This window comes from Tenrec ecaudatus, chromosome 6 (assembly GCF_050624435.1).
Source record: "Tenrec ecaudatus isolate mTenEca1 chromosome 6, mTenEca1.hap1, whole genome shotgun sequence".
NCBI lineage: Eukaryota > Metazoa > Chordata > Mammalia > Afrosoricida > Tenrecidae > Tenrec > Tenrec ecaudatus.
Window position 1 is genome coordinate 122746190 of NC_134535.1, and position 114414 is coordinate 122860603.

Consider the following 114414-nt stretch of genomic DNA (forward strand, 5'->3'; position numbering starts at 1 on the left):
CATCCATTCCTTGTGTCAAGCACATTTGTACATTTGTTGCCACCACCCTCAGAACATTTGTTTTCTACGTCAGCCCTTGGTGTCAGCTCACTTTCTCCCTCCCTCCCCACTACCCGCTCCCTCAAGAACCCTTGATAATTTATAAATTATTATTTTGTCATGTCTTACACTGTCGACGTCTCCCTTCACCCACTATTCTGTTGTCCATCCCTCAGGGAGGCGGCTATATGTAAATCCTTATCATCAGTTGCCCCCTTCCACCCCACCCACCCTCGACCTTCCCAGTATTGCCTCTCACCACTAGTCCTGAAGGGATCATCTGTCCTGGATTCCTTGTGTTTCCAGCCCTTTCTGTACCAGTTGTACATCCTCTGGTCCAGCCAGATTTGTAAGGTACAACTGGGATCATGACAGTGCTGGGGGAGGAAGCATTTAGGAACTAGAGGAAAGTTGTATGCTTCATGGTTGCTACACTGCAACCTGACTGGCTCATCTGGAAACATTTTTCAAACTCATCTATTTGGATGGCTGACAGCATCTCCCTCCTGTTTTATTCTCTTCTTCTATGCCATCAAGTTGCTGTGCTTTCATGTCCCTCTTCATTCGTGAAAACAAACAGAAGTTGCATGGAGTGAGGTTAGGTGAGTAAGGTGTGTGAGGCAAGAAAGGCATGCTGTTGTTTGCCAAAATCTGGCACTCTGGGATGGCTGCACAAACAGGTGCATTGTCATGGTGGCAAAACCAGTTCCCCGTCAGCCACAAATAAGGCCTTTGTTGTCGCACACTATTGCACAATCTTTTTCAGGACCTCTAAATAGAAAGCTTAATTAACAGTCTGACCTGATGGAACAAACTCCAAATGCACTACAACTTGACATTTTCATCCATTTAGGGAGTTGACGGATGTCAAAAATGAGGTTTGTCATCAATCAACTTTTCACCTTTTTGAAACAAGAAAACCTCTCATACACTTGAGTTTTTCCCAGAGCACTGTCCTTGTGAGCTGTGGCCAACATCACAAGTTTCTGCAGCATTTTCCCCAAGCAAAACCAAAATTTCACAGCCACCCATTGTTCTCTTAAATCAGACATCACAAAAACAAGGGTAGCGCAAAACTGCTTTTATGACAAAATTCACTGTGACCAGAGAGAACCTTCCCAGGTGACGCCACTGGGTGCACTATCTGTGAGTTGCTGGATACTCGCCTGGTGGGAAAAACGTGTACTATGAAAGCTCTGTCCAGAAGAGTTGTTTCTGATTTTTGGAGGTCCTCCCACATACATTTGTGGTTAATAACACACAGGCAGTGTAGAACTGTAATCCTAGTAAACTTCCAAGGTAACGAGCGATGACAAACAGCAAGGAGCACTGCACCAGCCAGATGGCTGCACTTCAGGGAGCAGAGTTCCCATTAGACTGTGGTATAGGGGATCCAGAGGGTGTGCAGGGCTGTGGAGAGTGTACTGGTCCACCCATTTAATGCTAGCTGTATGTTCACATTGTTCTTCTGAAATTGTAACCTCCAATTTCACAATACAATTTGTAATATTTTTGTTACCTGATTATAGTTTTAATTTTAATTTCCCTGATTAATACTGATATTGTGTACTTTTTTCCTTTTTTTAAGATGCACACAATACAAATTATTGGATTGTATAACATGTGAATTGCATGCCATTAAAACTTGGGGGAAATGTGCACTGTAATGTGGAAAATGTGAAAAGTGATTCAACATGAGGGAGAAAACATAAGACAGAAGAAACTGCCTAAAAGTAAAATCTTAGTACTAGTGTTGAACCAAACTGGATAAGCAATATCCTGGGAAACACTGCCTTAGCCGGTACAGGCACTGTGTCCCTCTTGATAGAGGGAGCAAGTTTCCATTTTTATAATAAATTTAAGAAAAATGAGATTTATATTTTGTCTATATTGAGGCACTTGTGAGTGTAGAATCACCACTGGCAATAAATTAATCAAGACAGTAGGCATAAATGAACTCTTTGGTAACATATACATGTAATCCTTCCTTCACACATAATCACAGTTGAGGTTTCTCTACCAAAAATAATTTTCAATCTTATATGGGAAAAAAGTCCAGGTTGGCTGATGGACTTGCCTAAACCACCTTTTACATCGTAATGACCTCAAGGCACTAAGGTTTAAAAACTTGTCTAGCAGGATATGTGAGTGGCATTAACACAGTCCCAGGATCCCTGTTCAGAAACCCCTGCGTGGGAAAGAATATCGTATCTCAACTCAAGCTCTCAAATATACAGCTGGCCATTGTGCCTGTTATTTTAACTTCATGGATCTGTAAAATCTTAGCACTATTTAAAATGGTATGCAATACTCCACATCTAAGAATACAATCATCTGACTAGAAAAATTCAGAAATGGAGGCAGGAGTATCAGCAGTGTCCTGGAGGCAATAAGCTATAAACTCAAGGTACTTCTGAGCTTCGGCAATGGCTGGCAGTCTCTGGCACATGGATTAAGAAGTGGACAGAGGGCTGGGATCTGCCATGTGCTTGGTAGAAACATTCAATTTTGTGTGTACGTTAGTTAACAGTTGTCTGTGAGTTTCTAAATAAAGTTCTCAATATTCAACTACGAGTTTCCACAAATTTATCAGGCAATATGCCACTCATTTCCTGTGGGCAGTGACAGGAAGTGCTCCATTTTTTAATGCTCCACTCACTTAGCAAAGTCCCCTAGAGCCTCTAACAATGTTCTGTGTGTGGTATTTGCGGCCCTAGGTTTTTTCCTCGCTCTCCATCCTGACTAAACTGTTGGAATCACACTGAGTTTGGTGGTTGGTGGACCCCTGGGGTAGACGTTTTATGGCTCTCACTTCTTTTGCTAGTGTAGTTTGTATAATTCTCTAGAGGCAGATACGATTTAGGGCAGTGGTTCTCAACCTATGGGTCGCCACCCCTTTGGGGGTCGAAAGACCCTTTCACAGGGGTCACCTGATTCATAGCAGTAGCAAAATGACAGTGATGAAGTTGCAACAAAAATAATGTTATGATTGGGGGGTCATCACATGGAGTATATTAAAGGGTCACGGCATTAGGAAGGTTGAGAACCACTCATTTAGGGATAAAAACTGAACAGATGAAAGAGGGTTAGAGATTACATTTAAGGTTCTCTAGGGAAGGAATTTCAAACAATCATTTTCCTCATCTAACTCACCCCCCCCCCACACACACACACACCCCGCTTCCCATGTATTGGTTCTTGACTGAGGGTCAGAAGCAAACACTGGTTTGTTGTGACCCCAGGAGCTTTACCCAGGTGTCATTATGATGCTTTGAGGACACGGCCTCATACAGACCAGCAATGAAGTCAAACAGATCAGGTGTGGTTACAGCACAACCCACCTTCAGCAAAATTGAGTGCACAGAATGGTTTCTCAAACTTCGGGTGCAACAGCATCAAATCACATGAGGAGCTTGTTAAAAATATGGATGCCTTCGCTGTGATTCTGCGTCAGCTCAATCTAGGACATAGCCTAGTTACCTGCATTTCTTTTCATTTTTTTTTTTAGAAAAAGAAATTTATTGGAGCCCATATAAGACCAGCATCCCCTACTGTGTAAGCATGTCCAACAAAGGGATACACCACTCACTGTGTCCTCATATCCCAGAGGGACTCCCCTGGAGCTGAGCTCCAAAGCCCCAGGACTGGTTGGGGATGGAGATGGCACCTGCATTTCCAAGAGACATCTCCTCAGCCCCACCTGATACTCAAATGCCGGCAGACTCCAAAGGCCGCTTTCAGAACTCATAAAGCAGCGATAGAGAATAAGGCCCGAGAGGAAAACAATTATGCAACCAGCAACCCAGCTGACCTAGGGCCTCACTACAGCACCCATAAAACCAAACCAACTCCACGTCAGTTGATGCTGACTCAAAGCAAGTCTATAGGACAGGGCAGAACTGCCCCTGGAGCTTTATGGAGGAAGAAAATCCCATGTTTCTCCTGGGCGGCTGGTAGTTTTAAACTGCTGATCTTGCGAATCGCGGCCCCACGTGTAACCACTCGGCCACCAGGGTTCCACACCTTCTCAAAATGAAGCAAGTGAACATATGTGCCCGAGCAGCTACGAGCACACAGTGTAACAGCCGCTCCCACTCATTTTCTGCTCAGAGGATACATGTACCAGCGATGCTGATGTCAAGTGCCATCAAGTGGCTCTGAGTCACGGCGACACTAACCTCTGCAGTCCTGTGCCATCCTCACAATTGCTCCTATGCCCGAGCCCATTGCTGTAGCCACTGCATCCATCCATCCTGCGGAGGGTCTGCCCTCTTTGTCACGGCCCCTTTACTTTACCCAGCATGTTGTCCTTCTCCTGGAACTGGTCTCTCCTGACAACTGACAGACAACTGGGGCACCAGGGTTCTCATGTATATTAAATAAAGACAATGTTTCTGGAGCCAGTGGTTTTGTTTTTTTCAGATATGCAATTTTATTTCCTTGGCCTGACAGCATACATTTCAATATACAAGAACTTGCAGCTGACAGAACCAACACAGATTTCCCCCCAACAGGAAGGACGTTCTTCATTAGCAGAGATGATTGAAATGTCATGTCGGAATGCAATTCCTGCTCCCCACCCCCACCCCACATAACCCCTAAAGTGAAAATTACCAGAATCAACAGATCCCACGAATTACTAAAGTCATCCCCCCACACTTGTCTAACTAGCAGCTGCGATGGCTGAGAACCCACAGAGGGAAGCAGCTGGCCTTCATTTAGCCTTCATGTGTGTGTGCGACTAAAGGGACAGGGGACATCAGGCAGGAAGGGAGCAAGAATGCTGGATGAGTGGGTGGTATACGCAGTCTAGTCTTGCCTCATATCTGCCACGTCAATGCATAACACATCTCTGTGCCTTGAACGTGGAGCCAAGTTGGGGCATGCTAGAGGGTGGTTTCAGCTTGGAGCTGGAAATGTCTGCGACCCAGTAGGTCCACAGGAGATGTGGGCTAAGGGGCACTGGAGAGAGAGCAGACAAAGAGATGTTTCATGCTCAGTCAATTCCAGTTTAATGTTCCATAAAACTCTCCTCACAAAGCCTCCTTTTCCAAAAGTAAAAAAGGCAGCAGCTCTGCTGGCTACTGGCGCTCACCCGCGTGTGCGATGCTGAATGGACTGACGTGAAAGTCTGGAGATGAGAGATCCTGAGGTACTATGCATTTAAATAGTGGGTTTTTCTTTTGGTCCCCAGGAATGGTCCACTACCTGTGGTCCGAAAACATTCCCACCCCTCTCCCCTGCCGTGTGGTACAAGCAAGTGCCAAAAATAGAATCTCTGCCCAAAGAGAAGGGAGAACAGGAAGGTGCTGCTGGACCACAATCTTCTCTGGCCCCAAAAGATCCACCTCTATGAAATTACCAAAAAAAAAAAAAATTAATTCACAGCAATGCTGTGGCTATGTCATCCCCATTAGTCTAGTAAAGTCAATCCAACAGCTGGTCCTGACATGCTTTCCCCCTGGGCCAAGGAAGCAGCAAAATACATCAATTGAGCATGTGAAAATATGATGACGGCGTGTGCAGTGTAGTGTTTCCAGGTGTCTTGGCCTTCTGTCTCCTTATGGCGGGAGCTCTTCTTCCTCCCCCAAGTTCCACACACACCCCTCCCCTAACCCCCAAGTCCAGACGCTCCCATCTGCTGGGCTTCCTTCACTCACTTCCCATAGACACTCTCGTCGCTGTAAGCCACATACAGGAAATAGTCTTCCTCATGGTTGTCCTAGGACAAGACAGAGGATGACAGCTTAGAAGAGATTCACATTCATTACCTCGGATGCTCAGCTTCACGCTACCTTGTAATTCGGGCACAGAAAGTATAATTAGCCAGAGTTTATGAAAGGAACAAAGAATAAGCGTAAGTGGCTGGGGTTAACCTTTGACCTCTGAATTCATTAACAAGAAACCTTCATAAAGAACCTGTGCACGAGGGACCATATGAAGATGACAGGGTATGTAGCCCTTACTATGATGAAGCTGATCCGAGAATGTTTATCCCTGGATATGCCCCAAAGTAACTGAAAAGAGGTTCTCAAATAAACGCATGGACATATGCATGCGCATACCACTACTAATCACAATGGCCCCGAAGTAATAAAAGCCCTAATGTCCAGCAATGGGTGAATGGATGAAATGTGGTATACAATTATGTGCACAATGAGGTATTATTCAGCCATAAAAAGATACAAAGTGAACATGGATGCAGCTCAGAAACATTATGCTAAGTGGAAAAAGCTACATATTATGATTTAGTTTATATGAGCAATCTTAAATAGCTAAATCCAAGAACAGAATGCAGATTCTGTGGTTGCCAGAAGCTTGGAAGAGGGTGTAAAGGAACATGTGCTTAGAGGGAATGGGTTTCTTTGGGAACATGACATTGTGAACATACTAAATGGCACTGAAGTGTGCACTTTACAAATGGTTCCTTTACACCGCATCCATTTAGCTCAGTAAGTTAAGAGGATCGAGTCCCCCACAATCTAAGTGCTTGGATAAAATTAAGAGTTCCCAACCTGCAAATGTTGGCATCCATATAAGGAGGAAACATGCCTGAGAAAAAAAGCTCAGAGTAAATTGACGCTAAAAGGAGTGAGGAAACTCAGCTGAGACTGGACAACTTGCTCTCATCGGTTTCACTGTGTAATTCACTAACGGGGCACTTTGAAGAAGGAACAGCTCGTGTAAATCCTTTAACCAAGTTAGAAGTGCAGGCTATACTTCCAGAAAAATGTTTCTGATTAGTCTTCTCAGAATAGATTTTGATAGTTTATCAGTGAGACAAAATAAAACCCCCTAAATTATGTTCCCCAACTGAGTTACCTGATAAGACAATTTCATTAATTCTATATGAGAGAGTGCTCAGAATGGGGAATATTCGCTGTATTTCTGGAAGAAAAGCTTCTCTTGATTTGGGTCTAAACTATCAGCAACTGAAGAGATGGGCTTCAAAGACCAAAGGGGCCACATTCATTATTACTAAGCAGGGATCAAATAAACCGGAACCTAAATGCATAAATCAACGGCAAGTTATACGAACTCTGGGAAGAGGACTTGGATTTTTTGGAACCAGGTTCATTCCCGGCTATTTAAATAGAGACAAACCAACATGGACACACCACAGTATGGGAGGAACGAGAAGAGACTGTCAAAGGATTGGAACTCGTAGGCTGCTCAATCCCTAAAGGGCAGGCAGTATCTAATCTCTGGAGCCTTACACTGGCCGTGTAAGAGGATCCTGATCAATAACACCTCCTGCCCCACTTCCCGGGTGTGCTGTCAACAACTGAAACAAAAGCTAGAGCCGGGCGGACTGTGCCTCATTGTTCTGCCTGGGGCCATTACCTCATATAGCTGGCCCATGGTGGCGCTGGTGGGAGGGATGGTGTTGTTCACGAAGAAGAATAAGGCGTCCTCAGGTCGCAGGTGGATCCTCTTCCGGATTAAGAAATAGAACTGGCCGACTGGATAAAGGCAGGAAAGGGGGGTTAAAAGTTATGCAAGCAAGGGAAGAAAAAGGGATTACAGGAAGGGTAAGTGTCACAGGGGAAAAAATGTCTATGGCTCATGTTCCCTTTGAAGTACTAGCTGTCTAAACATCTGTGTAGAACTCGGTCCTTTTTCTAGTTCTTTAGAAATACAAAGAATAAAGACATCAGTTGATTGAAAATTCTTTTCCACCCTTTTTACTCTATTGCCGAGCTAATGCTCCCACATCTACCCAAGATCTCTGAAGCACTTTGAAGGGACATCGTGCCATGGTTCGGAGAACTTAAAATCCACACACCTACCTTGACACAAAAGAGAATGCTGGAGAGAGAGAGGTGCACCAGCATGGGAACCCCATGCCAGCGGTGGGCAATGGGGCGCGACACATTATTAGCTTCTGAGACACTTGAAAATGTTCTAGAAGGTTGACAACTAAATCTATGAACTCTAGCACACGAACCACATAGTATTTCTAAACTATTCTGAATACATGAGTGGGTATATGCCAGTAAAGATCAAGGCTCAAGGGAAAGACATTAAAAGAGCATATTCTTTATAATCCCTAACAAAATCTACAGAATGTATTACAAAAAATTCTAGCTTGAAAAGAAAGGCATTCGGCTGAGTCTCTGAAATGTGATCAGCCCAAAGAAAGAATGCTGGCTCTCCTTTGGAAATCAATGATTACCACTCAGATTTCTTGAAAAGTGGTTTAAAAATGGACACCTGACCTTTCAATATTTTGCTATCTGCTAACAGTTAAGTCAAGTAAAGACATTATGATGGGAACTGCTTGAGGGAACTGGTGATGGGCTGAGAACAACTGGTTCTTTCATTTAAAAATAAACTTCCCGAGAACCTCAGTCTCTTCAAGTCTACATAGGTCCTCAGTCTCAAACTCCCAGGCGTGTACCAAGGAATGAGACTGCTTCCCCACAACAGGGAGCGTTAGGGGCCAGGGAACAGCATTACCAGTGAGGTCAGAGGGCACAAGGTACTTCCTCTTGTCCAGATCAGGCACCCTGGCTTTCGGTGCCTTCTCCACGATCACCTAGGAGAGAGGAGGGAACTTCAGAATCCAAACTAACATTTTGCCTTCCGCAGCCTGCAGCTGCCCTATTAGAAGAAACATTCTCATTGGTTCCCACTCCTTACAAAACACCTGGGGAAATGGGCTTCCCCACTGAGGTTTATTTATAGTTTTACTACCAGAGGAAGAAGATAATGTGATAAAAATAGACCTCGATGCTAAGAAATTACAAACTACATGAAAGTTATGCATAAGCATGTATTCGGGTATTTTAATTAGAGCATCAAGACTGAATTTTCTAAAATGGTCCTGACCCCAATTTGTCTCCTTTCTCTTAGATGTTGTTTATTAAAGTTTCAAATAAGGCGATTTTGAATTTATAAAGTGTCAAATGTCTTGCGAATGAGTATGAAGTACCTCTATTCGTGTGATCTTTACCGACTTCCCGAACCCCGGAGCACAAACACGTTCATGAGCAAAAGGAAGGTAACTCTCTAAACATGTTTTCAAAAGCCTTGGTACTGTTATCAATGTGAACTTGAGTAACATTAAAAACCTTTATGAGAAAATAGTTTACAAATTATAATGAATGAATGTAAGCTTACAGACTAACATGGAGAATGAGATTTGACACTTTTAAAACAAAAAGGTACAGTGAAAATGTTTGTTGATGAAGAAAGCAAATCCATCAGAAATGCCAAAAGGCCACGATGAGATTGAACTCTGGATTGTTCTATCTGTAAAAGCTCCCAATAAAATGATTAAACATTTAAAAAAAGAAGAAACAGGGTTAGAGATGAATCAGAAATGTAAAAGAACTTAGGAAGAACTGTGCAAGTAACTCATTGAAGGTCAACACAGGATGAGCAGAGGTGCTGTCGAGTGGATTCCAACTCATAATAAAAAAGGGTGGGCTCGTTTTTTAAAAGAAGGGGAGCTGCCCTTGTGGGTGTCTGAGACTAACTTTACAAGGGAGTAGAAAGCCTCATCTTTCTCCAGTGGAACTGGTTGATTTAAACTGCTGACTTTATGGTTATGCTATCACGGTAAAGGTAGCAGAGTTAATAAAATCTAACATCTAAGAGAAAGAGGAACTGAGAGACCTGGTGCCAGCTCATATCAAGAGATGAAAGCCACAAATGGTGAGCCAGGGAAAGGAGGGGGGCAGTAAAAAGAGCAGTAATATACGCTATAAGTAAGGCAATTAGGGATCTCAATGACTGCAGGTCAGAGGTCCAAATGCCCCAACCCCTGAGCCAGAGAAAGATGTGGCATTTGGCTTCAGTAGATTGACACCCTTAGAAACAGTGGGTAGGGCCACTCTGTCCTAGAGAATCACTGTGAATTGGAATTAACAGGACGGCTGTGGTCACAGGGATTTGAAGGATGGGGGAGGTGGGGTACAACCATGAAGACCTTCCTTGGTTCACTCGGGGCTTCAGGAATCCCAACTCTAGCCTTCACTTTCAGTGGGTTTGGGGGCTGCATGATCTGCCTTTTTGGGTCTCAGCTTCGTCCTCCAGGTGGCTTCCACGTGCTACTTACGGAAGGCAAAAATCCATCCCTAGTTTTCTGCCATGGTGTAAAATTTTCAATACCTTATAGTTATTAATGTAATTTTAAGATCCCATGAGTTCCTTCTTGCCCAAGCCTCAAACTTGTTCTTTTAGAAGGTAGCTCTAAAGGAATATTGATTAGGGCTAAATTCAGGTTATTTCAGCAGAGTAAACAAATTTGCTTTAATAACAGTAATGGGCCAGCTGGAGAGAGCACAGAAACCGTTGACTTTTTCCATAAACGAGGGCACTTTATCATGGTGAGAGCAAAGGCTCTGCCCAAGGGCAGAGAGAAAGTCCTGTAAAATCTAGACTGGCTACAAAATTATAGAACTAAAACCACACAATCTTTCCCATGCATCTCCACTACAGGAAGAAGGGTCACAGGCAGAGAACACAGCAAGTAGTCAGAGGCTCATTCCGGTTAAACTGTAACTCTGGGAATCACGAGAAGTAATGGCTTACAAATTACTTGTTGTGCAAGAAAATAATAGGGGAGGCTAGGAAAATATTCTGATGAATACATACAAATAAATGAAGTGGAAAGGACAAAATTTGTGGGTGCAGGGTAGTTTCCAGAATATGTTGGATGTTTAACTAGATATAGGAAGAGGTAAATTGTAGGTTTTCAGGTAAAGTACCCAATATTGTGCCAAATTCTAAATAAATGGGGGACCAGTGCTTACTAAATTACTTTTCAGGCACCTTATTAACTAGACCATGTGAAACCTCTGAGCTCAGCAACGATTTATTTCCAATCCTAGTGAGAGGCAAACAAGGCGCACTTAATTGTGGTCATAGGAGCTGCAGCGGAAAGGGCTGAGCGCCCTGCACGGCAGGTGAATCTGGAATTCAGCTTCCCCACGCCACCAACACCTCATGTCTCTCTGCTGTGGGTTTAACTGGATGGGGTAGAGAACACTTACAACAGTGGCAGGCACAGGATAAGCGATCAGTAAATATCAGCTTATTTTAAAGTATTAGTTCTAAGGAGTTGAATAGGATCCACTAGAACTGGGGGTAGCCTTTCAGTCATCCCAGATTCCCAGAAAATAAAGAATTTTTTACTGGATAACAAGATAAAGAATTGGTTAATAAAGCTAGCTTCCCTTTCTAGACCCAAACCCCTTTTTGTGTGTAATTCCTGGGGATTAGGACCGTTCTAATGTCAAAGAAACAAACAGGATTTGAACTCTGGCCCAAGGCTCATGCCAACTCTGGTAGCTGCTGGGAGCAATGGTTGCAGAGGCCCAGGTGTACCTGTGAGTCAAGATGGGCTCATTGCAATTCGTTTACCTATTACGTTTACAAGCCCTTTAGCCCTGCCCTTACGTGGAAACCTGCCTGATGATAAGAAACACAAATGTAAGGTGACACACTGGCCCTCCATCTCCAAAACGCCCCCAGCGTCTGCTCTCTCAACCTCAGACTTGGGGCTTGGCTTCCATACGGCCTGCGCAGCCTAGAGGGACAGCTGGCAAGTGGGCGGGGGTGGGGGAGACGGAAAAACGCCAGGATGCTGAAAGGTGCCTTAGTGATTTCTTCTCTTTTCCTCCTGCACATAAATCTGGGGCCAAAAGAGCCGAGTGGCTTCGGTATGTCTTGCGTCGGGCGATATCCGGCCTGATCAGATCTGCTCAGCGCCGTTCCAACACCAGGCTCTGGGCGCCCAGGAGGATGAAGCCAGCGGGCTGTGGCGCATTGAACGTGACCTTGCTTTCTGGGCCGGGCAGTGTGGCGGCGCCCTCCGCCCCCAGGGCTGGAGAAACACAAGACGTGGTCACAAGGTTGGCGGTCGCGCTCCTGCCAAGCGCAGTGACAGCACCAGGAGGGCGTTGACGGGACGACAGGCAAAGGGACCGGAGCAGGAGCCGACAGGAGCCCAGCCCGGCGCTCCCACGCGCCACTCCCGTGCATCCTTCACGCGTCGCCGCTCCGGGCCCCCACCCTGAGCCCCTCGCGTGCAAAGGCCACATCTTCGAACACTGCTGAGTCACTCCGACCAGGGCTCCGCTCCAAGAGGCCGTCAGCTGCCGAGATGGCAACCGGGCTGGGGACCGGGGCTTTCTTTTCTAAGGGCCGCCGGCTCCCGGGGCGCCGGCGCCGGGGCTAGCAGGGGAATTTCGGGGATACGGGCGTAATAGGAGCCCCCCTTCTCTGCAGACCTCTCTCCCCGAGAGCTGCCATCACGACTCGCCAACCTCCTCCCTGTCCCCCTCCTTCTGGTCCCCGCCACCCCCACCCCGTTCCGGTCGCACTCACAGGGACCCTGTCCGGGTATTTCTTCCGGATCTTTTCGCCTTCCTTTTTCCGATATTCAAAGGGGTGGTCCTCCTTATACTGGAACTTCATGATGGACCGCAGGTTTCCCAAATCCCCGCCCGGGGCCTGCCTTCCTCGCTGAGGGTGGAAGGCGTCTCTCGCGTCTTCTCCGCTCCGGTGTGCGCAGCAGCACCTCCGAAAGGCCCGCGGCGGTCGCGGCACGAGCAGGCAGAGCGTTCAGAAAGGACCCCCGGGTTCCCCTCGCCGGGAAGCAGGAAAAGGTCGCGTAGAGCGATCGCCACAGCTATTCCCCGGAGCAGGGAGCACGAAAACAACACGGCGACGCATTGGCATTGTGACGTCACGACGCCCCGCCCCGGCGAGCCCAACAGTGCGAGACTGGGGGGGGCGAGCACATTGTCTATTCCTTGTCGATTCCAGTATGCTTTCATTCTCTCTGACGGTTGCCCCCCTGCAACCAGCGGAGTGTTCCCATGTCCTTTAATTGTTTAGATGACATTGACATTCGTTTAAAAGCAAAAGTGCTTGTTCTGGAAATGCCTTCTTTCCCTCTCCTCTTGGTTGGACCTCAAAACAAATACAAAGAGCTCAACATCTAGCCTTTTCCAAGTCCTTATCTAGAATTCGTTAGGGATTAAAAGGGAATGGGGGACTTGGGAACGTTGGTGACTAGTGTAGGGACATCCCTTGCTTGCATCTTGTCCTTTGTCCGTTTAGCTGTCCCAGCCAGGCGTCTCAGGCGCGAGGCTGTCCGCCTCCCACCATAACCCCTCCTTCCCCAGGCTCACGTCACCTTTGTTTGGGTCCGTGCCGCACTTTGCTCCCAAGACGGTAGCGTAAACAGAGCATGACTCAGGAATTTGGAGAGCTGTGTAAGGTGAAGGGCATGAAGTGCGATAAGGATTCGGAGAAGAAGTGATGTGACTACACGTGTTCAAAGATACAAATGATTCACTTGGCTACTATTGCCCCAGAAGTTGGCCTTGGCTTCTCGAAAACACATCTCCTGAGCATGTTAGTGTGTGGCCATTGAGTGTGGTCATTCCAACTTTCAGGGACCCCAAAGGAAAGAGTGTTTCCTTGGCTGCGAGAAAGCAATTGGCCAGGTCTTTTCTGTTGCACAAACAGAACTTTTCGGTTAGCAGCCAGGCTCTTAACCGTTGGTAACTTTGGCAGCCTGACCTAGAAACTTCTGATTCTTCTGAAAAAGTTATTTGATAGCTGGGTCAAAGTTGAACTGCTCGTAAACCATAAGGGTAACAGTCAGAATTTCTGGCTGAGATAAGGAATTGTTTGTTGAAGGTGCCTGTTGTGATTCTCTTTCTCATAGGTCCCCTCCCAACCCTCCCATCTCTTCCCATCCTCCAGGTCAGGAAATAGGATTGCAGTGGGAAATGTTAATAAAACAGAGCCTGTAACCCGGGCAGACAGTCCTGATTTTCAGATCACCCCAAAGTAGACTTAACTTTCAATCACCGAGAACTTGGGCTAGATTCCTGTTGAATTTGTAACTACGCTGGTAACTGAAATAGGCTGAGCTTGTTGCTTTAAGACAAAGGAAGAATTAGAAGAGTTGTGGGGATAAGGTAGAAATATTCCTAACACGCTTTCTCACCTAAGTCTCAGGAATAACCACAGAATGTAGCGAATGGCTTATTGATGTTAAAATGTGAGCGCGTGCTGTTTAACAAGCCCTGGGTAAATTCTGCTCTTTCTTCCCCCACTCTGTGCCAACCTTTGACCTCCTAAAAACTACTTTCTCTCTGCTGATTTCAGCTCAACTTTTTTTTTTTTTTTTACAAAATCAGAAGTTTCTCTCACATTTCAGCATTCTACCTGAATATTTATCTCTGTTGGGGGGATATTGGAGCTTGAATTCTGAGCATTGGGTTTACAGAGGATTGTCATTTACCGTGAACCAAACCAAACTCGGCCATTGAGTTGATTCTCATTCATAGCAGCCCTATGGCTAGCCCGTGTGCAGGTCGGAGGCTGTGTATCTTTACAGAAGAAGTAATGGTGATTTCAAACTGCTGACCTGTGGTCAGCAGTTCAAATCATAACTTCTGCACTCCCAAGCCTCCTGCACTCCTGCATAAATATTCTCTTTCCCTCCTGCCCATCTCATGAATTGGCTTACTCGCTGCAGGCTGCCCAAGTCCCCCACTTGGTGTCAGCAAATCTAGCTTCCATAGAGTTATTTCTGATTCTTGCCATGCAATGTGAAAAGTTTGCCCTCAGGTAAAATATATCTGGACTTCTGGTGGCATCGTGGATTACCTGTTGGGCTGCAAGCCAAAAGGTCAACAGTTCTAAACCACCTGTAGATATGAGGGAGCCTTTTTACTTCCCTTAAAAGTTTTACAGTATCAGAAACCCACAGGAGCAGACTCACTTTGCCCTATACCGTTGCTATGAATCAGAATTCACTTCCTGACAGTGAGTTTGGTTTTTGGAGAACATGTTTATAAATGGATTAATACCCCCAATGAACACACTCAACATATCTGAAATGGAAAACTGCGGGAAAAAAGCAAGTGTTAAATTGCAATGTTGAAAGGTTCTAGAGGCAAAATATTGAGTGATGCAGGAAGCATCAAGAGAAGATGGAAAGAATGCACAGAGTCACTGTGCCAAAAATAACCGGTTGACAGTGTACCATTTCAGGAGGTAGCATATGATCAAGAACCAGTGGTACCAAAGGAAGAAAATTCAAATTTCACTGACTGCATTAGCCAAAAACAGGCTCCAGGGATTGAAGGAATGCCCGTTCAAATGTTTCAGAAAGCTGAAAAAGCACTGGAAACACTCACTTATACTAGGATATTTGGAAGATACCTTCTTGGCCAACTGACTATAAAAGATCCATATTTGTCCCCATCCCAAAGAAAGGTGACCAACAGAATGCTCAAACATTGATCTCGCACACAAGTAACATTTTTCTTATGATCATCCAACAACGGTTGAAGCAGCACATTGTCAGGCAACTGCCAGAACTTCAGGCTGGATTCACAAGAATATGTGGAACAAAGGATATCATGCTGATAGCACGTGGATCGTGGCTCAAAGCACAGAATTCCAGAAAGCTGATCCCTTGTGCTTCATTGACTATGCAAAGGCATCCAACTGTGTGACCCATACTAGACTGTGGATTGCCTGGAGGAGGATGGGAATTCTGGAACCCTTCCTTGTGCTCCTACTAAACATGTACACAGGTTAACGGGCAGTTTGGAAAACAGAACAGGGGAATACCGGATAGTTTAAAATCAGGAAAGGTGGTGTCAAGTTGTAACCTCTCACCATATTTATCCAATCTGTATGCCGAGAAAATAATCTGAGAAGTCGAATTATATGAAAATAATTCAGCATCAGGATTGCAGGAAGATTTATAAACAACCTGTGATATGCAGATGGCACAAACTTGCTTGCTGTAAGTGAAGAGGACTTGAAGCGCTTGCTGAAAACCAAGGAGTGTAGCCTGCAGAGCGGATGACATCTCAATGTAAAGAAGACCCAAATCCTCACAACCAGACCAAAAGGTCACATCATGATAAATGGAGAAAATATTGACCTTTTCAAGGATTTAGTTAATTCTCACAGAAGCAGTCGTCAAGGGATCAAAAGGCGAGATACACTGGGTAAATCTGCTACACATGGCCTCTTTAGAGGAAGGCAAGGTTGTTACTTTGAGGTGCAATTGACTCAAGCTGTGGTATTTTCAGCCATATGAGAGTTGGATAATGAATAAGGAAGACTGAAGAAAAATGGATATATTTGAATTATGGTGCTTTCGAAGAATACTGAAACTACCACAGACTGCCAAAGAGCAAACACATCTGTCTTGGAAGAAGTACAGCCAGCATGCTCCTTCAAGGCAAGGACCATGAGACTGTGCCTCACATAAATTTAGACATGTTGTCGGAAGAGGCCAGTCCCTAGAAAGGGACATCATGCAGGACAAAACAGATGGGAAGTGAAAAAGAGGAACGCCTCAACATGAGGCATAGACACCGTAGCAGCAACAATGGGCTGAAACAGAGAATGAGTGTGAGGATGTGTGGTGCAGGACTAGGCGGTGCTTTGTTCGGTTGTCCGCGGGGTGGCTATGAGTCAGCACTGACTCGACAGTACCGAACAGACACACCAACAATCCTGGATTGCTCATTGGACACTGACCGACCTGGCGTTAATCGCTTCTCATTCCATTCCCCACATCTCTATCCTCTTTGCCTCAGATGCTGAAGACAATTTTGTTTCCCCTCACTGTGATAACTTCATGATGACTTCCCCTTAAGACAGTCACACCCAACACTCTTGGTCAGAGTGCCTGATCCAACCTTGTAAGCTTTTCTAATCTGCGGCCATGGTCCCTTATCTGCTTCTGTGGTCTTGCTGTCATCTGTGGTGAATGGATCTGGTGCCCCTCCTGAGTGTGTGACCACTTCCTCTGTTCTCTATGTTCTATGTGTGTGGCCATGAGACTGTGATTCCTTTGCCACCATATGGCCACATGTTGATGTTCTTAGAAACAGGTGTGGATAACTAAGACTAGAAAGTTCAAGTTACATTAAGGCATTTATTAAAGATTGGCAACTTGCAGGAGAAGCATACCACAGAGATGCCATAGCAGTAGGTTGCCTTTGAGTTTACAAAGTAAACAGTATTTCATAGGGCTGTAAATTTAGTCAAGAATTGGTGTGTGTCAATTGTCAAAACAGTGTGGTAATGGTATAACGACAGATATTCAGACCAATGGAAAACAGCTGAAGACCCAGAAATAAAAACATCAGCATACAGGCAACTGATTTTTGATAAGGGCCCAAAAATTATCATATGGGAAGTGGATTCCCACTTTAATAAGTGGTGCTGGAAAAAATGTGTATCTACCTGCAGAAAAATGAAGCAAGACCCTTACCTCACTCCAGGCACAAGAATAAACTCAAGGTGGATCACAGACCTTGAGGTAAAGTCCCAAACTATTAGGACCATCAATGAGGGAGTTGGGACAAATCTGAGAAACTTGGCACAGGGAATACATAGGCTATTGGAAACAGGGATGGATACAAATACAGAGGAGACACAAATTGACAAGTGGGATATACTGAAGATAAATCACCTGTATACATCAAAAGAATTCACCAAGAGAGTAATAAGAGAGCCCACAGACTGGGAAGACATCTTTAGCAATGACACATCAGACAAAGGCCTTATTACTAAAATCTTCAATACTTTTCAAGCTTACAGTAAGAAAAAAATTAACTGCCCACTGAGGAGGTGGGCACAAGACCTGAACAGAAGTTTCACAGGGGCAGAAATCTGAATGGCCAATAAACATATGAGAAAATGTTCCTGATCTTTAGCCATAAGAGAAATGCAAATTGAAACAACAATGATATACCACTTAACACCCTCACAGATAGCCCAATTCAAAAAATCAGAAAGTAGCAAGTGTTGGAGGGGCTGAGGGGAGATAGGAACTCTCATCCACTGCTGGTGGGCCGTAAGTATGTACAACCACTATGGTATTGCCACTATCGATTTGGCAATATCTAAAACAGATGGAGACTGAGCTAACATCTGACCCAGCAATCCCCCCACTGGGCATAAACCCAGAAGCAAAAAAAAAAAAAAAAACACACCACGGGCAGACATCTGTGCTCTAATGTTCATCACAGCACAGTTCACAATTGCAAGGAGAAGGAAGCTACCCAAATTTCCATCAACAGACAAATGGATTAAAAAACTTTGATACATACATACAATGGAGTACTATGCATCGCTAAAAAGCAGCGATGAACTCATGAAGCACATTGCCGCATGGGAAGAACTGGAGAAATTCATGCAAAGTGAAGTAAGTGAAGCACAAAAGGACAAGTACAACATGAGTCCACTGAGGTAAGCTTAAAGAAACGGGGGTGGGGGGCATAAGGAAAAAGCTACTATATACATACATCCCTGGGGTGAGGTCCAGCAACTATGGCAGGGGCCAAACCCAATCCAGGGATACATACAGCAGCTAACTAAATAAGAGGGGGAAAGAAAGAGAAAAGAAAAAAAAAGCATGGGTAGAGGGGGAGCAGAGCACTAGCCCACCCAAGGGGAGGATATTGTTTATATCTCCACAGGAGAGTGAGAGACCAGGCTTCAACCTCATGCACCAAGACTTGAATTCAACATACCGGCATATGCCAGGAACCAATAGAGAGGTCTGTGGAGCAGGTCCCAATCCTGACTATGTCAACCACCCCCCCACTCCCCTCAGAAGAATGCACTTTAGAGGACAGCACTGGGGCTACAGCTTGGGGAGGGGGTGTGTCGGATTAGAGCACACGGGAGAAATGCAAAGGGATGGAGAGGGAGGAGAGGACATCTTGACCCACCAAACCCCACAGGGAGGACTGTAGGGCTAGACCCACCAAGGGACATGGCGTCCCTCACTGAACCATGACGCTGCAGGGCACAGTACTGGAGACACAGTGTGGGAATAGTACATGGCCTGTGCCCATCATGCTGGGGCGAGGCACTGAGGACATGCAGCAGAGCAGCAGGGGGAGCAGAGTGATGAAACCCGGGGAATACCAAAAATAGACTTGAGAGACAGAGTGTGGCACCCCATCAGACTCAGATGGAAAACACTAGTAAAGGCCAACAAACAGACCTTGAACTATTTATAGGCTTTTACATTTTAATCAGTGGCTTTCTTTTTGTTATTGTGTTCTGGTTTTCTGTTATTATTTTGTTGTTTTTTACTTCCTTTGTTGTTTTATTTCCCTTTGCTTGGTTTTTACATATTAATGTATCTGCATATCTATCTAGATAAGATAGGTGGGATAAATAATTCGAAGATGAAAAGAATGGGACCAATGGTTCCAGGGGGATACAGGAGAAGGGGAAGTGGGAGAAAGGAAGGGGTAGGGACCAACCCAGGGACAAGGGAAGAACAAGTGAACTAAAATCAATGGAAGGAAGATCGTAGGATGCCTATTGGGGCTCAATCAAGGGCAATGTAGCAGTGAGGAATTACTAAACCCTAATTAAGGCCGAAAATGATGATGGGACAAGAGGGAAGTAAAAAGGAAATAGAGGAAAGAACCAGGATGCAAAGGACATTTATGGAGGCCTAAATACAGGCATGTATGTATGTGTGTGTATATATATATAATGAGAGGGGAATAGAACTATGTACTCATATCTATATGTTAAGAATTAAGGTTGCAGATGGACATTGGGCCTCAACTCAAGTACTCCCTTAACACAAGAGCACTTTGGTCTAACAATCCAGCATTCTGTTATGCTCACCTTCCTAACATGATCACTGAAGACAAAATGGGTGCATAAGCAAATGTGGTGAAGAAAGCTGATGGTACCTGGCTATTAAAAGATATAGCAACTAGGGTCTTAAAGGCTTGAAGATAAACAAGCAACCATCTAGCTTAGAAGCAACAAGCCCACATGGAGGAAGCACACCAGCCTGTGTGATCACTAGGTGTCGATGGGATCAGGTATCAGGCATCTAAGACCCAAAATAAAACCATACCCAAGGTGAATGGGGGTGGGAGGGACATGGAGTGGAAACCCAATGCCCATCTGTAAATAAATTGGCCATTTCCTCATACAGGGGTCACAGGGAATAGATGAGCCAGTCAGGGTGCAGCATAGCACCAATGAAACACAGAACTTTCCTCTAGTTCTTTGGTGCTTCCTTCCCCCCCACTATCATGACATAAACTCTACCTTACAAAGTGGATTAGACCAGAGCATGCACACTGCTACAGATAAGAGCCTGTAACACAGGGAATCCAGGAAAGATAAACCCAGCAGGGCCAACAAGGAGAGCAGAGATACAAGGAGGATTAAGGGAGGGTGGGGGGAGAAGGGGAAATCAATCACAAGGATAAACCTCGAATCCCCTCCCAGGGGGACAAATAATGGAAAAGTGGGTGAGGGGCGATAGAGGATGATGTAAGATAGGGAAAACATAATCAATAACTTATCAGGGGTTCCTGAGGGAGGGTGGGTAGGGGAGGAAGGGGAAGAAATGGGGAGCTGATATCAGGGGCTCAAGTGGGAAGAGAATGTTTTGAAAATGATGATGGCAGCATTTGTGCAAATGTATTTGATACATTGGAGGAAGGTGTGGATTGTGATAAGAGATGTAAGAGCCCCCAGTAAAGGTATTTTTTTTTTAAATCGTGTGTATAATTAGGGATAAGGCTTCTAATTTGGGCAGTCTCTGCGGTGGTGCAGTTTGTACAAGCTCTTTCTTGCGCCCCCTCCCTGCCCTTTCAGGAAGTTGAGTGCACGTGCAGTGTTTGGTGAAGCTGGAGTCTGACCATTCAAAATGGAGTCTGTGGTAAGAGTGTCGGGATACTTAGCCTAACTAGTTGTACATGCTCCCAAGTCCTTTCTTCTTAGCTCACATCTCCCGTAGTGCTGCAGTTGCCGTTTCACGCCACCTAGTGGTGACAGCTTCCAGTGTGTGTTTGCTATGCATGTCGCAGATCAGTGAGCCCAGTCTCTTAGGAGGAAAATGTTTGTGATCTGAAAAAAAACGAGGTATAGATTGGATAGGTTCCATGAGTTATTTCACAATGCGTAGTACCTGTCTCGCTCAAGGCCTCGAGTCTGCCATCTGGGGTCTCCACATAATGCCTGCTTCCTTGGTTAATTTAACTTCTACAGCCATCAGTTCCTGTCTACTGTCTTCTATCTGCCACACTCAGATCTGCTTTTGTCTCATCCATGTCCTTTGTAAGGTCTCAGAAATGGTTTTCTATAAAATACACTTGGATTTGGGGTCTCTTCCTCCTAAAGCAAACTTAAATCCATTTTGAGTCTTGACATAAAGTCAGCCTCCACTGAGTTCTTTCTGACAATTAAACCGAAATGTCAAAAGCTTTGCCCTCAAGTAGGATATTTTTGAAAGTGGATTACTCCCACAGGAGAGGCTTGCCTGGGTGTGTCCTTAATGGAAGTTGGGACAATGGGGCCACGCGGTTATGATCATACCAGAGCAAGGTGATAGGAGGGGCCTAGAACCAGTCCTGCAAGCTTCTCTCATCTGCGGTAGTGCAGATGCCAATGAAGGGCCGTTTTTCACTTCCTCAGCCCTGCCTGGGACTGACGAATTTATCTTCTGCCAATCTTGATTTTATGATAAGTTTCTTTTGTGTTCCATCTTCTATAATTAGCAATATGGTCAGGAATCTTCTGGGCACTATTATGACCTCATGTCTCCTTCATCCATAAGACTAGTTTGTGTCTTTGTCTTACCTTTGTCTTGTTTAAGACTTCATAAAGGGATCTCTATAAAATATATTTGAATTGAGGGGTCTTCCCTCCTGCTCTGTTTTTATTCCTTCAATAAAACTCTTTTAAATTCTAGTGGATAGTAAGTCTGGTGTTTCACAACACATATGAAAATTCATAAATGGTTCATCACACATTTGTAATTCTCGTTCCTTATTTTCATATTGAAAATAGTTAAATTAGTTCCCAGTCGCTTGTGTTAGCTTTAATCCAAATATAGCTAAATATTCCAAATGGAAACTTTGCAAGCAGTGTAAAAAGGTAGTTAGGAAGGGATTAAAGTTTTTAAATTGAAGGTTTTTGATCAAGTCTGCTGAAAACAATCATATATAGTTGAAGTACTTCTTTAAAATATTACTTAAAAATATATAAGCACAGTGGCAATTTACATGTGAGAGAGAATTTCGGGATGAAGTTTCCATTAATCATCTTGCTGCAACAAAGGCTTTTCAATGTGAATAGTTTGTCTTATCTTATAATATCTAATCTGTCAGTTATAATACCCAACTCTGCTCTCTAGGTTTATTCTCAGCATGACATTTAAAAAATATTATATAAAACTACTGTTATAAATGAACACATTATACCGGATAAAAATGTTCAAACTCTCATTTTTAAACCAAAGACAAATAACCTATGCTAAAAGTTCACAATTTCCAAAATATTAATTACAGTTTTTTATATCATCTCATTTTTGTTTCAAAAGGTGTGTTGGAGCTTACATTTGGAGCACCAGGTGTGTGGAATGCGATGGTTTACAGTGAATGCCTCAGATCCATTCTTTAATCCCAGCAGAGAGTTGGCCTCCATTGAATGATGTCTAACCATTAACCAGTGAGGGGAATAGCTTTGCCCTCAGGCAGAGTGTACTGGAAAATGGATAACCACCACCCCCACCCATCCCTAACCAGTCCAGGGAGGGGAAATCCAGCCCGTAGGGACTTGCCTTGATATGCTTTTGATGGAATTTGGGGTGCTTACTGGGGCATGAGTGATCATGAATCCTGTCCTGACTGCCTTAGTTAAAGGCACCTGGCTGAATCGTGTAAGGGTTTCTATGGAGAATAGTGTACAGATTTTAAATATGCTCCCTTTCCGCCTTCTATATTGTAGCCGGCAACTGTGATATATCACTCTGCCATTTTTATGATCACTTTTCTTGATTTCCACTCCAAGAGGCTGTTTCTGATGGTTTCTCTCACCCGGATGTTGTCTTTTTCTTTGTTTCATCTTTATCCTGTGTAAGAGTTAATAATTGTTTCTTTATAAGTTATTATTTGGATTTGGGGGTCTCCTTTCTCCCCTAGCCACATGGATTTGGTTTGTCCAGAGCTTTTATTTTTATAAACATTTGAAAATATGTGTAAAATTTTAAATAATACTGTGATAAACAACCATATACCTACCACCTGATCTTTCTTTTCCTGGGTCATTTGAAAGTAAATCACAAAAACCATGATCTTTCATCCCAAAATACTCTGTATATTTCTCCTCAGATAACATTCTTCTGTAAAATCATGCTATTTCTAGCACATCTAATACAGTTACCAATATTTCCCAATAGCATCTAAAAGGGTTTGTATTCATATTTTGCAACTCTCTCTAAAATATTTTTATATATTTAATTTTTTGATCGGGGGGTCACCACCACATGAGGAACTGCATTAAAGGCTGCAGTATTAGGAAGGTTGAGAACCACTGCTTTAAAGGCTTCTTCAATTATGCTTCTGGTGCCTGGCCAGAGAAGATTCAAACTGATGGACATCCTGGTCATTTCTCTGTCTCTATGGTCGTATCCGGGGTCTCTTTGTAACTGGAAATAAGCCAGTCTTCTTACCTGGCAAATGGCAGGGCCCTGAGCAGCTTTCTCCAGAGAAATCAGCCCAAACTGCATGGCTTCTTCTGACCTATCCTTTTAGCTTTGCAATGATATGTCAGTCACAAGGAAATCATCAAATGCTGCTTTGTTTTTTCCTGTCAAGTTGATTTGAATTCATGGCCGTCCCATGGATACAAAGTAGAGTTGTGTTAGAAAGCTTTCAAGGCTGTGGCCTTTCAAAAGGAGATCAGTAGACCTGTCTTCTGAGGATCCTCTGGGTGAGTTCCGAACTCAAATCTTTTGGTTACTAACAAGTGCTTAAGTATTTGGACTGCCTAGGAATCCAATAGACAATTATGCATTCCAATACTTATAAAAGTTCAACATTTTTGCCCTCATGCTATATCCCTGAGTTAGTTAGTTTATTGTGCCAATCTGGCTGATAAACACATGTAGGGTTATTTGAAGGCCGGAGGGATAAATGGGTCGGTGAGCCTTGCCTTTCTATTTCTCGGGTCTCTTGCTTTCTGATGGTCAGACCAGGGTGCAGCTACCTTAGCCAGTTCCCTACTGCAGCTGGCAAGGCTCACTTCCTGCAAGACATACCTGAGGAGGAGCCACATGGACCTATCCCAATGCAGCCCTGGTGCTGGAGCAGGCGTGTGGAGACCCCTGCCAGTGCTGAGATGTTTACACGTTCACTGATTCGGCTTTCCTCCTACAGTCAGCATCATAGTGTGTGTTTTGTGAGATGGAGGAGGATTTTGTGGATTGGTGTTGGGCATATGGGCTAATGTTGGACTTGTGGGCTTGGGCAGCACTGGGTTGGGATGTTTTCTTGATGTGCATTTACCCTTTATATAAAACTCTCTTACACATATGGGTTTCTGTGGATTTGTTTCTCTAATGTACCCAGACTAACACAATCCCTTACCCAATCTATCTATCTATGTACTTGACTCTCCCCTTGATACTGGAGATTTATTCTTTGCACAAGTACAAAGTCTGTGGACTGGTGAAAATGAGACTCAATAGAAGGCAGCATGCTAAAAATGCAAAGATTAAGTATAAACTGGCATACCTACCCTTGAGTACCCAAGCCACTGTCATCTGTCTTGGTCTGCTCCCAGAAATCTAACCAAACCAGCAGATTAACTGCCTGGAAGAATAACACAATTAACATGGTTTGGGCATGCATGCAGATTTCCAAATGAGTTTCTCAGTGTCTTATTTTTTAAAATGAGCATATAGCACAGCACCAAGGATCATGAGGTATTTAAAGAAATAATTTCATGAAAATAAATAATAAGCTCTGTAAAAATGCCTTGCGTCCCTACAGGGAAAAGGGCACACTGGTAGATTATCTCAGGATATGCAGGAATGTAGAGGCAGAGGAATGCAAGGCAGACCTCATGGCAGCTGCATTGTCAAATTATACCAGACCTACAAGAAAGTGCTTTAGTTGTGGGAAGACAGGTCATCTTCAAAGACAGTGTAGGGAAAGCAGGCTGCAGCCATTGAGATCAGGTTTAAAAGACCCTGAATTTTGCCTACGCTGCAGAAAAGGAACTCATTGGTTAAGTCAATGTTGCTCAAAGTTCAACAGTGAAGGGTTGCCAATAGCAAAGGCTTCCAGGCAGGAAAATAGAGGAAGGAGCTTAATCCAAGTCCTGCCTAACAGAGCTCAAAAGGCAAGGCCTCAGCCTAACCCAGCAAGAGAATCTTTGAATGGCAGAAATCACAAGTATCTCCCAGCCTCACAGCAGGAGACCAGACCTAGCCAAACAGGCAAAAGCCCAACCTCTGTTATCACTGCAGTTGGTTTGAGATGGCTCAGAAGGCTTTGCAGCAGCCTGTTGATTCTAAAGAACAGGAAACTCATATTGAAAGAGTAATACAGTTTCTATCAGGAAGATTTAACCTAAGTGCTCAGGGAATGAAAATTGATGCTGGAGTTAATCAGAGTTGTGAGAAAAGCAAAAAGCTGTGATTGAATCAGAAATTATTGAGAGCGGTAATTGGGGTCCGCTACCAAAAGGAACTACAGGATGTTTATTCGGAATGTCCAACCTAAATTCTCAAGGTGTTGCTGGAGTTATTGGTCAGGATTATGGAGAAGAAATTAAGGCAGTGATGAATTCTGATATATCATGCTTTATAAAAAAGGAAGACCGCTTAAGCCAATTTTTGCTTCCTTACATTTCTAGAGTTAAAAAATATGCCTATCAGGAAAGAGTACTTGAGAAGTTTGGCCACCCTTTATATCAAGGGGTCTTCTGGAATGCTATTGTGGGGAAACAACAGCGCCCCCACATGGAATTAGAAGTTGAAGGGAAAAGGTTTTTAAACGTTGGTTGAGGGGTCATTTCTTTAGCGCAATCAGGAGGGCCTAAGGCCCTCCCATGAACTTCCTCTAAATCCAGCATGGAAGGAATGAGTGAAGTTAACCAAGACAGAGTATTGCAAAGTTATAAAATCATACAGTGTAAGAAGCCTGAAGGGCAAAGCGGCTTAATTGAGCCTGTAACCTATTGGTAAACTTAGAGAAAAAAACATGTCTGTTTGGTAAGTTACTTCAAGAACAGCTGAATAAATTTATTAAAATTTTTTTCAATCTTTCAAAGTATGGTAAGAAGTTCTCTCAATTAGTCAGCTCTCTTAATTCTCTGAGAGCTGGAAGCAGGAATTTACATAACAATGTTTTAATAGCATCGCTTTAATATTTGCATTGTTAAAACAGAAGGGGGAGAAGAGGAATCTTATGTGTAACAAAGTTCATCTAGTCATTTTAACCAAAAACATTTCCTCCTTACTAAAAGCTGGTAATACAAATTAGGGCAGATAAACACCTTTTCACTTCTACAGAAGAGAGCTAATCCTAAATCCTAAGAAGATGGAAATCGCGTTTGGGATCCAGGTCCATTCACCTGGAGAAAGGGCTATGCATTTATGTTTTTACAGAATAAATCTGATGGGCTCCCCTTAGAAGGACGCAACCACGTTTGGAGAAAGATGGACAAAGAAGAGATGGAGAAGCCACCCAATCTTAATCATAATTCCTTTTTCAGGTTAATGACACCCCGAAGAGAGGGCCTATTTGTTTATATTGTCACAGGCAAAGGAGATAGATGGATTTCTTTTCAGTCAGCAAGTCCCAGAAGAAAGGAGGGAAGCTGATGCGAAATTGACCCTGTCCTGTTACTGAAGTTATTCAAAATGTCAAGAAGACTTGGCAGATTCCTGAGAATGGCGATTGCTAACTGCTGAAATATTTCCTCCATTCTTGATGCTGTCTGAGGGACACTCTGAGACTCTATCAAAGCTGAACATTTTATACGATAGTGACTGGACTATTACTAGACTGTTGTTTTCCTGAAAGATCGAGATTTTGGACTTGTCAATGCTATAAAGTAATTGGAATGTAACTGATTTCTATGTAACTCCTTACCTATATAATGTAACACTGCATGATTGGGATTTGATTAAGAAACATTTGCAAGGGTTTAAGGGAAACATTTCATTAGATGTTGATCAGCTTAACAAGAATATTTTCTATACATTCACAGACTTGAGGCACTGATATAATTAAGCAATTGGTGAATGGCATGGAAGGGTTGGATCCTCGAGCTTGGGCTCAAAGTATTTCTCATAGCCTGGGTTACAATTTTTGGCTATCACATGTTGCTTCTCTAGAAAGCTAAGGCGTATGAAGGAGAATCATGCAGCCTCTATGGCACTTTTGAAGTTCCTGCATAAGGCAAATACCATGAGGAGCAGAGAACTGGAAGAGAGTGTTTACGGACGAATCCTTCGTTGTCTCACAAAGGAGCCTGGAAGGCTAGGTTTCTAGTGGTGGAGGGGGACCTCCACCTTGTGAGTTGTAGGTGAGTCCCAGTCACATTCTCATGATATTGTTCCTCACTTTACCCTCTTACATGATGCTAATCTGAGGTTGTCTCTTACTGCACTGTGGAGCCAGCAGCTTTAACTGTAGAAACACACATTCCTATTTGGCCCCATTCTTCTGGTTGTGGCATCCAGCCCCTCTCATACTTTCCTCCTATAGGAGATGGGTATAAGGGGACTTTACCTCCAGTGCTGGATTCAAAATGTTTGCTATAAGCCTGAATTTTGGCTATATTAATTGGATCAATGACAGCCTTTAATGTATAGAAAATAACCATATCACCCATGTGGCTTTTGAATTTTATATATAAAACAAATGGGGGACGTGTGGGGGAGGTCAGATGCTTACAGACATCCTCCCTGAAGGCAGTCACTGCCAGACTGCTGTCTCACCCCACCACAGGGGTGTGCCTGCTCCCTGCTGCTGGAGACAAAGGATTACTTCTCCCTGAGACTTGCGACCATTAGCTTGGTTCCTATAGGTGGAGTTCACATCCTAGGGATAATGGTCTCTATCAGTTGAGCCAGGGAACAGGCCAAACCGGCTCTGTGGCATCCAGAGTTAGGCTACCATCCTGTACATAGGATCCACCCGTCTTGCCACATGTGTACCCCTAATCCCTCCACTACCTCTTGTATGTATATCCCTAGACCACCCCCTCTCATTGCTATATAACCTACAGTGCAACCCCTTCCTGTCTCGTAGGTCTTTACCTGTAATCAATGGGCTTGCACGCCCCCAAAGGTATATAGGCCTGGGTTAGCAAGAGAGATCTCTCTTGCCGGTCTCTCCCCCCACCTCTCTCATCTGCTTCCTCTCCTCCCCTGTTTCCTTTTTCCCTTGTCCTCCTTCCCTTCCCCCTCTCTCCATGTGGACCACCAAGCGGGGCTGAGGTGAGCACGCTACTATGAAATGTGTCTGACTACATTATTGTAATGTCTCTTCTATTGCTCATGCTCTCAATGACTTTAATATAATATTTATATATCTCAACCGTACGATTGTGTTTATTGAACCCGTGATTAGTGGTGGGGGGTCGGCCCAGCCAACTCATACCACAATCAGAGAAGGTGGATTATATGAAGAAGAGTATGGTATCAGGATTGGAGGAAGGCTTATTGTGTTAGACTATCTCACTTATTATCAACCTCTGTTATGCAGATTATAAAACCTTGCTTGTTGAGTGTGAGGAGGAATTGAAGCACTTGCTCATGAGGATCAAGGATTGTAGCCTTCAGCACGGGTTACAACTCAATGTAAGAAAGACCAAAATCCTCATCACTGGGCCAGTAGGTAACATCATGATAATGGAGAAAAGGTTGAAGTTGCCAAGGAGTTTGTCTTATTTGGATCCACAATCGATGCTGATGGAAGCAGCAGTCAAGAGGTGGAAAGATGTACTACACTAAGTAAAGCTGATCACAGGAACTCTTTCGAGTATTGAAGAGCAAAGCTATTCCTTTGAGGACTAAGGTGTGCCTGACTCAAGCCGTGGCATTCTTGATTGCATCACGTGCATGTGAAAGTTGGACATTGAATCATGAAGGTGGTAGAAGAATAGATGTATTTGAATGATGGTGCTGGAGAAGAATATTGAAAGTATCATGGACTGCCAAAAGGACAACCTGATCTGTACTGGAAGAATTAAGGCCAGAATGCTCCTTAGAGGCAAGGATGGAAAGACTGTGTCTGACATACTTTGGACATATTTTCCAGCAATACCTGTCCCTGGAGGAGGTCATCGTATTGGGTCAAGTGGAGAGGTGGCGGAAAAGAGTAAAGGCCTTGATGAGATTGATTGGCACAGTTGCTTCATAGTGACTCAGGTACAGGAACAATTGTGCTGATGGCACAGGACCACGCTGCATTTTGTTCTTTTGTGCATAGCGTCACTATGAGGTGGAGCTGACTCGATGGCACTTTACAAAAATGGTTGGCTTAACAAACAAACTACACCTCCATCAAAGTCATTCTTTATGTGTAAGAACAGTCTCAGAAGCACAGAAAATCCTAGGACCATTGGAAGAAGGGCCACTGGAGAGCACAATTGAGATCTCTGTCTGAAGTGGCAGGCTAATACCACATGCACTGTAGGCTGTGCCATGGAGACCATGGATAGAGCAAAGGAGCCTGACCAAGACCAGCGGCCGAGGCAAGCAGATCATGAGAGAAAGCAGAAGAAGGGCACTGAGACTAAGAGGTGATATGGCAGAGGATCAGGTTGGCTTTTTGACCCAAAGAGGTAGAAGCCAAAGGACCGTGTGGCTGAGAGGCTGAAGACTGAAGAGAGATTTGACTACTGACTGAGGAGTAGTGCTGCTGTGGACCAATGACTGCATCCTTAGTGTTTACTATTCTGTCCTCTGGTAACCTGTTAACTGCTTAATAAACCGCTGTAATGTTGAGTTTTGTTTGTGAGTTCTGTTCGGCAATTGCATTGAATTATCAAACCCAGCAGGAAAGTAGAGGGTCCCGGGAAGTCTAGTTGTTGCTCGAACAGATAAAGACAGATGGCAGAGGCTTGTCTGACCTCTGCCTCCTCACCTCCAGCCAGAAGAGGCCAGCTAAGGCCTTCTGTACTGTTTGCTCAGCCTGGTCTCAGGTTTTTAACCATTAGTACTCTTTCCTGTGTCCTGTACCACTTAGGGCATCTCACCAAAAGTACAATATACATATATTTAGATAGGGAACACATGTTCATTTGTGCAATGGAAACCAAGATAGGGGTGGTGGTGGTGGAAAAAGGTTGAATTTTCATTTTCTGGAATGGAAAAATCAATAAATTATGCCCTGACCTGAAAAAATACACACACACACACACACACAGATTTGAAGAAATTTACTTAAAAAAATCAACTAAAACATGGGGAATAAAAATTGTGGGTGTCACACAGAAGAGGAGATACTTTTCTTCCTTAACTTTTATTCATGGATCTATTTGGCATTTTAACCTTGAAAGGTTGGAGTTGAATGTTTACACTGCATTTAAAAGCATAAAAATCAGAGTACATAGTTTAGTGTTAAAAGCAGAGAAAGTTAAACACATAACTCAACTTAGCCAATCAGTCTCTAACACTGAAAAGAAGAAAACCAATAGTCCGGAGAATTCAATGAGGCAATGTGCTGGGTTCCGTTCTTGGTTGGCCCCCCAAATTCAAATGGTAGCTTAGAGATTGTTTGCTTGCAGCAACCCCAGAAGTGCCTCAGAAGACGGGCCTGAAGATCTACTTCAGAAGACTCGACAGAGCAGTTCTCTGCTCCCATGGCTACCATGAGTTGAAATCAACTCCCAGGGTACTGACCACAAAGTAGTGGATCTAAAGTCTGGGACAAAGAGGAATCCCAGGGGAGCCAAATAGGTTTGGTTTACAAAGTGGGACTCAAGAAAGATAGAGATACTCAGATTAATATCACTTGTCAAACAGGGATAGTGAAAATCGAAGGATAATATAAACAATTGAAGGTTGAGAACCGGCAAGTAGCGAGAAGAGACAGCAGAATCCATCTGCTGTATTTCATAACTTTATAAGCTTTCATCATGGAAATTAAAGAAGTATGAGAAATCAATAGGTTGCCCTGAAATAAAGAAGAGAAGAATGTGTATTGTATTTAGATAAATGTAGGGTTTAAAAAAAATCCACTGGCAGGTAGGGAGTGGTTCAATGGCCATGATACATAGTCTCTCTTCCTCCTGTCTCTTTGTGATCCTATGGACAGAGTAGAACCAACCGCCCCTGTGGCTTTACTAGGAACCCTGAGGACAGAGTGGTTACATGTTGGGTTGGTTAGGTCAGCAGTCTGAAACTACTCACCCCTTACCCTTTGGGAGAAAGATAGGCCTTTTTCTCCCATAACGAGTTATAATCTTGGAATCTCACAGGGGCAGTTCTACCCGGCCTGATATATAGTGTTGTTATGTGTTGGAATCGACTTGATGGAAGTGAGTTTGGTTTTTTGATGGTGTGACTTTCTAAGGCTGTAAAGCTGCAAGGGAGGAGAAAGTCTCATCTCTCTTTTGAGGATCAGCAGGTGAGTTTAAACTACTGATCCTTTGGTTAGCAGCCCAATGCTGTAACCCACGATGCCACTCAGAAATGTTGAAACATCATTCATGGAAAATTCTTTGGTGCACAGTTCTACTTTTATATACATGGAGTCCTCATGAGCTGGAACTGACTCACACACAGTCTGTGTCTCATTTTTATTGCCTTTGTAATGACACCCCAATAAAACAAAATAAAAACCAAGGCTACTGTTATGGAGTTGATTCTGATTCATAATGGCCAATTCTGAGGCTTTGGAAATCTTTTCAGGAACAGATAGCTTCAAATGATACTATTTCCCTTCCCTGTTCAAAACTTACAATGGATTTTCCTGTATATAGGAGAAAGTACAAAGTGCTTTATCTCATAAGTAATGCCAAAAAAAAATTTTTATCCCCTATTCCCAGATTAATTCCTATTACACCATTCTTGGAATTTCTATCATTTTCTAGGATCCATATTTTCTCTCTTTTGCTCTCTGATATAGACATATATACCATTAACCTGTTCCTTTTATTTATTTATTTTTTGCTTTCTTAACCTGTTTCTTTGGCCTTTAAAATTATACCGTTATTCAATATTACTAACACTTTCATAACTCCCTTTCAAACTCTTAAAATTCTGAGGAATTCTGAGGGGGAAAATGAACTAGTTTCATTCTTGGTTAATCAAGATGCAGATGCCAACAAGTGGACTGTGGCCAACAGTACGCAGAGACAGCATGTCCACTATTTTCCCCAGCTGAGCTTTCAGCATATCTTGGACAATCCATAAATCACTGAAATTGTTTTCCAGCCCATGTGCTCAGGGGCAGACTGCCCATCCTGGCCTCTTTATGGCCATTTAGCCAATCTGCTTACCCAAGGAAACGTCAACAAAAATTGCTGCTCCAAGACTTTCTGATCTTTCTCCACAAAGCTCTTAGTTAAAAAAAAAAGAACCCCACAAAACAAACGTCCTCAAATTTTGCTTTATGGACATATTCTGATATATCAATAAAACAAAAATATAGGGTCTTCAAAAGGTTCATGTGGAAATATGGAATTAAAAAATGCTGGAGTTTCAAAATGAACTTTTAAAATTACCTTTGTTAGTCTGGGTACATTAGAAAAATAAATCCACAGAAACTCATATGCATAAGAGAGTTTTATATAAAGGGTAAATGTACATTAAGAACGCATCCCAACCCAGTGCTGTCCAAGCCCATAAGTCCAACATTAGCCATATGCCCATTTCCAATCAACACAGTCCTCAATCTCACAAAACACATGCAATGATACCGACTGCAGGAGGAAAGCTGAATCAGTGACCATGTAAGCATCTCAGCTTTGGCAGGGGTCTCCACATGGCTGCTCCAGCACCCAGGGCTGCAACAGGGTAGGTCCATGTGGCTTCTTCACAGAGATGTCTTACAGGAAGTCAGCCCTCCCAGCTGAAGCAGGGAACTAGCTAAGGCAGCTGCACCCTGATCCGGCCATCGGAAAGCAAGAGACCCGAGCACTCAAAAGGTGAGGCTCACTGACCCGTTTAGCTCTCTACCCTTCAATTAATCCCACATGTGTTTACTGGCCAGGTTGGCACAATAAACCTTAACTATCTCAGTTTCTTTGCATAAATAAGAGCCCTGGTTGTGTAGTGGTTAAATGTTGAGCCATGATTCACGAGGTCGGCAGTTTAAAACCACCAACCACTCTGCAGGTGAAAGACTGGGTTTTCATCTCCTGTTAGTAGTTATAGTCTCAGAAACTCCCAGGGCAGGTCTACCCTGCCATACAGAGTCTCTATGAGTCAGCATTGACTCAATGGCAGTGAGTTTGGTTTAGTTTGGGATGTACAAATACGTTAACTAACTAGATGCTAAAATAAGGACCTTGAAGCCACACCTTTAAGGCCAGCCTAATACGAAGCTGTGCTGTAGCTCCTCACCTAGACTTGACCAAAACACACCATGATTTTCCATTTACCTTAGGACAAGATATACAACTAGGCATAAGCCTGATCAATCTTCTCTCAGACATATGTTCTACTTTAAAGGAGAGCCTAACAGAGAGAACTGTAGGGCCAACAACAGCTGGAGGCATGGTGTCCCCTTGTTGGAGCATACTGAGAAAGGGGACAATACTGGGGACACATGGTAGTGAGAGAGTCTGATCTGACCACCTCTACAATGGGGCGAACCAAGAAGGGAACATGACAGATCAGCAATAGGAGCAAAACCAATCTACAAAGCCCCTGAAGAGCCCCCAAAATAGACTTCAGGGTAGGAGCTGCAGTTCCCAGAACAACCCCCACCCCAACCATTGGTGGGGAGAAAGTCATAAAGGGCAAAGGACAGACCAGGAATTATATAAGCTTTTTCCTTTTTGTGTGTCTGCTAGTTTTTCATTTTTTCTCTGTTTATTCAACCTTTTGTTTTCTTTTTGTTTTTGTCTCTGTTATTGTTGTTTTGCTTATTAATATAAGATAGGCGTGGAAAGCAAGCCTGAGGAGAAAGCAATGGGACTGACAGTTCCTGAGGGACATGGAAGGAGGAGGCTGCGGGGTGGGGGGGGGGGCGGGAAGGAGCCGTGAGCAAACAACACCATAGACATGGGAACAGCTAGGGAATTAAAAGCAACAACAAAAAAGACATAGAAATTCCAGTGGTGTTGGAGCAACAGCAATCTCACTGAAGACAAAGTGGGTACATAAGAAAATGTGGTGAAGAAAGGTGATGGTGCCAAGCTATCAAAAGATATAGCATTTGGGCTCTTAAAGACTTGAAGGTAAACAAGCAGCCATTTAGCAGAGATGCAAAAAGCCCACATGGAAGAAGCATACCAGCCAGTGTGATCATGAGGTGTTGACAGAATCAGGTAACAGGCACCAATAGATACAAACAAACAAACAAAACATATTGTTGAGAACAATTTGTTGAGGGTTAGAGCAGAGACCCCAGACTTAGCTGTAGACAATAGGACATACCCTCACAGAAGGGTCACAAAGGAGGGATGGGTCAATCAGGGTGCAGAATAGTACCGATGAAACACATAATATTCCTCTGGTTCTTTGAGGCCTCCTCACCCCCCACTATCATGACTCAAGTCCTGCCTTTCAGTTCTGGCTAGACTGGAGCATGTACACTGGTACAGATAAGACTTCACAACACATAGAATCCAGGTTAGATAAACCCCTCAGGAACAGAAATAGAAGGAGCAATTTGAGGAGAGTAATTGGAAGGTGGGGGAAGGAGGAGAGGATGGGGCAATTGATGGCAATGTTTGACATATAATCCACCCCCCAAGGGGGTGAAGGCAAAGAAACATGAGTGAAGGGAGACAGTGATCGGTGTAAAATATGAAAGCTAAAATAATTTATAATTTATCAAGGGTTCACGGGGGTGGGGGTTGGAGGGAAAAAAGAGGAGCTGCTGCTAAGGACTCAAATAGTAAGTGTTTAGAAAATGATGATGGCAACACATGTTCAAATGTGCTGGATACAACTGATGCAGAGAATGTTATAAAAGCTGTAAGAGCCCCCAATAAGTTGATTTTTTTAAAGAAAAGGAAAAAAAGGAGAGTCTACTTTGTCATTGTATATATCAATATATGCTCATGTTCAGAGCTTCCTTCCCGATTACTAGATTCATGCTGGCACGTCCCATTCTCTCCTGCAATTATCTATGGCACGGAAAACCAATCCATCCTCTCTGTAGGTAGATAGTGACACGGCCTTTTAGACTCTGATAACATACCATGCATGGATCTAATCATTTCCGGGAAATTCAGTCTTGACAAGTAAAAATGATGAAGAGTATTGCTTTTCTATTTCTTTCCCTCCCTGCCTTCTACCCTTCCTTCCTTTCATTTTTCCTCCCTCCCTCCCTCCCTCCCTGCCTCCCTTCCTTTCTTCCCACTGCAATCAATCCAGGAAGCCAGAGGTGGAGGTCGGAGAGAGCAACCTCCCTGCCTGGCTGCAAGCTTTTCTCCTATCTGTGCCATCCAGCAGAGAAAGCATTCCGGAAAGTGCATTTCTTTACTGCTTAAAACGAGGGAAAAGGTCAAGTGAATAACTCTGTACATTTTCTAAATTGATTTGAATTTATGTTTCCATCTAAGCACAGCTGAGCTTTCTATTGAGATTAAAAAAAAAAAGAGTCACCATTCATGTGATCACCACCCGATGTTCATTTATCAGGCTCTCCTCACTTGTAACTAGAAATTTTGCAAGTTGCTACAAGTCAGAAGTCAGACCAGCTTTCTTCACACTTCCTTTAAGACATCACACCTTCATCAATCTCTCCAGAACAGGCATTCCATTATGGAACCCCACACTAATGAAAACAGTAAGCAGGGAGACGTCAGACAGGGCAAGATATCACAAAATAATAATTTATCAATTTTCAAGGGCTCATGAGGGAGGGGGCAGAGGAGCAAGAGGGGTAAAAAATGAGGAGCTGATGCCAGGGGTTTAAGTGGAGAGCACATGTTTTGAGAATACTGAAGGCAATGAATGGACAGGTGTGCTTGACACAATTGATGCATGTATGGATTGTGATAAGAGTTGTATGAGCCCCCAATAAAATGATTAAACAACAACAATAAAAGAAAACAGTAAGTAGCTCCTCATCGCCTTCAACCCTAGCATACAAATTGCTTAACAGAAGACGTCAATATGTCATTTTTATTCCTAAGCCTCAAGCTCATCCCCAGCCCCCCACATGTCATACACAATTCACCCCAAACTACTTGGCACTTCCTGATATGAAGAGGCACACTCATGTCGCAGTGTTTTCCAGACGTTATCCTGCCATCTGGCCTCCCTGAAGCTGCTGTCCACCGCTAGACTGTCAGTTTGCTGTACTGTGGTGGCTTGGGTGTTCAGGTGCTGCTGGAAATTATGCCTCTGGCATTTCACATACTGGAGGATCACCCAGAGTGAACAGGTCTCAGCAGATCTTCCAGACTCACCACAGACCAGGAGGGCCTTGGCTCACCACTTCTGGCGAAAGAGCAGCTGAACACCTTATGCATAATTTCGAAACCTGCTCCGATACTAAAGGCCTAAAGAACAGAAGCAGAATTTGTCAGAGATAGTGCCGAAAGACAGGGCCCTCGGGTTGGAGGCCGCTTGAACTGTGATCGAGGGGGGAGCTGATCTCTCAGAATGGAGATGAGCGTAGTGATGTGAGTTGGGTAAAGTGTGCGGTCGTGCAGCCCTCTGGATGATTTGCCAGTGGGGCATGACTCAAGGTAGGAAGAACAACTGCAAAGCTCCACTAATGATCCGAACTTGGAATGCACAAAGCATGGATCTAGGAAAACTGCAATAAGCCGTCAAAAATGAATTGGAGTGCACAAACAAGCTTCCATAGACTCTCCAGGAACGAAAAACAAAACATTTATTTATTAAATAAATTTTAAAGATTTATTTATTAAAAGATTTATTTATTAAACAAATCTCTCGTTGGGCTCTGTACACTGGTGTACTGAAATACAATCCCAAAGATATCCATACACTAAAGGAGAAAAGCAAAGACCACACTCACTGCCATTGAGTCGATTCTGACTCACACTCACGCTATAGGATGTTGTAGAACTGCCCCTGTGGGTCTCTGAGACTAATTTTTAATGGGAGTAGAAATCCCCATCTTTCTACCTCGGAGCTGGTTGGTGGTTTGGAACCGCTGACCCTAGGGTTTGCAGCCCAACACACCACCAGGGCTAACAAGGAAAGCTAGGAGAAACTGAGCAATTAAAAACTGAGATGAAAAGGAAGAAGAGGAATTATTAGGACCAAGTAATCTCATTTATGTCTATGAATGTAAATATAATTTTTAAATGGATGATTATAAATCTACATTTTCTACTCCTGACTCGAGTGTCCCCTACATACATCTCCAATTGTCTCCTTGGGATGTCCAGTGTAAATTTAAAAGTATGGGGGAATTTAAAGATAGAATGGGGAACTTCATTGCTTACTTTTTTTTAATTTCCTTCTGTCCCCTCTTCAAACTTTTTATATCAAGATTTTATAGATGCATTTTTTTCTCACTAAAGGAATACAAGCCAAGTCATTGAGTGGTTTTAAATTTTTGTTAAGTATGATGAATTTGGATGATCATATGTAGGATGTATATATTCCAAACAATTCTCGTGATTGGACAGATGGCACGAGATATGGACAATATTAATTTGAGTACTACCTAATTCTGAACATTGTGCCTTCCCAATCACATGTAGGAAACTATCAACAGTGATTTATATTTATAAAGAGTGCCTTGCTTTATAGGAGCAAGTTTTACACTCTGATTTCTCCAACATGCGTTATCTCATACAATAAGCTCTCAACACAACAATTTTGTTGCCGATGAATTTACTTCCGTTTTATGCAGTTATACAAGTCCCCATCCAAGAAACAACATGTGCTATACGTAGGGGGGAAGACCTCTCCAGAAACCCCAGAGGTGGAAAATAGAAATAGTACTTATATAGACCAGGGTCTAGAAAAGATGTAATAAATTGAGTCTTTCTATATTCAATTCCTTCTCCAGGGACTGGTCTCTCCTGATAATATGTCCAAAGTACATGAGATGAGGTCTCACCGTCTTTATTTCTAAGGGGTTTTCCGGATGTACTTCTTCTTCCAAGACAGATTTCCCTGTCCCTTTGGGAAGCATCATAATTCAAATGTATTGGTTCTTCTTCAGTCTTCTGTACTCAATGCCCAACTATCTCATGCATTTAAGGTGACTGAAATGTTATGGCTTGGACCAGGTGCACCTTAGTCCTCAAAATAACATCCTTGCTTTTCAACACTTTAAAGAGGTCTTAGGCAGCAGATTTACCCAATGCAATGTGTTGCTTGACCTCTTGACTAGTACTTCCATGAGCACTGATTGTGGATCCAAGCAAGATGAAATGCTTGGCAACTTCCATCTTTATTACGATGTTGCCTATTGGTCCAGTTGGGAAGATCTTTGTTTTCTTTACATTGAGTTGTAATCCACACAGAAGGCTGCAGTCACTGATCTTCATCAGCAAGTGCTTCAAATCCTCCTCACTTTCCTAGAGATGGACATCATGCTTGGTAAGACAGAGGGACGGCAAAAAAGAGGAAGTCCCTCAACAAAATGGATTAGCATTGTGGCTGCAACAGTGGGCTCAAATATGAGAGCTACGGGGAGGATAGTGCCGGACGGGGTGGCATCTTGTTCTGTTGCTCACAGTGTCACCTGCATCAGAACTGACTCAATAGCACCTAACAACAACAACAGCAACTTATTCACTCAACCCCTGGTGGTGCTATTGGGTAAGCATTAGACTACCAACAAGGAGGTCACTTGTCCAAGCCCATCAGACATCAGTTGTGTAAAGCACATCTGTACATTCATTTGTACATTCATTGGCCTCATCATTCCATCTTTTCCCATGAAATATTAGAAGCCCTCACGTATAGATGATCCAGATGGAAATACAACTTACTATCACGAGTCAGTCCCATTTATAATGATCCTATAGGACAAAGCAGAATTGCTCCGTGGATCTTCTGAGACTATACATCTTTATGGAAACAGACAGCCTCAGCTTACGTGGAGCAGCTGGTGGGATCCAACTGCCAACCTTGTAGTTTGCAGCCCAAACTTAGCCCCTTGTGCCATGATGCAGAGGAGATAGAAACAGAGATAGAGCTAGATGTCCCAAATCCCCACCTTTACCGTCATTGTCACCACTCCGCACATCGCGATTGTTTTCAATCAGGTTCTGTCTGATCATCCTTCTTTCAGCTGGATCTTACCCTGTGCATTCTTTGTGTAACATCAAGAATCATAGTCTTCTTATTCGAATTATGACAAGTTATTTACTGTTTACAATAATTAAGTGGAATCCCAGTACATGTAAAATATATTCCATTCTCCTTTTCCCTAGAGTCTGATCTCCCTGTTAAACTTCATTTCCTGCAAGGCTTCCCTTTCCTCACTCCTGGCCACACTACTCTAGGCTTTTATTCAATTCCCAAACTGACCCAACTTCCCCTCATCTTGAAAGCTAGTCTCTTCTCTCTGACTTTCCTCAGAGCTCTCTCTACTACCTATTACTGGCTAGCTCAGCTTTTGTTTCTTTTTTCTTGTTTTGTTCTTTTAGGGTTTACTATCCTTTTCTTTGTTTCCTTATAAGGAACTGTGATAGGTAGGTTTATTGTACCAACCTGGCCAATGAACACATGTGGGATTAATTAATTGAAGGGTGGAGAGATAAATGGCTCGGGGGAGACTCACTTTTCTTATATCTTGCTCTTTGATGATTGTGTGGCTGCCTTGCTTGTTCTTTGCCTCAGTTTGTAAACTATACTACAAGACCTGCTTCACCACACCATTGGAATTTACATCTCTTAAGCTGGGGACTGTTGGACCTTTTCATCTGGCTGACTGTTGGTGACCTGCCTTGCTGTTTGCTGCCTGTGCCCGGATAGCCTGAATAGCTCTACAGAGGACTACCTGGCGGCCCTCAAGACTTGAAGGACTGCCAGTGTCTCACAACTGTCTCAAGGGAGTGAGTTGCACTGAGCTTTATAATTTAATTAACTGTTTATTTCTTATGTTATACATCTATCTATCTGTATAAATATATATATAATTATTAGCATTCTGGTTTTGTTTCTCTAGAAACCCCTAGCAGGAACAAACAGGGAAAATACAGAGGTCTTTTCACAAGACCCTTCCTATAACAATGTAAACTCCGTAAAGACAGAGTCACAGATCCTGTTTGCCTAGCTTGCTCATTTTTAATCTCTACCCATGCTAATATCAACACAGTGAATTAAAGAATACTTGTCAGAAAACAAAAAACAAAACCACCATTTAATCAATACAAAGAGCAATACGAAGTATTATTATGAGTAAAGAGAAAGCAAACTCACTGTTACTGAGTCGATTTCAACTCATAATGACTCTATAGGACAGTGGTTTACCTTCCTAATGCCGTGACCTTTTCATACAGTTCCTCATGTTATGACCCCCAACCATAAAATTATTTTCGTTGCTACTTCATAACTGTAATTTTGCAACTGTTATGAATTGTCATGGAAATATCTGAAATGCAGGATGCATTTTCATTGTTACAAATTGAACATAATTAAAACAGTGATTAATCACAAAAACAATATGTGATTATATATTGTGAAATATTTATTTCTAATGACAAATCAATGAAATTTTGTCTTGAAGCATGGTGTAGCATGGGTAATAATGTTAATATAACAGCAGTAATCTATATTGCTACATTTTGGGACAGTGTGTAAAAAGCCAACCTCAGTGCAAAGGTTGAGACAGAGGAGCGATGTCTTCGTTCCTAAGACCATCAGAAATATGTGTTTTTGGATGGTCTTAGGGGACCCCTGTGAAAGGGTCGTTTGACCCTCAAAGGGACCGCGACCCCCAGGTTGAGAACCGCTGCTCTAGGACAAGGAGAACTGCTTCTGCGGGTTTCTGACCCTGTAAACCTTTATGGGAGTAGAGTCTCACCTTTGTCCTTAAGGGAGGCTCGTGATTCTGAACGGCCCAGTTTGGTTACAGCCCAATATGTAACCCTCAACACCCTTAGGGTTTCTAACTCAAGGAACTGTTGTATTATAATATGCTGCTGCACTAGTTCCAACTCATAGCAACCTACGTATAACAGAATGAAACACTGCCTGGTCCTGAACTGTCCTCACGCTTGTATATTGACCCTGCTGTTTTAGCTGCTGTGTCACTCCATCTAGATCAATAGAACAAAAAATGGAAGAAAAACTGGGATAGCTACAAATCTACAAAAGCTCATAAATGTGGGGCAAGATGTTGCATGAAGGGTTTGGTTTCCTCTACATGTAATGAATGAACAGGTGATGGAGTGCAGAGTTTGAAGAGGAATGGAAAAAATTCCAGAAGACAATAGAAGGAACACTAAGTATAAGGTTGTTGTGAGGGGCGGGGGGAGGGAGGGTGAGGGTGGACATCAGGAACTTCTCAGGGCCTCAATCAATAGAAATGAGAATTTTTCTTAAGTACCATTCAGAAATTTAGCAGTTGTGAAGGCATTAGATTTCTTCCTCGATCTTCAGGAGAGATTTTGAAAGCAAACCTTTTGAGAGCAAAGGTGAATGGAGGGAAGGAAATTCAGGTGCATCTTTGCTGAGAGCTTGCGATGACACGAGAGAACTACAGGAGTGCTCGATCGTTGGGTGCCACAAATGGCTTGAAGCACTTGCCTTCTCACTGAAAGGTTGGCATTTAAATCCTGCCAGAATCACCTCTGAAGACACGGCTGGTGATCTGCTTCCCAGAGGTCATGGTCCTGAAAACCTTGTGTTGTCTAAATTGACTCAACAGCAACCAACAACAATGACAAGGAAGCAGGTTGTTTGATAAAGGCTGAGACTAACGTGAAGCAGGTCAGAACAAGAAAGACCCATTTATGCGGGCCGCATAGGATAAAGAATTAGAAAACGAATGGGAGTGGTTCCATATTTAAAGTAAGGTGGATGGGTTCTCTGTAGAACAAGAGAATAAATAGGCAGATTTTCTTCCAAGAGTAGTTTTTTCATGCCATTCAATTTTTGAACTTCTTCAAGACGAGGGTGTTTCGGTAGATACAAGGTCCTGGAATATTTAATGATAGTATGGTGATGAAATGATTCATTTACTGTGGCAAAACAAGTCCACCCGAGGCACTATTAAGAATTCGGTGTTTTCCAGAGGACATTTAATACACGACTCAGGATAAATTCACATTGCCAGCGCTTTCTACTCAGAACGGCTCGACCTCTGAGCTGAGTGAGCATTTCAAGCATGTAGCTAATGAGGCACTGTACTAATCAGCCCTCCCCTAGGTCTGTATTGCCTCCCTCAGCACTGAAGTTAATTGCTTAATCAGCACTAAGTCTTCCCAAGTCCCCCTTTTCTATACCCAGAACACATTAAAAAGACTCACTTATCGCTCTAATTATTACTTTGAGCCCAAATATTTATTGATACATTGAAGCCACCTCAGGTACAGTTTAGGAATGGTGTCGCAAGCACACAGAGGGATGGATCAAAATAAACTTCAGTAGAATCACAGTAGACAGGTCCAGCTTTGATGTCAACGATAAGAATAATAGCAAGCATATTTACATAAGGTTTTACAAATCATGTAACGCATGGCAGCTCATTTGAGCCTGGCAACACTCCTACCAGACACTGCACTGCAGTGAGTTTTGTAACAGAGGTCCTTGAGCCATAGTCTTTGCTACTCTTACAAATGATCTTCGTTTCCTGATGGGTCTGGGAAGAAGATGGGGAAACGTAGCGATTCTGTTATATGATTCAACTGCGAGTGATTGTTAACAAGGTGAATGGAGACAGCCTTCCTGCTGTGAATAAATCAGCCATCTCTGAAGCAGGGAGGTGGGGTTTTGTTACCAGCAAGAGAGAAGAACCAAGAGTGGTGCACATCTTTTGAACCTGAGGTCCCTGACCACTGAAACTGCTTTATCCAGGACACAGCTTTGACCCCAGTGGAGCAGTCGCAGTAGCACCAGAAGCCAGAGCACGAGACAGAACGGAGGCCTTGCCAGCCCACAGAGGAAACACAGTTGAGTGTGGAGCAAGAGACTTGTTTGTGGAGAGGGTACTTCTGGACAATTAACTGGGGGAGCTGGGGTGCTTTAGGCTGAAGTTTATGGTGGTGTGACCTGCCTTTTGGGCATTCACTGGCAGCCTTAGAAGAGCTTACCATTGCCCAGGCAGGGCAGAGGCAAGGGCAAATGACTGAGAGCCAGAGAGAATACTGCCTGTGTCATGGCAGAGAAGAGACCGCCTTGACTGAACAAGTGGATTGCCACCTGTAAACTTCCCTAAGAAACCCCATAATTGTGAGCTTGGTCTCTAAATTCTGTGTGGTTATTACAATGTATTAGCAAACCGAGTCACAGAAGCAGAATACCATGGGAGAGATGTTTGGTGTCACAAGAGAGTTAAAAAAAACCAAAAAAGGATGATAGAGATGTGTCTGACCTCTGTCCGTGGCAATCAGCCCTGGCAGTCAGAGGGTGCCAGATGACACCCCCATGTCACCTTCCCCTTCTATAGGCAGTACCCGCTACTTTGCAGAACTGAAAATTAAGTTTTAAAGATGCCTTTGTTGCGTCAAGGTCCCTTATGAATATTTCCCCCAATACACAATCCCTCGGATTGCCAGCAGCATTACTTTGAAGTAGGATAGTATTTTTTTGTAGACATCTTTCATTACACAGTAAGCAGCCTGATGCCAGGGAAAGAAGTCCCTTCAAGCTTAGTTCAGTTAGTGCCACAAGCATGGAAGAAAAAAGCAGAAAGGCCTTAAAGGGAGAAAAGAATTACCACAATTGTCCAGTAGGTGGCAGAGAGGGCCCAAGTCAGAGACTAAAGTCCTCAGTTCCAGGATACACACCTTGTGGATGTAAGCAGCCAATGTGGGAATGGCGAGAGGGGCAAAGCAATGCTATTCCTAGGTATCACATAATTAAGTTAGAAAGAACGTGTGTGTGTGTGTGTGTGTGTGTGTGTGTGTCCCGCACGCGTTTTCAGGAAGAGAAATGGAGAACCAATGGGATGGTTATTAGATTCTGTGCAGTTCCTTTATAATCCTGGTGAGTGGGCCTACAAACCTTGGTTTTCCTTGTGTCGGTTCTGTCAGCCCAGACGGGTCCCCCCGCCCCTGGATTCTGGACAGCCACTTGGTTATGAAGCCATCCAAGCGGAAAAGTGGCCGTTCTCTTCAGACGCAGGGTGTTGGCGCATCAGTGTTGCGTTGGACCTGCCCTAGCCCTGTGCCCTGACGTGTACCACTCCTAGTCGGCAGCGAGAAAACCAACTTACAATAGCATATAGGTAAAGAGACCATCTCCATTCTGAATCCAGGAAGGTTTTTGAAACACTTTTGATGCTTTCCTGGTTTGGTGGAAATTGGCATGGCTAAAGGTCAGTTGCCAATTTCGGCCACTAGATAAAGCAAGGGAATTTGGCTGAGAACCAAGAGCGATCACCCATCTTTTTCACAGAGGCATGTTTGGATGGCGCCCCTCATCTTTGAGAGGAAAGGAAATGGCCCTTAAGTCTGCGCACCTCTCCACTCTTGAGATCCGCCCGTTCTTAAGCAAAGTCCCCGTCAGTTAGGAGGAGGCTCCTTCTCTCTGGGCGTCGGCTGCTTTTCCTCGGGCACTGGGGGTAGATCAGGTGCTTTCTGCCCACACCTGGCTACGGTGAAGCGACTCATGTGAAGTGCTTCTTCATAGCCAGGGAGGGTATCCAAAGAGGAAGGCACTTGACCCAGGGAACTGTGGGAATGAGCCACAGCCAGGATTCTTCTCGCAGCAGGACCAAACACCGATTGCAAGGCTGATTAAGAAAAGAAACAAAACACAAATGAAGGAATGGCATGAACATAAACATGACCCACTCATACATCAGACACATACAATACACTCAGTGTCGCTCCATTCTGAACAAATGTTTACACGCACTTTTACTCATTGCCATGCGTTTAATGACAATTCTGTTTAGCTTGTTTCGAAACAAATTTCATCTCTGCTAAAAGAAGCTGCCTTCTCTGATATCCTGACATAATCTAAACTCTGTTCCTGTATCTCCCGACCGGGTCCTCTCCTTTCTGCCCGTGTGAAATACTTCACCCCCTCCCACTGACCATGCAGCCTCTCTGGGAATCTTTGTTTGCTGCCTTATTAAGCTGTTCTCTGAGACAGCAGTTAGGGAGGGAGGCAGAAGAGATACATAACAGTAAGCTATATTGTTCTTTCTTCAAAATACGTGATCACATTGTTTGGGAACCTGATGTTCTGACTGATATTTACTCCTCAATTTTAGGAAACAATGTAATAAATGGGATGGAGAAAGTCATGGGAATTGCCTTATGCTCACCCTAGGGGATGTGAGGGCTGAAAGGGAACGTGGCTGAAGTGCTGAAATTACGGGCTACTATTTTGCATAAAGATAGAACATAGAACATTCAGGTTTTCACAAAATTCAACTGATGTTAAAGGAGGGATATCCTTAGAACTTATAATGACTGGGGAAAAAACAAAGTTTATTATTTTTGAATCCTTCTTACTATAAAACATTTCCAGTAATATCAGGTCTCTAGGCAAATCATTTTGCTAGACCTTCATTTCAGAGGGCCTCTCCTGCCAATTGCTGCTATTGGAGCAACACTTTCATCCAGCCTTGTGCTATTTTCTTCAGTCGGTCATTTGTCCAGCAAACAACTTCCATAGACCCCATCACCAGACAATTCAGCTACTAGCAACTAACAAGAGCCTGAGTTCTAGAACCTCAATAATATAAAGTCAGTGTTTCTAGACCTTTGTACCCACGTGCTCGGCCACTACCCTCAACCTTGAGCCAGCCAGCTGCTCTGGGGAAGAACAGACGCGGAGATCTGTCCTCAAAGGTCTACTTCCTCCAAGGTTACTGCCTCGGGAACTCAAAGGGCAGGAAGATGCTCCATCCTATGTGGCCTCTAGGAGCTGGGCCTCATTCCACCATGGTGTTTGTTTTTACAATCATTCAAGCAGAGTCCCGCTCGCATGTTACAATACCCGTGCACTCACACGTGATGGTACTCTGGAGTGTGCTGTCATGGTCAAAAGCGATGACTGTCACTTCGTAGGGGGGTGGGCCCCCGTCTTCCCCATTTCGCTGGCGACTCAAACAGCAGCAGCGGAAGCACGCTGAAGTCAGGCCGCACAGAAGCAGCAACCCCGCGATGACCACCAGCAACCTGCAAGGAGCCCGCAGCGCCAGCGAGGGTTCTGGTGTTTGACTGGGGGTTGGGCCACCATCAGTCACCATGTTTGCATTTAGATTCTTGTTGGAATATCTTATAGGAAGGGAAAGACTTTCCTGCTAAAGGTCTCATTTTTCATAACACTCCCCCCCACCCCCATGTTTGCAACAGGCCCGCCAGTTCCTCACAACAACTGAGAGGAGATTGAAGGTGGTGGGGAATGGGCTACCGTGTCCGATCTCTGCTCTGTGGACACATTTCCAGACAGGCCTTGAGGAAAGGACACAGTAATCTTTTGAGGTTGGTGGGCGAGATGGCATCAACACAGAAAGTTCTGGCATGCTGTCACGTAAGTTAGTGACAAGGAAAAGAAACTTTATGCGATTCTGATAAGTAGAAAATCGGTCTCATGCCTTTTCTTCTTGCTGACAATTTGTTTAAAAACCAGAAAAGCAATGTCTCTGAGAAAAAGCCCCTTTTTATATCTTCCTGGGGATTCTAGCAGAAACTTACCATATATACCAGAGATGCACCCAGTCTGTGGTTAGGCAACTAGGGAGAAAGAATAGAGCTTGGTAAAATAAAAAACACAGCCAATGCTTGTTATATAACTTGGGAATCAGAAATGCGGTTACTATATATAAGCCTTGTTCAAATAAAAGCATACAATCTTCATATGGATGATGTTATTTAAATTCCAGCGTGACCACTTGGATGTGTTGTGAAAAGAGACAGTGTTTTGTTCTTCACCAGTATTTTACATTATAGACAGCATTGTGAAAATTAGTCTTTGAATCCTAAGACAAATAAGTGATTATGAAAAGAAAGCTGATAGAAAATGTAACACTGGCCATGAGTAAGTTAAGGTGTGTATGGATCTGAGGGCCATGACATATACATGGGAAGCGAATTCCAGCTGTGAGCAGGAAAGCAATGGCTGTCCCCTGAGCGGTCGCCACACCCCACTGAGACCCCACAAGAAGTTGGGGGAGCAAGGTTAAATTTGCCCATAATGAAAACATACCAGTGTAAATTAAGTATGCCCAGTAGAGGGTTTCTCTGTCGGATGACACAAATGAAGAGGATGGAGTGCAGGATTAGAGGAAGGTGAAAAGAATTGGGGGAAGGGGGTACACTTTGTTTTTTTAAAGAGTAGATCTTTCTGCATACTTTCTGACAGACAATGAAATCTATTGAAGTCCATTTCTATCTCCTCTTTTTGGTTACATGTTTGTACAAAATATGGTTGGCTTTTTCAAGGTCACTTCTCGGTGTGCTTTACAAAAGAGAGAAAGCCACAGCCACCAGGTCAATTCTGACTCACAGTGACCCATGATAGGATTTCTGAGATGATACATCTTTACAGGAGCAGAGAGCAGCCTCAACATTCTCTTGCTGAGTGGCTGGTGGGGTTGAAGCACCCCCCTGGCTGTTAGCTGTGCAATGCTTAGTGACCGTGCCCCAGGGCTTCCTCATATGTCCAAGGCGCTTCTGAGAGTTCTACATGAGGGTTCTGATTCTGTGGAGAGGGATCTTCCTATATTGGGGTGACAATGTGAGGCACCATTGGGTCTATTCTGACGCAGAGTGACCCAGGTGACAGAGCGGACCTGCCCCATCGGGTTTTCGATGCTGTGATGGTCATGGAAGCAGATGGCCAGGCCTTTCTTTCTGGCAGCCACTGGGTGGGTTTGAACCACCAACCTTCCTGTTGAGCACCTGAGTGTGGGACAATTTGTGTTCCCAGGGCTCCTTCCGATAGCCGTATGTGTTTAAAATCTCAGACCCCAAGCGCACAAACCCACTGCCATAGAGTTGATTCCAACTTCTAGTGCTTCTGACAGCTAGCATATGGCAAGGAGCCGGGGTCCAGAGTGTATGCACCCCAGGAGCCCTGCTAGCACTGTGGGGTAAGCACTGGAAAGCTCAGGCCATTTGCTATCATAAAGATGCGCATCCTTGGAAACCCTCTCTTGGGTAGTGATGCATCAGAATCGATTCTATGGCAGTGCATTTCACAATGTTATCATAGCATTAATAACACAGACAAGCACCGTCTGCCCGAGTCTAACAAGTGTGGCCTTTGGGAAATCATGTTCACGTATTGTCTCTCCTCCCGCACAGTCCTTTATTCAGACGCCCCTTGTTTTTTGTAGTTTACCTGCAGGTGGAGTAAATCACTTGCATTTTTAATCTCTATATGCTGGAGCCTGCCCATGACCTACTTTTGACAGAGTTAGTTGTAGCGATATTTCCATCAAAGCAAAAGCTACATTTTTTAATGTGCTGTAAAAACAGAAAACTGCTTTTCAGCTTGGAGCTGGTGGTACTGCTTTGGTAATCACCCAGCTCCTGCAGCCTGTGACGAGCTGTTGAATACAGTCTGTCTTGATGAGTCACAGAGCAGCAAGGTTTTGCAAGTCTCAATAAGGTCACTATAAGGTCACTGTGAGTGGACTTGACCAGACAGCAACGGACTTTACAAACTTCCTTCGGACTGCATAAAACCAGAGAGCTTAGCTTCTGCTGCATTGATGGGAAGATTGGCTTTGGAAACAACGCTCTCAGCAGTATTATTTTGAGTCCTCAGGATGACACAGGCTGATGTCATTATATTTGGAAAATCTGTGATATTAGCCGCTTGATGCACATTTAAATGGATAGGAAAAAGGGAAGTCACGGATGTCTAATGATGTCTTGACCCGATTTTGAGTATTGATGCCCTTGTCTGTCTTTCCTTCCCCCTGGCTGCGATTCTCAAATACTTACTGTTCAGGATTGGCACAATTCTCTTCACATCTTGCCCCAGAAAGCTGGAAGAAGGGAAATAATATCAGACAGAGAAGTCGTCTAATGGGCTGAAATAATGAGAAGGTCACAGGGTCAGTCTGGGCTTTAGTCTTGAGCTTCCATATCTTATAAGCCATCGGGTCAATCCTGACTCAGTGATCCTATGTAGGGCCTCTGAGGTGGTAACTCGGAACAGACAGCTTCATCTTTCTCTCTCGAAGTGGCTAATGGAGTTCACTCAGCAGCAACGTGGTTGGGTAGCAGTCTAACACCAACGGTACAAATCATATAACCCTCCTTTCAGCTCCTAGTGATTTTCCCGGACTCGTGGATGCATCTGCTGTGCGTGTCGGTGTCCTCTGCACGCATCTCTTTCTATTTGGCTTTTTATTTTGTTTAAATAACTCTTACGCGGTTATGTTTAGGATTTTGGTAAAGTGGGTTACATGTGGGACTGCCAATCACAAACTCAGCAGTTCAAATCCACCAGTCACTCCCACAGCGAAAGAAGAGGCGTTTTGTTCCCAGAAAGGTTTATAATTTCAGAAACCCAAAGGGGCGTTCTACCCTGTCCTGCGGGGTCAGTCATGAGTCAGAATCTATTTGATGGCAGTGGGTACGATCCTCAGGCATGAGCTCCTGATCATAACAAGAGCAAAACCAGGTTTCCAAACAGGGTCACTTCCACAGGTTTAGGGGAACCTTGTATATTCCTCTGTGTGCATCTCTTTCTATTCTGCCTTTTCATATGTGGGGAGGGTATTGCTTAATCTACACAATTACACTCAAGGTCTCCCCAAAAGCCATGTATTTTCCACATGCAAAATATGTGGTTTGTGAGAGTCACTATCTCTCTGTAAGCAAGGTAGCCATTTGTGACAGCTTGCTTGCCCTAGAATTTCCCTTATCTGTCCCACGGGACACTGTTCTGGTTCTTCTCACTCCTACCTACTGGCACATTAAATTTGAATTTATGGCCCCTTTCCCTGCTGCAGTGCCACATCAATAACGCAGCATCGAAGAGAAGCAAAGGAAAGGGAGAAAAGACTGTATTTCTTGAATAGCAGCTAGTCAGTAAACGATAAGAGTGGTAAGAACCCACGATTTCCCACAGTGTTCCAGCACAACTCCCCTGCAGGCAAGTACACGAGGGTGCTTCAGAAGGGTGTGGAAATACAGGCTTCAAAGATAACAGCTCTTTTTTTTTCCCAGAAAATTTTTGAAGCTCATTTTTTAGAACTGAAAACCTGCGCTCATCTAGTTAACTCTGACTTGTAGGTGAGGAGGGTGCATTGAACCAGATGTTGAATCATGGAACAACACAGGAGCTTACATAACCTGACTGACTGCACACATGGTCAGAATTCACATAAAATCATATCATAGGTATGTGTTTTATGGATTAATAGGCCCTGGACAAATCAGTGTTAAAAATTGCTAGATCATTTATACGCCTCAGAGAGAGACACTATGTTCCTTGTCCTACGTTATATCTCAACTCACTTTTTATTTTAATTTTAATAAATCATTTTATTGGGGCTCTTACAGCTCTTATAACAATCCATACACCCATTGTATCAAGCACATTTGTAGATATGATACCATCATCCTTTTCAAAACATTTTCTTTCTACTTCGGTAGCAGCTCCCCCCTTTTCCCTCCCTCCCCCATCCTCCCTCCACCAGGAACATTTGATAAATTATACATTATTATTATTTTCATATCTTATACTGTCTGCTCTCTCCCTTCATCCACGTTACTGTTGTTCGTCACCCTGGGTGTGGGGGAGTTGGGGGCGGGTTATGTCGAACATTGCAATCAGTTCTCCCCTTTCTCCCCATACTTTCCCCCCTAACCTCATGGTATCACTACTCCCATTATTGTTCCTGGGGGGCAGGGGTTGGGTATGTATCCTAGATTCTGTGTGTCCAGGGCTCTTATCTGTACCAGTGTACATGCACTGATCTAGCTGAATTTGTAGGTTAGAACTGGAGTCATGATAGTGTTTCGGGGTGTGTGAAGCATTAAAGACTTAAAGGAATGTGGTGTGTTTTGTCATCAATTGACCTTTACAAAACCTCCTTTAGGTAAACCTCTAGTTTAAATGTTGTCTAAAATCAGTTCTCTCTTCCAATACCTTGACTAATCTGATATTTCAGGAAGATGATATAGCAAAACTCTTTTAAAAAGGGACAGAGACTTTTACAGAACAACCTTGTGGGCTCAGGGACAGGTGTGATGGGGTGAAGGCAAGAAGGTCACATACTAATGACATATGAAAAGGATATAAAGGACAAGCAGTGCTCTAATTCTCGTGGCTTAATAGTGATTCACTGGGCTGCTAAAAGCAAGGTCAGCAGTTCAAAACCACCAGCTGCTCTGTGGGAGAGACAGGCCTTTCTACTGCTTGAAAAGAGCTAGTCTTGGAGACTCGCCGGGGCAATTTGCCCCAGCCTACAGGGTCGATATGAGTCACAATCAACTGGATGGCAGTGAGGTTTTGGTAGCAGTGGTCTTCTGCAGGGCATTTGAGAAGCACCTAGCTCTCTGTTTTGTTTTTATTTAAAGACAGGATCACAAAGGACGACAACACGCGTGCTCCCTGGACAAACCACTGCGCTCTGTTTTATTTTCCTGAGGGGAGGCCAGAGGACCCCGATGTGCTCAGGCCTCTAGCAAAGAGAAAAAGAGTAGTAAGGGAAAGAAACAGGAAAAAAAAGAGGACAGGAGAGGTAGAGAGAGAGAGAGAGAGAGAGAGAGAGAGAGAGAGAGAGAGAGAGAGAGAGAGAGAAATATGTCATTTATATAGGATACACACACACAAAATCTCAACTGCCAGGAGCTGTACAGGAATTGGAGTCTCTAGTTTCTTCATTTTTCTCTCCCTCTTGATAGGTTTCACAGCCGCACACACTTGCCCTTGACAAATGTCCAGGATGTCTCGGGCCAGTGACCCCTGCTCAACTAATGGGTTGCTTAGGGGGCTTTGGGTTTATAGTTGGGGGGAGAAGTAAAGAGTCCAAAGTACTTTTTAAGTGCTCCTCTTCTTTAACATAGCTCTGGTCTGGAGGCATTTAAACCCCCCAGATCAGTATTTGGAAGTATGGGAGAATTCAGTGTAGAGAAAATAAGTAGCTGGTTTTGATCTTTTAAAGTACGTTTAGAGAGCGAGACAGTAGGTGATTGTTTAAGAAGCCCCGGCTATCCTATTTGTTTCTCTTGCCACCCTAGTTTGGGCCCTGACATTTTCATTAGTCACACATGCACCCACATCACTCCACAATAAAACAAAAACCTTCTGGCCATTAATTTCTTCAAGTAACCCCTTGGTTCTATGCATGCCATTTCTCCCCATTCATTTCCTCCTACAGCCTTCTGAGAATTGATTTATCTGAGACAAGTCCACTTCCAGCCTTTTCCCAAGTGCACTCACCTGGATGAAGCCCACCAGGGCAGAGGTGGTGGCGTGGCCTCGGCCTCCCATTGGGCTCTGCTCCTCCTTCTCCACAATCAGGCGCTGGGCATCTCTTGCCTCCTTTCTGTGGTCTGCACCATATTCGACTGCTGACCTGGACGACTTAAGGAAAGGAAACTTTCTCAGCTGTGCATCAGTTCTCTCTGTGTGTGTCTCTCTCTCTGTGTGTGTGTGTCTCTCTCTCTCTCTCTGTCTCTCTCTCTGTCTCTCTGTCTCTCTCTCTCTCTCTCTCTCTCTCTCTCTCTCTCTCTCTCTCTCTCGCTTTTATGTCTTTCTTTCTGCTTTATCCTGTTTTCCTTCTCTACAGCAATTTTTATGATCTAGATGGTTGTTTCCCTTTTTGCCCCCCTTCCTGAGTATCACTCTCTTTACTATCTTCCTTTGCCTTTCTCTGACTGCTCTCCCAAGGAATACAGCCAGGAAGGACACAGCTCTTCTCTGAAGTAGCTATTTTTCTAGGCAGTGCTGAGAAACTAGGCTTTGAAGAAGGCTAAAGGCAGATTTCTGATGACCAATGTACTCTCCTCTCCATTAGAAAACAGGTGATATTTTTCATCCTCATCAAAGCAGTCCAGGTGACTGTTGAAGATTGAAAGTCACCCTTCCAATTTCCATGAATCCGTTCCCCCCATGTGATCAGCCCCCTCTCTCGCTCTTGAAGCTTAGTCCCTCCCATTTGCTTTGTTGATAATCAACTCAACTGGTTCTGGGTCATTGGTTTCTGACCACTGAGAGAGCTAGGGCTTAGAGATTGCCCATGAACTGGAAAGCCATCCCATCTGTGGGGAAAGTAGGTTTAAGGCTGAGAATGTCCATGTGCTGTGGACCGCACTACCTGACACTTGTTTCACGATCATTCTTCGTTTATGTTCTTAGACAGGTGACTCTTAAGCAGCCACTAGGCAGACAGCAGTCACTTGGATGTACACAGTGCTTTGTTACAAATCTCTTGTTCTTTTCCACGTGAGTTTCTTTTTACTTAATTTAAGCTTTATTAGCTTCGGTGGCAAGATTTGTTTCTCACCAGTTGCCATTAGAACCAATAAATCAGACAGACACTGTTTTATTTTAAACTAGGTTTCAAGGTCTAACATTCCCTGCTCACTCTCTTTCCTATTTGGTAAAGTGGCATTGCAATGGAGAAACACACCTTGCCACCCAAGAAAATAACACGGAAGATGCGAGTGAAAATAAGCACATGTGGAAAAAATTGAGTATTTGTAAAGAGACATATCTGTAAACAAAAACTAATACTGCATGCATGACTGACTCCAAGCAGTGTCCTGCCCCTCAAAGCAAAGTGCTTTGTGAGAACCTGTCGGAGATGCCCTGTTTGCAGATCTCACTCAGTGTTGTGTGCCACACAATTAATCTCGTCAAAGATGATAGTTCATGGTTGTGGTAGCACTTGTACAGCATGGCTTCGTGGAATTGAACTGTGGAATGTTAGGATATCTGCAAGAGCTCCCCACAATGGTTTTTTTAAAGAGTGGTGGTTTGTAAGGATGTCTCTATATCTTACGGGCTAAACAAAGCCGTCTTTCAAATGTTTCGAACTCTGAATGTTGAGTAAAACTGAGGCATGTTGACCGGGACTGATGACACACTAGAACCCTCACACAATTTGCCCATCAGAAGGAAAAATGTTTTCTTTCTCTCCGTAAGGAAATCAAGTCATAGGACAATAGCCTCATATGCGAGCAGTGATGTTAAATCTTCCAATTCCACAATCCATTGGGCACATCTAGCCTTTTATTTCCCCTCTAAGCAAAGGGAATGGCATTAGTGTGAAGATGGGTCTCCAAATCTCATCAGAAATCTTGGCAAGATAGAAGGTATTTTATCAGTCAAAGAAAGCAGGTTCTAATCCTGGCCCTCCAATGAAATGATTTTGTTTCTCTAAGTCTTGAAGTTCTCCTTCATAAAGCAGGAGTGAAAAGACCTGGGGGACCTGCTCTGGACCTGAGCGCTTTCCCGAAGAGAAAATGCAGGCACGATCTGGGACCCAGACGATGTAAGTAGAACAGATCTGCTCAGAGAGCCAGGCACATGGTTAGCATCGTTGCTCTTTCTCTCCTCTTCCCTCTCTCAGAGAGAGTGAGCAGCCTGGCTGAGAGACTAGATACCTGCATTGCTGCTTATTAACGGTGCGACCATGTACAAGTTATCACGTCTCTCTCTTAACTCTGTTTCAGAGTAGATAAAATCAGAGTGACGGCAATAATGGCTCCTGCATAGATTTATGAAGAATAAATGATTATCTATGAAATGTACACAATAGTCCCCATTTTGTAAGTATTAGCTAAAATGATTTTGATTTATTCTCAATTTTACCAGTGGCTTTCTCTTTCCATATGCAGGATAACTGACATCCCCGTGCCTTTTGTGTATATTTTCATTCCAAATGCCACCGGTACACTGTTTTCCGTTTTCCCATGATCCCAATTCTTGCCCATTTCCCCTTGCTAATCTGAGCATCTCTTCTCCTAACCATGCTAGCCCTCGCCAGAATGAACAGGTTCGCCTGTGAACTTGACTTTCTCCCCTATTGCACTCCCCAGCTATGTCACTGCCATTTTGCCCTCCAGCCTCTTAACAGGTTTGAACAACTAGGGTTCTATTAATGACCTCCTTGTTATTTCTCCTTCTTAAAACTACTACTGCAATTGGTTTGCTGGTTTACTTCACGTTTTTTGTTTTTGTTTTCACTGGATTAGTCCCGGTGGAAAAGGAATCAAGGGAAATAAAAGCCTTGACTTTTCTTAAGTGGAAAGGGTTATTCCTTGTGCAATTGTTGCTTCGAGCTTGGTCCCTATCAAAGTCTATAAGTCAAGAATGATGAGAGAAGATAGAGGATGCAGGTGGAAAATTTGAAAAATGTATGCAGTGGACAAGTGCTTGAAGAATGCAGGTGGCTGGAGCAGAGTGGAATAATCTCATCACCATCCTACACAACCACGTTGCAATTCCATTAAGCTAGTGAATCATTAGCTTCCTCCCCGGGCTATTAAGGAGTTGGAGTGGAACCAATGGGCATCTCATGTACACAGGTGTTTTCACCTATAGCTTCAGGGCCTTGTTATACAACAGATAAAACAAGTGGGACTAATGTATTGCTTACTTCTGGATCCTTTGATTGCCCTCTTTCTTGACCTTACCAAATTCAGCTGACCCACCTTGAATGGTTTTTCTCTGTATGCCCCAGTTAAATCCAGAGCTGAACCATTATTTTGAGGAATAAGCTCCAGTAATAAGCAGCTGAGTAACTGGGGCTGGACACCTATATGACTTCCAGAATAGACAACACAATAGGAGGAGCAAGCTCCCTTTTGCCACTCCAGGGGGCTCGTAGGAGGCAAGGTGAAAACATAACTATATAAAAAGTGGGAACCATAGACGCCTTGAAAGTGCAGAAGGATTCGATTTTTAAATGTTTTGTAAGATAAGAGCATTAAGGGTATTGCAGGCTGTATTCTTTTACATGCTGTGTAACAACTCCTATACATTACACAAGTATTCTATAAAACAACACTCATTTGTCGTCGTCATTAGGTGCCATTGAGTTGGTCCTGACTCCGCAACTTTACGCACAGCAGAACAAGACACTGCCTGGTCCTGTGCCATCCTCACAGTTATGTTGGAACCCTTGTTGCAGCCACTGTGTCAGTGCATCGCATTGCTGGTTTTCCTCTTCTTTGTTAGCCCTCTGCTTTATAAAACATGATGCCCATTTCCAGGGACTGCTCGGTCTCTGCTGGTAACATGTCCCAAGGCCCTGACCTAAAATCTTGCCACCTTACTTCTGAGGAGCATTCTGTCTGTACTTCTTCCCAGATAGATTGGCCTGTTCTTCTGGCAGTTTGTGGTACTTTCAATATCTTCACCAACACCACAGTTCAAACGCATCAAATCTTCTTTGGTCGTCCTTCTTCATTGTCCAACTTCCACATGTGTTGAGGTGATTGAAAACACCAGGGCTTGAGGAAGGCACATTTTAACCCTCAAAGTGACATCCGTACTCTTCAACATTTTAATGACGTCTTGTACGGGAGAACTGCCCAATACAATACACCATTAGATTTTTTTTAACTTCCCTGAGTATTGATTATGGATCAAGCAAAATAAAATCCTGACCACTTCAAATATCACCCTTTGCCATGACGTTGTCTGTTGGGCCCGTTTTAAGGATGTTTGTTTTCTTTACAGATTCACTATCTCACATTTCACTGAGCCTTTGCACAGCTGAATGGCTGTTGATTTTCCATATACAGTTTGTATTATATTGAGGCGTTTTCCTTCCATTCCTATCTTCTTGACTGTCTTAAACAGGAATTGGAGTTTGATGTCATCGAATGCCTTTTCCTGATCTATTGATATTTTCATGTGGTTCATATCATTTTTCATGTCAATGTGGTGAATAATACTAATGGTCTTTTATATGTTGACCCATCCCTACATCCCTGGAATAAAATTCACTTGGTCATGGTTTTATACCTTTCATCTTCTATTGGCCCATATTTTGTACAGCTTAGGTTCTCACAGGACTGCAATTAAAGTGCTTGCTGGGTTGCGTTTTCAGGGGGAAAGCTTGACTGGGGGAGGAGACATTTCCAAGTTTCTTCAACTTGTTGATATAATTCATTTCTTTATACCTGTTGGGCCTCTGATTACAGAGAGAGAGAGAGAGAGAGAGAGAGAGAGAGAGAGAGAGAGAGAGAGAGAAAGAAGAAGAAGAAGAAGAAGAAGAAGAAGAAGAAGAAGAAGAAGAAGAAGAAGAAGAAGAAGAAGAAAGAAAAGAGAAGATTGATACTACTTCCCTGTTGTCAGGAGAGACCAGTCCAAGAAGAAGGACCTCATGGTTGGTAAAGCAGAAAAACACCATAAAGAAAAAGGCCCTGAAAGATGGATGGACACCGTGGCTGCCACAGCGAACTCCAACGTTAGGACAATTGTGCGGATGGCAGAGGACCAGGCCATATTTCGTTTGTTATTCATAGAATCGCTATGAGTCAGAACTGACTTGGCGACCTTTTAAAAACACCACCACTGCCTGGACAATCACTTGTCCATGACCACATATGCCCCACCACCTTTGTCATACCCAGTGGTTAGAAGCACATCATTGTTCTTGCTCACAGACGGGGAGGGTATGATACAAAGTGATAAACACCAGGAGGCTGTGCTGATAGAGCCACCTAACATCTGTTCACTTGTTTGCCATGCAAGGATTGTAGAAACCACCACCCCTATGGTCCTTAAAAAAAAAGAATGAACATTTTGAAATGTTCTGTACCTTTTACATACCTTACAAACATAAAGACGAATGATCCAATTAAAAATCGGGGAAAGAACATGAATGGACATTTGACCAAAGAAAACATTCAGGCAACTAACAAACACATTAAGAAATGCTAACAATCATGAGCTGTTACTAAGTAACCCAGCAAACAAACAAAATACTCACTGCCATCAAGTTGATTCATAGTGATTCTATAGGGCAGAGTTGAACTGGCCCCTGTGGGTTTCGGGAGACTGTAACTCTTTAGTGGAGTAGAAAGTCTCATCTTTGAATAAGGGAGACTAGAGAAGAACTGATGCATTTGGATGATGCTGTTAGGATGATACAAATCAAAGCAACGATGAGGTATCATCTCACTCCAGCATTAACAAGGCAAAACAAGTATTACGGAGATGCGGGCAGATTGGAGCCCTCACCCACAGCTACTGGAATTGTAAAGTGATAAGCCACGAGAGAAAATGGTACAGATCATCCCTAAAATGTTGGAAATAGCAATACCACTTGATCCAAGAGAAGTAAGAGCAATAACACAAATGTCTGTCACAGCATGATTCACCATTCATAATAGAAAAATGATGGGGCAGTGGAAGAATCAATGAACTATGATCCATATTCACAACGAAACACTAGACAAGGTTGAAAAATAGCGGTGAATGTGCAAAACACTTAGTAACATGGATAAACCTGGAGGACACATTGCTGAGGGAAATAAGCCAATTGCAAAATGACATATATTGGATGAAACAACAGATATAAAAGTAAAGGTTTTCACACAAAAAGAGAAACATACTTCGATGCCTGCCAGTGTTACGTGGGAGGGAAAAAGAAGGCAAATCACTCACTAGAGGGTGGATACATATTAACTTGGGTGAAGGAGAAGGCCAAGAACCAATAGCTAAGAAAGGAGCCCATTTGCTTTTGTTAGGTTTAAATACAGAAAAGCCAAAAAAAATTTTTAGTGCAGGATGGAGGAGACAAATCAACAAAGGGCTCATACATAACAACCATGATATGTTGCGGACCCGTTGTACATCGGGTTGCTGAGTCTGAACTGAATCTATGGTGCCTAACAACAAACAACATCAACATATTTATATAATTGGGCAGCGGAAGTAGGGAGACAGTGACATTTTCATAATAGAAGAATCCATAGCCTACTTTTTGCGAGACTTGTAACTTAATTGAGATGATTTGCAATATGTGGAATCGCAAACCAGTACAGTAACTGCTAGACATAAAATGAGGAGAGAAAAGAAATGCCAATTCTAACTGTAGATGTTTAAGAAAAGAGAAAAAGTCGGGGTTCCCACTGAACGATAGCCTCGGTCCAAGAGCAGATAGTTCTGATAATATGTCTGTTCCATACTCACCCTCATGAAATGATCATGGAAGGAAAAGGTGCTACAGCAACGTGTGGTGAAGAAAGCAGATGGTGCCCGGCTATCACTTGGAATAGTGCCTGGGGTCTTAAAGACCTGTATCCAACCAAGCAACCATCTAAGTGACATGTCAAATAAGTCCCTCCGAAAAAATACACCAGCTTATGTGATCAAATTATGACAATAACAAAATCCAAAAATGACAAAGGGAGCTGAAATTGTGAACACAAAATTTATCGATGGCCATGGAGGAGAGTGGGAACCCAAAACCTATTTGCAGAGTTCCTAGTCAGATTAAGCCACTGGCAGATCCCCGCTGGCCACAAGGCAAGTGTCTGGAATAGCTTTACTATCAGAAAAACATGATTATCATCTTAACTATGCAGGATCAAACTTCATAGTTGGTCAGTTATTTCACGCACGTGCCATGACAAAAATGTCTTTATTGCCTTTTTAAAATAGTGATGGCTGTCTTTTCTTTCTTACTCATTATTTGCATTTTCATCTTTATATATTATTGTATCCTTACTACTTAAATAAAAAAGTTTCTTTTGCAGAGCAGATGATTTTAGTGAAATCCGACTTCTCGTTTTCTTTCATGGATGGTACTATTGAAACTATTATCTAAAACTCTCCTAAAGACCTTTTGTAATTTTTGCACTAAGGTCAATGATCCACGTTGAATGAAAATTTATTAAAGGTTTTAGATTCCAGTTGTATATGAATGTCTCATTATGAAAAAGTGGACATCTGGATGAAAAAAAAATATCTTCCTTCATTGAATTACCTCTGCTCGTTTGTCAAAGATCATTTGACCATCCTGCTGTAAATCTATTTCTGGATTAATTTGTTCCATTGCTCTATTTATTGTCTTTTTAAAAAAGTCTGAAGTTTGTCCTTTTCCACACATAGATCTGTATTTATTATTTTTTTTGACTTGTAGCCAAGTATTTCATCATCCTAGAGCTATGGTAAATGGTTGTTTTAATTTTAGTTCCAATTGTCCATATTAACTTTGTATATGTGGCCTTTCTATTAGCTCCAGGATTTGTGTATGTGTGTGCAAATCATGTCATCTGTGAATAAAGGCAGCTTCATTTTCACAAAAAAGAAAGAAAGAAAGACAAAGAAGCAACATTATAATTGAAGTTTGGGTTTTCAACCAATTTGTGGCTGCTCAATGAACCCCTAAAGTCAAGGGTGAATCATGCTCTCTGGGTCCTGTGAGTGAAGTGTGAAAAGCATATCAAAAATCAAAGGAATCAATCTGAACCTTAGAACTTCTCTGAAGAACATGTTTTTCTCTGGCACTTAGATACATGCCTGCAGAAGAGTCCCAGTGGTTTAAATGTTCAGCTGCTCATGAAAGGCTGCTGGTTTGAAGCCACACTTCACTGCTCTGTGGGAGAGAGAGGCGACAGCCTGCTGCCATAAAGAGGTATAGCTTTGGAGGTAGTTTTATTCCACCCTAGAGGGTTTTATGAGTTGGAATTGATTTGACAACAGTGGTTGTTTTTTTGGTGGGGTGGGAGGGGGGGTGGGGGGAGTTGGTTTGTGTAGTCCAGATGTTTTAAGCCTATCTACTGTTGCGTATTTTTCTCAGAAAATTATGAAACAGTTTATCAGGATTCAGCATTCTCACATGAAATTTCTACCATATATATTTCACCAATTGAAGATTATCTTAATCCTCTAGATTGGGGGTCAGCAAACTGAGGCCTGCGAGCTTTATCTTGCTCTTTCGGTGTGTATGTGTCTCTGAAGTAAAATTGGAACATTGTAACATATTATTGAGATAATGGTGACTTCATTTGTTGTACATATATATTCATGGCTTTCAAATAATTTTTAAATTGTTCTGAGGGACAGGATTGATATTTCTGTCTCAAAGTTTACCCTCTCCTGCTCTAGAATATAGATGGCATTCAAAATGAGTCACAGCAGAGAATGATAGTATATCCTCTTCATTGTTTCAATATGATGCTAGTATTTTAAAGTATTAATTCATTAATGAAAAGATCCTGCGATCCCATTTATGTGAAAGTCAGTATAGCGAGTCCTAAGGAAAGGAATCCAGAATGGCCCTCTATTTAGTTCCTTGGTTCCCCCCCTTGCATCGAGAGGACAGGGTTTGAGCTGTTGGGTCAGGATGTGCACCTGTCAGAATAGATACAGGAAGTTTTCACCTGACACCACTCTCTGTGCTCAGTGTAAACAGGGCTCAATTCTTTGGGAGATGCATCTGTACAAGGAACAGCTCTTGGGTTGCAACTTGCAGTTAAATTTACTGGCAGAGACTCCTCATATCGACAGTGTCTTGAGTTCTGCGTCCTTGACAAAATTGCTGATGCTCTTGCTTGGTGCAATTGTCTTTTACCCCAGGCAGGTAATTGAAAACGCTTTGCTTTTTTTCCTTTGTTTTTGTTTTAAATTTGTGTGCCTTTTGTTTATTTGATTTTGTTGTTATTGGTCTTGGGGTGTTTTGTTTTTGTCATAATACAGCCAACATATAAATCAGAGTCCTTCATAGCCTAGGGACAAGCAGATGGATTATGGGTTCCCGCTTAACTCTAGCCCAAACCCAAGAGCAGTTCGTTCTGATATCATGGCCCTGCTCACTACTTGCCTTCATGAAATGATCACTGAAGGTAAGGGTGCTATGCAGCAGGTGCTGAAGAAAGCAGATGGCGCCTGGCTATCATTCACAGTAGTGTCTAGGCTCTTAAGGGCTTGTATTCAAAGAAACAGCCATTTAGGTGAGGCATCAAGTATGTCCATGTTGAAAAAGCATATCAGCCTGTGTGATCCAAAGATGACAATAACAAAATCCAAAAAGGATGTAGGGAATAGGATCAGAGCTTAGATCATGAACATCCAATTTGTAGAAGGCTATGGAGGACTGGGAGCCCCAAACCCACCTGGAGAGGATCCAGTCAGATTGAGCCTCTGGCAGAACGCCTCTAGTTACAGGCAAGGGGCTCAAACAGCTTTACTGTCAGACAGAGTATTTAGACTTGATTATGGTGGATCAAAGGTGCTTATTGGACCTCCCTCTTGACGCAAGCTGATTTTGAACTGGGTTCAAGAATTTCTTGCTTGTTCCATAACAAAAAAAAAGCTTTTAAAATATTTATGGTGGTTTTTTATTTCTTACTCATTATTTGTATTTTTTTCCCTCAATGTCTGTAACAAAATTTATCCCTGAGCCTCAGCAGAGGAACAGGGCCCATGAGTTACAGTGTCTCTGGGGCAGCTTTTGGGTCAGTGCCTGCTATGGGTGGGGCAGACACTGAATTTGACTCAGCTGTAAATTATTTGTATTTTTATCTTTAAATTATTATGATTTTCTCATTACCATTTTATTTTGTTTTTCATTTGTTTCTGTTGAGTTTCCCAATTTGTGAAGCAGAGGAGTTGATGCATAGAGATGCAATGATTTATTCGGGATGTGAAAGGGAGGTGGGGACGGGAGGGGATTTGGGAGCAATCAATGAATGCGGGAGGTGGGAGAAAGCAGTAGAAATGGTTGTGATGATGTATGTACAACTCATTAGAAAAGTGATTTAACCATAGAAGTGTATGCTATGTGAGTATTATATCAGGAAAACTACAAGAAAGAAAGAAAGAAAGAAAGAAAGAAAGAAAGAAAGAAAGAAAGAAAGAAAGAAAGAAAGGAAATGAGGCCAATTTGGACCAATGGTTACCATGGGTGAAGGGGAAAGGTTGTTGCTAGGAGCATTGAGTGTATGCAATGGTAGTGGAATAATTTGGGAAAGGATATCAATAATGGGTTGAACAATACTGAGAGTATAATTGATGGCACTGAAGTATCCAGGTAGAAGTTGCGGAATTGTAGCGTGTTTATTGTTTATAGTTTTGCCACAATTAGAATATATATATTCTAATTGCAAGTCTTCTTTCTATGATGGAATTCTTGAATTGTATGGCCTGTGGATGAAGTGCTAAGACAACGGCTTAAAAAGCAAAGTTAGCATCGTGACTACATTTTTTTTATTGTACATGTATTCAGTCAAGCTTGCATGCACGCACTCACAGTGGGGAGAAGGGGGGCGGGAGCGCGAGTGATAATAAAACACTGATTTGTTTTGTTACTTTATTGGACTAAGCTTTACTTGTTCTAGCTGTGCTTTTTTTTTTGGAAGGAGAAAGGTGGGGCATAGTTGGTTGCAAACCATGTGACTAGAGAAAACTTTAATACCGATAGGCTATTTTCTGTTTAGTCTTAGATACTTTAGGTGCACAGAAAACAGAGATTACAGAAAACCTAGGAAGGAGGAGAGATGGAATCCTGGTTAGACTGTCAATAACTCTTTGCCCTTGAATTTTTAACTCACAGCACCCCAATTGAACAGAGCAGCTTATCACAACAGAAAATCTGAACAGACACGTATTGCAAACCCTCACCCAAGAAGCTGATGGGTTGAAATCTCTGACTTTCTTTTAGCAGCTGAACCAATATGCCACCAGGGCTTCTGAGTTGATTTTTCCTAGCTTTCTAGATTTATTTATTAATTGTTAGCTACTCGCCCCTTATTTTTTATTGCCATATGATATCACAAGTTAATATTCAAAACACTAAAAAACCATCATAGCTGTAAATAGTTCACTTCAAATCATACATGAGTCATTGCAAATTTCCTAAACCTATCACTGATTAAAACAATATAAATGAAATAAGAAAACACGAGGCTTATAAAAAGTACCACATAGAGATAATCGTCTACAGAGAAATAAATAAACAAGCAAATAATATCATTGAGATTAAATAATTGGATGCCAATACAAACAAACTCTTCCACATATTTGGATGTAATTTAATCCCTTGGAATGGTGCTTTTTTTTAAAATCTGAAAAGCGTGTAAATCTGCTCTTCTACTACTCATGGAAAGTACAATTTTCCCTTTCATAAATTAGGGAAATATCCTGAAACAGCATCACCACTTTCCCCACCTGCAACAGACATACCCAAGTACTTGCGTCAGCCAACTTCCCAATATGAAGCAAGCCCTCCCTTCCTCCGGCGATTGAGTCATTCTCCTGTTAGATAACAAAAGCCGCTGAAATACTCCAGCAGAGGCTCACACCGTGCATTTCAGTCTGCCAAAGTCCTGGGACAGCTTCACTCTCTCCGCGTTGGCATGAGTTTGGAAATGAATTGTGACGACCTCAAAATCAAGACGATGCAGGACCAGCCGGAGCAGAGGCTAAATGCAAGGAAAGCAAGAGGTATGAGGGGGTCCATGAATATGTACAGGGGCAGCATTTCACTTTCTTCTTAAAAATATAAGTTCATTCAAAAAATGGGATTAGAATGCGTAAAGACCTTAGGATGGGAAAATGTAGTAAAAGTCACATTTACTTTGTAAAAAGCCAGTAAAATATAATGAGGATGATTTTGATGATGAATGAACATGTATATAGCAGACGATCATGATAAAATTTTATTGAGAATTTACTATGGGCTATGTTCTGTGCTAAGGGGCTGTCGGGCACTGTGGCTGCCCCCTTGTTGCTAATAAAGGTCAGAGTTTCCAATCCACCAGCTACTCTGTGGGAGAGAGATGTGACAGTCGTCTTGCATGAAGAATCCAATCTTAGAAACCCTGTAACAAGCCCACTGCCATTGAGTTCACTCTCATTCATAGTGAGCCTTTCTAATTGGAAACCTGTGGGACAGTTCTATTCTGTCCTACTGGCATCACTCTTAGTCACAATCCATGTGATCACAGTGGCTTTGATTTTGATATGTTCAATCCTACTAATTTTACATGATTTACCTCTCTGAATCTTCACCTTTTGAGACAAGCACAATTATTATCTCCTTTGTTAACAGAGGCAAAGTGGGGATCAGGAAGATTATTATGTCATCAGTTAATGTCAGAACTAATATTGTACGACAAATATCCATAATCTAATCCATCAGAAGATTCAGGAAAACTGGAATCCACCCAATGTATATAATGATAATGTTTACATTTGACCTGAACCAAAAGGTCGGGAAAGTGATATAATGATGATTTGCATAATAGTGTTCTTAAATCAGTGACAATCCCGTAATACCTTCTGAATTCTTGAAAGTGGATCAAATGTTATTCACTATGGTTCAGCAAAATTTTTATTTTAGTGTTTCCCAATTCTTTGAAAAAACATGATTTCTGCTTGGCACATACAGTTCTTGAACTGTTAAATATGTATTAATGAATAATCCCAGCCTCACAAACAATATGGACAAATTGCCGATTATTCCCTATCCATTCTGAAAAAAGGAATGAGATACAAGAAAGGGGCGAGAGGCATCCGGGTAAAGGAATTCTAAATCATGTCCTCCTAGACTATACAAACTTTGTTTTTTCCTCAGTAGGACAAAGAAACGTGAGCATAGCGTGACTTAACATTTGAACTGAGGACTTGATTTTTTATTTAAAATTAGGACCAGCATTTCTAGGGCTGCAAGTTAACAATAGTCATTTATTTGTCATTCATTCATTTATTCACACAGTAAAAAGTAAGTGCCTGACTTTCACCTCAGTTAAGAAATTGATTCTCCTCTCTGAATCCCAGTTAAGTTAGGTATCTCCCAAAAAGGCCCCAGTTACTTTCTCTCTGTAACAACATGAGTGAGGGAGGGAAGTTGGACTAGGAAGGAGAGAGGATCAAAGGCGGCCTGTAGAAAATGGAACACGGGCCTTTCCTGCACAGATGTAGGTCCAATGAGCTTTGCTAAAGATCGAGAAATTTTATTCGTCAAATGGGATGGACCTAGTTGATATCCTATAATATGGACTGACCATTGACAAGAAGAAAATCATTATTTCAAAGATTTACGCAGGGATATTTGTCCCTGAGGTGAGAATTAGGCCATTACTTACAAGACTGCTTCTTTTAATTTATAAGTCTTCTATTTATTTATAAGACTTCTTCTCTACCAACTTGTCACTCTAGAGTATATGCTGACAAACTAATTTGTTGGGCCCACCACCCCCTTTTTCAGAAAATAAAAATTAAAAAATTTACTCAGTGCCCCCTTGCACTCAGAAAGGTTTGCACTATAGCCCATATTGCAGGATAAAGTGTAGCGATCTGATTTTACAGCCTTCCTGGATCTTTCCAATGTACCTGACACCCCACCTTGAGGGGGCGATATATCCCTCTCTGGGAAACACTGCTCTGAAGTCTAAATCACTGTTTAGAGGTTCAGTAAATGAATTATATTCTCCCCTGTAAAACCTTCTATTTGGTTTGTTATCATTTTTAGTATAAAACACTAAGAAAGTGCTTTTTTTGATAAATAAATTTATTGATACATTTAGTCAACATACATAATTGACCTGAAACGTCCCAAGAGAAGGATAACTTTTAAAACCACTCTATAAAAGTGGTTTTTCCAGGACAGTACACTAAATGTAACCTCGCCTACCTCAACTAGCCAGGAAGCAAGGGGAGAACTAAAGATAAGGAGTAGTATGCCCAGTATGCCCAGCTCACCTTGGCAGAATCCAGTGCTGTAAACACCTAAAAATTCTGTAGCTATATTGACTTGTAGAACACATGTGCACAGTAAATTTTGTGATGTGATGTTTCCAGTTATGGAGACAGTGGCATTTGGATTAAAGACGTTTATGTGGGTCTTAGAATGCGGGTCTTAAGATCCATATGTCTCACAAGGTGAGGAAGCTGAATTCATAGTGCATGCAGTTTTCCTGCAGAGTAAATGAAATGCACATTCTTGTAGAGGTGGAACACATCATTAACCCATTGCATTAACCCGAGGTGTTTCTAACTCATAGGAGGCTAGAGGGCAGAATAGAATTGCCTCACAGGGTTTCCAAGATTGAAAATCTTTGTGGATGCCAACTGGCACATCTTTCTTCCATGAGCAGCTGGTAGCTTTGAGTCTTAGAGTCCGTGGCCAATTGCTTCACCACTGGGCCATCGGGGCTTCTAACATGATTGTTGCTGTTGTTGTCAGGTGCCATCTAGTGGGTTCTGCTGCATAGTGACCCTGTGCCCAACCGAATGAAACAGTCTGGTGCCATCCTCACCCTTGTTCTGTCTGAGCCCATTGGTGCAGCCACTGGGTCAATTCATCTCCTTGAGACTTTCCTTCATTTTGGTTGACCATCCCTGTGGCCAAGTATGATGTCCTTCTGCAGGGATAGTTTTGTATCTGTCTGTGACATGATTTAACTGATCTTATCACGAGAGTGACTTTCTTCTTTGTAACAACAACTGTTAGGAAATGATGGAAAGGGGACCAAGGGAATCTCAGCGTCTCATTGCTATACCTATTTTTGTCATTAGCCCCACACTTTCAGCTGTCATTTTAATAGAATAAATATTGAATGGCAGGGCATTATGGATCGAGGCACAACTGGTTGATTACACAATTATAGTTTCTTTGATTGACATTGATGTATGATGCCGTTTATAAAATACATTGTATATGTGTATGTGTGTGTGCATGTGTGGATGCAGGCAAGCAAAGACGCACACGGCATATCTTGAAGGCTCAGGCTCTCTGCCTGTGCACGAGGGTGCCTTCGACTGCACTGGGGGCTGTTGGAGGAATCGCTGTAAGGAGAGTAGACAGGGCTCAGCCTTATCCGACGTTTCGCATCAGGCATTTTTTCGAATCTCAGCTCTTAAATGTACTGGCTGCGCGTGTGATAAAGGGATGTTTACTTGAAATCTAAAGCTGCTCATAGCTTTTCCCTATCAGGTGAATAACCAATTATCAGGAGAACGAGTGGGAGGCCTAAAAGGAAGGGAAGGGAGGCCCCAAGCACAGGCAGGAGCAAAGAATAGTTTAGCCAATGACGCTCTGGTTCCCGTACTTTCCTGCTGCACTGGCTTTGTTTTATGTCACTGTAGGCCCTCCTTTTCTTTCTTCGCGATGGTGGTGCCTGGCGACTGTGACCCTGGGGATCCTTTGCCTGGGATTACTGGTGACTCTTATAATTCAGAAACTGCAATGTAAGTGCTGAAACAGGGAAATGGGAGAAAATATTAACAACGGCTACGAAACACTGCTTATCAATTGGTTGCATCATAATTGAGAAGCCGCCTCGACTGAGATACATTTTAGGCAAAAACAATTTGAGAACATGGGAAGGTGACTTGGCTCAGTGTTCTCATTTCTCAAAAGAACAGCAGCCTGGAGACTGTGAACGGCAGACTGGTGGGGGACAGCTCATCTGAAGCTGCCAGTCCACAAGATCACCTACCTGAAAGACCCCAAAGTGAAAGAAACTCCACTGAGCTCTAAATTCAAAATGTTAAGTTTTGATAGAGAGGTTTCAACCCAGCTTACAAAGGAAGAACCAAAGCAGAACCTTATTCAATAAATATAAGATTTTAAACCAAAATAACCTCAAGTTTATTATACTATTATTTAGGCAAAAGAGGGCATTGATGGGGAACGAAATGGAAAGGAGGCCCAGAATGGCTAGGAGAGACTCTTCCCCTCTACCTATGGCTGGAAGTGGTGGCTGTGGGTTCTTTGGACGATATGGGGTCCAAGGACAGTCAAAGGACTTAGAGAGTTCTCCATCGCTGTTCAAGGTCATGAAACCTTTTTTAAAAATGTAAGTAAACACATCGAGTTTTAAACACATGATTTGCACTGAGGATTAGAACAGTGTACAACATGGTCACATCCAGCCTGCAAGCACAGGGTTTGTTTTGCACTGAATCTGCCTGCTTCTAACACCAGGAGATTAGACTCTAAATCTTTGTTGCCCGCTTGATTTCACAATTTTCATTCCATCTCCACCCTGCCTAAAATATGCTGTTGCAAAAAAGAAAACAAGGTTTTTTTTGGACTAGTGTGATACATCCACTTCTAATTCTGCGTGGGTGAGTGTCTCCAAAGAGGGGTGTCACAACTCTGAAATAAAAGTAGGAAGTCTGAAAGGGGAGACGGAATGAGAGGAGAGGTAGTTAAAGGTGACAGAGAATAAGCTACTAATGGCCATTCAGACTAATCGCCACTGAGTCCAGGTGGCATCTGAGTATTTCATATCATCTGCATTTTATTTATACCTCTGGCATACTCCTTATATTGCGATTACTTTTTTTATTGCGATTACTTTTAACTTATGTGTGACCATTAATAAAGAGTAAAATGCTGATGATTTGTCTAAACCCCGGTGGTTTGTTTAACACTAACACTTACAAATTGGAGGAATATTAAATGACTTTAAAACCCATAACTTCTGCTTCAATTTAGACCTCTTCCAAGCAACTGGTGTGCGGTCAAATGGTTGCATTTGGTTCTTTTCTGATATGTTTTGTCAAAATCCAGTGGGAAGGTTTCTTGAAGTTTAGGAAGAGTCTTAACTCCACTATGATTTAGTATCCCAGGCGCTCGATCTCCTAAAGCAGCAGCAAGAAAACATTACTCACCAGGAGAATATACTGGAGGGGCAGATGTTGGCCCAACAGCAGGCAGAAGAAGCTTCCCAGGAATCACAAAAGGAACTCAAAGATATCATAAAAACTCTTGCCGACAGACTGGATGAAAAAGCCACGAAGCTGACGGAAGTTCAAAATCAGAATCTGAATCTCCAAGAAGTTCTGAAGAGAGCAGCAAATTTTTCAGGTACACCAGAAGCTTCTCCTTTTCTTTCGTGAATGTTCTTAGGCGCAGGATTGGCACGTGGATATATGTTCCATTCCTCACTCCTAATGTTCTACACTAGCTTTCATTTTTTATTACCTACTCTGCCCTACCTTATGCCAAATCTTTTAACTATTTTATTTGATTAAGTTTTCCTTCCCTCAAGATCTTCTTCTTTTTCAAATTCAAGTTTTGAATTTTTTTTAATGGAAGAGCATTTTTATCGTCACCCTGACCATGGGTATATATTCCTTTCCATTATAATGTATTTCAGTTCCTGGGTTTCTTTTTCTACAGTGTAACCTTCATTCTGAGGACTCGCTATATCTACCTTCGTTCTTTGTTTTATTCTGTGGTACTGGTTTTTATAGCGCACCCCTCTGTCACTCGAAGCCCATGGATAGAGGTTGGATAGAGTGTCAGTCATATAATTCAGATTAGGCAGTGTGATAGCTTCAAGAAGTCACTTGATATGAGAAGGGTTAAATTGTTCAGAATTGCCTGAGTGGGACTCATAGTCTAGAAGGTAGATAGAAATTGGAAGGAATGATAATGCTAAAGGAAATGATCGTGTTACATCTGACATTTTTATAGAATCATTTAGTCTTTCTGCAGGGGGTAATTTTAATCCTAGAGAGAACCAAAGTGTAAGATGAAGCTATACCTTGACTAACTGACTTTAAGAATTATATTGCGTCCTTGAAAGTACATGAGTGAATGCCCTATTATTGACATTATTAACCCAACAGTAGCCAGGAGAGAATTCTTCTGTTTCTGTCTTGCAAAACTCAATATTTCATAGATGCCCATTCATTCATTTGATCGGTGAAAGGAGACACAGGTAAGTTCAATAACAACAATTAGTTTTGTATGAAGTTTGATAGATTATACATGTCTTCAATGTTTACAAATTCATTACTATCTTTAAAATAAATAAGACTTTCTAGAAAAAATGCTATTTATCATTTACTTAATCTCACTAAGACGAGATTTAGAAAGGAAATGAAAGGATATAGCATTTCCAAGAAAGCTTCAACAAAGGAGGCCTAATACTTACGGATAACACCACAAACCAAAACCCTTACTGCCATGAGCTGACTGACTCATCGCGACCTGTAGGAGGCGGTCGAGCTGCCCCCTAGTGCAGCGGTTCTCAACCTGTGGGTCACGACCCCTTTGGGGGTCTAACGACCCTTTCACAGGGGCCTCCAAAGACTATCGGAAAACACATAAATATTTCACAATATATAATTACATCTTGTTTTGTGATTAATCACTGTGCTTTAGTGATGTTTAATTATGTTCAATTTTAACAATGAAAATACACCCCGCCTCTTAGATAGTTACATGATTCATCACTAGCAAAATGACAGTGATGAAGTAGCAACAAAAATAACTTTACGGTTGGGAGTCACCGCCACATGAGGAACTGTATGAAAGGGTCGCGGCATGAGGAAGGTGGAGAATCACTGCCCTAGGCATTTGTGAGCCTGTAAATCTGTGCAATAGTAGAAAGCCCCGTTTTAATCCCATTGCCACGGAGACTGGCGGCTTGGAACTGCTGAACTTGCCACCAAGGCTCGCTCATACAGGAGGACAGGACGGCTTATAAAGGAGACATAGCTACATAGCTGTCAGGGATTCGTTATGCAGGCAGGTTTGTAAACCACCCCCTCCCCCCCATACACACACCCTTCAGTTGTATCAGATTAAATCTTTGTCACAACGGTTTTACACTCTTTTCCAGGCATGCCCAGTGTGAGCAGCATTTCGTCTATTGTTGAAAGATGTGTCAATACTGTATTCTCTTACCTGACCAAACCCACTTCCAGCATGCTGACTCAGACCAGCCCTTTGTAGGGAGGATTTCTGAGGCTGTATGGGTGCAGATAATGTCTTACTTTTCCCCCTGGGCCGTTACCTGACAAGGTCAGAGAAAGGTCCATTGCATGGAGCCGGTTTGAGAAGTCTCAGCTAATGATACTTACAACAATATCATATGTAAAAAATAGACCAATTTTCTCCTGCTTGAATCTTCTTTACTAACAAGTCTGCAGTCCAGCTAAGGAGGGAGACTGAGATGTTAGCCCCCCGGCCACGCCCCCTGTCGGTTATTTGAGGTCCTGCAGCTACTAACAGAATGGTTCAGAGCAAGCGACTTTACAGTTAGTACCAGGTTCGGTGGTGATTCTCAACCTTTTGTGTACAAAAACACGATAGCTTGTTAAATATAATATATTCCAGGTTTTCCCATGGTTCTGCATCCAAAAGGCCTTGAAGGGCAGACACGAAGAGATCCTCCTTCAAGGGCTTCAAACTCAGCAGTTTGAGAGGGAGTGCAGGGCAGTGGGTGAACATGGAGACTACCTAGGTTAGCTGCCCATTTCCCCTGTAAAAGATGAGCAAAATAACATAGAATCTGTCCCCTGGAATTGTTATGGGGTTCCATAACCTCACACACAGTGAGCACTCACGACAGTTTCTGGCACACAGTGAGTTGCTGTTTGTTAACGACAAACAGCTATTGATCAAATACGGGGAGCGTAAGCATCACATTTTGAGAGGTGCCTTTCTTGTCTTGTCATCACTTGGAAGCTCTGACCCGACTGTTCCTTTAGGCCCTGAAACCTATATTTGTCTTTCATTTATATAACATGATGGGCCCTGGCAAAGTAAAGTGTATGATGTTTTTATTCTCTGCTTTTACCTAGAATTATATACATCTATTCTTTCTCATTGCCTAATGCTTTCCTCTCTGATAAAACTTACTCTTCTAAAAATGTCTAGTGTTTTTATGCAACAATGAAAATCTTGCCATTCTCATGAATTTTCTTCTCTGAATTTTTTAATCTTTAGTCACAATGTAAACTAAAGGGTTTTGTTTCCTACTAAAGGAGGTCGCAAATGTTGCGAACACCCAGGAGGAGGATGGTGGTGGCGGTGGTGATAACAGTGCCGGGGATGGTTAGAATCAGTTGCGGGCTTGTAAATATATAAACATTGGTATAGTTTTGCTATTGCTTAAATCCTGAGTTAGATTTATTGGTCAGTCTTCGAATCTTGTTGCTGAAAATTTCTAACTATCTTTCTGAATGTTACATAAAAATGTCAAAGTCAATATTGTGAGACATATGTATAATAGTAACCATATTAAAAATCAAAGAGAAACCTAAAATAATTTAAAGAATACATTTGTCTCAATATATTCAAAATGCTGCCTTACCTCTGGAATCAGTATAAGATTTGTACATTCCTTCTTTCATACGAAATTTTGAAAGTCCGATGACTATTTAACATGTACATCGCATCTCAGTGTAGACTAGGCTCTTTCACCTGGTCAAGAGGCACATTTAGCTTTGATGATTGCCATTGATTTAATTCCAATACATGCTGCCTCTGCATGTAGAATAGAACTGCTCCATAGGTGTTTTAAGGCCACGGCCTCTTGAAAGTAAAGAGCTTCTGGGTAGATTTGAACTTCCAATCTTTCCGTTAGCACTTAACCATTTGTACCATCCAAGGAACCCTCACCTATAGCTACCATATCGGACAACACGAGACTAGAAGCAGAACAGTCACTATTAAAACTAATGTACATGATTAAAGGCCTTGAAATCTTAATATATATATAAACAACTTTTTAATGTCAGAACATTTATTTAATATCCATTCCCAAGCTCTCACATGACTACAGATATAATATTTGAAAAAAAAATTCAGATTCAAAATTATCTCTCATGCAAGTCCTACTTTTTAACAGGGGAAGTGAAAATGACAAACGAGAAGTAAATGCAGTTTACTAAAATCAGGTTGCTTTTCTTTTCTTCAACAACAAAAAAGGAGAAATAAAGACTAGGAAGCTACTTAAATATTGAATAGGCATCTGGGTAGAATAATCAAGAAGAGTTTGCTGTGTATGCAAGAACCTCACTGATGAAGAATGGACTACAGACGTCCTTTACTTAAGCATAACTCACTAAATGGGTCATCATATTTTCTAGGTCCTTGTCCAGAATACTGGCTCTGGCATGGAGAAAACTGTTACTTACTGTCCTCTAGCACCTTTAACTGGGAAAAGAGCCAAGAGAATTGCCTGTCTTTGAATGCCCATTTGCTGAAAATTAATAACACAAGTGATCTGGTGAGTTTTTTTTTTTTTTTTGGTTAGGTTGAAATGTTACTTTATAGGGAAATAGATTTGGTTTAGGCCTATGGGGTGGATGAGATCTCATTTGAGAGCCAGAATTCTAGCCTAGTCTGGTACTAATTATGTTCATGACCCTGGGTGGACAGATTATGTATTATCTTTGGACCTTGGTAAACGTTCTGTAAAACCATTGAGATCACAAAATTCCTTTTGCTTCTTTACTTTGGGGAATCTAGAGTTAACTGATCTGAAGTCACTATAGTGGCTGTGCCATCAATTTGGAAACCTTCCTCTTTTACAGGAATTTATCCAGAAAGCCAGTGCTCATTCCAGTTTCCCATTCTGGATGGGGCTGTCTCACAAGAAATCCAGTAACTCGTGGTTATGGGAGGATGGCTCCCCCTGGATGCCTGGTGTGTAAGTGTCCGATTCTTTGCTAAATCTGCCAATGAAGTTTGGCTGTGTTCTTTACAGAGGCTTCTTCTCACTAAATGGAAACATGGAGAATTTCCAAAAAGTCTACTTCCTACCTCTTTCACCTAAGAATGCACCCGTTTACCTACTCGGAGCTTTTCTTGAGTTTCTCTGCCCATACGTATTCCTGATTTGAAGTTTTCAGACAAGTTCCTCACCAAAGGTAGCAGTCAATCTAACTATTTGTCCCCTCCTGTCTACAGGTTTAGACTCCAGGGTGCTGTGTCCAAGACATACTCAGCAGGCACCTGTGCGTACATACAAAGGGGCATTGTTTACGCTGACAACTGCATTCTAGTCGCATTCAGTGTATGTCAGAAGAAGGCCAATCTACTGAGAGTCCCGTCAACTTGAAGGCGCTGAAGGAGAAGGAAGTCTTCACATTCTATTACAGAAATTAAGCTATCCCTCATCATTTAGGTGCAAACCCTGCACGTGCTGAGCCCAGATGCCTGCTACTAGCTGGCTGCAGAATTCATTAGCAGAGACTTAGGTTCCAACTGCCTGTCACTTTTATATCAAAAGTTTGTTAACCTGTTTCAAGCTGCCCTGCCTGTCTGCAATCCCCCTTCTCTTGTCTGTGTTTAAATCTTTCCGTTATCCTTTGCACCCACCCCTCTCTACCTCAGTGCCCTGCCTAGAAATGCACCAAGGACGCTCAGTGAGAACTTGCCCAACTGCGCACAGAGGGGAGGGAAAGAGGAAATGTGTGTGGGCAAGAGAGTACATGAAGAAATAAAAGAGAGGAAAGGCCACACTGAAATAAAGAGCTCCATGCTATTAAATTTCCACCACTCAGAGGTCGTTCTAGTGCAATGTAATGGCCAGATTTACTGTTTACACACATGATCACACACACAGCACCTGCATAGTTTAGGCGGGGAGACAGTTAGGGAAGTAAACCTAGCATTTTGGGTTGTGTTCTTAGGACACAACTAGATAAATGAGTCTACAGCCCACTCTCAGTTCCTGAATCAGATATTCTTTCCTAGTGTTCTCCTCCACCAAATAACATCAGCTTGGAGTTTGTATAACCTCTCACAACAGCGTTTGCAGCATCCTTCAGAATCATGCTCCTGATGTAAGAATTAAAAACAAAACAGCAACATATATATTTTTTCTTTTTCCTGAAAGTACACACTCCTTGTAGCAGAGTTCTTGTCAACTCTTGTTCAGTGTTGCTACAATTCACAGCAGGTAGGACAAAGAATAAAGACACTCATTTCTAGGATAAACTGAGCCAGGTGGGGAGATACCGCTGTACAGAAAACAATGTAATTAGAGTTCTCTCTGTTTCCCATGTTCCCACACCCTGCCCATCTCCCATCACAGACACTCTAAAGGGGGCATTCCCCCTTTGTTGCACATATGCTAACAGTTATCTTGTAAAAAAAAAAAAAGTGGTACCACCCCTAGGGAAGCAAGAGATTTTTAATATTTTTAAAATAACATTTTAATTGATGTATGACCGGCATATCATAAACTGCACATATTTGTGATGTGCTATTTGATGAGTTGGACACATATAAACCCTCTTGAAATCATTACCACAACCCAGACAGTAGCACCTCCATCAGCCCCCGAAGTCTTATCATGTTCTCCCTCAATCTCTTCAGACAACCACCGAAGTGCATTCTGTTTGCATTTGGTAGAGATGAATAAAAATGGAATCTTACAATAAATACATCTGTTGTTCACTTTCTTTCACCTGGTATAATTATTTTGAGAGTCTTTCATTTTCATGCTTATACTAATTTTTCTTTCTTTCAATGCTGAGTATTTTCTCTTCTAGGGATATCCCACAATTTGCTTATTCATCCACTTGCTGAGAGCGGTTGGATTGTTTTCGGTTTATGTCAATTACAAAGCTGCTGTGAACATGTGTGTGCGAGGCTACATGGACACAGGGTTTCTTTTCTCTTGGGTAAATGCCTAGGAATATAGTTCTGCTTTGTCACACGAGGCCACTATATGGCTCATAGTGGTGGATCTGCCAAAGAACATTCCAAAGCTATAACATGTTACACTCTCAGAGCACTATATGAAAGTCCTATTCCAATTCAGTCTTGCCAGTACTTACTTAATGTCATCAGTCTTTGCAATTTGATCTATTTTTAAATAGTTTTTTTCTTGAAAACTATGCATAGCAAAACATAAACCAATTCAATGTCAGTAGCATTGGTTACATTCTTCAAATTGTGTCACCATTCTTGCTATTCATTTTCAAATTATAATAATATAAACTCACTGCCCCCTAAGCCTTTTTTACAGCTGTTTTATTGGCACTCAATCCACACATCACACAGTTCAGTTCAATCATATCCAGAACTGCGCAATCATCATCACAATCGATTTCAGAACATCCTCTTTCTTTCTCCCCATCCCCATGATCAAATCCCCTCCAAAATGAGCCGTGCAACCCCCCTGAGCTGCAGTGCTCACCACCCCCATTCATTGTCCGCTCCTGAAATCCCCTCCCCCTATACATCCCCTAAGATTTTCATTTAAACCTATCAAGTTGCAATTTGGCCTCATATAGATATGTGTTATTCTGAGTTGACTAGAGAAACAAATTCATAGACACTCATGTGTGTATAAGAAAGAGCTTGATATACAAGAGCAATAGTACATTAATAAAGCTTGCCAGTTCCATGATGCTAACCTTCCTGACACAATCGCTGAAGACAAAGCGGGTTCATAAGCAAATGTGGTGATGAAAGCTGATGGTGCCTGGCTATCAAAAGTTATAGCATCTGGGGTCTTAATGGCTTGAAGGTAAACAAGTGGCCATCTAGCTCAGAAGCAACACCCATGGAAGAAGCACAACAGTCTGTATGATCACGAGGTGTCAAAGGGATCAGGTATCAGGCATCAACAGAAAAAACAAACAAACATAGCAATGTGAATGAGGGGAGTGTGGAGTGGAGACCCAAAGCCCACCTATAGTCAATTGGACATCCCATTACAGAAGGGTCACGGGGACGAGATGAGCCAGTCAGGGCACAGTGTAACAATGATGAAACATACAATTTTCTTCTAGTTCCTAAATGCTTCCTCCACCCCACTCCCCCCTACTATCATGATCCCAATTCTACCTTACAAATCTGGCTAGACCAGAGAATGTACACTGGTACAGATAGGAACTGGAAACACAGGGAATCCAGGATGGATGATCTTGTCTGGACCAGTGGTGAAAGTGGCGATACTGGGAGGATTGAGGTAGGGTGGGGTGGAAAAGGGGAACCAATTACAGGGACCTACATATAACCTCCTCCCTGGGGCTGGACAACAGAAAAGTGGATGAAGAAAGATGTCAGACAGTGTAAGATATGACAAAATAATAACATAAACTATCTAGGGTTCATGAGGGAGTGGGGAGCGGGGAGGGAGGAGGAAAATGAGGAGCTGATACCAGAGACTTAAGTGGAGAGCAAATGTTTTGAGAATGATGAGGGCAATCAATGCACAAATGTGCTTTACATAACTGATATATGTATAGATTGTGATAAGAGGTGTATGTGCCCCTAATAAAATGATTTTTTTAAAAGAAGAAGACGCTAGAGAAAACAGCCTGATCATCTATTTCTCTAATATCATCAGCAGTATAGCGCTGCTGTTCATATATATAGTGTAACCCAGAGACCATGAATTAAATGAAACTGTATACTATGTAAAGAAAAAAAAAGGCACATAAACAATAAAGCCCACATGGAAGAAACACACCAGCCTGTGTGGCCAAGAGGTACTGAAGCAATCAGTTATCAGGCATCAAAGAACAAAAAAAATGTATCATTTTGTGCTCACCTCCCTGATATGATCACTGAAGACAAATGGGTGCATAAGCAAATGTGGTGAAGAAAGCTGATGGTGCCGGGCTATCAAAAGATATAGTGTCTGGTGTCTTAAAGGCTTGAAGGTAAACAAGCAGCCATCTAGCTCAGAAGCAACAAAGCCCACATGGAAGAAGCACACCAGCCTGTGCAATCACAAGGTGTCAAGGGATCAAGTATCAGGCATCATCAGATCAAAAATCTTACCATAGTGAATGAGCGGGGGAGTACGGAGTAGAGACCCAAAACCCATTTGTAGGCCACTGGATATCCCCTTACAGAAGGGTCTTGGGGAGGAGACAAGACAGGGTGCCACATAGCAACGATAAAAAATACAACTGTCCTGTAGTTAGTTCCTAAATGCTTCCTCCCAACCCACCCCCCGCCCCCACTGTCATGATCCGAATCCTACTTGCAAGCCTGACTAGACCAGAGGATGTACACTGGTACAGATGAGAACTGGAAACACAGGGAAGCCAGGGCAGATGATCCCCTCAGGGCCAGTGGTGTGAGTGGCGATACTGGGAGGGCATAGGGAGGGTGGGTTGGAAAGGGGGAACCTACTTCAAGGACCTGCATTTGACCTCCTTCCTGGGGGACAAACAACAGAAAAGTGGGGGAAGGGAGATGTGGGGGACATAAAACAGAAAAGTGGGGGAAGGGAGATGTGGGACAGAGCCAGATATGACAAAATAATAATTTAAAAATTATCAAGGGTTCATGAGGGAGGGGGGAGTGGGGAGGGAGGGGAAAAATGAGGACCTGATTCTAGGGGCTTGGGTGGAGAGCAAAAGCTTTGAGAATGGTGAGGGCAACGAATGTACAAATGTGCTTTACACAATTGATGTATGTATGGATCAAGATGGGTGGTGTATGAGTCCCTAATAAAATGATTTAAAAAAAAAGAAGTGGGGGAAAGTGGCAAGATGCCATTATATTTTAATTCATTTTTTCTACACTTAAAAATATCCCCTCATATTATACTTAACCTTAAATAATACATTGTTTAATGGTATTTTTAAAATAGTATATGCCATCTATGTAAAAAAAAGAAAGAAAATGTTTTGAAACTGACTGTGGTAGCAATTGTACAATACTGTTTTATGTGATTGATGGAATGTTATAATATATGTAAGTGATCCCAATAAAATATTTTTTAAAAAGCATGCCATCCCAGTCTATTCCAAGTCCATAAATCCAATAGTAGCCCATATGTCCAGTACCAGTCTATAAATTCCTCTTCAGACTCACACAATGCATGCAATGACACTGAATGCAGGAAGATCACAGGCCAGTGGGGGAATGTCTTGTGGAGCCAGTGGCGGTAGAGACAGCTCAGTGCTGACAGGAATTTCCACGTGGTTCCTTCAGCTCTGAGGCTCCGACTACCATCAGTCTGTCTCCATGTGGCTTGTCAACAAGAATGTCTCGTAGGGAGTGAGCATGTGTTCTGCCTCCAGTGAATTGTTTATTGACTTACCGCCCCCAAATGAGGTCATTAAGCTATGACCTATTTGATGGGCTAGACTCCACCCCTTCACTCCTAATACTCTCAAATTGACAACAGATGCTGCAGCTACCGCAGCTAGTTCTTAAAAGAGAACAATGCTCAGGGAAGACATTCTTTACTAATCAAACTAAAGTATGGTTTAAAGATGACCCCAGGGGTTCGTTTTAGTTTAAGGTTTCAAGGTTATCTCAGGAAAATTATTTTTGGGGGTATCCAAAGTCAGTGGCTTAAGGAAGGTTTGATTCCATGATCATCTGAGATTCTATTCTACTTTGTAACATTGATCAAGGATTTTCTAAAGGGTCGGCAATCAAACCATTTAGTCAAGGGAGCCTGACATGATCCAGTTCTTACGCTTTCATTGAAGAGAAGACAGTCAGTCATGGCAACAATTAGATATACATTCAATTATTCCTCTGATTTTTGACTCTTCTCTGGTAAACATGGTTTAATTATTGGACCTTACAGGGCTGCTTGCCATCTTTTAAGACCTTCGGAACTATTCAGTGAGCTGGGAAGTACAGCAGAAGCACTAAAAACCATAGTAGAACAATTAACTGGATATCCCATGACATCGTGACCCTAAATCTCTAAACCAAGAAAACAAATCCCATGAGGTGTTTGGTGGTATTTTGGCAGCATCAGTAGCTGTTTGTTATCTCCCTCTCTCTTTCTGTGGCTGTAAAAATAGGACACAGCATTTTCCTAGTGAACCTATTCCAGAAATATAACTTAATGATATACATTTTATTAATTATACCATGTAGTCATAACCTTGAATCAATCCCAAATTCCCTGTCACTATATCTCAAAACTACTGCTTCCCCAAAAGTGGCCCTCCCTATTCCTCTCTCTCTCTCCATTACTAATAAATTTTAGTCTCTATCATGGGTCTATTCTTGTCATTTCATGGACGTGAGTGCATATGTTGTGTGTGTGTGTGTTTTTGACTTATTTCATGCAACATAATAATTTCAAGGTTCATCCATGTTTGTAGAACATGGATGTAAAGATTTCATTTCTCTTTTTGGCTGAGCAGTATTCCATCCTATGTGTACCATTATTTATTCATCCATTCATTGATGGACATTGAAGTTGTGATTTTTAGCTATTCTGAATGTGTCATAATGAACATTGGTGTACATTTTATGCACTTAAATACATGTGTAGTGGTGTGAGCTAGTCAGAAGGTGGCAAGGGGAGATGAGGTGATAATGGAAGGAATGTGGTGGGAATCTGAACCCAAATAGAGGGGAAAACCCGTCTAGCACAAAGAAAGAGGAAAGACAGAATAAAACACATTCCCTTATCAATGGAGGAGAGAAACCAGAAAATGTGGAGATGATGAAATGGTGAGGGGAAGAAAGTCAGGAGGTGCACACAATGACTGAATAGAATTTTGAGTTTGGGGTCTAAGAGCAGAGGACAGCATCAAGTCTGGGGTGCTGGGATGCACATGCCAAAAAAAGGGAGGGACACTACAGGGGAGCAGCCAATAGCAGAAGACCCACCAGAAAGCCAGCCTATGGTCGAGTGTTAGACAGGGTTCTCTAGAGAGACAAAACCAGATTGCTAGTAATTATAGATAGATAGATAGATAGATAAAGATATATAACACAAGAAATGAACTGTTACATTATATACAGATAGATATATAATACAAGAAATGAACAGTTAAATTATAAAGCAGACCAAATGGCTCAGTGCAACTCACTCCTGTGAGAGAGTTGTGAGACACTGGCAGTCCTTTAAGTCTCGAGGGCCACCAGTTAGTCCTCTGTAGAGAGAGCCAGGCTATATCAGCACAGGTAGCAAACAGCAAGGCAGGTCACCAACCGTCAGTCAGGTCACCAACCATCAGTCCCCAGCTCCAAAGATGTACATTCTAATTGTGTGGTCTTAACTTTAAGGGACCTCCATTTACAGTGACACAGTTTACAGGCTAGGCATCCCAGAGTTAGTGTAGCCTGTAAATTGAGGCGCAGAACAAGCAAGGCAGCCGCACACTGGTCTGATGATCAAAGAGTGAGCGAGAGAAGAAAGGCGAGGTTCAATGAGCCATTTATCTCTCTGCCCTTCAATTAATCCCACTTGTGTTTATCGGCCCAGCTGGCACAATAAATTAACTATTTCAGGTGGGGAGGTCCTCCATGAGCTGAATAGAAGGTCCAGCTTTAGGTTTTGCCAGGTTTTTTATTTTATTTTTTATATATAATTTAGTTTTAACAGTTTTAATGACATATAATCCACAATTGGAGGTTTTACCGGCATATACTTCAATCAATAGTTGAATCACATTGAGAAAAATTGTACAATCATTACTACTATCCATTTTAGAAAGTTTTCTTTGTTCTTGCACTCATCATTAGTTGATTCCCATGTATCCCCACCAATCCCCCTGGCTTAATCCTAATTCCTATCGCGACATATTTACCTAACCTGGACGTCATATACAGAAAAGCATTACCAAAAAAAGCTTACCATAACAAAATAAAATAGAAAAACCTCAACTAGAAAAAATAAAATATTAAAAACTATAACAAATTTAAAATTGATTAAAAATGAGATCAAATGATAAGGTGTTGAATTATAACCTAACCACCTCCAATAATCCACTTTCCAATACGTTCTCAGGAAAGCAAGACTATTCACATCCCTGCTCTATGGTCGGAAGGGATTCACCACAGGCTTAATCTATTATTTCCCCTTCATTTTGTTTTTTAAACAGAAACAGCTTTAAAATGTGTCAAGAGGAGATAAAAATGATAAGATTTTGACCTAATTACATCTACTGCCAGGGTTATTAGACTAGCTACAGGCCCTTTGGATTTCTTTTCCAAAGTATCCTCTTTCAATAAACGCACTCTTTCTGTTCAAACCATTTCTTTGACTTTGGTCTGAATTGCTCAACAGTTTTTTTAAAATCATTTTATTGGGGGGGGCTCTTACAGCTCTTATCACATACATACATTGTGTCAAACACATTTGTACATTCGTTGCTGAGGTAGTTAATTGTGCCAACCTGGCCGATAAACACATGTGAGGTTAATTGAAGGGCGGAGGGATAAATGACTCGGTGAGCCTTGCCTTTCTAGTTCTCGGGTCTCTTGCTTTGTGATGGTTGGACCAGGGTGCAGCTGCCTTAGTCAGTTCCTTGCTTCAGTCTGCAAGGCTCACTTCCTGCAAGACATCCCTGAGGAGAAGCCACATGGACCTACCCTGATGCAGCCCTGGTTGCTGGAGCAGCCGTGTGGGGACCCCTGCCAGCGCTGAGATGCTCACACGTTCACTGATTCAGCTTTCCTCCTGCAGTTGGTATCATTGCGTCTGTTTTGTGAGAAGGAAGAGTACTTTGTGGGTTGGAGTCAGACATCTGGGTTAATGTTGGACTTGTGAACTTGGGCAGCACTGGGTTGGGGTGTTTTCTTGATGTGCACTTGCCCTTTCTATAAAACTCTCTGTTATACATGAGTTTCTGTGGATTTGTTTCCCTAAAGCACCCTGGCTAATACAGTTGCCATCATCATTTCCAAAACATTTTCTTTCTACTTGAGCCCTTGGTATCAGCTCCTCATTTTTCCCCTCCCTCTACCATCCTCCCTCCCTCACAAACCCTTGAAAATTTATACATTATTACTGTTTTTCCATGCCTTCCACTAACTGATATGTCCCTTCACCCACCTTTCCATTTGTCGTCCCCCAGGGAGGGGGTTATATGTAGATCATTGTGATCAGTTTCCCCTCTCTCCCCCCACCTTTCCCTTATCCTCCTGGTATCAGTAATCTCGTTATTGGTCATGAGGAGTTTATCTGTCCTGGATTTCCTGTGTTTCCAGCTCTTAACTGTACCAGTGTACATGCTCTGGTCTAGTCACATTTGTAAGGTAGAATTGGAGTCATGATAGTTGGCGCGGAGGAAGCATTAAAGAACTAGAGGAAAGTTGTATGTTTCATCGGTGCTGTACTCCACCCTGATTGGCTCATCTCTTTCTTGCCACCCTTCTGTAAGGAGATATCCAATTGTCTACAGATGGGCTTTGGGTCTCTACTCTGCACTGTCCCTCATTCACATTGATATGATTTTTTGTTCTGGGTCTTTGATACCTGATCCCATCAACACCTCATGATCACACAGGCTTGTGTGCTTCTTCAAGTTGGGTGAAGAGAGAGGTCAACTGACCAAATATCAAGTTTGATAGAATATAATCATGATTACAATGATCTCTATCTGATAGTAAAGCTGTACAAGACCCTTGACTAAGGCAAATGGGTTTCTGCAAGCGACACTAGATACTCTGCAGATGGGTTTTCGGCCCCCACTCTCCTCCATAGCCTTCTGCAAATTGGGTGTTCACAATTTAGGCTCAGACACTTTGTCCTTTGTCATATTTGAATTTTGTTATTGTTGTCTTTGGATCATACAAGCTGGTGTGCTTCTTGCATGTGGACTTGGTTGATGTCTCATTTAGATGGCTGTTTGTTTGAATACAAGCCTTTAAGACCCCATGCACTATTTTGATTGATAGCCAGGTTCCATCTGCTTTCTTCACCATACTTTGCTGTAGCACCCTTATCTTCAGTGATCATGTCTTGACAGGTAGTATCAAGCAGGGCCCTGTGATCAGAGCTAACTAGTCTTGGATTGGGACTAGAGTTCAGTGGGGGCGCAGAATCCATCTCCTTGTCCCTGGGAAATTAATATCTCAGATTTGCTTTGGCAGTCATATTATGACTAATTGAAAATCACATAAGACCAACTACCCCAACAACAGCAAATGACCACCTAGCAGACAACAAAAGACAAACAAACAAACAAAAACCAACGAACTAAAGCCAGGAAAATAAAAACCCATTGAGGCAGAAAAGTAAAACCTTGTCAAACATCTCCTGGGGTATAAGGTAATTTCATTTGTAATGTCATTAATGTTCCAATGGCACAGCACTCTGGACCCTGTAGTTATGAGAAGTCTATGCACGTACAGTTCCACCTTGAGCCTCAATCCATGAGGTGATGCTGCACTCAGGTCAAGCTCTCATTCGCTGGGCTCTGTTTACCCTAAGCACTCAGGTTGGTGCCAGGGGAAGCTTCCCGGACCAGTTCCTCCAAGCTTAAATCCCTACCAACAAACGAAAGCCTGCCTTGTCACTGCACAGACAAGGCAGGTTTTCGTCTGTTGGGTAGGGAATAAACTTCCATGTCATTTTCCTCTTCTTTATTTTTCATGTCATTTTCTTTTATAAGGTACCTTTTCAAATCATTTGAACTTTTTAAGTTGAATATATTTTGTTTTTAAGTTTTGAGAGTTGTGGACAAAAGTCCTTATTCAAACGTGTGGTTAGAATTGTTTAAAAATCACTTTATGGGGTCTCTTACAGCTCTTATAGCATTCCATGCACCAATTGTATCAAGTATGTTTGCACATAGTAGGTTGCCATCATCGTTTTCTAAATATTTATTTCTATTCAAGCTCTTGTTATCAGCTCCTCTTTTCCCTCCCCCACCCCCACCCTTGTGATCCCTTGATAAACTATAAATTATTATTGTTCTATATCTCACACAAACCATTCTCTCTCTTCACCTACATTTCTATTCTTCATCCCCTTGGGAAAGCGATTATGAGTCAATCATTGTGATCAGATCCCCCTTCCTCCCCTTCTACCCTTACCCTCATCCTACCCTCCTGGTATGGTTACTCCCATTTTAGAAAAGAATTTGGCTCATTAAATGGACTGTCTTCATTATTTGAAGAGTATTCTCAGAGAAACAAAAATTAATTTTGATGAAATTCACTGTGAAATTTTTGTGGGTGGTTTTTATCAGGAGTGTGTTTAACCCAAGGTGAAGAGAAAGTCTTCCTTGCTTGCTTGCTTTTTCTGTTTTTGTAGTTGTAAGTTTCACACCAAAATCTATGTTTTCTTTTTTTGCTATATAGTATGAGTCTTTGATAGAAATTACTATTATTACTATTTCTACACACTTATTTCAGCACTATTTGATAGAAAGACTATTCTTCTGCCTTCCCTGTATTATCTGTAGATCTGTATCAATAATCGTTCAGAGACAAGGGGGATTCAAAAAGTTCATTGAAAAGCTTCATTACCTTTTCACTCCATTTTTCTATAGGCTATTTGAAATACCTTTCAGTGTTTGAATTTATTTCTAATCTCTGCACCATTCCATTGAGTTATTTGACTATTCTTACATGATACTAGACTATTTTGAATAATGAGGTTTTAAGATAAATATTGAAAACAGATTGTGGTAGCTCTTTAGCTTTTCCCCTTAGTTTTCAATCCTGTTTTGCTTTTTTTTAAGCCTTTGTATTTCCATATTAATTTTAAATTAGTTTGTCAGTTTCTAAAGTAATCTGTTGGAATTTTAATTTTTATTCCATATTAAAAATAGTGATCTGTTCAACCCATTAGTGAAATATATTTCTCTAATTATGTAAGTATTCTTTAAATTTTTCAGCAACCTCTTATATTTTCCAGTGTGTACATCTTCTGTAGATTATATTTAAATACTACCCATTTTAATGCTACTGTAAATTATACTATTATATATATTTTAATCATTTTATTAGGGGCATATATAGCTCTTATCACAATCCATACATACATCAATTGTGTAAAGCACATTTGTACATTCATTGCCCTCATCATTCTCAAAACATTTTCTCTCAGTGTGGGAGGTAGGGTAAGGGAGGAGGTGTTGGCCAACACAGGGACAAGGGAACAATGAGTGCTTCAAAACCAGTGGAGGGAGGGGATGGGAGGACTGGTAGGGAGTGACCAAGGGCAAGGTAACTGAGAGGAATTACTGAAACCAGAATGAAGGCTGAACATGGTAGTGGGAGAGGAGGAAAGCGTAAGGAAATAGAGGAAAGGAGTAGGAGGCAAACGGCATACAGAGAAGCCTAAATATAGACATGTACATATGTAAATATATTTATGATTATGGGGGAAATAGACCTATGGGCATATATTTATAGGTTCAGTAGTAGGGTAGTAGGTGGACATTGGGCCTTCTCACGCACACTTCCTCAATACAATAGCACCTTGCCCAGCTAAACAGTCATTCTATGATACCCACCTTCCGGACATGATCACTGAAGACAGATGTGAGTATAAGCAAACGTGGTGAAGAAAGCTGATGGTGCCCGGCTATCAAAAAGATATAGCATCTGGGGTCTTAAAGGCTTGAAGGCAAACAAGTGACCACCTAGCTCAGAATCAACAAAGCCCACAGAGGAGAAGTACACAACCTAAGCGAATACAAGGTGTTGAACGGACCAGGTAGCAGACACCAAGGAACAAAAACCATCGTTGTGTGATCACCTTCCTCACATAAACACTGAAGACGAATGTGTGCATAAGCAAGTGTGGTGAAGAAGGCTGATGGTGCCCGGCTATTGAGAGCTATAGCTTCCGGGGACTTAAAGGCTTGAAAGTAAACAAGTGGCCATCTAGCCCAGAAGCAACAAAGCCCACATGGAAGCAGCACACCAACATGTGTGATCGTGAAGGACAGAGGGGACCAGGTCTGGGGGGAAAATCACATCACCCTGAATGAGGGGGAGTGCGTGATGGGGACCCAACGCCCATCTGTAGATAGCTGGACATCCCTTGCAGAGGGGTAGTGGGGAGGAGATGAGTCACTCAGGGTTCAGTGTAGCAACAATGAAACTCAAAACCTGCCTCTAGTTTTTGAACGCTTCCTCCCCTTCCAATGATCATGATCCCAATTCTACCCTGCGGAACTGGTTAGGCCAGAGGATGCACAGTGGTGCAGTAGGGATCTGGAAACACAGGGAATCTAGGACGGATGAACCTCTCAGGACCAGCGGTGGGAGTGGTGACACCAGGAGGGAAGGGGGTGTAGAAAGGGAGGACCAATCTTGGGATCTATGTGTAACCTCCTCTCTGGGAGATGGGCAATGGGAAGGTGGGTGAGGGGAGATGCCGAGCAGTGTAAGATAAGATAAAATCATTATTTATAAACTATTAAGGGCACAGGGGGAAGGGGGGAGTGGGGAGGGAGGAGGAGGGGAAAAAAAGGAAAACGAGCTGATTCCAGGAACCCAAGTGGAAGGCGAATTTTGAGAATGACGAGGGCAATGAATATATGTATGGATTGTGATGAGTTGTATGAGCACCAATAAAAAGATTTATTAAATTAAAAAACAAACAAACAAAAAAAACACTTGCTCTCCATTTAAACCTCTGGCATCAGCTCCTCAATTTCCCCCCTCCCTCCCTGCTCCTCCTCCCTCATGGATCCTTGATAATTTATGAATTATTATTTGGTCATATCTTATACTGTCCAATGTCTCCCACTGTTATATTTTTAATGTTTAATTTCATAGTGTTCATTGACAGTAAGGTACTCATGCCTCTATGTTGTTGTTGTTAGGTACCAGTTGAATTGGTTTCTGCTCATAGCAACCATATTTACAATAGAATAAAATATTGCTCAGCCCTTGGCCACTCTCACGATTATTATATTTGAGCCCATCATCTCGCTGAGGTAGTTCCTCTTCTTTGGTGACCATACATTAAACATTATGTCTTTCTCCAGGGGCTGATCCCTCCTGAGAACATGTCCAAAGTTGTGTGTGTGTGTGTGTGTGTGTGTGTGTGTGTGTGTGTGTCACACGGTGGTGAAGTCTCACTTCCAAGGACAATTCATTGAACTTCTCCCAAAACAGATCTATTCATTCTGCGGACAGTCCATGGTATTGGTAATATTCTTCACCAGCCAACACCATATTCCAAACACAGGAATTAGTCTTTGATCTTCCTTATTAATTGTCCAGCTTCACATGCAGATGAGCTTGTTGACAATCCTATGGGTTGGGTCAGATGTCACTTTCCAAGCGACATATTTCTCATAACATTTTAAAGAGATCTTTTGAAGTAGATTTATCAATGCAATGCATTGATTTCTTGATTGCTGCTGCCAAGAGTGTCGATTGTGTATTCAAGTAAAATGAAATCTTTGACAACTTAAATTTCTTATCCATTTATCATGATACTATTTATTGGCCCAGTTATGAAAGTTCTGTTTTCTCTATGCTGCGGTGTAATCCATACTAAAGGCTTTAATCTTCAACAATAAGTGCTTCAAGTTCTCTTTCCTGCCAGCAAGCAAGGTAGTGTCATAAGCATATCGGCATACCTCAGGTTGTTGATGAGTTGTCACTGTTAATTACCTTTATAGCGACCTTATATTCTGCAACCCTGCTGTTGTTGTTTGGGTGTTCTTGAGTTCGTTCCACTTCATAGGAACTCCACGTGACAGAGGGGAAATTTCCCTCAGGAGTTTCCTGAGGACTGCTTTTGTGCAAAATGACCACTCACTGAGTCTTTCTCATACAATGTTGCCAAGTAGGTTCCAATAGACAATCTTTTGGCTCGTAGCCCAGTGCAGACACCACTGTGTCATTGGGACTTGCCAAATTTACTTATTGCTCTTAGTCACGTTTTGTAGATTCTCTTGAATTTTCCACATAGATTATCTTGTTATCTGAGAATATCCACAGTTTTCAAATCTCTCTTTCCAATCTGGATGTTTTCTATCATTTTTTTCTTGCCTGATATCATAGACTGATATAGAATACTTCATAATAGAAAATATGCAGATGGTACTTAAAACCATGGAAGTAAGATCAAAATAATTTGTCATTTGGAGTATTAAAATTACAATGCCAAAATACTACATTATCTGCTGAAATGGATCACATTTCAAATACTGATCAGTAAATGTTCACAAGGATATTTCAGAATTTCAATTTTCTTGGGTTCTATTGTTATATCTTCAAACCTCAGTGTTTTCCTCTGTAATGTTTGATCTTACTTTACACTTTGAAGTGTTCAATTCTAGAAGTATACTCTTCAAAATCATCATCCAAATATCTACTTTGAATATATGAATGCATTTTGGACATGTACACTATTTTAATGCCTGTGCTTTCTTTTAATTTTTAATCATTTTATTGGGGACTCATACAACTCTTATCACAATCCATACATACATCCATTGTGTCAAGCACATTTGTACATCTGTTGCCCTCATCATTCTCAACACATTTGCTTTCCACTTGGTATCAGCTCCTCATTTTCCCCTCCCAATGTCTATGTTTTCTAAGTCTAGCTTCTATGTGAGTTATGAGTGAGATTTGATTGATTATTTTCCATATTATGGATCATTTTCTGGACACTTTTGCAAGTTTAGTAATCTTTGATGGACAGTCAGGCACTGCTAATTCTACTGGTTCTATGCTAGGCAGAGGACCTCTGGTGGTGTACTGGTTATGTATTGGACTGCTAACCATAAGGTCAGCAGTTTGAAACCACCAGATGCTCCACGGGAGAAAGATGAGGCTTTCTGCTCCCTTAAGAGCTACATTTAGGGAAAACATGTGTGTGTGTGTGTGTTTTAATTGACTATGCCAGGCATTTGATTGTGTGGATCATAACGAACTATGGATAACCTTGACAAAGATGGATACTCCTGGGCTGTAACCATGTGCAGCTCCTGTACATGGATCACGAGGGAGTGGTGCGACCAGAACAAGGACACATTGTGTGGTTTAAAGTCAGGTCTGTAACTTCTCACTATATGTATTCCATCTGTATGTGGAGCAGATATTCATTCAGAGAAGCTGGATTATATGAAGAATATGTGGCATTGGAGGAAGGCCTATTAACAGCCTGCAATATGGAGATGGTACAACCTTGCTGACTGAACGTGAGGAGGACTTGAAGCACTAGCTGAGGAAGATCAAAGGTGGAAACCTTCCATGTGGATTACAACTCCATGTAAAGAAACCCAAATCCTCACAACAGGACCCCTAGCTAAAATAATAGAAAACAAAAAAAAATAAAATAATAGAAAACAGAAGACAAACTTTGAAGTTGTCACGGATTTGTCTGGCTTGGATGCACAATCAATGCTCATGGAAGCAGTAGAGAGTAGATCAAATGACATGTTGCATTGGGTAGATCTGCTGCATAGAACCTCTTTAAAGTGTTGAGAAGCAAGTATATTACTTTGAGGACTAGGGTGCATGGGTGGTTTCACTGCATCCTATGCCCGTGAAGGCCAGGAAGACTGAAGAAGAATCAGTGCATTTGCATTACCGTGCTGGTGCATTTGCATTACGGTGCTGGTGCATTTACATTATGGTGCTGGTGGAGAATATCGCAAGTACCATGGGCAGCCAAAAGAACACGTCTCCCATGGCAGAAGTACAGGGAGAATGCTCCTTCGAGGCCAAGCTGGTGAGAGCTTGTCTCAGGTTTGTCAGGAGACTTTGGGAACATGTCGGGAGAGATCAATTCCTGGAGAATGGACACAGATGTGTTAGGTAGAGGGAAAGTACCCTAGGGGCGCCGAGGTTAAGTGCTCAGCAAACCAAAAAGGACCTGTAGTTCTACTTGGCAACCACTCCAGGGGAGAAGGATGTAGTCACCTGTTTCTGCCAAGATTGCGGCCTTGGGAACCTATGGGTCGGTATACTCAGCCTGTTAGTTGGCATTGACTCAGAGATTCTGTGTGTTAAGCAGTTTTGGAGGTTAAATTTTAAATATCAGGTCCGCCAATAATAAACCAAGTCAAACTTTACTACCATCAAGTGAGTCTAACTCAGTGAACCTATAAGTTAGAGTAGAACTGCCTATAGATTTCCATGACTGCAACGTGTAGAAAACTTCAAACTCCCGGGCTTATGGTTAGCAGCCCAACACATAACCACTACTGGCTCCTGGCAGTCAGGTCCCGCCTGCAAAAACCCTTCTCCGCCAAGTGACTAAATGAGATGGACGTCCTGAAACTGACCTTGAAATACAAAAACCAACCAGTAGATGGCAGCACGATCTCGTTAATTCTTGCCTAGTTTTTTCCTACCCCTTTTAATCACTTTCTCCAGTTTCACTCCACTCACTCATCCCAGGGATTGTATGCTCCTTCAGGAGTGATCCTCCGCCTCCCTTCTTCATTGTACTAGGATCCCGAAGTAGATTTAAGACGCATCAGCATTTTACTGATGAGGACTTAAAACACAGAAAATCCAGCGATCCATCTGAAGTCACTGTTGACGACAGAGTCAGAGACAAGGCCTGATGAGACCCCTATGAGGTAGAACATGGACTTTGAATTTAGATTTTCCACCAGAAACTTAAGCATTGACGTCCCTTATGGAATTAAGTTGATCTATGGCTATTTTTCCTCTTAAAAAAAGAGAACTGTAATAAGTTAATAACTTCCAAACTTTTTTTTTTAATTAAAAAGGACATTTATTAAGTCTTAAATGAGACAAGGACAAGATAACTTCAGAGACATATCATCTGGATGAGGGAGACCATTGACCCGTGGTCATAATGGTGTTTAAGCGTTTGCTGAGTTTTATAAAAGGGGCTTGGGAGGTCAAAGAAAGCTGTCACCTCCCAAGTTTCTGAGACTGTAATTTTTTTGCAGGAGTAGAAAGTTCCTTTTTTCAGGGGGAAGGGTTGGTGGCTTCAAAAGGCTGACCTTGCTATTGCAGTCCAACTCATGGCCAGCACCACCCCCACCCTCCACCCCCTGCCAGGGTTCCTCCAAACCTTTCTGCTGGTGAGTGAGCCACTTCGGACTCATAGTGACCTCAGGCCGGGGTAGAACTGTCTCGGTGGGGTTCTGAGATGGGCACCCTTAACTGGAGTAGAAAGCCTCGTCTTCCTCCCACCGAGCCTTAGAAACACTCATCGGATCGAAATCCTGGTCTGAGTGCTTAATATAAAAGGACGAAGAGTAAAATTGAAACTGATTTTTATTCTCTGGTGTCAAATGAGCTAGTGTCAAACCAACACTCACTTTGGCCCCCGGCCAAGCAGGTAGGTGTCTTAGCTTTTGCTGGGGCCCAGAGTCATTTGAAACACAGCTTTCCGTGACAGCCCAGCCCCCTGTGGAGCTTCTAAGCCTCGGTGTCCACACCTATAAAATGGGAAGGCTGTTCCTCCGTGGTAGGGTCAGTCTGGGGGCGCTGTCACTGCCAGAGCAGAGACCGCGTAAGAGGCTTGTTTCAACAAGCAGAAATGCATTCTCTCAGTTTAGGAGGCTCCGCATTCTGATTTAGGGTGCTGTCCAGGGGAAGGCTGTTTCTGGGAAGAGGGTTTTTGTCTTTTTTATTTCTGCTTCCTGATTCTTTAGAGAGCTCCACGTGCCCTGACATCTGTCTTACTCCAGGGTCTCTCTGCTGCCTTGTGTAATCGGTCTTATAGCTCGGAAAAGACTGACTCAACATTCCTCTTGTGGGGTGGGGGCAACAGCTGATCTGGTGTGGCGCCTGGCACATAGAAGTCACTCAGTGTGTGTGTGTGTGGGCGGGGGGTGGGCATGGGGAGGGGCTGTGTCACTGCAGTGACTTGGAAGTCACAAGCACTCAGCACAGCAGGAGTCCCCTGGAAACCTGTCTGTGCCAGGAATGACTGAAACCCTGTTAGCCCAGGAAGCCCTTGGGTAGAGGGCCATTTCAATGCCAGTTCCTGATCCAAAACACCCACCCAACTGCCTTTGTGGCACACAGGGATGCTATCAGGCATCTCTCTGGCCCTTCCCTGGTCTGGTCTGTTCCTTCACCAGCCTGCAGGCTGCTGGGGGGCAGGCTGGGAGGTGCTGAGGCCTGGGAAGGTGAGCTTGACCTGAGGGATGGATCTGTGGGCTCCTGTTAATAATGAACCTGGGGGGGGGGAGGCATGCTCTCTAACAAGCAGGGTGAATGTCTCATCTGCGGAGTGGGAGGTTGGGAGGTAGAGAGAGGAGCTGGGAAGGAGGCCTTCGAGGGGCTGGCTAGGAGGGCCATTTGGAGCAGAGGCAGCAGCGTTGGCATGCATGTTGCCGAAGGCCACAGAGAAGGCATCCAGTAGCTCACTGGCTGTGCGGGGCAGTTGGTGGGACAGGGTAGGAGGGGTCCTTAGACCAGTGAGAGGCTCTGGCGCCCTTGAGACAGGAAAAGGCTCCCTGCCTGGACATCCAGATCTCTGCCTAGGGTCCTTTCTGCAAGCTACCCACCTGGTCCCCCCTGCTGAGCCTAGGATTCCATACCTCCCCCTCAACCCCCTTCAGGTATCTCCCTGTAAGGGCCGGCCTACCCCTGCAAGGTCTCCTTCCTCAGGGCCCCACTTGGGGTCCCAGGAGGCACTGAGTTGGTGGCTACGTGCTGCCCCTTAGGTGGGTGGGCCTTTGCAGAAACGGCTCAGAGGAAAGTGAAGATGAAGACTCCAGGCCTCAGGAGGATCAGCGCTGCCCAGGGCAGAGAGGCCTACTGTGTCTCTCCCCCAACCTCAAGGTGACAGCTGCTGATGAGACCACCAGCTGCCCTACCCAAGAAAGATGAGGCTTTCTACTCCCTTACAGAGTTACAGGGCTCTTCTCCCGTGTCATTGAGTTGATTCTGACTCTTAGTGACCCAAAAGCAGGGGTTCTCAACCTCTCTCATGCCACAACCTTTTAATATAGCTCCTCATGTGGTGGTGACCGCCCCACCCCCCAACCATAAAATTATTTTCGTTGCTACTTCATCACTGTCATTTTGCTACTGCTATGAATCAGGTGACCCCTGTGAAAGGGTCATTCGACCCCAAAAGGGGTCGTGACCCACAGGTTGAGAACCGCTGTCCTAAAGGCAAGCATAAACATGCTCTTGTGGGCTTCTGGTGTGGTAATTCCTCACAGAAAAAAAAAGCCTCGTCTCTCTCCTGTGGAGCAGATGGTGGTTTTGAACCAGTGACCTTGTCAGTATGCATGATCGTAGGGACATAGTGTTTGAGCAGAGGGATCCTGGACTGAGGGTATGTTCAAAAACTTGAGTCTTCTCCCTGCTCTTCCACGGTGATCATGGTCAGCGGGAACATGCTGGGATACTCCCCTGCTCTGCACGATGGGACAGTGATCAGCTAGAGTATGTGACACCACTGGGGTCTTGGCCGCCCTGGCGTGCCGTGGCCCTGAGTGTGGTGAGGTTTGCCATGGTCCGTGCTCCTAGGTGGTGATTGCTGGGTGTCCCCAGTGCCCATCGCTCTGGATGCCACCTCTTGAACCCTGCAGCATCAGCTCCTGGGAACTCCTCTTATTTGGAGCTGCTTTGCCGCCCGCACCTCCATCAGGGCTGACTGCAGACAGAAGCGAAGCCCTTTAGCCATGCTCCCATGGCAGCTGCTCTCTCTCTTCACCTGCCCCAGGGACCTGGGCCACCCAGCAAGTGTCTTGGCTTGGCTTACAGACTTGTCAGAGCCAGAACCTTGGTGCTTCCTGAGGAGTATGGCACAGAGCCACTCTGTGACTCTTGGAGGATCTTGGGGAATCTGCAGAGAGAGAGAGAGAGCAGGGCGGGAGTTGTGGCCACTTCCCAGACTGAGACTGATACCTGGTTTCTGGGATTCCTGAATGCTGGTGTTGCCTGGGAGCCTGCTGATGGAAGAGGCGGGTGCTGAGCCAGGCAGCTTGGTCTCTCCCTGCCTCTGCAAGGGCCTCTGCAGCATGGGCTTTGTAGTCCTATTTGTGCGGGGCTGCGCACAACAGCCCACCAGAGCAGGCCAGCTGCTTTACTTCAGGGTGAGGTCACTTCGGAAAGCATCTTCGTAGAAGGAGAGGACCTGACCTGAAAGACGAATGAGTCTCAGGCAAAGGAATCAAGCTCTGTAAGCAATCATCTCAATGAGTCACCTTGAGTCTGAAGCTAGTGGAACAGGACAGGAGGACTGACAAAGGATTCAAAGTCAACTTCAGCTGCAGCAGTAGCCACAGCAGCTTTGCTGAGCTGTGACTCCAGGTTGGTACCCATCTTCTCAAAGCTGCCTGATATCATCCCCCTGGGGGCTCCATTGTGCACTCTGTAGGCAACGTGGTGGTGGTAACTGGCCTGAGACTCGAGTTAAATTCTCAGCCTGAGGCTGTCAAAGGGGCTCCCCATCAGCTGTAGCAGCGTGCTGCCAGCCCTGCTCCATTGATGGCTTTTGGAAGATGCTCTGTTAACACACATGCACGCACACTAATCCACCAGAAGGCTTCATACCAGCCACACATGCAGACACGCACACACACAGAGACACACTCACACCCCAAGAGAACAACCACTAGCTAGACACCACCCCACCCACCCCTGATACACACGCCTATCAGAAAGACTGCCACCACACACACACACACACACACACACACACACACACACACACACACACACTGAGAGGACTGTCACCAGCCACATATGCAAGTACCCACCAGGAGGACTCCCCCCAAAACACACAGTCACCAGGAGCTTTGTCACCACACACAGGAGCACACCAGGAGGGCTGGTACAACACACACCAAGAGGACAGTGGCAATCTTCCCAGGGGGTATGTGCGTTTGTGTGTGTGGATGGTGTCATTTCCTGATATGTGTGTGTTTCCTGGTGAGTACCCACGCACACCTGTGTGTTGGAAGTTCTCCTGGTGGATACATATCTGTGTGTGTGTGGTGACATTCTGGCAGGTATGTGTATGTTCATGTGTAGTGGGTGGCTTCTGGCAGTTCTCTTGGTGGGTACATGTTTGTATGTATGCATGTAGTAGCAGTCTTTCTGGTGTGTGTGTATGTGTGTGTGTGTGTGTGTGTGTGTGTGTGTGTCTAGTGGCAGTCCTCCTGGTATGTAGGTGTTTGTATATGTGCGTGTGTGTGTTGGACTGGCATTTCTCCCGGTATGTGTGCGTGTATACATGTGAGGTTGGTGATCGTCCCTACCATAGATACACTTATGGGTGTATGTGTCCAATTTGTGTACTGTGTGTGCGTCCTTGCATATGGGGACAGTCTTGCTCAGTTTGTGCATGTGTGTGTATGGGAGCCTGGTCATAGCTCTTCTGGAGTGTACGTGTGTGGGGGACTGGTAGCAATCTTCCTGCACACACATGACTCCAGGTGTATGTTTGTGATGGGAAGCCACATGGTGTGTTTGTGAATGCATGTGAATGTGTATGTGTGTGGCTGGTGGCAGTCCTGTTGATGGGTATGTATGTGCATGTGTGGGTTATTGCAGTCCACGTGATACGTGTGTTTGTGTGTGTGTGTGTGTGTGTGTGTGAGACAGACAGACAGACTGACAGAGAAAGACTGGTGATAGTCCTTTGGGTGCACTTGACCTAGCTTAATCATGTCTTAGTGGTTCTGTTTCTCTAGAAAATTATGATTAAGAAAGGAGAGAGCCCACATATTCTCTCTCCAGTGACTTGCTTCCCTTTTGATAGATGTTAAAAAGTCAGATGTCTTACTTTCTGCTGTCTTCAAAGTTTGGTAAATGGTTCAGGGCCTTTCTCAAGTTTCTAACCAGTAGTAAGTATTTTCCATTTCATCATCGATCTAATCATTACTAGGGAAATTGGAAGAGGAAATAATCAAATACTTGCAGACGATGATTCAGCTCTAGGACATTCGATGCACTGTAAATTGCCCTAGAGATGCACGGAGTAGCAAGGGAGGCGGTGTAGCAAAAAAGAAAACACCACTGATGATTTTCAGCAAGAATAGACTTGACTTTGATTACTGTTTCAAACTTTACTTTATTAACTTTTACACTGAAGAAAGGTACTTTTTTTTCTATATCTCATTTTTAAGGTGAAAATTAAATAATGCCTCCAATATAAGCACTTTTGAAAACAGATTAAATAAGGAACCACATACATTTCACAGTGCCCAGCACATAGTTGGTCAACAAATAATACTGTTTTGTATTATAATTTCATGACAACGGCCAGAGACATATGATTCCTTGTGTTGTTACAGAAATGCAGACTTCTCAGTGGATTTCCTTTATTAGGCAATTCATTCCTACACAGGTATTATTTATTCCTCTAGTCCCAAATTCTACCAGTTGAAATAATAGAATCCAAGCATGGCTTCCTGAGTAAAGACATGAATTCGTGTGTAGTTATACCGCAATGCTGGTGAACTCAAGAGACCAAACGGGTTTCCTAGTTTGCATATACCGAGTCATGGAATGATACTCAAGTGAGAATAATAGAAACCGCATAGGACATAAATGTGTGGTTTTAAAAGGTTTATTTTGTTAGGTCTGAAGCAGAAATCTATCTATTCTGCTGCCTTATAATTTTCTTAGAATCAGAAGTCTAAGAAACAGAATCTGAAGGAGCAGATTGGAAACTTCCACTGCATTGCAGATTTCATTTCCTGCTTCTGAGCATCAGGTTGGACTACTTAAACTGGTGTTGCTCACACTCAGCAATTGTTTACCCCCCATGACACAACCCTCAGATCCTCTTTTGGCCAGAGACCGTCGGCTCAGGAGAGAAGTGAGCTCTCAAGTAGTCTGAGTGCCCAGGCACTCACAAGGATGATGGAATGTCGTTCTAATGTAGACAATTTGGATGAGGATGGGTATACTCAGTTAGACTTCCGTTCTCGAGGCATCTCCCGGAGACCTATCATCTCAGAGAAAGGTAATTGTATTTTCCTGCTTTCATCATGATCCTCTAAAACGCTTAAGTGATGTAAACCTGAGACTTAGGATTGGCCGGGTCATTAATAACATGCTTCTCAAGGGCAAACTCTCCAAAGCCACTGCAGAGAACTTGAATGTGAACTAAGCGCTTTCTCCTCGCAATCACAGATAATAGGATTTGGTGACTAATTATTAGCCACTGATTCACGAGTATTTAAATTATTTGTGATTAGAGGAACTACTCAGCATTTCTTTGTTCTGTAGGAATAGGCACTTGAGCAGTGAGGAGTTGTAAAAAAAAGTAGTGGTAACCGTGATTGAAGGGATTTCAGATCATTTCTTGTTAGATAGAAAAGTGTAGACTGCAGAATGGAGGTCAAGGGAATGTAAAGATATTAGAAAAAAGATGTTTAAAATAGCCAATAAGAAAGCAAACAAAGAAAAGACTGAAGCAGTGAAAGAAGGCATTTAACTTGTCATTTTGTCATAAAAGTTTGTGTTGGAGGTCATAGGGCTTATATTCCTGATTTGTTATGATTTCGCCCGCGTGTGGTTGATTGAACAATAGTTATTTATGTTGTTTTTAAGCAAAAGGAAATTCCTGGTGTAGCAGAAATAAAATATATATGCTAGGGGAAAATATGCCTTTGGTAGGACATGGATTTTAAATAAAATATAGGGAGGGTAAAATACGAAGAGGGCTGTTAGGAAGACCTCGCTCTTCGTGGAAGGAGTAATTTTGCTTCCTCTGTGGATCACATGGTGGTGCTATCAGGTAAAACCTAGGTTGCTAACCATAAAGCTGGTGGGTTCAAGCCCACCAGCCAGGTCTTGAGAGAAAGATGAGGCTATTTGCTTCTGTAAAGATTTATAGGCTCTGAAACATTATAATGGATCACTCCGAGTCAGAAATCAACTTGATGACAGTGGACAGTGGATTTTTTGTTGTAGGTTGTTTTGTTTCCATGAATTTCCTACTTCACAATTTTATAAAATGCTCTTATTGCTTATCCTCACCTAAAGGTAGAGACGTGCTCTATTTTGTTGTTGGTATTTATTTATTTGTTAATTTTCCATTCAACAACATGCCATTTGTGTCTCCTGACGTTGGTTGCAATCATTGCATTGTAAAGAGCATGCTTCCCGCTTTCTCTCTGGGTTCCCCATTTCCACAGTTCCTTCTTTCTGCCCCTTCCTGCCTTTGGAACTTTGTCTTTAGGCATACGCTGCTCTTTTGCTCGTATATGGCTGATTGTATTGAGATGTACATTGCTCTCTGGTGTCGCATACACTTTCTAGGTTTGTCTAGAAAGGACAGATTCAGTTCCAAGCTTGAAAGGAATCTAAGAATCACAGTCTAGGGAGTTCCACCACTCAGTATCAGAGTAGTGAGTGTGGTCTTTATGAATCTGAACTGTCTTCTACATTTCCCCTCCCTCTCTGTGCAGCACCTTCCGCAGTGAACCAGGCAGTGGTAGCTCGACATCAGCATCATTCTTTGGGCCTCAGGGATGTATGCTCTAGGTATGACAATATCAGCATGAACTGGGTGCCCTGTTCTATCAGAAGCCACATTATTTGCAGGTTTTGACATCAGAATTCACTCTCTTCTGCTTTCCACAAGCTTACGTTTCACAACTATTTTTGGCGTGTCGCTTTCGTAATTCTTTTCTTGAGCAACGTGTTGATGAAGAGTGGAAAAACGGGGTGAGGCAAGAGGTGGGAAGCTCGGCATGTGTTCATGTGACTCTGTGGGCACACGCTGAGTTGCATACAAGATGCCAGCAATCCCTAAAGCAGGTGCATTTGCTTGTGTTTGCTAAAGGCAACCCCATAGCAATCCTTTGTGTATGCCTATTCAAATGCTTCAAAAACAGCACTGAAGAACCAGGGGGAGTAATTGGATCCAGATCTTGTAGCAAACAATGGAAAGAGCTGCCTCCGCAATTTTATTTTACCGCTCTAGTCACCAGGGCTCTTCCCTGTACATTAAACTGCCTTCTTTCTGCTTTCAGGATTCCTGGTTAACTACTCCATGGACTGTAAATTAAGAATACATACCCATCAAAGCACTGGGCCCAGATGCCATGGCCATGACCTGAAACCCCAAAGAACTCGCTGTCTGAAGTTTACTGACACCTAATGACAGAGTAGACGCCCCGTAGACAGAGTAGAATGACCCCATGTGGTTTCCAATACTGTAACTCTTTACAGAAGCAGACCACCACAGTTTTCTCTCCCAGAACAGCAGATGAGCGCTAACCACCTATTGTGGGGGATTGGCAGCTGTGTGCTTGAAACTACTTCACTGCCAATGCTCATTGCCAGGGCCTGAAGAGCTATGCGGAAGTTGGAGAGAATAATCGGACTCATCCTAGATGACTCATCCTAGAGAATAATCGGACTCATCCTGAAAAACAGTGGCATTTTTTTTAACCATTTAGATTTAAGGAGCCCCTCCATCCATCATTTGATTTCTCCATTCAATTGCTTCTCTTTCTGGCTCCTCAGGAACGTGTGCTTCATCTTCTCGTTGCTGTTTCATTGCTGTGACCGTGGGGATATTATTGTTGATAGCACTGGGGATAGCTGTGGTTCTTGGCACTCTGGGTAAGTATTGGTAAAGGAGATTAACAACAGCTACTTTAATGAACAGTTATTATGTGTCTGACACTTATTTAAGGACTTGGTTTCATGCTTTAAGGTAACCCTTATATTGAACCTGATTGAGACAGTGCTATAAATCCCCATTTTTATTTATAAGTGAGTTAAGAGACAGGGTGATTATTATATTTTTTCAGGGAATTAAAATACAGGAAGGTTATCTTACTCTTCTAGGATCATCAGCTGGTAGTGAAGGAGTCATGATTAGAAATTTAGACAAGTTTCCTAAAAAAAAAAAAAAAGAGAAAAGCACAGTGTTCTGCTATCACCCTGAAATAACTGGTCTCAAAAGCCTGATTATCATGATAAATTAATGGACTCATAATATCTCTAAAAGACAAAGTAGAGGAAAATACAATTTAATAATGTCTTCCTAATGGAATAAAAATCCACTAGAAACTGAACTTTTTTTATGAGTCTCATGAGGTAAGGAAATTGTTTTATACCTTATATTTAGTCTAACCCATTCTGGATGAACTAGGAATTATCTGAGGCAGTTATTGTGCACTATTTAAATATGAGTGTATTTATGCGAGGTGGGTATATTTCACTAAATATTATACATCAAGTATTCTGGTTTAAATAAAATATCATTATGCCTTTGGAGAGTCTCCTGAATTTGTCAAATGTTTACGGGGTGCATTCTATTGTAGCCAGTCAATGAGCTCACATGTATAAATAGCAGAAGGCGGAGATAGGGGTTCTGACTATTTCAAGCATATCGTGGTTCCCCAGCAGCTTTCTTCCATTCCTCTCCCACTGCCTTCATCTTTCTTCTCTACCTGCTTCGTCTCTCTCCATTCTCACATCTTCTTTATGAAAGTTACTTATTTCTATCTCACTTGCCCATAGCCAATTTCTTGTCTACCTATCATTCATCAATAATATACCCTTTCTGTCCCCACAAAATGAAAATATGGATTAAGGGTTTTTACTTTTCACCCATAGTGGAATGACTTTTTTTTCTCTCTCTTTCCATTTCACCACTATTGCTGTTGGCACATGTAGCTAGCTGGGGCTCTAAATCAGGGAGCAGCCCATTGGAGAACACCAGCTTTCCAACCCGAAGTAACCCAAGCCCGAGACAACCCACGAAATCACCACTAGAGGAGAGTGTGACCTCTACCAAGTCTCTCAGGACCCGAGGCAAGGGCTGCGTCACAGTGTTCTTGGAATCTTTGATTCCAGAGGGTTCCTTCTTGGTGGTAAGGTCTGGGGCAGAGGCGGAAGCACGTGGCATTTAGACCCAGCTATTGCACATTCTAGGCAGTCTCGCCGTATTATCACAGTACAGTGCCACACAGACAATAAAATGGTATCATAAATACCCATATGCACATAAATGAATACTTTAAAGTTATTTTAAAGTATTAAAATAACAATCGGTTTATCACCCGTTAAGCTTATAGTCCTATGGAAGATTTTCTATTTTCATGCATATGAACAAAACGTGCCCTTTTCACCTTACGGAAATATTTTAAGGTGGTGCAGTTCGAATAGAACTATCATTTAAAAAAACCTCTGTTTAAAAAGGAGGGGATGCGGGAACAGAGAAGGTAAAATATTTCCACAAAATAAGATATTAATTTAGAAACGTCCAAAGCAGATCAACCTAGTAGTTATGCTCTTAGAAACTGGGACTCATTTTTATAGTTAATCATGCAATTTAGTTGATTTGCCTTGCAAGACATAGGACCCCTTTTTTAATTGCATTACAAGTGACTGTGTCTTACTATTTTAACTTTAGGTTTCTATCCATAACCTGTCCCTCCTCACTGTTCTCTAGAGTAGCTAATAAAAGAGCAGGGTTACTCTATAATGTTAAGACCTGCTCTTAAGTGTTTCTCATTTTATAAGGGGTTTCCTGAAATGAACCAAATGCTTATAACATAAGTCGCATGGGTTTGCTTTGTATTCCTCAATGACTGAGTCAGAGTAGATTCATATTAGGGAGGCATGGCTAAAGGCAGTCCTAGGATGAACTTGAAGAAGACAAGGCAAGGAGAGCAGTCCTGACTGTCTAAAACATTGTTTATAATTACTCAACTCATATTTAATTTTTTGTTTTAATTGATTAAAGTGGTTGGATATAGTCTCTTCTGAAAAACTATATTCCTGTCATTTGAAGTAAAAATGAATATACAAATATCTATTCCGTGAGTGAGCATCCTCGTGAGCTATATAAATGGTCCTTGCGCTGAGGGAATGAATGACTACGATATGAGCCTCATGATATTTACTCTTCATTTACAGGGGCTGCTTCCAGCCTGTGCCCCCGTAGGTGGATTTTATATGAGAAGAGTTGTTATCTGTTTAGACCATCACTAGATTCCTGGGCTATGAGCAAAGAAAAATGCTCTCTGGAGAACTCTCATCTTCTGAAGATAGATGACCTAGGAGAATTGGTAAGTCTAGCCCTCTATCACAAATATAGATTGTTTACATGTGGCAGGAAAAATGAGGAGAGACTGGAAGGTGGTGAAGGAATGGCAGGGGAGTGGGGGCACATCCGACCTCTGGCCCCAGTCGGGAGAAAGAGAGTCTGACTCAGTGCTGACTGATGAAACAGAGGCCGGCTATCCCTCCACCCTCCATTCTTCTGTATTGTATCTGACAGCAATCCTGCCTCCTCTGACATTCTGCTTCTCCCCTGGGCTCGGGAATTTGTTGCACTGGCCACACCAACCTCAGAGACAATACTCAGGATTAGGGGTCTTATTAGAACAAGGATCAGGTTCCCATAGGTCGGGATAAGAAAGTGCTACGGTCTCTTAATGCAGTGTGTCTTCTCAGTTTTTCCAGCAGGCACATCTCTCTCTGGTCCTCAGTCTTGCAACCACTTAGCCCCTTGTCCTTTGCCCGGTTACAAAGGTCACTTAGCAAACCAGTCTCCTTCCTGAAGGTACTTATCTTTACTTCTTCTGGGGACTGGGAAGCCCAGCACTCTGTCTTGTGATAGTCACAAGGTTTCCTTGCCCTGTCACATGCTGTCAGTGCTCCAGGTTGCCAGGCTTCTGCTGCAGGCAGCTCCTCTGGGCTCTGCTGGTGTTTCTTTTTTGCTGTTGGCCACGGCATTCCTTTGTTCTGGATTCTGAGATTGCTCACTTTAAAACCTCACTTTTAAACTGACCAGTGCCTTCTATTAGCATGTCACACACCCTGTGTGCATGGTCCATTTGGTGGGAGTGGAGAGGACTGTGGTCAGAAGAGCCAAGACAAGTAATTTCGCTGCACTGCTGGCAGCCACAGTCATCTTAACATCTCTGTAATTAGCATCGAGTTCATTATCGGAGAGTGAGTCGAAAGGCATTGCTAGATGTTTAAACATGGTTCTGTGAGCAGCTTGATGAGCGTCAGAAGCATTGTAGAAAGATTCGCTAGCTCAAACGGTAATCTTTGCATCATTCTTTTAAGCAAAATCAAAGTTAATTAAGGAGATTTTATGAAAGGAATCATAACCAGAGGCAAGTTTTGGAATTACTAAGAATATCCAGAGATAAAATTTCAAAATGGTGTCTTCTGAAGGATAAATTCAGGGCCAAGAGGTCATTATCTAAAGAGATAATCTTGGTAGGTTCTCCCAACAGAAATAGAATGATCATGAAAGCTTGATTGTAAGAAGCCCTGATGTCATAGTAGTTACGAATTCAGCTGCAATCTTCAAGATCACAAGTTTGAAACTACCAGCAGATTCTAAGGAAAAAGACTGGGCTTTCTACTTCCAAAAAGAGTTACAGTGTTGGCAACTCACAGGAGCAGTTCTATCCTGTCCTGTAGGGGCACTCTGAGTGGGCATTGACTCAAAGGCAATGTGTGTGTGTGTGTGTGTGTGTGTTTTCTTTAAGATTAATTTAGGTTGAAATTTTATGAAGATGGAAAACTTGATCAAGTGCAATGTAGCCAAGAGGAATTAATGAAAGCCAAATGAAGGTTGAACATGATAGTGTGACAAGAGGAAAGTAAAAGGAAATAGAGGAAAGAACTAGGAGGCAAAGGACATTTATAGAGGTCTAAATAAAGGCATGTACATCTGTAAATATATTTATATATAATCATAGGGTAATAGATCTATGTAAATATATTTATAAGTTAAGTATTTACGTAGCAGATGGACGTGGGGATTCTACTCAAGTACTCCCTCAACACAAGAAAACTTTGCTCTAATAACTCAGCATTCTGTGATGTTCACCTTCCTGACACAATCTCTGAAAACAAAATGGTTGCATAAGCAAATGTGGTGAACAAAGCTGGTGGTGCTCAGCTATCAAAAGATATAACATGTGGGGTCTTCAAGGCTTGAAGATAAAAAAGCAGTCATCTAGCTGAGAAGCAACAAAGCCCACATCGAAGAAGCACATCAGTCTGTGTGTTCATGAGGTGTCAGTGGGATAAGGTATCATGCATCAAAGAACAAAAAGTCATATCATTTTGAATGAGGGGGAGGGCAGAGTGGAGACCCCAAACCCATCTGCAGATAATTGGACATACCCCCACAGAAAGGTCACAAAGAAGAGACAAGCCATTCAGGGTGCATTATAGCACTTAAACAACATACAACTTTCCTCTAGTTCTTTAATGCTTCTTCCCCACCACTATCATGATCCCAATTCTACCTTACAAATCTGGCTAGACCAGAGCATGTACACTGCTCACAAAATAGGGAATCCAGGATAGATAAACCCCTCAGGACCAATAAGGAGAGTAGTGATACCAGGAGTGTAGGGTGAAGGTCGGGGAGGAAGGGAACTGATCACAGTGAAGGACATATAACACACACACCCAACACTCAGGGAGATGAACAACAGAGAAGTGGGTGAAGGGGGACAGTGGTCAGTGTAAGACATGAAAAAATATATATAAATTATCAAGGGTTCATGAGGGAGGGAGCGTGGGGAAGGAAGGGGGAAAATGAGGAGCTGATACTAAGGGCTCAAGTAGAAAGAAAATGTCTTGAAAATGATGATGGCAATATATGTACAAATGTGCTTGACACAATGGATGTATGGATTGTGATAAGAGCTGGAAGAGTCCTCAATAAAATGGTTTTTTTTTAAAGAAAAGAAAACTACATTGGAGAAAAAGTTCAGCTATGTTTGACAAAGAGAATTTTCCATCACAACAATGTACCTGCTCAATCTTTGAGGGCAGCAAGGATTACCCTACAAGAATGTCGTTGAGTGGCTTACTCCCATCAATTCTTGCCCCCTCAGATTCCTTTTTATTCCCCAACCCCTAAGAACATTGTAAAAGAACACAATTCAAATCTCCTAAGGATGCCAAAACTTATTTTGATGTGGTGGAAATCAAAGAATGAAGAATTCTTCAGACAAAGGGTAGAGAGCTGGAAACATCTTTTCAGAAAAGTGTAGACTGATCCCCACTTGGAGGTTATGTTGAGAAAGACATAGCTTCACATTTTGATATTTTTTAAATAAATGTTTCTTTAATTCTGTAGCATCTCCATTTGACTTACCCTTGAATAAGCTAAATGGAAAACATTCACTTACAATACTTTAAAACACTTTCCACATTTCTACGAAACACATATTTCTGTGTTTTTCAGACAACTGATAATTTTGTGACTTTAATTCACAAAATTTCAATTCATAAATTTGGTGGAGTAAGACAAAATTCCCCCCCTTATCTATAGTTTTTGAAAAACAATACCATACCAGCAAAGATGGTTAAAGCACAATCTTTCCATTAACTATGCTTATGTAATTTATAAAAATAAAGAAATCATGCAACATATCCCAACACTTTAATATGTAACATTGATAGCAGGGAACTCTGGTGATGCTGTTGAGCAAATGTTTGACTGCTAACCGTAAAGTCACTGGTTCAAACCCATCAGCCACTACATGGAAGAAAGATGAGGCAATCTTGCTCCCATGGATTTACAGCCTTGAAAACCCTATAGTGAATTACTATGAGTTGGAATTGACTTGGTGGCAATAGGTTATTGACAAGAGATGCCACAGTATTTCAGAGAGAGGGGCTTGTGGGCATAAAAAGTTGTACAGAAAAAGTTAGACATTACAGTGAATGATATGAATTAAGGGTAGATACAAAGGAGGAGAAAGGGTTCCATACTATAAATCTAAGTCATTCTACAACTTCCACGTCCTTCACCTACTGTCAATGACCTCTCTTACCAAAGAGTTGAAGTGTACATTAAAGTGAATAAAAGTAATTAATATGACAAAGAAATTATATTGGACTGAAAGTCAGTGTGGCATTTAAACCACTTTGTTATTGCTACTAAGTTGTCCTATATTTTTCAACAAATGAAATACTTTCACTGAAACCAGGCTTGCTTTCAAGGCACAGTCTCAAGAAGAGAATTAAATTATGTTGAGTTGTTATCTGTCTGAGACCTGTTTCTTGACAGACATAGTGGGAATCTATATGTTCAATTTGAAGAGAGGATGGGGAAATTTCACAGGGGTCTTGGATTTTTGTTCAGGTAAATTGAATGGAGGTAGTACAATCTTGACTTCCTGAACTTAGTCTACCTTGAAAAATTAAATAATCAGAATGTAAGAAGTGAAATATGCCTTTCAGATGCTTAGTAACATCTAAGAATTGCACTTCTCTCTGGAGTGTTACCAGTTTACTGTGTGTTTTTCTCCCAAAAAGACTCAATGAGTGTTTTTTTCTCTCAATGTGTAGATTGAGCCTCTCTTGCTCTTATCCTTTGTCCCCTTTCTTCTTGATATAGGTCTCTGAGTTTTAATTTGTATTTTCCTACAGGACTTTATAACAAGTCAAACATCTTTGCAACCTGATCGCTCATTTTGGATAGGACTCGCTCGTCCTCAGGCTGAGAGAGGTTGGCTCTGGGAAGATGGCTCAGCATTCTCAGACTTGTAAGTATCCAGAGACAATGCTTCATCTTTTTTCTCAGGGGGGTCAAAGTGTATGGAGCAGTTCAAGACTGATTTGTTAGTCATGTATCAGAAAGACTGGGTCAGGGAGAAACAGAAAAACAAACACCAGCAACAACAAAAAACAAGCTCCCTGCCACAGAGTGGATGTCAATACATAAGAGTGGATATCAATAGAGATCCTATGCAAACTCTCCCTGTGGGTTTCTCTTTAACAATTTACAGGTATTGAAAGGCTAGTCTTTCTCTCAGAGCTGCTGATGGTTTCTAAGGGCTGACCTTGAGGTGAAAAGGGAGAAAGAAACAGAGACAAGAGCTGGGGGCCTGTGGAGAGAAAAAAAGAAGAATGTAAAGAAAAGGGGTGGAATCAAAAGGACTGATTGGTACCATTTGCTTCCATCAGCTTTTTTCCTCACAGGGCTTTAGCTTTTCTGGGAATTTGTCCACAAAGGGGCAGTCACTGGTGCTCCGTGTACCAGGGGTACTAGCCTGGGCTTTGAAGTCCCGTGTGAGGTTGGACCAATGCTGGACTACTCCACGAGTGTGTGCTATTGAGTCAATCACTTAACACATCTGATCCTCACTTTCCATGTATGTCAATGATAATAAAGGGGGGAACCACTTCTTAAAATTGTGAGAAAAGGGAGATCAAGTAACACATGGCCTGGCACATCATAAAGGCTTGATGTGCTAGTATTGTTCATTTCAAAAGCGAACACATTTCACTTTGTACAAAATCCCTTTAATACCGGTTAATAGTTGCATCATTAAAAAATTCTCTTCATACAATGTGGAAGTCTTCCTCCCTGTAATGTTTATACATTTCTGTTAAGTAACTGAATAGTGTGAAGCAACATTCCTGTTTTAAGTTCCAATTATGGATTGCATGTGTGGTTTTGCATGTGTGTGCACACCCTCTAGATTTCAATGCTACAGTGCTTTTAAATTTAAGTAGTGTTCTCAAAGAAATTATTCTTGGTCTTCTTTCTAGAATCGCTTCCACTAATTTTAGCTCTTATTATTATTGTATGCAATTTCTTTGGATGAAATTTGTTAGTCTTTTTCTAGCTTATATCTTTGCTCATGAATTTCTCTCTTCCTTTTATTGAGATTATCCACCTAAATTTATTATTTTAATGTTTTCACTAGGTTAAAAATATTTTCTAGTTTCTATTGTAAATCACTCAATGCCCCCAATGGACTCTATAGAAAAAAGATTTCTTTACTTACAAACATGGACATTTCTAGGAATTCCTTTGTTTTAGTTTACAGGTTTAATTTCATTTTGGTCAGAGAACATGTTCTGCATGATCGCAACTTTTTGGTTTTTACCTATATTTTCATACAATGGCAGAATGGCCCTAAGATCTTTCGTGTGTTTGTGTATTTTAAAATATCCAATTAGAGCTTAGTACATGTATTTTATGAATGTGCTGAGTCATGTCCTTAGGCATGTAGCATTATTTTTTCTTGCTGATGTATGGCCCACTTAATTTACTTTTTCCCTATTTGTCTTGATTTAATATTTTATCTTTTCTTCTATTAGTTGGTAGTTTACTGTTAATTTTTTTAGTTGTTATACTAGTGATTAAAATGTGTTCTAAAATCAACATACGCTAATACAGATTGAATTTTTCTATTTTATGCTCTTCTTTGACAATATAAAAAGTGCTGTATACTGTTTGCAATTCACATCCCCTAATATATGGGTGATTATCATTGTGTATTTTAATTTGAATTCACAAAACTTTTTCATATGCTTATAGTCCTAAAATTGGGGTATATCTTATAATTGATGTCGTCTGGATGGAAGCTGGGCTGTCTTAAAAAGAATTAAAATTATAGTTTTCAAAGAACTTCCTCTAGGGCATCAAATTGACAACATCAAACTGAAAGATTAGCTAAAAATCTCAGAGGTCCCTGAGCCTGCATGAATGAAGGAGGGGAACTTTGGAAAAGGAGGGCGAGAATGCGACCGAACCCAGAGACAGTCATCAACGTGACCAAGTTATACATGCAGTGTCTGTTGAATTGGTGTGTTTTTCAGTGCATATGCTCCACCGCAAATCGATCAAATGAAGGGGGAAAAGTATGAGTGTTTGCTTCTCTGATCAACTAGGGGCATAACAAACCCAAGAACACTTTAAATTACATATTCTTTTTGAAGTCCCCCCCCACCCCACCCCCCACACATACATCTCTACTACATCAATGTTATTTATTAGAGAAAACTGACTGAATCTATCAGTGGTTCAAATTCTCAGGGGATGTATTTTTTTTCTCCCACCTGCCACCTTGTGGTAAGATGGCAACATAGATTTTCTTTTCTTTCTATTTTTAGTTCAAGGATCGTTTGTTAGCCCTTAGGAGTGTTTTCCAGTCCAGTCTGTTGGGGCACCATGCCCTGGCCCCAAAGTCCACTTTCAGCATTCCCTGGGGACCTTGCCGCTCCATTCCCTTGCTGTTCCGCTGCACTCCCCCAGTGCTTTGCCTTGGTGTGGTAGGATCAGGTCAGGCGCAAAATACACATTTTCTTTATGATGTTCTGTTTCATCTCTCATTTACTTCTGGACCAAATAGTCTTTTGGGGTCAAACTTTTGAAAGGTATACTATGATTTTGTAGTCTACATTAGGTGAAACCCTGGCAACATAGTAGGCTATGCCTCGACCTGCTAAGGTCAGCAGTTCAAAACTACCTGCTGCTCTTCAGGGGAAAGATGAGGCTTTCTACAACCCTAACGTGTCTCTGAGGTCAGAGGAATGAAGGCATCTCTTGTAGAAATGACTAGACTACGGCATGAAACAAGTTTTGATACAGGCCACAGGGAGAACTCTGGTAAGTTCTCCACAAAAACTTCTTGACCACCAATTTCATTTGGATATGGAGAGCCAGACTAAATGTACTGCCATCAAGAAACCAAAGAGTTAAACCATATCAAAATGATAATTTTGTATCACTCTTGTGACCCTATACAGAGTCCTCCAGTCATATGTTTAAAAATGACAAAAATCAAATTAAACTCAAGACAAGCAAGTGGTACAGATCCTATCCACATTCATATGCATTTCTATATCCATATGCACACTCATAGTTAATAAATTCACTGTGCTTGGGCTAAACCCAAACCAAATCCAAATCCACAGTTATGAAGTCGTTTCTGACTTAGAGTGACTCCATGCAGTATTCCAGAGCCCTGGTGGCATAGTGAGTTAAGCGTTGGGCTGCTAACCACAACGTCAGTAGGTTGAAACCACTAGGCACTCTACAGGAGAAAAATAAAGTTTTCTGTTCCTGAAAAGAGTCATTGTTTCAGAAATCCACAGGGGTAATTCTCCTCTGTCGTGTAGGGTCGCTGGTTGTGAGTTATAATAGACAATGTTGTTTGTCTTTCCTTCACGTGGCCTTGACACCTGTGCCTTTTTCTTTACCTCTAGACCCCTTTCAAAATGTAACTCTTGCTGCTTGGTCTACTCACTGAGTCTACCCCAAAATAATTTCATAAATCTGTGCCTTGATTTTATGAACAAACATCCAGTTAAGTAAATATGTAATGGCTTCGCTTTTGTCAGAAGTTTCACTTACTTTATCCTACTAGTGACCATTCTTGAAACACAAGGATTTTCTGCCTGAAGGTGGAGACAATTCTCTTTCTGCTTATGAACCAATGCAATCTAAAAGCAAGGGCTGTTTCCCAGCAACATAGCCACCACAGGAAGTTTTCTCATGAATCTTAATTTGTTTGGCATCAGATCGAGAGTATTCCTATGCATTTTGTAATTGCCTTTTGTTTTTATTTTAACAGGTTCCAAATCCACAATACAGTTCTGCAAAAGAATGTGTTCCCCATTTGTGCATGGGTTCATCAGTCACTCATTTATGATCAACTCTGTAACATCTCCTCATATAGTATCTGTGAGAAAGCACTGGAAAATAATGGGGAGAGAATGGAGAAGGAGTGAGAACTGTGGGAGAGATTTAAAAATAAAACAAAATACAACAAAAAAATGAAGACAAAATAAATGCTGAACATGTTGAGCAATGTCATCTCCCGCCACTCCAACAACTTTATTTTCTTAGCTGAGAAACAGGACGGAGAAGCTGTGATTTCTGTATTGTCCAACCCGGTTTTGTTTTCCTTTTGGATTCATTTTAAAAACTGTGGAAAATAAACAAAACTTCAAACTACACTTCCCTGCCATCCAGTCAATTCTGACTCACAGAGAGCAGAGGAACTACCTCTGTGGGTTTCTAAGGATGTACGTTTTTAGAGGAGTAGGAAGCCTCATCTTTCTCCTACTGACCAGATGGTGGAATGAAGCCCACTGCCTTGTGATTAGCAGCCCAGTGTGTTCCCCAATATGGTCCCAGGGTTAAACATTTTCCTTTTCTACAATCTCTACCTGTACAGTCCAGTGACATTAGTTATGTTCATCAAATCGTTCAACCATCACCATTAACTGTTTCCAAAATTTCTCATCATCCTTGAACGGAAGCTCAGTGTACCCTAAGCCTTGATTACTTGGGATTTTAAATGCAAACTCTTTGTTGCCCTAGAAAATATTCTAGGGCAAAATTATAGCAGAGTCATTAATTATGCAATGGTTTCTAAAATTGTAATACTAAAAAAGGAGGACAAAGAAACAATGACTCTTTTTTCATTTATTTTTAACAGTTTATTGGCACTTCATCCACCTATCATACAATTAAGTAGTTCAATCATAGTCAAGAAGAGTTGTACAATCATTACTATAATCAATTTTAGAACATTTTCTTCTTTGCACTCATTGTTACTCATGTAATTAATTTTTAAATTGTGGCAAAGATATACACCACCAAACAATTAAAAAAAACTTCTACATGTATAATTCAATGCCATTGATGGTACTCTTCATGTTGTCCAACCATTATTGATAGCCTGCTCCAAATTGTTCCGCAATTAAACTGAACTCAATGCCCAATATGCAAAAAACTCGTCCTTCTACCTATGGTAACCATAGGTCAGGTTTGGTTTCTTTATTTTTTTTTCCCCCAGTAGTTTTCTTGATATAATTTTCACAGATCATACACTTCTATAGTTAAATCACTTTTACAAGAGTTTATCTACATCATCAAAATCAATTCTAATGCTCCCTCCTTCCTCCTGCATGCATTGCTTGTCCCCAGTTCTCCTCACCCTCTCCACCAACCATGCCCCCCTTTCCTGATAAACCATTGCATTACTTATTGTCTCTATGCATCCACTCTCTCTGTGCTTCACAAACTGGGAAACCCAACAGAAACAATAAAAATACAAAAAAGGAAAAAGAAAAATGAAAATAATTATATAAAGATAAAAATAAAGAGTAAAAGAAAAGACTACTAACAATATTTTTAAAGCCAGAGAAGAAATATCTGTCATGGAACAAATGAGAAATATTTCAGTCTAAAAAAAATTCAGGTTAGGTGAAGAGGGAGGTCAACTAACCAAGTATTATATTATACCATGGTTCAATCCACCATTATCAAGTTTACAATGATCTCTGTCTGACAGTACAGCTGTTGGAGTCCCTCACCTGTGGCCAGAGGGGGTCTGTCAGAGGCTTAATCTGACTGAATACTCTGCAGATGGATTTTGGGCTCCCACTGTCCTCCAGAGACTTCTACAAACTGGGTGCTCACAATTTAAGTTCTGATACTTTCCCCTTCATTATATTGGGATTTCGTTGTCATCATCTTTATATCATATAGGCTGATATGCTTTTTCAATATTGACTTACTTAATCCCTCCCTTTGATGGCTGTTTGTTTGAATACGAGCCTTTAAGACTTCAGACACAATTCCATTGGATAGCCTGGCACCATCTCCTTTCTTCACCACACTTTGCTGAGACACCCTTATTTCCAGGACTCTCTTTATAAAGGTGCCTATCAATCAGGGCCATGTTATAAGAACTAACTGTTCTAGGACTGGGGCTAGAATGATGTGAAAATTCAGAATCCATCTGCTTGTCTACAGCTTATGGATGACTGATTTACTTTGGTGGTCATATGACAGAAACAAAAACAAATAACAACAATAAATAAAAGAAAATAAACAAACAAACAAAAAGAAAACCTATCTGTTGCCTGGGGTATATAGCAATTGAATTGATAACGTCAATAATTTGTCTAATGGCATAGAACTTAAGGTACTGTTGTGTGTATAGTCCAACTGCAAGCTGCAACTCATGAGTTGTTGCTTTGTTCAGATTGATTTCTTAATTGATTGAACTCTGTTTACATTGAGCATGGGCATTGGTGCTGGGGGAAATTTTCCTATATCATTTCTTACAAGTGAAGATCCTAGCCTATCAGATTAAAACCTGTCATATTAATGGAAGGGAAGCATTGAGGTACTAAATATATGATGGTTCTGGGTCCCCTTTCAATGGACACTGACTAAGGCATGGGTCCCACCCAAGGTCCAACGACCGACATGTCTAGTCTTGGGGTGACCATCCTTTGCTTCCTCTCCCATCAGAGTATTTTAGTCCTGAGTCCAAGAGTTCAGGGAGTTTTGAGATAGGGCCCAGTTTGTTCAGTTGGGCTTCCATGTTGTATTCATCTGGTGTGG

The 114414-nt window shown here is 42.4% G+C and overlaps 4 protein-coding genes and 1 non-coding gene across 7 annotated transcripts; 2 read left to right on the forward strand and 3 right to left on the reverse strand.

Moving 5' to 3' along the window:
- Positions 1–5250: 5250 nt before the first annotated feature.
- Positions 5251–12722, reverse strand: GABARAPL1 (GABA type A receptor associated protein like 1). Its single transcript, XM_075552069.1, has 4 exons — positions 12376–12722; positions 8500–8578; positions 7384–7502; positions 5251–5761 (listed from the first exon to the last, which is right to left on the reverse strand). The coding sequence occupies exons 1-4, from the start codon at positions 12463–12465 to the stop codon at positions 5696–5698; spliced, it is 354 nt and encodes a 117-aa protein (XP_075408184.1). The 5' UTR covers positions 12466–12722; the 3' UTR covers positions 5251–5695.
- A 31161-nt stretch (positions 12723–43883) lies between these two features.
- TMEM52B (transmembrane protein 52B) lies at positions 43884–52528 on the reverse strand. Its single transcript, XM_075553097.1, has 6 exons — positions 52478–52528; positions 49024–49067; positions 46768–46806; positions 46079–46248; positions 44636–44849; positions 43884–43911 (listed from the first exon to the last, which is right to left on the reverse strand). The coding sequence occupies exons 1-6, from the start codon at positions 52526–52528 to the stop codon at positions 43884–43886; spliced, it is 546 nt and encodes a 181-aa protein (XP_075409212.1).
- A 9846-nt stretch (positions 52529–62374) lies between these two features.
- Positions 62375–62506, reverse strand: LOC142452153 (small nucleolar RNA SNORA5). Its single transcript, XR_012785191.1, has one exon. It is a non-coding gene; the product is annotated as a small nucleolar RNA SNORA5 (small nucleolar RNA).
- Positions 62507–64368: 1862 nt separating this feature from the next.
- On the forward strand, positions 64369–75849 carry OLR1 (oxidized low density lipoprotein receptor 1). Of its 2 annotated transcripts, XM_075553099.1 has the most exons (6): positions 64369–64444; positions 68090–68191; positions 69573–69818; positions 73838–73977; positions 74285–74400; positions 74661–75849. In XM_075553099.1, exons 1-6 carry the CDS (start codon positions 64369–64371, stop codon positions 74809–74811), a joined length of 831 nt encoding a protein of 276 aa, XP_075409214.1. In that variant the 3' UTR covers positions 74812–75849. The 2 variants fall into 2 exon arrangements, with proteins under 2 accessions (XP_075409214.1, XP_075409213.1); XM_075553098.1 differs by lacking the exons at positions 73838–73977; positions 74661–75849 and having other exon boundaries at positions 74285–74358.
- Positions 75850–98099: 22250 nt separating this feature from the next.
- Positions 98100–111920, forward strand: CLEC7A (C-type lectin domain containing 7A). 2 transcript variants are annotated; one of them, XM_075553101.1, is made up of 6 exons: positions 98100–98268; positions 100782–100880; positions 101943–102080; positions 103188–103339; positions 107688–107803; positions 111626–111920. In XM_075553101.1, exons 1-6 carry the CDS (start codon positions 98163–98165, stop codon positions 111780–111782), a joined length of 768 nt encoding a protein of 255 aa, XP_075409216.1. In that variant the 5' UTR covers positions 98100–98162; the 3' UTR covers positions 111783–111920. The 2 variants fall into 2 exon arrangements, with proteins under 2 accessions (XP_075409216.1, XP_075409215.1); XM_075553100.1 differs by lacking the exon at positions 101943–102080.
- Positions 111921–114414: the final 2494 nt, after the last annotated feature.

Bases quoted from the DNA above. Each gene is read 5' to 3' on its own strand.
- GABARAPL1 (XM_075552069.1), bottom strand. From the start codon at position 12,465: ATGAAGTTCCAGTATAAGGAGGACCACCCCTTTGAATATCGGAAAAAG. The intron at 8,579-12,375 runs GTGAGTGCGACC...CCTCTCTCCTAG, and splicing joins AATACCCGGACAGGGTCCCT to GTGATCGTGGAGAAGGCACC. The intron at 5,762-7,383 runs GTAATGGCCCCA...GTCTTGTCCTAG, and splicing joins CCATGGGCCAGCTATATGAG to GACAACCATGAGGAAGACTA.
- TMEM52B (XM_075553097.1), bottom strand. From the start codon at position 52,528: ATGGGAGGCCGAGGCCACGCCACCACCTCTGCCCTGGTGGGCTTCATC. The intron at 46,249-46,767 runs GTAAGTTTCTGC...GGCTCCTTGCAG, and splicing joins GTGCATCTCTGGTATATATG to GTTGCTGGTGGTCATCGCGG. The intron at 44,850-46,078 runs GTGAGTGCACGG...TTTCTTAATCAG, and splicing joins ACTCCAGAGTACCATCACGT to CCTTGCAATCGGTGTTTGGT.
- OLR1 (XM_075553099.1), top strand. From the start codon at position 64,369: ATGAATTGTGACGACCTCAAAATCAAGACGATGCAGGACCAGCCGGAG. The intron at 64,445-68,089 runs GTATGAGGGGGT...ATGTCACTGTAG, and splicing joins AAATGCAAGGAAAGCAAGAG to GCCCTCCTTTTCTTTCTTCG. The intron at 69,819-73,837 runs GTACACCAGAAG...CATATTTTCTAG, and splicing joins GAGAGCAGCAAATTTTTCAG to GTCCTTGTCCAGAATACTGG.
- CLEC7A (XM_075553101.1), top strand. From the start codon at position 98,163: ATGATGGAATGTCGTTCTAATGTAGACAATTTGGATGAGGATGGGTAT. The intron at 98,269-100,781 runs GTAATTGTATTT...CTGGCTCCTCAG, and splicing joins ACCTATCATCTCAGAGAAAG to GAACGTGTGCTTCATCTTCT. The intron at 103,340-107,687 runs GTAAGTCTAGCC...ATTTTCCTACAG, and splicing joins TAGATGACCTAGGAGAATTG to GACTTTATAACAAGTCAAAC.